The sequence below is a fragment of the Nomascus leucogenys genome, chromosome 9, assembly GCF_006542625.1.
Source record: "Nomascus leucogenys isolate Asia chromosome 9, Asia_NLE_v1, whole genome shotgun sequence".
NCBI classification, from domain to species: Eukaryota; Metazoa; Chordata; class Mammalia; order Primates; family Hylobatidae; genus Nomascus; species Nomascus leucogenys.
Genome location: NC_044389.1, coordinates 70,099,749 through 70,207,939, shown reverse-complemented (window position 1 = coordinate 70,207,939; position 108,191 = coordinate 70,099,749). Strand labels below are relative to the sequence as shown.

Sequence of the window (108,191 nt, the reverse complement as noted above, 5' to 3'; positions counted from 1 at the left end):
TGAAGGAAACTCAATAGTAGGAAAAAGGAACTGGATGAAGCAAATTCACCCTCATTCTTTGGGGTTATGAGTCAAGGACAAATAAACCTGCATACCCTTTTATGTGCTCCTTTATCTCCACAAAAGGGAATATTTTTACATGAAGTAAATCAAGCTAGAATGAATATCCATAGTAGCCTTGAAGAGGAAAGCAAGGATAACAAAACAAAAGTGGATAGTATATGAAGCGTTCAGAACCTCTTTCTCCCAGTAGGTTTAACCTGAGGCACCAAATAACAGAAAACTGCAAATAAATTAGAGGGAAGCAGCACTGAGTTCGGGTGCAGAGTTTAATTTCAATCTCTTTCAAATCCCAGATTAAAAATTGTATAGTTTGGACATTCTACATAGCAAAATTCTTAGAAAAGATATTCAGGTTTAAATTCTAGTCTCACTTATGAGGCAGAAAAAAACGTAACTGTATATACCTACTCCAATGCTAGTTTGACAATTTTATGATCTCATTCATAAATTTACTTTTTTTAGAGTATAAACTTAGATAATTTTCTAATAAGGTGTTTCCTTATTGGTCATTGAATTTATAGATCATAGTTTTCTGAAACTTTCCACTACTTGTTGGGAAAAAGCTGAGTGTTGGGGAAAAAACGGAGGCAGGGCTTGCATGTCTGACATAATATCCTCTGGAATGTATCTAGCCTTGCTGGCTCCTTGCTTCTAGCCCTGCTAGGCTCCTAGATTGATTGTATTCCCTTTATCTCAAGTAGCAGAAGATGTTCCATATAAATGCTAAACCATCACAGCTGTAGATCATGCACCTGCCCTTTCGACCCCCACATTCTCATGATGTGTTTCTTTGTTGGATTACCAATAAATAGCTTGGGATCCCAGAGCTCAGGGCCTTCACAGGCTCCACAATCATGATGGCCTTCTGGTCCCACTTTCCTTCTCAAACTTTTTCTAAATCCTTTGACTCCGCCAGACTTTGTTGCCCCCATGATCTCGTGTTGGGACTGATCAGCCCAACATTCCTGGTGGCCCAATGTGGGGCAACAAAGACCCCAGTGAAGGAACACTAGAGTGTGTGAAAGCAGAGGATGCATCATCAAAGCACACACAAGGACGTCTAAAAGAAACTCGGTAGGAAAGCTGAGCACTGGGAAGAACCAGGGTAACAATGGGACAAAGAAAAAGCAGATATTCTGCTTATTTAAATTTCTTCAGGCATTTATTACAAAGAGGAGGAGTGAAAGTTAGTACTCAGAATTTATCACCCTTTAATGCAGTAAAGCAGTTTTCCCCATAGTTCCCAGAACAAGGGACTATGGAGTTGGATGAATGGGAGAGAATTGGCGGAGGTTTTTAAAAAGTGTATAAAGGTGGAGCAAAAATTCCAGTCTTGGTTTGGTCAATGTGGGCGCTAATAAAAGCAGCTCTTGAGCCATTTCAAATAGATGATGAGGCAGATTCAGATGAGGAAGAGGAGGATGAGTGTAAAAAACTATCCTCAGATTCTGAATGTGAGGAACAGGAAATGGAGGAAATTAAAGAAAAGAAAGGGAAACTGAAAAAAAGTATGTTTTACTAGCCCGTTGGCTCTAGATGCTGAATTAAGTGAAAGGCCACCTCCTCTCGCTCCCCTTAATGGGCGAGAACATGAATTAGCTACAAAATTTACTGCTCCTGTAGTTGCGACATTAAAATCTGGAGCAATTGGTGGTGCTATACAAAATTCTATTAAAAAGGCTAGAGTGGAGGGAGACCTTGAAGCATGGCAATTTCCCATAACTATAATCCAGCAGGAAGGACAGAATATAGCTAATTGGACCACCTTTCCTTTTAAGCTCTTAAAGGAATTCAAGCAAGCCATTAGTCAATATGGGTGAATCTCTCCTTTTGTGCAAACTTTATTAAAAAATGTTTCTCTCGATAATAGATTAATACCATATGATTGGGATACTTTAACAAAATCTGTTCTCACTTCATCTCAGTACTTGCGGTTTAAAACCTGGTGGACTGATGAAGCTCAAATTCAGGCAAGGGAAAATACACAAGCACAACCACCTATGCCTGTTTCCTTTGAACAGTTAATTTGAGTTGGACCTGATTGGGGTCGATTAGAAAATCAAGCAGTAATGGAGGATGTTGTCATTGTTCAGCTGTGCTCTGTGTGCTTACAGGCATGGGAAAGGATAAATGTTACAGGGGAAAAATATCCTTCTTTCAGTTCTGTCCAATAAGGACCTAAAGAATCATATATTGATTTTATTGCTTGGCTCCAAGAGGCTGTGTATAAAGCCATAACTGATAAAACAGCTCAAGATGTTGTAATACAGCTTCTTGCATACGACAATACTAATGCAGGGTGTTAAACTGCTATTAGACCCCTGAGAGGGAAGCCTCATTTAGCTGAATATATTAAGGCTTGCGATGGCATTGGAGGTAACTTACATAAAGCTACTCTTTTAGCTCAGGCTATGGCTGGATTAAGAGTCAGACAGAATATGCCCCATTTCTCAGGCTCTTGCTCTAATTGTGGGCAATTTGGACACATAAAAAAGGAATGTAGAAAAGGAAATCAAAAGGCAAGAGCTACCAACAGAAAAGTCCTTGTGTATGCCCCCGTTGTGAAAAAAGCCATCACTGGGCAAGTCAGTGTCATTCTAAAATTAGCAAAGATTGACAACCTCTTTCAAGAAACAGGAAGAGGGGCCTGCCTCGAGCCTGTCAACAAGCCGAGTCATACCAGGCACAGCCACTGCCCTTACAAATGTACAACAGTTGTCCTCCACCACAGCAGGCAGTGCTGTTGTAGACCTCTGCAGCACAATTCCTATCTCCTTACTTCCTGGGGAGCCACCAAAAAAGGTCCCTACAGGAGTTAGGGGACCCTTACCTGCAGGAACAGTTGGTCTATTACTTGGAAAGTCTAGTCTAAATTTGAAAGGAGTCACTGTGCATACGGGAATAATTGATTCTGATTATACCAGAGAAATTCAATTAGTTATTAGTTCCTCGACCCTATGGTCTGCTTCCCCAGGAGAAAGAATTGCTCAGTTGTTGCTGTTACCTTACATAAAATTAGGAAGCAGCACAATGAAGAGAACAGGAGGCTTTGGTAGAACTAATCCAACAGGAAATGCTGTATATTGGGTTAAAAACACTAGCTTCCTGTGAGGCTGTGGCCGAACCAGGAGTACTGTAAGCAGCTTCTATAGCTGGCACTGGGGAACACGGTGGCACCCAGAAGCTTGGAGATGCCAGGAATCACAGAGCCCCAAAGAAGAAGTCACAGCCCGGCTCAGGGAGCTGCGAGTTCTGGGCTCTCTGAAGGGCCACGGCTCTTCTCTCCATCTCTCTTCCCTCCTTCTCATCGCCCGCAACATGGTGAGCAAGGGATGTGTTTCAGCCCTGCCATTTGGCAGGTCTTGAGTTCTTGTCCCACGTCCAGGGAGAAGGAGGCATGTAGAAAAGTGGAGGGTGAGCAAGGTGAAGAGGTGCTCAGAGGAGACCCACAGTGGGTAGCTCCTCTCAGCAGGCAGGTTGTCCCAACATCTGCCCAAATCTGGCTGAATCCAGGGTTTTTATGGGCTTCAGAGGGGAGGAGGTGTGTGCTGATTGATCCATGGGTGGCCATAGATGGGTCCATATAAAGCACCATAAGTTCTCACTCTGGTCCACAGAACTGGCAACCCAGCCCCCAGACCTCAGGCCATCTGTGGCCTGAAGGTAGAGTTTCACCAGCGACCTGCCCCTTTCCACCCAGGAGCCTGTCTGCCTCTTGCCACCATTAACCTGCTGTCCACAGTGCCCACAGTGCCCAGGCTGTTCATGCTGAGGGGTACCTACAGGCTAGCACCAAGCTGCCCTCAGCACCTATTCCGCCTCTCTCCCATGCTCATCAGCGCCCGAAGTCTGGAGGGGGCCAAGGTGGCAGGGGGCTGGCCTGTCAGCACTGCCCCGAGCATGCATACATCTGGCTGGGTTGTGACAGCACTGGGGCTGGGCCTCAACTTTGCTCCGAAATCAGAGCAGGTGCCAGTAGCAGGGACAGGCCAGGCAGCAGGAGCATGCACTTCCAAGTCTGCTGAAGCATGGGGGTTCCTGGGCCCCTGAGAGTACAGAGATGCCTGGGTCCCCAGCTGCAGCTGGGCAGCTGCAGTTATGGGGGCTCCTGCCTGCTCCTGGCCCCCAAGAGCACAGGGATGCTCAGGTCCAGAGCCATGGCTGGGCAGCCACAGCAGCACTTGGGAGCACAAGGCTCCAGCCCTGCCAACTCAGAAAGGAGATGGTGCTTCTGCCTGTTTCAGCTCCTGCCACCTCCATGAAGCACACAGCCCCAGCCACACCTCCCTTGCTACAACCAGTGTCATGGCAGTCGCCACTCTAGACAGGCCCCCACTGCCGTTAATATCCAAATACATATTTAAACTAATTAGAATTTTGTTTATTCATTTAAAATAATATTAAAGGAAAGCACGAAATTTAAAAAAAAGTTTAATCAAAATGGCCATGTGTTAAATCTGCTAGTCGTTCTCAACCTATATTATTAAAACTCAGTTTTTCTCCCATGGTGTATGCTAACATAATTTAGTAGTATATTATAAGTATTATTTAGGCTAATTTCAATGAAATGATTTAGTATTATAAATCAGATTGCTAGCCGGGCATGGTGGCTCATGTCTGTAATCCCAGCACTTTGGGGGGCCGAGGTGGGCAGATCACTTGAGGTCAGGAATTCGAGACCAGCCTGGCCAACATGGTAAAACCCCATACATACAAAAGTTAGCTGGGCATGGTGGCGCCCACCTGTAATCTCAGCTACTCCAGAGGCTGAGGCCAGAGAATCACTCAAACCTAGGAGGTGGAGGTTGCAGTGAGCTGAGATCGCGCCACTGTACTCCAACCTGGGCAACAGAGTGAGACTACATCTCAAAAAATAATAATAAAATAAGAAATAAAATAAAATTAGATTGCTTACACAAAGGTATGTAACACTTTTTTTTTTTTTTTTTTTTTAAGAGTTTCACTCTTTTCACCCAGGCTGGAGTGCTGTGTCACAGTCTCAGCTCACTGCAACCTCCACCCCTGGATTCAAGTAATTCTCCTACCTCAGCCTCCCAAGTAGCTGGGATTATAGGCACCCACCACCACTCCCAGCTAATTTTGTGTTTTTAGCAGAGATGGGGTTTCACCAGGTTGGCCAGGCTGGTCTTGAACTCCTGACCTCAGGTGATCTGCCTGCCTTGGCCTCCTAAAGTGCTGGGATTACAGGCATGAGTCACTGTGCCCAGCCAACACATTTTTTAAACATGTTGAGATGGATAATACTAAAATTGTGGTTCTTGATTGCAGTGGTATGTGATAATGTAGTTATTTATTTGATAATCTCATCATTAGAGCTCCGAGCATATTACCACTTGTAATAAATAAAAGAAAGTTATTTATTTTTCTCGTTTTAATTTTTTCTTAAAGTGGTATCACAGTTATTAATTTTCTAGGAAGTTATCATTGAAACATATGACATGTAATTTGCAAAAGTTATATCCAAACCCATATTTCAAGAACTTTCTCGTCATATCTTAGATTCAAAATAAAGATCCATTGAAAAGACCTCTTCTATGTGTGGCTCTTCCTGAATACTTGGGCAGCTTCCACAGCTATGGACACTAAAGCAAAAAGTGGGCAACAGCCAGGTCATTTTACATGTTGGATTGATGTGATTTAGAGTGTGGAGAGACTCAGGTGGGAGCAGAGGAGTCCTAAAGAAAACTGCCCATTATCCTAACTATTTATTGGATATTTATCTATTGATCATCTCTGTGGTTTTCTATTTGTTGGTTGGTTGGCTAGTTTTATGTTTGTTTTTTGAGGTTTTTTTTTTTCTGTTTTCTCCAGATTCTAAGGTCTACTGACAAAAGGAGTGTTTGGCTGAAAGAAGCCAACTAATATCCATTTAAGCTGGATTTTCTCTCTAGTCTTTACAAATCCAAGGACATCTTAGCGGCCAAAAAAAGGTGGTGGGGGAGGGACATTTCAAGAGTATAACGTCAAAGTCAGAGAGACCTAGATTCCCACATTATGAACCATAGAACATTCGACAAATTACAGGCATATCTCGTTTTACAGCACTTCATTTTATTGCATTTCACAGATATTGTGCTTTTTACAAATTGAAGCTTTATGGTAACCCTTCATTGAGCAAGTCCATTGACACAATTTTCCCAAAAGCTCACTTCATGTCTCTGTGTCATATTTTGGTAATTCTCACAATATTTCAAACCTTTTCATTGTTATTATATCTGTTAAGATGATCTGTGATCAATGATCTTTGATGTTACTATTGTAATTATTTTGGGACACCAAAAACCACATATCTATATAAAACAGCAAACTGAATCAATAAGCATCATGTGTTCTGACTGCTCCACCAACAGATTGTCTCCCTGCAACCCTCTTACCTGCTCCCCATAATCAGGCCTCCTGTTCCCTGAAACCCAGCAATATTCGAGTTAGGCCAATTAATAAGCCTACAGTGGTCTCTGAGTGTTCAAGTGAAAAGAAGAGTCAAATGTGTTTCACTTTAAATCAAAAGCTAGAAATGATTAAACTTAAGGCATGCTGAAAGGCAAGATAGGCTGAAAGCTAGGCCTCTTGCATCTACAGTTAGCCAAGTTGTGAATGCAAAGGAAGCATTATGGAAATAAATTAAAAGTTCTATGCCAGTGAAGCCACAAACGATAAGAAAGTGAAACAGCCTTATTGTTGACATGAAGAAAGTTTTAGTGGTCTGGATAAATCTAACCAGCCTCAATACTCCCTTCAGCCAAAGCCTAATCCAGTTCAATACCCTAACTCTCTTTAATTCTTTTTTTTTTTTTTTTTTTTTTTTTTTTTTTTTTTTTTTTTTGAGACGGAGTCTCGCTCTGTCGCCCAGGCTGGAGTGCAGTGGCGCAATCTCGGCTCACTGCAAGCTCCGCCTCCCGGGTTCACGCCATTCTCCTGCCTCAGCCTCTCCGAGTAGCTGGGACTACAGGCGCCCGCCACCTCGCCCGGCTAATTTTTTTGTATTATTAGTAGAGACGGGGTTTCACTGTGGTCTCGATCTCCTGACCTTGTGATCCGCCCGCCTCGGCCTCCCAAAGTGCTGGGATTACAAGTGTGAGCCACCGCGCCCGGCCAACTCTCTTTAATTCTGTGAAGGCTGAGAGAGGTGAGGAAGCTCCAGAAGAAAAGTTTGAAGCTAGTGGAAGTTGGTTCCTGAGGTTTAAGGAAAGAAGCCATCTCCATCCGATAAACAAGTGCAAGGCAAATCGGTTTCTTGAGATGGAATCTACCTCTGGTGAAGATGCCAGGAAGATATTGAAATGAAAACAAAGGATTTAGAATATTCCATAAACTTAGTTCATAAAACAGCAGTAGGGTTTGAGAGGATTGACTCCAACTTCGGAAGTACTACTTGGAATTCATAGATTCATTATTGAAAAAAAAACTGTCATTGCATACAAGCTAATGTCTAAATTTCTCCAGCTCTAAAATTCAGACTTCGGAGTCAAACTGTGAAGTCTTCTATCTCAGGATGACAAGAAACTATGGGAAATACCTCTGTTGGCAGGTCTGGCAATCTATTCTGTTTATTTTTCCTCAGTATTCTTTATAGTGAAAGTGAGCATTCTTCACTGGCCTGTGTAATTGCTAAGTGTTACGGTGGTCTTTCATTCCTAATCTGCTGGGATACTACAGAGACAGCCTTGCAAATACAGGCCTCTTACTGATGACTGATTAGCATATAGTAATGGCTGTCATTCACTAAGTATGTTTGTATGCAAGATGTGCTTTTATATATCTCATTTACTCTTGTGCTTTTTACTCTTATGAATGACTCTGTGCTTTGTATATATCTCATTTACTCTTCACAGCAACCAAGCTGCTATTACATCCATTTTACAGATGAGGTAACTGAGACCTCAGGAGAGGTTAAGTAATTAACCAAATATCACACAGCTCATTAAAAGCTTGGTAGGAATTCGAACGCATTATTTTAGCAGCTCCAATCTATTCCCTGCTAATTAGATATTTACCTAATTGTATGGAAGGGAAGTGTTATTAATGTTGTGATTCAAAATCAGGAGTTTTGATCTTTTTGAATTTATCTAACGGTTCAGAACTGGATTAGCTTTTCTTTTTTGCCTTACGGAAGAAGGCGGCTAATTGCTCTGGCTGGGACTCCCAGTTTAAAAAAAAAAAAAAAGCCGGTGATGACAGCCTAGGTTTAAATTCAACTCTACATTTATACCATGATCTCAAGTGGTTTGCTTAATTTCTCTTAATTCTTTATTTCTTCATTCATATAATAGAGATTTCTATTGAACTTACTGCTTAAGGTTATTGAGAAGATAAAATGAAATGTGTTATGTGAAAGCTGAAAGAGGTGAGGAAGCTCCAGAAGAAGGATATATGCCTGGCCATAGTAAGTAAGTGTTCAAGACATTGATGAAAGACCCCTATTCTTCTTGTTCAAGTTAGGGTTTAAAAAAAAATTAAAGAAAAAGACTCCCTTATCCTTATCTTTTTTTTTTTTTTTAAATACTATTTCAACTTCTGGGAAGGCAGCATGTAATTAAGATGCCCCACACAGGCTGGGTGCAGTGGCTCACACCTGTAATCCTAGCACTTTGAGAGGCCAAGGCCGGTGGATTGGTTGAGCCCAGGAGTTCAAGACCAGCCTCTACCAGGGTAGGGAGACCCTGCCTCTATCAAAAATACAAAAATTAGCTAGTCTCATAATCCAGTCTCAAAATAAATAGATAAAAATTTTTTAAAAAAAACAGATGTCCCAAGTACAAAATATTTTAAACCCTACCAATGAAAGATGTTTTTTAAAACCACAAATACATAAAATCACATAATGGTCAGATTAGAAGCTAATCTGTGTTCTGTGAATGATTTTAATTGTAAACATCTAGTGTGCTGTTCACAAAGTCATTCACGTTACAACCATCATTCACAAGACCATTCACATCACTCACATTCTATTAGTGTTAATTATAATTTACATAAAGTTGAATAGTTGATAAAGCAATGTGCTTCCTATTAACTCGTTTGAACTTCACAAGAATCCTGTAGGGTAAGTATTATTTCAATTTTACAAATTTAGAAACATGTTCAGAGAGATGAAGTCACATACACATAAGGGATTCAGGTACGACTGCATCCAAATGCTGTGTTCTTTCCCTTAACCAATGAAACCTTGATCAACTGTAGGTTAAAACTACCCAGTTTTTAATTAATAGAATGGAATAAGAAATAGCATAGCCAGGCCGTGTGCAATGGCTCACGCCTGTAATCCCAGCACTTGGAGGTCAAGAGATTGAGACCATCCTAGCCAACATGGGGAAACCCCGTCTCCACTAAAAATACAAAAATTAGCTGGGTGTGGTGGTGCGTGCCTGTAGTCCCAGCTACTTGGGAGGCTGAGGCAGGAGAATCGCTTGAACCTGGGAGGCTGAGGTTGCAGTGAGCCAAGATTTCGCCACTGCACTCCAGCCTGGAGACAGAGGGAGACTCCTTCTAAAAAAAAAAGAAAGAAAGAAAGAAAAAGAAATAGCATAGCCAGAGCCTCAATATATGAAAGTCAACATAGTTGAAACACGTCTTATAGTAGATCACCATGTCAGATGTAATTTATTCCTGTAGGTGTTGGACCAAAAAATTGACAAATACTGACCATATGTGTAGCCCCAGTTACACTTACTCACTGTGTAGACTTTAAAGTCGATCTAACAGATTTATTTATTTACTGTATAGGGATATAAATATATCCTCACTCTTCTTCTCTATTTCCTAGGAGGCTTTTGAAAATCAAATGCAATAATATATGTGGAAGAACACTTTGTAAACTTTCTATACAAGTGTTTCGTAAATTTGGATTTGGAGGCTATCCAAAAAAATTGTAGATGATATTCTGAATTCAAAGAATTCCATAACGGAGTTCACTTTTGTGACACTGCCACTGTCCCTTCATCCCCCATAACAACGTATGGCTGCTTAAGTAAGAGGGACAATCGAGTATGAACTATTTGTGAACTTTGATTTTTTTGTGTGATCTTTCTGGCTCTTAAATATAAAAGTTGACCACCGTCACACAACAAAGTCTTTTCCCAAGCACCGGAGTGTCTTGTGCAAAACCCAAATTCAATGTCTGTCAAAAATGAGTTGGAAAAAAATGCATACAATATCATTATTAAGCTCTTACTGCACACAAGCCCTAGTTAGGTCTTTTCTTCCAGTAATCAATCTCTAGAATTTTTTCAAGTCACTAGTTAACATATACTGAATACCCATTTATATAGGCTACAAAACCAAATGTTACATAGGTAATCTTTAGGCTAAATGATTTGCTATTTATTCACTTGAATAAAGATAAAATTCTTAAAGTACAATATATATTTTTTCTTTTCAAACTCTAATAGGTCAAGTGAAAAATGATTATTCAAATATACTCTTCTTTCTTGTGGAAACAATCCCTTTAATACGATAACAATTTTTCCTGGCGCTTGATTCTAGCTGTCCTTGAACAGACAAAATTTCCCCTGTCTTCCAGAAATCGTGCTTAGTTCAAACTAAAATGTGATGTAGCGTAATCTCTCAGCTGGAAGCAGAACGATTGGTCTTTTCAGGATCGTTTAAGATAGGAATCTACATTTGCTTCCTCTATCTAGTTTTTGTTTTTTAAGACAAGGTCTGGCCTTTTCGTCCAGCCTGGAGTGCAGTGGCGCGATCTTCCCTCACTGTAGCCTCCACCTTCTGGGCTCAAGCGATTGCCGTGCCTCAGTCTCTCGAGTAGCTGGAACTACAGGCACGCGCCATTACGCCTAGCTAATTAAAAAAAAAAATTAAGAGACCGGGGGTCTCCCTATGTTGTTCAGGCTGATCTCGAACTCCTGGGTTCAAGCGATCCTCCCGCCAGGGCTTCTCAAAGTGCCAGGATTACAGGCGAGAGCCGCCGCGCCCAGCGGCACCCCCATCTAGTGATAAGCAATCTTCAATTTTGAAAGAAGCATCTGGCCTGCGGACACTGTCGGTTATCCTTGGAACTTACCCAGTTTAGGAAAACAAGTGAGTAGCTAACCCTCCAAGGCCGGCTCACGACACCGGGAGAAAGTGGGTAAAAGACAATCGCGGCCACACACCGCGTGGGGGCTACGGGAAGCAGAACTAGGAAGCTTTGCTCCGCTCCGGACTTCGTCCCTCCCGGATCTCTGAACTAGCAAGCACTGCAGCCCGAGCCAATTGCGAAACACCGACAAAGCCCAGCCCAGCGGAAGGAACGGTTCCGGAGTTGTTTTTCTTTGATAGGGGAGCTCCTCCTTGCTCTCGCCCCTACTCTTTCTGGTGTTAGATCGAGCAACCCTCTAGAAGCAGTTTGGAGTGACTGGTAAAAAACACACCAAACGCTCGCATCCACAAAAAGGATGAAATTCCTTCTGGACGTCCTCCTGCTTCTCCCCTTACTGATCCTCTGCTCCCTAGAGTCCTTCGTGAAGCTTTTTATTCCTAAGAGGAGAAAATCAGTCACCGGCGAAATCGTGCTGATTACTGGAGCTGGGCATGGAATTGGGAGACTGACTGCCTATGAATTTGCTAAACTTAAAAGCAAGCTGGTTCTCTGGGATATAAATAAGGTAACAGTGCTTACTATGTTTTACTTTCTGGTACCTTTAATCTGTGGACATGTCTGCATTTTGCTGGCAACCACCCTTTACCTCATCTCTGTAAAGCAGGGAGGAAAAAAAAATTAGTATTGCCATTTTGCAGATGGGAGGGCATGAATTAATATGTTGTATGATCACATGATAAACAGATCTAGAGGTTATAAGAGTCCCAGTTACTGCCCCATTTGTAAATTGATCCCCATTTTTGCCCTAAGGATAACTCATAATTTTCTCCTGAACCTGATTTCATTGATCCCTCTATTTTAAAAATAGGGAAAAAGCAATCGTTTTAGCTATATATTAAAAGAGTAAGAAGCTTGTACCTATTAAGAGAAAGTCCTACTTGCTGTTAATGAGATAAGTGGTTTAAAAGATTATACTCGCCAGTGGTTCACGCCTGTAATCCCAGCACTTTGGGAGGCTGAGGCGGGAGGATCACGAGGTCAGGAGATCGAGACCATCCTCGCTAACACAGTGAAACCTCGTCTCTACTAAAAATACAAAAAAAAAAAAAAAAAATTAGCTGGGTGTGGTGGCGCGCGTCTGTAGTCCCAGCTACTGGGGAGGCTGAGGCAGGAGAATGGCATGAACCCAGGAGGTGGAGGTTGCGGTGAGCAGAGATCGTGCCACTGCACTTCAGCCTGGGCGACAGAGCGAGACTCCATCTCAAAAAAAAAAAAAAAAAAAGATTATACTCAACAGAAAGCAATGCTACATTGCCATAGTTATTGCCAAGAGTAATTTTAAAAAGCATCTTTTCCGGGAGGCTGAGGTGGGAGGTTGCTTGAGCCTGGGAGGTGGAGGCTGCAGTGAGCTGTAAACGCTCCACTGTAAACGCTCCACTGCACTCCAGCCCGGGTGACAGAGTGAGACCGTGTCTCAAATTTTTTTAAAAAGCATTTTTCTATCACGTTTGACCTGTGATACTGAAGGAGTGGTGGGAAAGCATCTTTTAGTAAAAACAATAAAAGGGAAGAAAACTTTCAATGTAATTTTTTACCTAGGACAAATGTAGGTGTGGCTTAGGGAGGAGAAGAGGACCTAGAATCTAACCTTTTATTTGACCTTTGGTATATGAACAAAGGGGTTTCTAGAAGATACCTGATAGCCTGAAACATTATCCATTACACACTAGTTGACATGCAATGCCGTAAACAATAATTCAAAGGATGTGAAGTTAAATGAGGGTTAACCCAGTGAGTGGCTGATTAAGACAGCAATCAACAAATAATGACTGTCTACTGCTTAGACATTAGGGACAGGGTGACAAACAGAAAATAAGGTTCCATGACCTCGTAGTAGGGAAAATGGACATTAAGTAATTACGAGTACAGGCTGGACGCAGTGGCTCACACTTGTAATCCCAGCACTTTTGGAGGCTGAGGCGGGCAGATCACCTGAGGTCAGGAGTTCAAGACCAGCTTGGCTAATATGGTGAAACCTGGTTTCTACTAAAAATACAAAAAATTAGTTGAGCGTGGTGGCTTGCACTTGTAATCAGCTACTGAGGAGGCTGAGGCAGGAGAACTGCTTGAACCTGGGAGGCGGAGGTTGCAGTGAACCGAGATCACGCCATTGCATTCCAGCTCGGGCAACAAGAGTGAAACTCTGTCTTAAAAATAAATAAATAAAATTAAATTAATAAATAAAAAATAAAGTAATTACAAGTGCAATGAAATATACAACCTAGGCCCAGCCTGGACCAGCATGGTCAAGGTCTGGCATAGTGATGTAGTCAGACACATCTGAGCTTTCATTTTCTAATTGGGTAACTTACTCAACTTTTCCACAGCTTTAGTTCCTTTTCTGCAAAATGGATAAAATAACACTACCTACCTCAAAAGGCTGGGAGTATGATATGAGATAATGCACACAAAGCATTTAGCACAGTGGCTGGTAGAAGGTAAACACACTGGAGTGTTAGTTCTTATTATTCCTTGACAAAGTGTGGTTTAAGCTAAAATTTAAATATATGTAAGAGTTAGTTAGGGTAATGACTTCCAATGTCTAGTGCTGGTTTGTATAAAATTTTCTCTGATCTTCAGTGACATGCATTTATCCAGCAAATATTTATTGAGCACCTATTATCTGTTAGGCACTGTTCTAATGCAGAACTGAGGATATAGCACTGAGGGAGACATGAGCCTCATGAGCTAGGGGCAGTATGCCACACTGTATAATAAAATGTATAATTGTTAGATGGTGTTAAGTATAAAGAAAAAAATAAAAGGTGAAAGTAGATAAAAAACTGTATATGGTGGGGAGGGTAGGAGGGGAATGTTGACTTTACAGTGGTGGCCAGGAAGGCCCCACTGGGATGGAGATAATTAAATCAAGATCTAAGGAAGCTGAGAGCACAGTGAGTCCTGCAGGGAGGGATCAGCAAATGCAAAGCCTGGCACAGACTGAGGGAAGGGAGAGAAGCACAAGAAAGGTCTAGATCTACTCTGTGCAACACAATGGTAGGTAGCAGCCCCTAGCCTCTTGTGGCTCTTGAGCCTTTCAAAATGTGGCCAGTCTGATTTGAGATGCACTGTGAGTGGAAATACACACTGGATTTTGCAAACTTAGTATGAAGAAAAGCATGTAGAATTTTGTGTTAATAATTTTTATATAGATTACATGTTGCAATGATAATTACTTAGATATATTGGGTTAAATAAAATATACCACTAGATTGTTTTATTTTTTTGGTGTGACTACTAGAAAGATTAAAATTATGTACATGGCTTGCATTATATTTCTATGAGACAGTACTGGTCTAGAGATTTAAGGGGCTGGAGCTGCAGATGATAAAATTTCCTGTACTTTGGCTTTTTACTCTGTTGAGTCAATGAAGGGTTTTGAGGGTAATTCCTATTGAAGAGGATCCTCCGGCTGCTGGGCTTAGAAGAGATATAAGAGGAGAAAAGATGGAAGGAACAAGTAAAGTAAGAGACTACTGTGATAATCCAGGCATGAGATGACATGATGGGGACTGTTGAACCAGGTTGGTAGCAGCAGAGATTAGGAGTAATGGTCAGAAAAATTGAGGACAATGTAGTGAGTTTTTATTAGGTTAAATTAGTTTAATTTAAATAATCTATATTTTATTTTGAGATTATATCCTTCCTACTTTTTGTGGATAAAAAATATATTTGTTAATGAAATTACAATGATAACATATGAGGGTCATTTTGTTAGTTTTGAGTGTCCTTATTTGACCAAAAGTTTGGCAATCCTAGTTCGGTATACACATCCCACTCTATTTTTCATGCCGTCTTATAGATTTGAAATTATAGAAGTCTGAGAACCACTAAACCTGATTGGGAAAGGACAGGGTGGGGATTTGGAGCAGTCCAGGTAGCAGAAACTGGAGAAGCTCTTGGGCTGGTGAATACCTGGAGAATGAGGAAGAAAGTGGAGTGGTGTTTGATTGTTATGAGATCTAGCTGGAAGGGCAGGGAGGGGCCAAATGGAGGGCCCTTTCACCTAGAGTACAAAGACAATCTCTTAGATTCATCCATGTAATGAGGATAGCAATGTCCACATGTACCATATGTTAATTTAGGGAAGAATTAATGGTGGTGTCAGCTTTGTTGTTCCACTGAGACTGATAATGGGAATTATTCATTCTGCTTTGTGGTAATCTATCACTTCTTGACTATTCTTATTCCCATGCCTGGTTAGAATAGTTTGTAGCCAGGCATGGTGGCATGCTCCGGGAGCCCCAGCCCCTTCAGGAGGCTGAAGCAGCAGGATTGCTTGAGGCCGGGAGTTCTGGACTGTGGTGCGCTCTGCATGTCTGCATAAGTTCAGAATCAATATGGTAACCTCCTGGCAGTGGGTGTGAAGGAGACCAAATTGTCTAAGGAGGGGTGAACCAGCCCAGGTTGGAAACGGAACAGGTCAGAGCTCCAGTGCTGTTCAGTAGTGGGATCACGCCTGTGAATAGCCACTGCACTCAACCTGGGCAACAGGGAGACCCTTTCTCCTAAAATACTCGTTTGGAAAGAAAAATTTACAGTAAGTGGTGAGCATATAGTATATGCTCAAAGACTATTTATTGAATGAAAAACTGAATTAATGAATAACTGAAAAAATAATGGGAGGAATTTAAAAAATTTTTCAATTTTTAGTAATCAAGGTAATGGGTGTAAAGGTCTTAGTTGTAGCAATAGACAAACATATTTGAAAAAAGTTACCAAGGGGAATCTTGAAGAGTTATGAGCAATTGTACTGTGCTGCAAAACATTTTAAAGGAAGAATTCATTTTTTCCTGAAGATCTGCTTATTTTTTATTTCTTGCCAGCTATCTACAGGGCACTATCCAGAATTTTTTCTGGAGGAATTTAGAACTTAAATTTGTTGCACTGGCCAGGCACAGTCGCTCACCCCTGTAATCCCAGCACTTTGGGAGGCCGAGATGGGAGGATCACTTGAGGCCAGGAGTTCAAGACCAGCCTGGGCAACATGGTGAAACCCTGTTTCTCCTAAAAATATAAAAATTAGACGGGTATGGTGGCGCATGCCTGTAATCGCAGCTACTAGGGAGGCTGAGGCAGGAGAATCACTTGAACCGGGAAGGCAGAGGCTGCAGTGAGCTGAGATTGCACCACTGCACTCCAGGCTGGGTGACAGAGCAAGACTCCATCTCAGAAAAAAAAAAAAAAAAAGTTGCACAATTCAGAAGGTGTGGAAAGCAGACCAACCTAAATGAGGAAGACCAAGGAAACAGGGCAAAAGTGAGACAGCAGATGTGAAAGAAGGGTATCTTTGCCTCCACATAGTGGAGTGGTGGTTAGTTGCTTGATGGTTACAGAAAGCCAACCAGTAATAAGCAAATCTCTGAAAACAGAATAAATGGGACATAAATTTTTATTGTAAAATTTGTTCATGTAAGGAAATATATTTGTTCAAAAAAGAGAAGACCCAATCAATACAGTATACTTTTTTGTTTTTTGAGATGGAGTCTCACACTGTTGCCCGGGCTGGTGTGCGGTGGCAAAATCTTGGCTTGCTGCAACCTCTGCCTCCCGGATTCAAGTGATTCTCCTGCCTCAGCCTCCCAAGTAGCTAGGATTACAGGTGCCCACCACCACACCCAGCTAATTTTTTATATTTTTAGTAGAGGCAGGGTTTCACTATATTGGCCAGGCTGTTCCCGGAATCCTGACCTTGTGATCTGCCCACCTCAGCCTCCCAAAGTGCTGGGATTACAGTTGTAAGCCACCGCGCCTGGCCAATACCATATACTTTTAAAAAACTTTTTAAAATGTGGTAAAATATATGACATAACACACCATTTTAACCATTTCTGAGTGTACAGTTTAGTGACATTAAGTACATTTACCTTATTATGCAGTGATCTATTTCTCTCCAGAAATTTTTCATCTTCCCAAGCTGAAAATCTGTACCCATTAAAACAATATATCTCCCCAGCCCTCTCTCTCCCCAGGGCCTGGCAACAACCATTCTATTCTCTGTCTCTATGAATATGATACTCTAGGTACTTCATATAAGTACACTCATATGGTATTTGTTTTTTGTGTCTGGCTTATTTCATTTGGCATAATGAAGGTTGTACATGTAGCATGTGTCAGAAATTCATTCCTTTTTAAGGCTGAATAATATTCTATTGTATGTGTATACAACATTAATAAAATATACTTGTAAAAGGAAATGCCAAAAGCTGCTGGTTAAGTATAGGAGAGCAAAATAAAGTTTACCTGAGATGTTGATGCCCCTGGAGGAATAAGAGTTCCTTGTGAGAGTATACTACAGTTTGTGAGGGAGATTTCCATAAAAGAAAAATATTGGGGGAAACTGCCCCCAATATTTTAATGTAGGTTCTTTCTATTTTCCATAAGTGACGGCCAGCTGAGAAATAAAGAGAGACAGTATAAAGAGAAATTTTACAGCTGGGCCGCCGGGGGTGACATCACATATCATGATGCTCCTGAGCCTCAAAACCAGCAAGTTTTTATTAAGAGTTCCAAAAGGGGAGGGGGTGTAAGAACAGGGAGTAGGTACAAAGATCACATGCTTCAAAGGGCAAAAGCAGAACTACTGATAAGGGTCTATGTTCAGTGGTGCACATATTGTCTTGATAAACATCTTGATAAACAGAAAACAGGGTTTGAGAGCAGAGAACTGGTCTGACCACAGATTAACCAGAGCAGAGTTTTTCCCCACCCTAATAAGCCTGATGATACTGCAGGAGACCAGGGCGTATCTCAGTCCTTATCTCAACTGCATAGGACAGACATACCCAGAGCGGCCGTTTATAGACCTCCCCCAAGGAATGCATTCCTTTCCCAGGGTATTAATATTAATATTCCTTGCTAGGAAAAGAATTTAGCGATATCTCTCCTACTTGCACATCTGTTTATAGGCTCTCTGCAAGAAGAAAAATACGGCTCTTTTTGCCCAACCCCACAGGCAGTCAGACCTTATGGTTGTCTTCCCTTGTTCCCTAAAAATCACTGTTACTCTGTTCTTTTTCAAGCTGCACTGATTTCATATTGTTCAAACACACGTGTTTTACAATCAATTTGTACAGTTAACGTAATTATCACAGTGGTCCTGAGGTGACGTACATCCCCAGCTTATGAAGATAACAGGATTAAGAGATTACAGGCATAAGAAATTATGAAAGTATTATTTGGGCACTGATAAATGTCCATATTAAAATGAAATCTTCACAATTTATGTTCTCTGCCATGGCTCCAGCCAGTCCCTCCATTCGGGGTCCCTGACTTCCCACAGCAGAAAAAGACCTTGTTTCCCTTTATTATCATAACAGGCTCACTACACAAGCTACTAATTCTCCCCACAGCTGTCCAGACTTGGCCTTTCCAACATTAGTTGCCATTTACAAATGTGTCCACTGATTCACCATCCTCTCTGTGGATAAATGTATGAGTCCTCCTAGGGTCTGCCCATTAGTGCATTAGTTGACAATTATTAGGTTGATGCAAAAGTAATTGCTGTTTTTGTCATTAAAATAATGGCAAAAACAGCAATTACTTTTCCACCAACCTAATACTTGGCCTGCAGGGTGCACAGACTAGATCTTAATCCAAAATATCTTTTGAGACGTTGTCTTAAAAGTTAAAAAAAAAAAGGCAAAAATTGGCCAAAAGCAAACAAGCAAACAAAAACAACAACAACAAAAAACCCCAATGGTATGATCCTAAACTTAAGTTGACTCAAAATTGGTGCCCCAAATTGGACTCATCACCCCTTTTCCTCAAATCTGCTGTCATCTCTGTCTGACATGTGGCAGCATGATCTTGCCAGCTACCAAAACTAGAAAGCAAAGATGTCAGTTGTGGCTCCTCCCCATCCTTCCTCATCTACCCACCAAGTCTTACTAATTTTACCTTCTAAACATATATTTTAAAGGATATTCTTTCCTCTACATTTTTTCTACTAGTGCCACAATTCAAGTTTGTGTCATCTATTACCTGAATCATTGTAACTGCCTCTCAGTTTTTTTCTTCCTCCAGCGTTGACCCCTAAAATCCACCCTCCATACATCAGCCAAAATAATCAATACGACACATAAACCTGACACTATAATTTAATCAGTGTCTCCTCATTCATTTTTTGATAAATCTTAATATGACATGTGGAACCTTAATCTGAACTTCCACTGGCCTTGAACTTTATGATCCATCCAACAACACTGATCCTACTAGTGGTTTCCACAAGACCAATCTCCTATCTGTCATTGCCCACACCCTGCCTGATGTGTCCTTTCACCCTGGGGAAAGCAAGTGAAAGGGCATGGCAAACCACTGCTGGAATTGTATTGTGTGCCCCTCTATGTTCCCATAACTCCCTGTATAGAACTCTGCTGTGATACTCATCACAATGTATTAGGTTGAAACTGCCAATTCAATCCTTTATTATCAAAACAATAACAGTATTATGTGGTCTTACTTAACTATGATACTTATGTTTCTTTCTACTACACAGAGAACTTCTTGGGGTCGGGACTCTACCTCATTCATATTTGTGTCAAGGTTTTTCTAAGCTCAGTGAATATGACCTTCACATTAAAATGCTGAAAGAACAAATGGTTTAATGAACTGTAGTTAACTCATTATTTCTTTTGCAGCCAGTAAACTGACATACATGAATAGTTTTTAATGACATGGAAAAAAGCTTAATGTTATATTTTTTAAAGCCTGATATGGAATACACAGAGATACCGACATTCACAAAGTATTCAAAGTTCATAAATACAGAAACTAGTATTTTAAGATTTTTATCTTCTTTTAAGAAGCTTGCTTTAAATTCAGTTCCAAATAAAAGAAGCTAGTCAAAATACTAAAAGCAAAATGTGCCTATATACCTGCCAAAAATGTGTTGTTACAATCTTCCCCAATTCAAATGGAAAGAATCTCACTACTTTTTAAAAATTATTTTTAATTATTTTCAGCTGTCGATATAATATGCTCATATCAATTATTACCTTGCCCCCTTTTTTGCCTTTTCTAGCATGGACTGGAGGAAACAGCTGCCAAATGCAAGGGACTGGGTGCCAAGGTTCATACCTTTGTGGTAGACTGCAGCAACCGAGAAGATATTTACAGCTCTGCAAAGAAGGTGAAATGTTGTGTTTAGATAGAATCGTATCATGTTAGAGCTAGGAGGTGTTTTGGAGATGACCCAGTCTGTACATGATGTAGATGAAGTACCTGAGAAATGTTGTTATTTGACCAAGGTTATAGAACTAGCTCATAGCAAACCCAAAACTAGAACCGAGAACTGAAGCTCTCAAATATTAGTATGTTCTGGAATTTTCCAGGGAGTTGTTAAAAATATATATATATTCTCTTGGGCTCCACTTCCAGAAATTTTCTTTCTTTTTTTTTTTTTTTTTTTTGAGATGGGGGTGTCACTCTGTCACCCAGGTTGGAGTGCAGTGGTATGATCTCGATTCATTGCAACCTCTACCTCCCAGAATCAATCAATCCTCCCACCTCAGCCTCCCAAGTAGCTGGGACCACAGGTGTGTGCCACCACGCCAGCTAATTTTTTGTATTTTTGGTAGAAAACGGGGTCTCACCATGTTGCCCAGGCTGATCTCGAACTCCTGAGCTCAGGGGATCCACCCACCTCGGCCTCCCAAAGTGCTGGGATTATAGGCATGAGCCACGCTCCCAGCAGATCTATTTCTATAAAGCATTATTTGCCTCTCCTAGATACAATTGCAATGTGCTGTATATAATGGGGTTTCACTCTGAATGCATTCTCGTTTGTACCTGTTAACTAAATACCTTAATGGCAGCAAGGTCATCAGAATTACCTGGGCAGATTCCTTAAAGTACACATTCCTGGACCTTACCCCTGGATATTCTAATTCCGTGCAGTATAAAGAGTGTGATTCAGCAAGACTTGAGAACCTCTTTGTTTATGGAATTTTAGGTTTGAGTTCTTTTTTTTTTTTTTTTGAAATGGAGTCTCCCTCTGTCGCCCAGGCTGGAGTGCAGTGGCCTGATCTTGGCTCACTGCAAGCTCTGCCTCCCGGATTCACAAGCGATTCTCCTGCTTCAGCCTCCCAAATAGCTGTGATTACGGGCACGTGCCATCATGCCTGGCTAATTTTTGTGTTTTTGCAGAGATGGGGTTTCACTATGTTGGCCAGGCTGGTCTGGTCTGGAACTCCTGAACTCAAGTGATCCACCCTCCTTGGCTTCCCAAAGTGCTGGGATTACACGCGTGAGCCACCACACCTGGCCTGAGTTCTTTTTTTTTTTTTTTTTTTTGAGTCTAGCTCTAGCTTTGTCGCCCAGGCTGGAGTGCAGTGGCGCAATCTCGGCTCCCTGCAAGCTCCTCCTCCCGGGTTCACCCCATTCTCCTGCCTCAGCCTCTGGAGTAGCTGGGATTACAGGCGCCCGTCACCACGTTCGGCTAATTTTTTTGTATTTTTAGTAGAGACGGGATTTCACCGTGTTAGCCAGGATGGTCTCTATCTCCTGACCTCGTGATCCGCCCCCTCAGCCTCCAAAAGTGCTGGGATTACAGGCGTGAGCCACCCCGCCTAGCCCATTATCAGATATTTTGAAGTAGCTATTTTGAGGTGGCCATTTTAGTATCAGAACTTTTTTTCTTTTTTTCTTTTTTTTTTTTTTTTTTTGAGACAGAGTCTTGCTCTGTTGCCCAGGCTGCAGTGTAGTGGCGTGATCTTGGCTCACTGCAACCTCCGCCTCCTGGGTTCAAGCAATTCTCCTGCCTCAGCCTCTCGAGTAGCTGGGATTACAGGTGCCCGCCACCACGCATGGCTAATTTTTGTATTTTTAGTAGAGACGGGATTTCACCATGTTAGCCAGGATGATCTCGATCTCCTGACCTCGTGATCCGCCCACCTTGGCCTCCCAAAGTGCTGGGATTTGTATATTTCTTAATAATGAAAGCAAGCTGAGAATCCGATATTTTGAAGTAGCTGTTTTGAGGTGGCCATTTTAGTATCAGAACTTTTTTCTTTTTCTTTTTTTTTTTTTTAAGTCTTGCTCTGTTGCCCAGGCTGGAGTGTAGTGGCATGATCTTGGCTCACTACAACCTCCACCTCCTGGGTTCAAGCAATTTTCCTGCCTCAGCCTCTCGAATAGCTGGGATTACAGGCAGATACCTGTAATATATATATACAGGCTGATAAATATATATTTATATAATATATAAATATATAATATATATTATATGTATATATGAGATGTGCTGTATATAATATACATATAATACATATATCTATATTACATATAATATATGTAATATACATATATGTATATATGAGATGTGCTGTATGAGATGTGCTGTATATATTATATATTATATATAATATATATTATATGTACATATATATTTATATACATTATATATTTATATACATTATATATGTACATATAATATATATTATATATTATATGTACATATATATTATATATAATATATACAGCACATCTCATATATATGTATACAGCATTATATACAGCACATCTCATATACGTACATATAATACATATACATATGATAAGTATATACATATGTATATAATATATATTATAATATAAATATTATATATATCCAGGAATCTGCCCAGGTAATTCTGGGCAGAATATATATAATATATATTATATTATATATATAATATAATATATAATATAATATATTATTATATAATATAATTTATATAATATATTATTATATAATATAATTTATATCATATAATATAATATATATTATATAATATAATTTATATTATATAATATATATTATATATAATATGATATAATTTATATTATATAATATATATTATATATAATATGATATAAGTTATATTATATAATATATATTATATATTATAATATATATTATATAATATATAGTATATTATATATTATATTATATAATATATAGTATATTATCTATTATATTATATAATATATAGTATATAATATATTATCTATATAAAAATATATATTAATATAATATATATTATATATAAAATAATATATAAATATAATATATTAATTTATATATTTTTAATTTAATAAAATATATATTATAGTATATATATTATATAATATAAATATTATATATATCCAGGAATCTGCCCAGGTAATTCTGATGACCTTGCTGCCATTAAGGTATTTAGTTAGTTAGGTACAAGTGAGAATGCATTCAGAGTGAAACCCCATTATATACAGCACATCTCAATTGTATCTAGAAGAGGCCAATAATGCTTTATAGAAATATATCTGCTGGGAGTGTGGCTCATGTCTGTAATCCCAGCACTTTGGGAGGCCAAGGTGGGTGGATCCCCTGAGCTCAGGAGTTCAAAACCAGCCTGGCCAACATGGTGAAACCCTGTCTCTATAAAAATACAAAAATTAGCTGGGCGTGATGGCAGGTGCCTGTAATCCCAGCTACTTGGGAGGTTGAGGTGGGAGAATCACTCGAACCTGGGAGGCGGAGGTTGTAGTGAGCTGAGATCATGCCACTGCATCCCAGCCTGGACAACAGAGAAAGACACCATCTCAAAAAAAAAAAAAAAAAAAAAAAAAAAATATATATATATATATATATATATATACATACACACAAAACATGTTCTCTCTTATTTCAGAGAGCTAAAAATTAAAATAATTGAACTCTTGGAGATAGAGAGTAGAAGGATGGCTACCAGAGGCTGGGAAGGGTAGAGGTGGTGTAGGGAAGAAGTAGGGATGGTTAATGGGTACCAAAAAATAGAACAAATAGGCTACTCTGGTTGCACTGCCTGTGAGTTAGCTCTGCTCTGCAAGGAGCAGCAATAAAGAATTTTTTGTTAGTAAAAATAATTAATAATAATAATTGAATTATACATTTTAAAATAACTAAAAGAGTATAACTAGATTGTTTGTAACACAAAGGATAAATGCTTGAGGGGATGGATACCTGATTTACCCTGATGTGATAATTATGCACTGCATGCCTGTATCAAAATGTCTCATGTAACCTTGAATATACACGCTACTATGTACCCACAAAAATTTTAAAACAAAATTAATACAAAAAAATACAAAACAGACATTCATATCCTGGGGAGATAATAGGCAATGATGAAGAAAGGGTCACGAATGTCTGGGAAAATCCTTTGGTAATATAAAATAGTATATAGGTATAAATGGTGTTGATCAGGGTCAAAAAACTTAGCTTGACACTTTACTAATGTAAATATAATCTGACGAAATTCAATTCTGACTGAAGAGCCTTCAGCATGGCACATTGATGCCCTACAGGAGTACTGATAGACCTTTGCCCATGGCCTCCTTTCTGTTTGGGGTGGCTTGTCTTGGGCTCTGAGGTCAGACAGATCTGGGAGAGTCCCAGCTCCATCTTTTAATAGCCATGTAACCTTGGGTATGAAACTCAACCATTCTGTTTCATGTTTTCATCTTTAAAGTGAGCATATAAGAATTGCTGTCTCATTGAGTTACTGTGAGAATTCAATAAGAAAAATAATGAAATCATGGAAATGCTAACAAAGTAAAAGCCCCTCGTAGGCTATTTGCCACTTTTCCCTCAGTCCCCCAACACACTGTAGCACTATCTCTAAATAATGATAACTGTGTTAATAGAGCTAGCTTTTATTTGAAACACAATGTATAACAAAATGCATTAGGACGCTAGGGTCTATCCACCCAAGAATCTTAGTTGCTTATAGAACCATAAAAATCTCATATAAGGTATTTTTGCATTGCTACCCCTTGGAATTATGGTACTCCAATCTTATAAAAAGTAGGGCTTAAGCATCAAGATTCTATGATCTTTCTTAGTTGAAGAGATAGTTATTGATTATATTCGAGTCCAGAAGATATAACAATTACTTTGAAAAAAGTTACATTACCTGTAATTGTTCCCTTTTGAGTATAGTCTTTTTTTTTTGAGACAGAGTCTCGCTCTATCGCCCAGGCTAGAGCACAGTGGCGCAATCTCAGCTCACTGCAACCTCCACCTCCCGGGTTCAGGCGATTCTCCTGCCTCAGCCTTCTGAGCAGCAGGGATTACAGGTGTGCGCCACCATGCCCAGCTAATGTTTGTACTTTTAGTAGAGACTGGGTTTCACCATGTTGGTCAGGCTGGTCTTGAACTCCTGACCTCATGATCTGCCTGCCTCAGCCTCCCAAAGTGCTGGGATTACAGGTATGAGCCACTGTGCCCGGCCTACAAATAGTCTTTTTTTAAAAATATTTTTCTTTCTTTTTGAGACAGAGTCTTGCTCTGTCGCCCAGGCGGGAGTGCAATGGTGCAATCTCAGCTGACTGCAACCACCACCTCCCAGGTGCAAGCAATTCTCCCAGTTCAGCCTTCCGAGTAGCTGGGACTACAGGCACCCACCACCACACCCACCTAATTTTTGTGTTTTCAATAGAGATGCAGTTTCACCATGTCGATCAGGCTCGTCTTGAACTCCTGGCTTCAAGTGCTCCACCCACCTTGGCCTCCCAAAGTGCTGGGAATATAGATGTGAGCCACCGTGCCCAGCCTACAAATAGTCGTTACAGTCCAGTGGATGCCTTCTATTGCTCTTAGCAGCTAGCCTTGTTCTTTTGTTTATATTTCCTCAACTGAAATCATTTCACCAATGATAGCTGCAACAACCTTTGAAATCTGGCCATAAGGGTTTACATAAGCCCTTCCACATAACCATTTTAATTTCTCAAATGTTCTTCCTTCTGGATCAATACAAAAATAGAATTTTCAAGATAAAACACACATACCACACATATATATTAGAAAAACACACATACGTATTTTTATATTATTTACCTATTTATATTTCTATATTTTGGGTTTTTTTAATTTGTTTTGGGGTTTTTTTTTGAGACGAAATCTCGCTCTGTCACCAGGCTGGAGCACAGTGGCACAATCTCAGCTCACTGCAACCTCTGCCTCCTGGGTTCAAGCAATTCTCCTGCCTCAGCCTCTCGAGTAGCTGGGATTACAGGCGTGCACCACCGTGCCCGGCTAATTTTTGTATTTTTAGTAGAGATGGGGTTTTACCATGTGGGTCGGGCTGGTCTCCAATTCCTGACCTCAAGTGATCTGCCTGCCTCGGCCTCCGAAATGCTGGGATTAGAGGCGTGAGCCACCTCACTTGGCCGATATTTCTATATTAAGTGCCCTCATAGACACCTGAGCAGGTCAAGAAGAGAACCTTAAAACATGTTACTTGTAGACAAGTATAAATGGTTTTGAAATAATGATAATGATAGTAATAGCAGTTGACTGTGTGTACTAGGTACAGTGTTAGCTCCCTTACGTGCATTATTTCATTTGTTTCCACAACTACTCAGAAGGAACTTGTATTAGTATCTCTATTTTGCAGAGGAAGAATTGAAGTTTTAAGAGGTTAAGTAACTTGGTCAAGGTCCAGCAGTGACTGGCAGAGCCCAAACTCAAGGTCCAAGGAAACCACTCTTCACCCTTAAGCCTACTGCCACCTAATGGAGAGCGACCGAACAACAGAACAGAAAATAAACAGAAATAAAGAAATAGAAAATGTGGCCAGCTTAATAGTGTAATCAGTTTTCCACAATTCTGCGTAGTAGTCCCTGATTTTGCCACATTAGTTTAACTTTTATTTTTTGAGATGGAGTTTCACTCTTGTTGCCCAGGCCGGAGTGCAATGGCACGATCTCGGCTCACCGCAACTTGCGCCTCTCGGGTTCAAGCTATTCTCCTGCCTCAGCCTCCTGAGTAGCTGGGATTATAGGCGCCCACCACCATGTACAGCTAATTTTGTATTTTTAGTAGAGACGGGGTTTCTCCATGTTGGTCATGCTGGTCTCAAACTCCCGACCACAGGTGATCTGCCCGCCTCGGCCTCGCAAAATACTGGGTTTACAGGCGTGAGCCACCGCACCCAGCCTAATTTAACTTCTTTTGCTTACCTTTTGAAGTAATGTTTTAAAAAAAATGCTACTTAGCCAAATGCCTCTTGAGCTATAGTCAATAGAACTAAGTCAGACTAAATTGCAAAAGAAAATTTCCACCTGATACACTTGAAGATAGATCTGTTTTGAACATAAGTGCATAAAATTAAAGGATTTTTTCCCCTGTTGACATATGGATTGCAAAATCACTTTTATCCAGATCTAGCAGAAAAACAATAGTCATTGCGTACAAGATGGGAACGGTGACTCATGCCTGTAATCCCAGCACTTTGGGAGGCCGAGGTGGGCAGATCACTTGAGATCAGGAGTTCGAGACTAGCCTAGCCAACATGGTGAAATCCAATCTCTACTAAAAATACAAAAATTAGCCAGGTGTGGCGTGGTGGCATGCGCCTTCAGTCCTTGCTACTCGGGAAGCTGAGGCAGGAGAATTGCTTGAACCCGGGAGGTGGAGGTTGCAGTGAGCCAAGATTTCGCCACTGTACTGCAGCCTGGGCAACAGCACAAGAATCTGTCTCAAAAAAAAAAAAAAAAATAGGCATTGTGTATAAACTTACCCTCATACCTCTTAATGAATTTACTTTTCTTATTTTATTTTTTGAAGGTGAAGGCAGAAATTGGAGATGTTAGTATTTTGGTAAATAATGCTGGTGTAGTCTATACATCAGATTTGTTTGCTACACAAGATCCTCAGATTGAAAAGACTTTTGAAGTTAATGTACTTGCACATTTCTGGGTGAGTATGGCTTCTTTTACAAAAATATTCCTTTTGGAAATCCCAAAGATTAAAGTGGGGCTTTCAGCAGACATAAGGAAGTATTAAATCAATGCTAAAGTTTTCTCCAGGCACCAGGGATAACATTATACAAAGAGATCATTTTTCATGCTATGACCAAATTCTATCATTCTTCCTCACTGACAATATTAATAATAACAATAATAAATTAATAATAAATGTCAGGTGTTGTATATGTTTTAATTCTAAGCTAGGTTCTCACATTAATCACATGTGATCCTATTTAGAGATAAAGAAAGGAGTTGGGGGACCATCTGAGTCATCATCTGTGATTTTATAAAGGTGAATCCAGTTTGCTTTCAGATTCTCTTTTTTCTTTTTTAGACAGGGTCTCACTCTGTTGCCAAGGCTGGAGTGCAGTGATGCGATCTCGTCTCACTGCAGCCCCAACTTCCCAGGCTCAAGTGATCCTCCCACCTCAGCCCCCTCAAGTAGCTGGGACTACAGGCATTAACACACCCAGCTAATTTTTGTATTTTTAGTAGAGATGGGGTTTCACCATGTTGCCCAGGCTGGTGTTGAACTCCTGAACTCAAGTGATCCGCCTGCCTCAGCCACCCAAAGTGCTGGGATTACAGGCCTGAGCCACTGCCCTGGCTTTCAATTTTGCATGAGGCTCAGGCCTCATGTTATTTCCTGGCCCTAAAATTGCAAACCTTATTGTGAACCTCACCATTGAAGGTCTTAAGTTATATATATGTACATATGCTGTGTGTGTTTCTGAAGTCTCCAAATATTGCCCAAATAGCCAGTTCTTAAAAAGGCCCCTCAAAGTTTTCTTGGATGTGAGTTTGGGATGACTAATCTCAAAAGAATATTGGGGTTGGTAAAAATGTAGTGTTATTTTATGCTAATATTCCCAAATTATTGACATATATATTTATGTTTTGTGTTTGTTCAAATATAGGTTACTGTCTGTTTTTTTTGTTGTTTGGAGACAGGGTCTCTCTGTGTTGCCCAGGCTGGAGTGCAGTGACGTGATTTTGGCTCACTGCAGCTTCGGCTTCCTGGGCTCAAATGATCTTTCCACCTCGGCCTCCCTAGTAGCTGGGACTACAGGAGTACACCACCGTGCCCAGCAAGTTTTTGTATTTTTTGTGGAGATGAGGTTTTGCCATGTTGCGCAGGCTGATCTCATGTGAGCCACTGCACTTGGCCAGGTATTATCTTACTCGTTTCTTCATCCCAAGCATCAACAACAAGAGGTGGAGGGCTCGGGAACATAAAAATTTAGCAATTTTTTTTTTTTTTTTTAAACTGAGTCTCACTCCGTCACCCAGGCTGGAGCACAGTGGCATGATCTTGGCTCACTGCAACCTCCGCCTCCCGGCTTCAAGTGATTCTCCTGCCTCAGCCTCCCCAGTAGCTGGGATTACAGGTACCTGCCACCATGACCAGCTAATTTTTGCATTTTTAGTAGAGACGGGGTTTCACCATGTTGGCGAGGCTGGTCTTGAACTCCTGACCTCAAGTGATCTGCCCGACTTGGCCTCCCAAAGTGCTGGAATTACAGGCATGAGCCACCACACCTGGCTGAATTTAGCAATTTAAATGAGATGGATTCTCAAAGCTTTCAGTGGCCACTGTTTTGCTCAGGTTTTCTAATGTGGGCATCATATCCAGTCACCTTATTGCTGCTGCGTTTGTCAGTGAGTTTATGTTTTTTTCATTTATGACAGGATTAATGTTAAAAAATATACTTTTGTTTCAAAATATTCCCAATGGGTCTGTGAGTTTGAAATACAGTATTTTTTTCTCTTTTAATAAAAACTATTTGTAGACTACAAAGGCATTTCTTCCTGCAATGATGAAGAATAACCATGGCCATATTGTCACTGTGGCTTCGGCAGCTGGACATGTTTCGGTCCCCTTCTTACTGGCTTACTGGTATGTGAACATGTGTTTCCTTCATTGGTTCTTATGCTTTCCTTGTGTGTGAGATTTCTCACCCTGTCTAATGAGAACTCTCTTTATAATCATAAGAGACTTGAAGTTTTCCAGTCTATTATTGAGGGTTGTCAAAAAAATAAGCAGAAAGAGTTGCACAAAGTCTCTTGTCTAACAAAATAAGCAGAAAGAGTTGCACAAAGTCTCTTGTCTAACAGCATTATCAATCATTAATCCCCTTCTAGAGGACCCTGCTAGAGGTGGCAGCCAGAAATATTCAGTTATGAGCCAACCACTTTTAACACATTTCTCATCTCTTTTAACAGCAAGAAATTACAAAACAAGAACAATAATTAGTATTAATTATTAACATGTGTAACAAAATTTAATGTTAATAATGTTTAATATTAATAAAAATGGATAAATTTTTGCAGAAATGAAATCAGAGGAGAAAGAGAGACTATTAGGCATAAGTGGGTGATTTTTTTTTGTTGTTGTTGTTGAGACAGAGTCTGGCTCTGTCGCCCAGGCTGGAGTGCAGTGGCGCGATCTCGGCTCACTGCAAGCTCCGCCTCCCGGGTTCACGCCATTCTCCTGCCTCACTCTCCCAAGTAGCTGGGACTACAGGTGCCCATCACCATGCCCAGCTACTTTTTTTGTATTTTTAGTAGAGATGGGTTTTCACCATGTTAGCCAGGATGGTCTCGATCTCCTGACCTCGTGATCCGCCTGCCTTGGCCTCCCAAAGTACTGGGATTACAGGCATGAGCCACCGCACCCAGCCCAGTGATTTGTTTTTATACAACTTGCATTTGCAAGGATATATAACAAACTGTTTTATTCTAATCACACCTAAAAAGTGGTTATTCTTAGGTAATGACAAGTAATTAAGTGATCTTTATTTTGTTCTTTTTGCTCATCAGTATTCTCTTTCTTCCTTCCTTTCCTTTTTTCTCTTTCTTTTTTTTTTCTGAACATATATTTTCAAATATTAGTTTTCTAATAGTGGGATTTTAAACATTGAAAGAATCCAAACAAGGGAATTGTTTTTTAAAAAAATTTTAATGGTTATCCACTTAAAAAACCATGCTCTTGGAATAACTGAAAAACTTGAAATAGCAGTTCACAGTGACCCTATACTCCACTGCGGAGATCAGTTAGGCCACTGTATCTAGGATGATTCTACTGGTTACACACACCTTACCAATTCTTGGCTGTGTTTTATGTTTTATGGAATACTTATTGTATGTTTCAGCAAATAATAACTTTTAAAATGTTGAATGACGATTGTGTAAATATATTTGCATATATAATGCTCAAATTTGTTTTCTCCTTTGGAATTAAATATCTAAATTCTAAAAACATGGATATAGTTGTATACGTAGCTATAGATAGTAGACACAGGCATAGGTGGGTAATTTGTTTTTATTCAACTTGCATTTGCAAGGATATAGAACAAATTCTTTAATCACACCTAAAAAGTGGTTATTCTTAGGTAATGGCAAGACAAGTAATTAAGGGATTTTTATTTTGTTCTTTTTGCTCACCTATATTTTTTTCCTTCCTTCCTTCCTTCCTTTCCTTCTTTCTCTTTTTTTTCTGAACATAAATTTTCATATATTGGTTTTCTAATAGTTTCAAAAATAAATACAGACTTGGGGCTGGGCATGGTGGCTCATGCCTGTAATCCCAGCATTTTGGGAGGCCAAGGAGGGTAGATCACCTGGGGTCAGGAGTTCGAGACCAGCCTGGCCAACGTGGTGAAACCCCCATCTCTACCAAAAAATACAAAAATTAGCTGGGCATGTTTGGCATACACTTGTAGTCCCAGCTACTCAGGAGGCTGAGGCAGGAGAACTGCTTGAACCTGGGAGGCAGAGGTTGCAGTGAGCTGAGATCATGCCACTGCACTCCAGCCTAGGCGATAGAGTGAGACCCTGTCTCAAAAATAAATAAATAAATATAGACTTGGACTGAATTTTCAAAAAAAAAAAAAAGATGAAATAACTGGTGAAGCAGTCACAGAACAGACCTATGATGTCAAGATTGTATATTGTCTCTTTTAGAGCCAGTTTAAGTTAGGTGGTTACCCCCAGCCATCAAGGGCTAATAAAATATGACATTTATTTCACTTCCTTGATGAAAGATAGTTACAGGTGCTATCCCCCTCCCGCAATCCCAGCCCCCGCAACTACTACACAGCACCCTCCCAGCTCACCCCCAGCCTCTTATCTTGGTTGCCGGCCACTGAGATAGGCAAAGAGGATCAGAGAACCCAGCAGGACAGTGAGCCCTGTCATGCTGCTTCTTCTGTTTGCACAATGAACGCTATAACTCTTTGGGTTCTGCCTTCATTCAGTTTAACTGTGTGTTTCGCATTGAAAACCAAGAGAAAAATGTGCTTTTTGTGAGAAACAAATTTATCTTCGTGATTAGTGGTGATGTTTTCGGCAGAAATAAAGGTTTTCATAAGGTACTGTCAAAACAGGGATGACACACACAGTTGTGCAGATTGTGCACTACACAATTCTACCATGCTATATTCACATTCGAGTCCTTTTAGACTTGAAGGATTTTTCCAGCAGATGCAAGTAAAGTTGCTTGAGGAGAGAAATGGCTTTTTTTTTTTTTAAGACAGTCTCGCGCTATCGCCAGGCTTGAGTGCAGTGGCGCAATCTTGGCTCACTGCAACCTCTGCCTCAGCCTCCCATGTAGCTGGGACTACAGGCACCCGCCACCATGACCGACTAATTTTGTTTTTGTATTTTTAGTAGAGATGGGGTTTCACCGTGTTAGCCAGGGTGGTCTGGATCTCCTGACCTCGTTATCCACCCACCTCGGCCCACCAAAGTGCTGAGATTATAGGTGTGAGCCATCTCACCCAGCCGAGAAGTGGCTTTTAAAAAACCACACAAGGGTGCCATTTGGGCTAACATGCAGGGTTGCAACCACACAAGGGGTTTGTACACTTCCAGCTTTGTGACAAAGCTGTGCTTTGCTAGCCCTTAGAGAACTCCTCTTCAGAATCCTCAGCTATCACTGGCCTGAACTACTGCAGTCTGTGATCCTTACTGGCCACAGTTATCTTCAACTCAGCCAGCTCTGGTTTTTGCTCAGCATCTAATCAATGATAGGACTTTCGCAGAGATGTGCTAAAGATTACTACCAGCAGAAAGCAGTGTTTATCAGATATTGTTATTAACAATTGGGCAATTAAACTGAGACACTGCTTTTTTAAACATTTAAACCTTTTTTACTGACACGTGAAATACATTTATAAGAATGAAGAAGTCATAAGTGTGCAGCTCAGTGAGTTACTACAAAGTGGATACATCCATTTAACTACCATGCAGGTCAAAAAAATAGAACATTACAGGACCCCAGAACCCCCTCTTGGAACCCTTCCCAATCACCAGTCTCTCCTTCCTTCCCAAAGGTAACCACTATATTGACTTATAACACCTTAGATTAATTTTGCCTATTTTTGATCTTTATGTCCATGGAATCACACTATATTTGTAAGATTTATCCGTGTTGTGGTTAGTAGCTATAGTGTGATCATTTTCATGGCTGCATTGTGTTGTGTCATGTGACCAGACAACAATTTATTTGTCCATTCTATTATTTATGAACATTTGGGTTGTTTCCAGTAAAAATATTATTTACGAATGACATAATATCATTTATAATGGCATTATGAATCTTGACTCAATCACTCACCAGCTGTGTGACCTTAGGCGAGTTACTCTACTCTGTGCTTCATTTCCCTCATCCATAAAATAGGTTAATAATAATATCTAGGCCAGGCGCGGTGGCTCACACCTGTAATCTCAGCACTTTGGGAGGCCGAGGCAAGCGGATCACGAGGTCAAGAGATTGAGACCATCCTGGCCAACATGGTGAAACCCCGTCTCTACTAAAAAATACAAAAAAAATTAGCTGGGCATGTGGTGCGTGCCTGTAGTCCCAGCTAGTCGGGAGGCTGAGGCAGGGGAATCGCTTGAACCTGGGCGGCGGAGGTTGCAGTGAGCTGAGATCGTGCCACTGCACTCCAGCCTGGCAACAGAGCGAGACTTCGTCTCAAAAAATAATAGTAATAATAATAATAATAATATGTAACTTATTAGAATGCTGTAAGGTTTAAATCATACAATATATTGCGCTTAGCATAAAATCTGAAATCCTGCAAGTGTTCAATAACAAGAGATTGCCTGTTGGCATTACATTTCAATTCCACTTCCTGTTATTCACACAAAACAAGGAGTTCCCACCTCTAATTTTAGCTTCCAGAATGCTTTGCCCCAGTGGAATTCATCATATATGCTCTGACGCCTAGATTTTGGGATGAAATGAGAGGGAAAATAAGATTATTGATCCTTTTCCCTGTAATTCAGCCCTCACCTAGCATTGTCCTGAGTTACTACAGCCACAGAAAATAATCTATTCTAGCTCTAGTAGCCCATCTTAGGAAAAAATATTTTAATTTCTTTTCAGAGTTATAGTTCAACAGTTTTAATGATTAATATGAAGAACGCAAGATAAAAGAACTGGATTTATGGTGGAGGAGGGTGAAGCTTTTGATTCTATTCTAAAATGGTTTTTGCTGCTTGCTCAGTAATTTGTTCACAAGTATTTTGATTTTTAAAAGAAAACAATTAGCTAGCTAATATATTCTGTCAACCCAAATAGCCAATTTATAAGCATGAAAAATTGCCAGTGTGGGAATGCTCAGTAAAACTGAGTCCTGAACATTAGCTTGTAATAAAATGTTATTTAAAAGAAAAATCTGGGGCCAGGCATGGTGGCTGACACCTGTAATCCCCCAGGCTTTGGGAGGCCAAGGCAGGAGGATCACTTGAGCTCAGGAGTTCAAGAATAGCTTGGGTAACATAGCAAGATCTCACCTCTACAAAATATATTTTAAATTAGCTAAGTGTGGTGGTGCGTGCTTGTAGTCCCAGCTACGCAGGAGGCTGAGGTGGGAGGATTGCTTGAGCCCAGGAATTGAAGGCAGCAGTGAGCCATGATTTCACCACTGCACTCCAGCCTGGGCAACAAAGTAAGACCTCAACACAAAAAGGAAAAAAAAAAAAAGAATTTGGAATAAGAAGTACTAATTCAGACTATTTTTTTCAGCCCTCCAAGACATCTGAATAATTTAGACTATTTCTAATAAGAAGGAATTTGATGTAATGTTACAAAGTGCAGGGGGCAAAAATCTACTCACTTTTAGTTTTCATATATATATATATATACATACACATATGCCTTTCTATATATAGGTTCACCTTAAAGTTGAAAAATATGTTATTCCTTTTACACACTCAAGATCATTAATTCTGAGTTTCAATATATTCTTGCATTTTTGGTCTTTTAAGTAAAATCAGAAAATACGGTTTAGTAAAAGAAAAAACTAAATTTATGGATAGTTTCACCATGCAGAAATGTTACTGGAAAGGAGTCCCGATCCAGACCCCAAGAGAGGGTTCTTGAATCTTGTGCAAGAAAGAATTCAGGGTGAGTCCACAGTGCAAAGTGAAAGCAAGTTTATTAAAGTAAAGGAATAAAAGAATGGCTACTCCATAGACAGAGCAGCCCTAAGGCCTGCTGGTTGCCCATTTTTATGGTTATTTCTTGATGATCTGCTAAACAAGGGGTTTTTCATGCCTCCCCTTTTTAGACCATGTAGGGTAACTTCCTGACATTGCCATGGCATTTGTAAACTGTCATGCGCTGGTGGGAGTGTAGCAGTGAGGACGACCAGAGGTCACTCTCGTGGTCCTTTTGGTTTTAGTGGGTTTTGGCCAGCTCCTTTACTGTAACCTGTTTTATCAGCGAGGTCTTTATGACCTGTATTTTGTGCTGACCTCCTATCTCATCCTGTGACTTAGAATGCGTTAACAGTTTGGGAATGCAGTCCAGTAGGTTTCAGCCTCATTTTACCCAGCTCCTATTCAAGATGGAGTTTTTCTGGTTCACATGCCTCTGACAATTCCCCCTTCCCGTTTATAAGAGAACCGTTAATCCTAAGCGTTGCAGACGGATGAAAATCCATCTTTTGTAACTTCTTCAGGCTGAATGGGGCCATGACATTCCTGCCTAACTGTTAGGGTCTCTTGTGTTCAGGGTAGAGAGGAGCTTAGTCAGAAAGCATCAGTATGGTGAGGGCCATTCATGACACTTGAGTTTTTTGTTTGTTTTTTGTTTTTTTTGAGATGGAGTCTCACTCTATCACCCAGGCTGGAGTGCAGTGGTGTGATCTCGGCTCACTGCAAACTCTGCCTCCCAGGTTCACGCCATTCTCCCATCTCAGCCTCCTGAGTAGCTGGGACTACAGGCGCCCGCCACCACACTCGGCTAATTTTTTGAATTTTTAGTAGAGACGGGATTTCACCATGTTAGCCAGGATGGTCTTGATCTCCTGACCTCGTGATCCGCCCGCCTCGGCCTCCCAAAGTGCTGGGATTACAGGCATGAGCCACCACGCCCGGCCGACTCTTGAGTTTTGACAAGAGGTGATATCTGGGAGATTAATAAGTGTTTAGTTTAAGAAAACATTTAGTAAGCCTGTCCTGTGTTCCTACACAAAGGGTATAACAGCAATATATTCCATAAGAGTAAAGCAAAATAAGTAAAGTTATTCCAAGTAAACTAAATTAGAAGGCTTTCCATGAACTGGGCAACTGTTGAGACCAAGCTGATACGGGGTTGCTAGCTGATTGCAATGTGCCTAGAATTTTACATTACCCATCCCTCTTGTTTCTTCTGAGCAGCAGTTAGAGATCCCTGGTTGGTTTACAGGAATAAACAGGGTTAGCCTAAATTGCAGAAACACTTAAAAACAACTGAGACTAGAATTTAATAACAAGTGTACTATAGTTCTTGAAATATAATATTCTCTCTCCAGTTTCCCATTTTTATTAAAGACAAATTATGGTAAGACTGATTTGCTTTATTATACTTGGACTGATTATTTGTATAAAGTGCAGCAAGAATAATTATTTTTCACACAGGCTTTTTGATTGGCTTTGATGGAACTCTGTTTTATAAGGAATCTCAAGTAAGACTTTTTTAAAGCTGAGCCCTGCCATGGGTTTGTACCCTTAAATACCTATGAGTTGGGTAAAACACTTTTGAGGTCCCAAGTGAACTTGGGCCTCCTGGACCTGTGAGAAAATGACATTCTTTACTTACCATAGGTCAGAAACCCTGTACAGGGACTGTGTAGGTGAAGTATGAGGCCAGTTTCCCATAGGGCTTTTATTGGCTTTACAAGTCAAGTTTGATTCTTTAAAGGAAAGCACACCATTCCAGTCAAAGCCTTGGTAAAATAACCAATTTCTCCAATAGTGTCCCGTTACAAAAGAAAACAGATTTTTGCTGCACTCATGCATACAACTATATTGCCATAAGTTAAGAATACTTACAATTAGTTTCCATTCTGGAGAAATCAGGTAGAGAGAAACAAATATGTTTCAAATTTTGTTCATAGGAGTATATTTTACTTAATTGCTGCAAGCTGTAAATAGCTTAAAAGAAGTTTCCTTTGAAAAGTAAAAGATCAGCAATATTTTAAGCAAAGTTAAAAAAATTAACTTCAGTTTTCTATTGGTTCAGTTAATTCAGTTAACTCCTGTTCTACTTGTTATTCATGAACATTCCAGCTTTTTTATGAGAGTTTTGAAAGTTGTTTTCTTTATTTTAATGTTACGATTTCTGAAGTTATTAGAAACCTGCATTTAAGAACACCTGCTAGAGTTCTATAGTTGATTAGAAACCATCTTTTAAAGAGGATTAAAACAAGACAACAATTGTCTGTGGATGATAAAAGGCTTTAGGACAGCCACTATTAAAGCCACAATTGATAAGGAAATTTGGTTACCTTTGTGGCACACAAATTTTACATAACAATTATTATTAGTAACATACACTAAGTCATATTAGAAATAAGGGAGTTTCTTATAACTTTGGAACATATACCAATAACATATTTATACAAATATAGTCCAAAGAAAGCAAAACACTGTTTCATATTTGAGAATGCTTCCTGGATGATTTTTATACCAAATAAGCGAAATTTCACCTTTATATTAATGTATTATTAATGCTAAACCTAATTTTTAATAAAACCTTAGAGACATATTTACCCAATTTTAATGTTTAATCATAAGGTAAGATTTTATAAACCTTTATAACCCTTTACATTTTTTTGTGAAAGAGCAGATAAGTCCTCTAAGAAAAACCTGTTGTGCTTTTATTCCAATGTTTAATTTATGGAAAAACTGAATAGTACCCCTTTAACTTTAGCCAATATGTTCATACACAGAATCTCTTACAATTAATTTTTATAAACCTTCCACAAAGGCCAGGTGCAGTGGTTCACACCTGTATATCCCAACACTTTGGGAGGCCAAGATGGGTGGATCACCTGAGGTCAGGAGTTCGAGACCAGCCTGATCAACATGGAGAAACCGTCTCTACTAAAAATACAAAATTAGCCAGGCGTGGTGGCACATGCCCGTAATCCCAGCTACTTGGGAGGCTGAGACAGAAGAATTGCTTGAACCCGGGAAGCAGAGGTTGCGGTGAGTCAAGATCACGCCATTGCACTCCAGCCTGGGCAACAAGAACGAAACTCCATCTAAAAAAAACCTTCCACAACTTCTTTAAATCTTTTTTTTTTTTCACTTAACACAATCCTTTAACACTTTAATCTAGGCAGAAAAAATCCACATTCCCATGCTGCTTCTTATAATTTTTTTTTTTTTTTTTACCAAAAACACATTTCATCTTTTTTATACACCTTGCATGTAAAACTGTTTCTTCAGTAGTCTTAATTACACATTACAATGCTAACTTCTAGCAACTTTTATTTTTGATGAAAACGTTGGTTAAGTAAGGGATTTTAATTATGTACCGGGTGTGGAGCCTAGTATAGGACACACCAGGCAGACGTGCAGATAAGGGCTGACTCTCCAGCATAGCCAGGGGCATGGCTAATTCCACATATCGTGGAGGCCTTATCTAGAATCTGATGGCTTTAATGTAGGTAAATAGAACAGTTTTCAAAAGTTAAAGAAACAATTTGTCCTTAAAGCACTTAGCAAATCTGATATCTGACCTTAATTTAGACCAAATGTCTACATTTTTAAGACATTTTATTTTACCAATAAACTTTAAAACTATCTTTATTTTCAAAAGATTACTAAAGTCACATGAACAAAAAGGCATTAAAGTTTCTATTTTTCTGAAAAAATATTTGATTTACGCACTTATTTTTCTGAGTCAATTAATTAGAGCTTTGTAATATATAAACATATACTATAAATGGACAGAAGATTCAGCACTTATGCAGTTTTTCGTTTGCCAGTTTTTTTTTTCTTTTTTTTTTTGAGACAGAGTTTTGCTCTTGTCACCCAGGCTGGAATGCAGTGGCACGATCTTGGCTCACTGTAACCTCTGCCTCCCAGGTTCAAGTGATTCTCATGCCTCAGCCTCCCGAGTAGCTGGGATTACAGGCACCCACCACCACACCCAGCTAATTTTTGTATTTTTAGTAGAGACGGGTTTTCCCCATGTTGGCAAGGCTGGTCTTCAACTCCTGACCTCAAGTGATCCGCCCACCTCGGCCTCCCAAAGTGCTGGGATTACAGGCGTGAGCCACCTCACCCCACCATTTGCCAGTTTCTTAATTGGATGACTGGTTTCAGGGTGGAGCCCTTGGAGGAACAGGGCCAGGAGAGCATGTGTTTCTAGGGCTAAATAAGTAGCAAATAAGCAGCTGAAGGCAGACAGATCTCCAAAATTAAAGGTGCCATTTTATACTGGATCCTGGATCCCCAAAAGGAGGGAAACACTACGGGAGAAGACAATGCAGTGCTTTTACCGACTGTGCCTTTCATTGCAAGGCAACCTAAAGCCAATCAGCCCATTTTGTAATCAGCCCATCCTCATGAGAGTCTCATCTCCCAGTGAGGGGTGAGGATGTTGCCTTATCTTCCAGGTGGCCAAGAGCATGCTTCTGATCCAAGTGTGCAGAGTCAAGTATCCCTCCATAACTACTATTAGCCACCCCTTAAAGTACATGTCCTACCTAGTTATTACACACCAAAGCTCTCTCATAATGCAAAGTAATTGCTGATGCCCCCCTCCCCCAAACTCAAAACCGTCAGATAACACAATGCAAAACAGAACAGAGCCTTTGATTTTGAGAGGAATCTATCTGCTTTTAATTCTTGGGGTTTCATGAGGAAAACAGAGGGTTTTTTTTTTTTTCTTTTTTTTTTCCCCAAACTGGGTCTGTGGTGCCGCCTTTGTTTTTCCCAAGTAGTCCCAAGCTACCAGAAGTTATCTACGGGCCTTTCATGTGAGCATTAATAGTAACAAGATGAAAAAAACAAAGAAAAATGATTCTTTGTTGACTGAGAAAGAAAAAACCTTTTTCCAGCAAAACAAGCTTCAAGAAGAGAAAAACATAAAGCCCTTTTAAATATATCTATAGCTTGTTCCACTTTTAATTAAGCTGACTTTTAACCATAGTGCTCTTTAAAGAAGAAATCCTTTCAGAGCTCTTATTACCCAACTTTAGCCATGCCAAGCGGCCAATATTTCCAGCTTCTGAACTTTACCAAAGGTAAACTCCTAGGTGCTTAGAGGAAGGAAAATTGAAGACAGTCCATGGAGGAGAAGAGAATAGACAGGGTCACACATATATTAAATCAGTAATGACTTACTTCCTAGGTGGGGAATTGAACCTAGACTGCCACTGTGAAAGTGTAAAACTTTTGCTACTGAGCTACAGGACTGGGCAGTGTCCATTTCTTTTCTCAGAAGGAGTCTAGATTAGTTAATTTTGAGCTTGCAAAGGCTTTTAACTATTTAATATGATTTTCAGAGCTGGCTATGACATGAACTTTAAAATTCTTGTTCCCTGGAAGACGGAGCCCAAGAGAAGGTACTGCCATGCGGTTAAAAGGTCAAGCTCCCAAGCACATAAAACAAGGTGGAGACTTCATCGGGTTTTTTGTTCGTTTCAGGGACCTCAACCAAGTTTGTTACTGATCAGCTTGCTGGGTCATCTTAAAAAGCGGGCTTACAGGTGTTCCAAGCCCATGTTTTATCCTGAAGTACCCCTCTACACGGAAAAACGAATTCATAGCACAAAATACACCAGCTTAAGACTAGCCTTAGAATTCTTTTTCACATTTATTAAGCCTTTACAGAGGGGATAAACACTGATTTTTTGTTTCCATTCATTCAACTGTTTGCACAGAGAGAGAGTAGCTAAAAATCTGACTGGTAACAAATTCTTAGCCTTTTGCTGGCATGCCAGGCTTCTGGGTTCCTTTTCCCTGAGCAGCCCTAGTGATCGGGCTTGTGGCACCATCTCTCCGGGGGCCAAGCTGCATCATAAAGGAAATTTTTTTTTTTTTTTTCATTTTGGCCAGAGCAAAATATGCATGATAAAACATAGACATTAGCTACTCTGTTTAGCACCCAATATCAAACTGGCAAGGCTTAAATTTACCCCCAGTTGGGCCACATCATCTTTAATCCAACCTCTGACTTGGAATTTCAACATGTGGTCTCTGGGCAAGAAGTTTGCCCTGAGTAATAGAAAAGATAAGAAAGGGAAAGGCAAAGTAGAGACAGAAAGTATTGCCTGTGGCAGGGTGGGGAAGGCAAAATTAGCAGGGAGGCCAGAGAAAGACCCACCTATTGCAGCGACACTGAAAATTTCAGGCTGCTGCTGTCGGTTGAGCAGGGATCTTTTCCAGCAATCCTATCAGCTCTCAAGTTTCCCCTTTTAGGGAAGAAAAAGCTCCCTATGTGCCACGATCCTGTGCATGCCTAACCCTGTCACCCATAGCCATCAGCAAAGAGTACAAAGGCAGATTAATCCAAAGAGAACAGCAGTTAACATCCCATAGTGCCGAACCTGTTCTTAGCTGAAAGGGACTTTACTGAGAGGGTCCTCTAACCCCCTAAATCTTATTTATTTTATTTATTATTTTATTTTATTTTATTTTTGAGATGGAGTCTCGCTCTGTTGGCCAGGCTGGAGTGCAGCAGCACAATCTCGGCTCACTGCAACCTCAGCCTCCCAGGTTCAAGCAATTTTCCTGCCTCAGCGTCCTGAGTAGCTGGGATTACAGGCACGCATCACCACGCCTGGCTAATTTTTGTATTTTTAGTAGAGACCGGGTTTCACCATGTTGGCCAAGCTGGTCTCGAACTCCTGACCTCAAGTGATCCACCCGCCTCGGCCTCCCAAAGTGCTGGGATTGCAGGCGTGAGCCACTGCACCTGGCCTAACCTCCTAAATCTTAGAAGGGATTCTAACCCTCCTAAGTCAGGCCTCTAACTTGACGTCGGTCAAGTGTCCTTGCCTTTTATTAAGAAGCACCTGTAACCTACTCTGTTTTAGGAGAGACTCTAACTCCCCTAAGTTGGGCATCTAACCCAATCCCATTCTTTACCCAGGTGTAGGCACCCCACTTACTCAAAGTCAGCCCACTGGTGTGCCCCGATGATTTTCCTTTGGGTCAGGGGTCTCTTCAGTATTGTAACTCTATGGTCCGCCAGAAATATGTTACGGGACCCCAACACTTACCCAAAGGTAGCCGTAGGGTCAGGGTTTCTGCACTTTAGTCCCTTCGTGGTTGCCAGAAAGATGTTACCAGAAAAGGGTCCTGATCCAGACCCCAAGAGAGGGTTCTTGGATCTCGTGGAAGAAAGAATTCAGGGTGAGTCCACAGTGCAAAGTGAAAGAAAGTTTATTTATTTATTTATTTATTTTTATTAATTTTTTTTTTGCACACAAAAACAATAAACATTTTCTAAAAATACATACAAACAAAAAGATGCGTATCAAACATATTAGGAAGGTTACACATGGGAAGTCGGGGAATAGAAATGGGGGGTGGGAGTTAAAATAAGGTAGAGAGGGACTTTATGTGGATCAGTGATAATAACTCAATCTTCTATTTGACAAAGAAGAGGGAGAAGGAAGAGGAAGAAAAAGAAAGTGGGATAACGGATCAGAAAGGGAGGAAAATAGAAAAAATTAGAGTATGACTCCAGGGTAGACCTGTTTTGTTGTCACTGAGTTGGTTGGTTGGTTTGTCTGTTGTATTTTTCATGTTTCGCCAAGTTGGCCAGACTGGTCTCGAACTCCTAGCCCGAAGTGATCAACCAGCCTTGCCCCCCAGAGTGCCAGGACCACAGGTGTGAGCCACCACGTCCAGCCTATTTATTTATTTTTGAGACAGAATCTCGCTCTGTTGCCCACGATGGAGTGCAGTGGCATGATCTCAGCTCACTGCAAGCTCCACCTCCTGGGTTCACGCCATTCTCCTGCCTCAGCCTCCCTAGTAACTGGGACTACAGGTGCCCGCCACCATGCCCGGCTAATTTTTTGTATTTTTAATAGAGACGGGGTTTCACTGTGTTAGCCAGGATGGTCTCGATCTCCTCACCTCGTGATCCACCTGCCTTGGCCTCCCAGAGTGCTGGGATTACAGGCGTGAGCCACCATGCCCGGCCGAAAGCAAGTTTAGTAAGAAAGTAAAGGAATAAAAGAATGGCTACTCCGTAAAACAGAGCAGCCCCAAGGGGTGCTGGTTGCCCATTTTCATGATTATTTTTTGATAATATGCTAAACAAGGGGTGGATTATTAATGCCTCCCTTTTTTAGACCATATAGGGTAACTTCCTGATGTTGCCAGGGCATTTGTGAACAGTTATGGCGCTGGTGGGAGTGTAGCAGTGAAGACGACCAGAGGTCACTTTTGTGGCCATTTTGGTTTTGGTGGGTTTGGTTTTGGTGGCTCCTTTATTGCAAACTGTTTTATTAGCAAGGTCTTTATGACCTGTATTTTGTACTGACCTCCTATCTCATCTTGTGACTAGAATGCCTTAACCATCTGGGAATACAGCCTGGTAGGTTTCAGCCTTATTTTACCCAGCTCCTATTTAAGATGGAGTTGCTCTGGTTTACATGCCTCTGACAAAATAATCATGATATGCATGTTATAATTTTTAAGGATATTTTAAACGCAAGCATACAGTTATGCACTGAAAAAATCTATATATAATTTTGGCTCTTAATTTAAAATAATATTTATATGTTAATAAATATATATCATGTGCAACATCGTTTTCTATTTCTGCATGGGATACCACTGCACATACGGTGCCACTAGTTACTCAATTTACTCATTATCATTGGTATTTTGTCACTCTTTCAGTTGCAAGGAGCAAAAACCTTAAACCGCCCCAGGCCCAAAGAGGAATTTTTGGTTCTGTAATTAAAGTCGCAAGCAGGCTGTCTTCCTCTGATGGCCAGATATCTACCAAAAGTTCCAGGGTTAAACCCTTTAAATTCCAAGTCCAGCAGGAGGGGAAGAAAAACATCATTTCAACAATGGCTTCAAACGTTCTTGTTCTAGAGGTCAGTGACTAGACTAGCCTGGAGCCGATCACTGTATGCATTTGGTGACAGTGGTATTACCAGAACAAGGGGACACGAATGCTGTTGGGAAAAAACAACAGCTGTCCACTACAGACGTTTCACATTATTCCCAACTATCTGCTTTAATGAACTGCACTCCAGGGACTATCCTTGAACATTAATTTTTGGAGACATGATTGATTATTTCCTTGGGATAACACTGGATCTGAGAGCACAGCATACTTTTAATGAATTTGATACCTTTTGCCAAATTGCCTTCCAGAAAAGCCTACCAGTTAACCTGTGCTTTGGAAAATAGAAAGCTGTGGAAAGAAAGTGTTTTTTATCACTTTTTTGAAAGTTTGACATATATTGAATGAAGGCTTGAAAAGATTGCTAGATTCAATTATATGAGGGGAAAAATCTGTACATTAAAAAAACTCAGATAAAAATTTCATATCCTTATAATTACTGCTAGGCAAGAATTCTGTCTTGTCTTACTTTGCTTTTATATGAATTATTCCTAAAGTAAATCATTTTTATATGCCTATATCTACTGGCATTTTTATATTATGATTTTTCCATGAACACCCTTTAGCCATTTATCTATTAGAGTATTGTCTTATTCCTTTATAAAAGTTGCCATATATTAAGCTTATCCTTGTCTTATATGTTGCAAATGCTTTACCAGTTTGTCACTTGCCTCTTAATTTGCTTGGAGTTAATAAAGTTTAGAGTATATCATACATAAACCTGGTTTATTACCCACCCGTAAAACCTGATTCTGCCACTTTGTTTTGTATCTTCAGGCAAGTTTGATAACCCATCTTTACCTCAGTTTCCTCTTTGGTAAATGAGGATCTTAATATATTTTATAGGGGTGTTATGAAGATTAAACGAAAAAATTATTTAGAATAGGCCAGGTACTGTGGCTCACACTTATAATCCCAGCGCCTTGAGAGACTGAGGCAAGAGTATGACTTAACCCCAGGAGTTTGAAACCAGCCTATGCAACGTAGCGAGACCCACATCTCTACAATACAGTAAAGTAATTATTCAAGTGTTGTGGCACATGCCTGTAGTCCCAGCTACGTGGGAGGCTGAGGTGATAGGATTGCTTGAGCACAGAAGTTCCTAGGTTAAAGTGAGCTGTGATTGCATCACTGCACTCCAGCCTAAGTGACAGAGAAAGACTCCCCAAAAAACTCCAAAATGCATCAGAATAACTGAGGGCAATGTCTAGCACAGTCATCTATTTTAGATATGATTTTTATTTATGTTGTTTTTCACTATGCAGAAGATTTTAATCTCGTATAATTTAATCTAATAATCCGTCTTTTAAGCCTTCTGTATTAGTCCACTCTCACCCTGCTATAAATAACTGCCCAAGACTGGGCAATTTATAAAGGAAAGAGGTTCAGTTGACTCACAGTTCTGCGTGGCTGGGGAGGCCTCAGGAAACTTACGATTACAGAGGAAGGGGAAGCAGGCATGTCTTAAATGGCAGCAGGAGAGAGAGAGAGAGAGAGTAAGAGCAAGAGACGAACTGCCAAACACTTAAAAAAACCATCAGATCTTGTGAGAACTCCCTCACTATCACGAAAACAGCATGGGGAAAACTGCCCCCATGATCCAGTCACCTCCCACTAGTGCCCTCCCTCAGCATGTGGGGATTACAATTCGGATTATAATTGTTGATGAGATTTGGGTGGGTCCACAGCCAAACCATATCAGCTTCAATATGTGCCTAAAACTAAACTTTTTAAAAAAAGGTAAGAGAGACATCTCCACAGCTTTCTATCTTCCAAAGCATAGATTAACTGGCCAGAATATATAGCTACTTTGTATAATTGCTAATTCATACAGATTTAACAGAATAAAAGATTATCTGGTAATTATTGCCACTGAATTGCACATGTAAAAATGGTTAAGATGACATATTTTACACGATATATATTATACCACAACTTTTAAGTTAATTATATATCAAAAACCATTTAATTGTATACATTAAGTGAATGCTTTGTATGACATATGAATTTATATCTCAATAAAGCCCTTTTTAAATAAAAAAAAACCTGAGAAAGTAATGTCCATTAGAATAAGTAATTTCACTACCACTTCCAAACGAAAGAGCTGTTACAGTAAGAAACGCTTTGCATTGTGATTCATTCATTTGACAAATATTCATTGAGCACTTAAGAGCCAAGCACAGTGCTAGGCCCTGGAGATTCACTGGTGACCAAAACAGTCATGGAGCTTACAGGAAAGGTGTGGGAGACAGATGTTTTAAAAAATTTAATCTTGGCCGGGCGTGGTGGCTCACGCCTGTAATGCCAGCACTTTGGGAGGCCGAGGTGGGCAGATCACGAGGTCAGGAAATCGAGACCATCCTGGCTAACATGGTGAAACCCCGTCTCTACTAAAAATACAAAAAATTAGCCGAGCGTGGTGGCAGGCGCCTGTAGTCCCAGCTACTAGGGAGGCTGAGGCAGGAGAATGGCGGGAACCCGGGAGGCGGAGCTTGCAGTGAGCAGAGATCGCGCCACTGCACTCCAGCCTGGGGGACAGAGAAAGACTCTGTCTCAAAAAAAAAAAAAAAAATTTATTCTCAAATGAATGTTCAGTTACAAATCTGACATAGATACTATCATAGAAAACTGAAAATTACTATATAATAAGAAAATAATTTAGACTGGGGGTTAGGAAAGACCTCTTTGAGGAAGTGAAGCTGTGACTTAAAGGAAGAATAGGATTTATCCAGGAAAAGTTTTCAGCAAATTCTGTGAACATCTTAAAGTAAATAAGGAACAGCTTATAGTGACATTGAATTTTGTGGAACAACAACAAAAACAAATACTCTGCTAATTTTCTTTAAAAGGCTTTTTAAGGAAATGTTCTTATTCCGTAAGTGATGCTAAAATGCAATAAATCTTCTATGTCAGGGCTTCTTAGACCTTAATGTGCCTACAGATTTACTTGAGAATCTTGTAAGATGTGGTTTCTGATGCAGTAGCTCTGGACTGGGGCCTGAGATTCAGGGAATGCCCACATTGCTCTGCAGAGGACCATGCTGAATTGAGGAAAATAGGCAGACATTTCAGAATTCTTGAATTATTTTGTAAACTCTCTCTTTATTTTCAGTTCAAGCAAGTTTGCTGCTGTTGGATTTCATAAAACTTTGACAGATGAACTGGCTGCCTTACAAATAACTGGAGTCAAAACAACATGTCTGTGTCCTAATTTCGTAAACACTGGCTTCATCAAAAATCCAAGTACAAGGTAAGTTGAGAAATTGAGACAAAAGAATTGGTGGTTGCTAGGAATACCAGCCATTCTGTGGGTTTTCCTAAATGTTTTAATCCCTAAAACACCTGATAATTAATGCTCTTAGTTCATTTTGATTTCAGCTTCTGCAGATTGTGGGAAAACAGGTGGAAAGCCAAAAAGAGAGAAAGCAAGGGAGCGTGACTAAAAAAGTAAATATGAATGACATTGGTAAACTTGCTAACTCTTCCTTTTTTCTTCTCCTGAGTAATGATTCACAGGCTTAAATATACATACATGTCACCAGGTGTGCTTGGGAACCATGTCGGGACTTCACCCTCAGATATGTTGACTTACTGGGTTTGGTTGGGGTACAGTAGTGGCAGGGAAGGGAGCCTGGAACTCTACATTTAAAAAAAGTGATTATCATAGGTGATTCTGATAGAGATAACCCAAGACCACATGTGAAAAACACTTCCCTTGGAGGTAATCTAGAGATTAGCCTCCAAAAGGAGTACCAGGTCATACTCTACTTGGTTAAAAAATAAAATTATAAAGGATTAATTTGAAGATTATTTTTAATGTTTTCTCTTTTTAGAAATAGCTTTAATGTCTTTGTAAACATGACGCATACTTATTTGTTTAAATTCCAATGTTACTGAAAAATACAAATCAAAAAGTTTCTTTTTTAATTTCCTTAAAACCCTCTATCGAGTGGAAACCACTCTCAAAATTTTGATAAACATCCTTCTAGACTTCTCTGAATTTCATATAACTGGCGTGTGTTACACATGGGGTCCTGGAAGCAGCAAGTATACTGCATACTTCCCTCAGCATTATGTTATAGACATCTAATAAAGTACAGAGGGCATTATAATAAATTGTATTGATTATTGGGAGCAATAGCATCTCCTAGTGATGATTTTAGGGTTTTTAGTGTTCTGGATTTTTAACAGCAAATCAGCAATAAGCATCCTCGGGCACACATATTTTCACTTTTGGATAATTATCTCCTTCAGGTAGATTCATAAAGGGGGATTACTGGGCCAAAGGTTATATAACTTGTAAAAATTCCTACATATTGCCAAACTCCCCTCCAGAAATGCTGCACTGATTTGCACTCCTACCCACAGTGCAGGGAGAGCAACTTACTCTCTACTTCTTCATCAGTCTGCCTTCTGTGACTCTTTTAATCACTGCCAATCCAATACAGGAAGAATCATCTTTATTTTTACCCTGATGACTAGCTACATTCATGTTCGCTTATGATTTTTGGACATTGCACTTCTTTTATGAATTGCCTATTTTCATGGCATCAGCTCACTTTTTGCTATTGAGCTCTAGAGTTGTTTTTGTTTGTTAGTTAGTTTGTTTTTTGGTTTTTTTGAGACAGAGTTTCACTCTGTCGCCCAGGCTGGAGTGAAATGGCACAATCTCAGCTCACTGCAACCCCCACCTCCCAGGTTCAAGCGAGTCTCGTGCCTCAGCCTCCCGAGTATCTGGGATTACAAGCACGCACCACCATGCCCGGCTAATTTCTGTATTTTTAATAGAGATGGGGTTTCACCACGTTGGCCAGGCTGTTCTCAAACTCCAGGCCTCAAGTGATCCGCCCACCTTGGCCTCCCAAAGTGCTGGGATTACAGGCATGAGCCACCACGCCCAGCTGAGCTCTAGAGATTTTTAATTGATACATAAGAAAGAATTCTTCATACATTTGAGAAACCCCTTTATATATCACATCTGTTGCATATTTTTTCCCCAGTTTTTTTTTGTTTGCTTTTAAGCCTATTTTCATTTAGTTTTACATTAAAATTTTCTTAGGGATTTTTTTCTCATGGACTTTAGGTTCTGTGAGGTGTTTAGAAAGGTCTTTCTCATTCCAAGTTTTTGAAAATATTTACCCATATTTTTTCTAGCATATATTTTATGGTTGCATTTTTCATATTTAAATCGTTGCCCCACCCAAATTTATTTTGATTTAAGAAGTAAAGTCACAGTATAGTTTGTTTTTTCCAAATAGTTAATGAGTTTTCTGTACTATTTATTAAATAATACATCATTTTCCTCACTGATATTAAATTCATGTTATAAGTTCACATGCTTACTTGGACAGACTTTTGGATTCTCAATTTTATTGTAATGATGAGATTCAGTTTTGCTTGGTTTTGTTTTGTTTTTGAGACAGGGTCTTATTTAGGCTGAAGTGCAGTGGTGTGATCATGGCTCACTGTAACCTTGAACTGGGCTCAAGCAACCCTCCACCTCAGCCTCCTGAGTAGGACTACAGTGTGTGTGCCATCATGCCCAGCTAATTTTCTTTTTTTTTTGAGAGCCAGGGTTTTGCTGTTTGCCCAGGCTTGTCTCAAATTGGCCTTGAGCAATTCTCCCACCTCCACCTCACCTCCCAGAGTGCCAGGATTATAAGCATGAGTCAGTCATTGCATCCAGCCAAGATTCAATTTTTAAGTTTTATTCTGCCCCCTCAAACTTCCCCATATTTCCCCCAATTCAGCTGCCTTTGTTGAAAATGTATTTAAAGTTAATGAAAAATATTCAGTGTGGCCACTTGAAGGGTTAACAGATTCTAAATTTTTCCTTTTTTTTTTTTTTTTTTTTTTTAATTTTTTCTGAGACAAGGATTCGCTCTGTCACGCAGGCTGTATGCAGTGGCACAATCACAGCTCGCTGCAGCCTTGACCTCCTGGGCTCAAGCAGTTCTCCCACCTCAGCCTCCCCAGTCCCTGGGACCATACAAGCATGTGTCCCCACACCTGGCTAATTTCTAAATTTTTTGTAGAGACAGGGTCTCCCTATGTTGCACAGGCTGGGCTCAAGGGCTCCTTAAACTCAATTGAACTCCCGGGCTCAAGTCATTCTCCCAACTTCAGCCTCTCAAAGTGCTGGGATTACAGGCATGAGTCGCCACACCTGGCCTAACAGTTCTATTTTATTATTATTATTATTTTTTTTTAGTAGAGACGGGGTTTCACCGTATTGGTCAGGCTGGTCTCGAACTCCTGACAGCTGATCCACGGCCCCCAGGTTCTATTTTAAATACACTTAATTTAAGTCATCCCACATGGAAGCAGAACAGAAAGCCAATATTAGACAGAAATTTGGGAGCTGTCCAAAGATCTCAAGCCCCCAAGAATCTATCAAATAGTCTTTAAAATCTATTTTTAATACACAATTTTGTTAAAAAACAAAAGTAGAGTATTTATTTTAGAGGTCAATGTTTAAATTTATCTATATTAAACAAGAGAACCCTAACTGGAGTCTGAAGAGAGAAGGGACAAATAAGTTTTTCAGGCTGGGAAATGGATCTGAGGAATGAAAGTAGTGAGGATAAGCTTCACTAAAACTGAAAGCAGATGTTGAAGATACAACTTGCCAGTTTCCTCAATTTCTTTTTCAGTATGTGGATACTAAAATAACATATTTGAGTCAAGTTTTTAAATCATACTGTCTTTCAGTAGTTAAAAACAGACATCCTATTTTCAAAAGTTATAATTGAATTTTTTAACCTTGCCCCCCGACAAGGCGGCACAGACCTGACCTTAATGTGGGCTCCAGTGCCCTCTCTGACAAAACTTAATAGTGCCATTAAAAAAGAACATCACACTCCGGGGACTGTTGGGGGGAGGGGGGAGGGACAGCATTAGGAGATATACCTAATGCTAAATGACTAGTTAATGGGTGCAGCAAAACAACATGGCACATGGATACATATGTAACAAACCTGCACATTGTGCACATGTACCCTAAAACCTAAAGTATAATAACAAAAAAAAAAAGAATTAGGAAGCCCACTCTGGAGGAAAAGTGTGAACGGAGGCTAAGATGATTCTAGGCTGAATATAAACCTGGCTAAGGAAGGGCCTAGAATATTGTTCCTGACATATGAACCTCTTTGAGGCTAAGCTGGTACTAAACTAGACCCCAAAGATGAAGTTGGTTTTAATATAGAAACTTATTACTTCTAATTAGAAGAGAGAACGTGTTCCTCGTTAAATACCTGTTTACATTTCAGACACCAAATAAAATGTCATTTTCTTAAACCTCACAACAATACTTTGGGGGAGATGTTATTAGTCCTTCTTCAGTAGATGAGAGGTTTCGAGAAATTAAGTAACTTGCCCATAAGTGAAACCGAGATTCAGATTAAGCTACATAGGCCTTTCTGAATAAAGAAAATTGAACCAGTCTCTAAATGGCTGAATTATAAATATTTTGTTTCATATTAATGTTGGAACTTAAATTCTGTTTGAGAGCACATCTTAGACGTAGTTTATTGCTTCTTATATTTATACAGCTAACACACTGCAAAGAAACTGTTTACTATAAAGGTATAATACAGCATAATCTGGGTTTATTGGAATTAAATGTAAATCAGGTGTTCCAATTATTTTTTTAAGCTGTTATTTTTGTTAAATAAACTTGAATTTCAATAAATAGTTTTTAAATTTTTTAAAAAATATACATATATATATTTTTTTTCTTTTAGAGACAAGGTCTTGCTTTGTTCCCCAGGCTGATCTTGCCTCAGCGTCCCAAGTAGCTGGGCTATAGGTGTGAGCTGCCACACCCAGCTTAGCATACTTTTAATCTTTGCCTGTATGATAGGAAGAAAACAGTACTTCCATGTTATATTAATATGATATTTTTATCATTAAATGGGCCAACAATAATATTTTCATTCATTTAATTATTTATGTTTGAGACAGGGTCTCGCTCTGTCGCCCAGGCTAGAGTGCAGTGGCATGATCCCAGCTAACTGCGGCCTCCACCTCCCAGATTCAAGCGATTCTCCTCCTCAGCCTCCCAAGTAGCTGGGAGTACAGGTGTGCGCCACCATGCCCAGCTAATTTTTGTATTTTTAGTAGAGATGGGGGTTTTGCCATGTGGGCCAGGCTGATCTCAAACTCCTGACCTCAAGCGATCCGCCTGCCTCGGCCTCCCAAAGTGTTGGGATTACAGTCGTGAGCCACCGCACGCGGCCCATCCTTTTATATTTAATAAGGCCTACCGTCTTTGCTATTCCATTTTGATTATATAAATCAGACTGCATTACACAAATGCTTATAAAACAGGTTGAAGAAATGCCCTTCTGTTCCTAGTTTGTTGAGTGTTTTTATCACGAAGGAACGTTGTATCATGTCAAATGCATTTTTGATGCCTACTGAGATGATAGTGTAGGTTTTTTCCCTTCATTTTATTAAAATGGTGTATTTCATTGTTTTGTGTATGGTGAGCCACTTTGTATTCCTGGGATGATGGCATGTAGTTCTTTTAATATAATGCTAGATTTAATTTGCTAATCTTTTGTTGAGGATTTTTGCATCTATATTCCTAAGAGATACTGGTCAGTAGTTTTCATGTGATCTCTTACTCTGATTTTAGTATCGGGGTAATTCTGGACTCAGAGAATGAATTAAGAATTTCCTCCTCTTCTATTTTTTTGGAAGAATTTGAAGGATTGATGTTAATTCTTTTTTAAACATTGGGTAGAATTCATTATGAAGCCATCTAGTCCTGGGCTTCTCTTTCCTGGAAGTTTTTTGATTGCTGATTCAATCTCTTATTAAAGATCTCAGATTTTCTGTTTCTCCTTGAGTCAGTTTTGGTAGTTTGTGTATTCCTGAGAGTTTGTATATTTCATGTAGGTTTCTAATTTGTTGGCATGCAATTGTCCTAGTATTCTATTATAATCTTATTTATTTCTGTAAGGTCAGCAGGAATGTCCCTGCTTTCATACCTGGTTTTAGTAGTTTGAGTCTTCTTTTTGCCTTGGTCAGTGTAGCTAAAGGTTTGCTAATTTTGTTTATCTTTTTAAAGAACCTATTTTAAGTTTTAGTGATTTTCTCTGTAGTTTTTCTGCTCTCTATCTCATTCATTTGTGCTTCAATCTTTTTTTACTGCTTGCTTTGGGTTTGTTTTTATTTTTCGTTTCTATAGTTTCTTAATGTGGAATTTCACTTTACTGATTTGAGATCTTTTTTTAATGCAGGCATTTGCAGCTATAAATTTGCCTCTGAGCACTGCTTTCACTGCACCTCATGAGTCTTTATTTATTTCTTTATTTATTATTTTTTGAGACAGGATCTCACTCTGTCACCCAGGCTGGAGTGCCAGTGGTACAGTCATAACTCACTGCAGCCTCTATCTCCCTGGGCTCAAGTGATCCTCCTGCCTCAGCCTCCTGAGTAGGACTACAGGTGCGTGCCACCACACTCAGCTAATTTTTAAAAATTGTTTTTAGAGACGGGGTCTCACTCTGTTGTCCAGGTTGGTCTCAAACTCCCAGGCTCAATAGTCTTCCTGCCTCAGGCTCCAAAGTGCCAGCATTATGGGCTTGAGCCACTATGCTCACCTCATCCCATAAATCTTGATATGTTGTGTTCTCATTTATGTTCACCTCAAAGTATTTTCTAATTTCTTGTGGTTTCTCATTTGTCTCATTGTTTATTTAGGGGTACTGTTTGATTTCTATATATTTGTGAGTTTTCCAGTTTTCCTTCTGTTATTTTCTGATTTTACTCCATTGTAGTCAGAGAACATAGTTTGTATAATTTTAATCTTTTAAAACGTATTGAGATTTGCTTTGTGGTCTGACATATGGTCTACCTGGGAGAAAATTTTCCATGTGTTCTTGAGAATAATGTGTATCCTGCTGTTGTTGGGATGGTGTGAGGTATCTGTTAGGTATAGTTGATTTATAGTGTTATTCAGGTCTTCTATTTCTGCTGGTCTTCTGTCTAGTTCTTCAATATGTTGTTAAAAGTGGAAAATAAAGTCCCCATCTATTATTGTTGAAACTGTCTTATGTCTCCCTCCCTTTAATTCTGACAGGTTTTGCTTCGTATATAGTATTTTGGGATCTCTTGTTAGCTACACAAGCAATTGTAGAAAAAATAAATGTTTTTCTCCTGAAATAAGTTATCTCTTTCCAACTAATGAAAGAAACAAAGCCACATAACCTGAATTTATTAGATTAAGTGTAATTGAGTGTTCTGATCATTTTGGGGGCAGCCAAGATTTATTTCTGTTGAACATCGTTTTAAAACATCTAATTTCCCATCTGTAATATACATAACACAATTTATTTTTTCATTAAAAATGTAGGAGTTTGTATGTGTGTGTCACAGAAAGATATTAGTTTTATTGACTAGTACCATAAAAAGATGTTATATAAGAAAATGCCTCAGGTAACATTTGTCTAGTTTGACTGTATAAAGTGCTCGTATATATACATTTCCATTTAACCATCGTATTTCCAGTGGAGTGCTGGTGCAGGCTTATATAGTAGTACTCATTCAGTGATGTCATGTAGATAGTTTAAAATTAGTTGTTGTGGGAATATTTACACTGTGGAAATCAACAAATGCTACTAAACTGAGATTTTTGTCCCCTAGAGAGCCAGTGGTTAAACATTTGCCACTGCACCACTGCACTATCCTTATTTTTCAGATTAGGAAATAACAAAAACAAAAACCTGGGATTTAAAGAGTTGAGGCTGGGCACAGTGGCTCACGCCTGTAATCCCAGCATTTTGGGAGGCCAAGGCAGGCGGATTACCTGAGATCAGGAGTTCGAGACCAGCCTGGCCAACATGGTGAAACCCCATCTCTACTAAAAATACAAAAATTAGCCGGGCGTGGTGGCACATGCCTGTAATCCCAGCTGCTTGGGAGGCTGAAGCAGGAGAATTGCTTGAGCCTGGGAGGCGGAGGTTGCAGTGAGCTGAGATCATGCAACTGCACTCCAGCCTGGGTGACAGAGCGAGACTCTGTCTCAAAAAAAAAAAAAAAGAGTTGAAATGTTTTCCCCAAAATTACTCATTACTTAAGTAGTTAACGTAGGTCATCAAATACAATCCTTCAGACTGAAAATACTCTTTCCCCCTCAGTATTTCTCTACCCCAACATGCACCCTCCTTTCCCACCCCAGCAGATTGGCCTGAAGTGTTTTTGGATAGTTTCTACAAAATCCATTAAGAACATTTGTTTAATAGGATTTGTAACTCTCATTAACTTTAGCGTGTCAGGAAAAAAAATGTTTCCACATACTGACATTTTAATGATTAAGATATTATTTTGCTAAGAAATTGAGTTTTTTCTGAAAGCCTTTTCTTTTGGCTTTTAAAATTATGATATTGAACAGTCATTACATTTCAATGAGAAGTTATCTGACAGGGGCTAAAAACCTTAGGTAAAGAAATTGGGTACACTAGAAAAGTTTGGTGAATGCAGCATCGCTTGATAGGTAGGTTAGCAAGGCCACAGTGTGGATGAGAGAGTGCTCTATTTACACAGGTGTCTATAAGCTGTCATGGAGCTTGAGAATATTGAAGTCTGGTAGCAATGTGCTACAAAATGAATTTCCCTCTAAATGCTTTCCAAGGCATAGCATCCTTCAGTTTCTGGATTCGTCCTCCTTGATACCCCTACCTGTTTACGCTGCAAGCTTCCATTGCCTTTGATTTTTTGCTTCCATTAGGCCAAAAGCCATCGATTTCATTATTACATTTCCTCTCCTGTCAAATCTCCAAGATTTTCATATGTAATACTATTGCTTCAAGGTCCCATGGTGAACACAATATTCTAATAAATGAATGAACTGTGCTGAGAATTAAAGCTTATATATTTTTAAGCTCTACTTTCCTTCGTGGATCCAATAATCATGCTCACTTTTAAATACAATATTATACTTCTCAGTTGTCCCAGTTTTACTTCAAAACATATATTTTTTCTGAATGATTTATTCTTTATTTATTTCTAAATAATTTTTGTTTTTGTTTTTGTTTTTTTGAGACAAGATCTCACCATCTTGCCTAGGCTGGTTTCCAACTCCTGGGCTCAAGTGATCCTCCCGCCTGACCCTCCCAAAGTGCTAGGATTACAGGCATGAGTCACTCTGCCTGGCACATCCAGTACTTTTTGCCTCACTTCTTTTTTTTTTTTTTTTTTTTTTGAGGCAAAGTTTCACTTTGTCCCCCAGGCTGGGGTGCAGTGGCACGATCTTGGGTCACTACAATCTCTGCCTCCCAGGTTCTAGTGATTCTCTTGCCTCAGCCTCCCGAGTAGCTGGAATTACAGGTGCCTGTCACCATGCCTGGCTAATTTTGTATTTTTAGTAGAGATGGGGTTTCATCATGTTGGCCAGGCTGGTCTCAAACTCCTGACCTCAAGTGATCTACTTGCCTCGGCCTCCCAAAGTGCTGGGATTACAGGCATTGAGCACCACGCCTGGTGTCTCACTTCTTTTAACTAGACACACACATTAAAAATATGCCTCCCCAAAATGTTAGCCACCCATATAGTTTAGTGGCATGGCAAATTTCATGAGTACATTTAATTATGTATCATTTTTTTCTAAGTCATTAATAAAATGTTAAAAAATCTCAGTACTAACTCTTGTGTAGCTCCTCTCTAAGTGCACTTCTGTAACTGATTTTTTTTAAGCCACTTATCTATTTATTTATTTAGAGATAGGGTCTAGCTCTGTTGTCCAGGCTGGAATGCAGTGGAACAATCATGGCCCACTGCAGCCTCAGCCTTCCAGGCTCAAGGGATCCTCTAGCCTCAGCCTCCTGAGTAGCTAGCACTACATGAGTGCACCACCACTCTTGGCTAATTTTCTTTTGTATTTCTTTGTAGAGACAGGATTTTGCCATGATGGCTAGGCTGATCTCGAAGTCCTGGGCTAAAGCACTACACCCACCTCAGCCTCCCAAAGTGCTGGGATTACAGGGATACAGGCCTGAACCATCACACCCAGCCTAAAACCCACTTTTTGGGGGCCACCTGCTAGTCTGTGGTACATATACTTGAGTGATTACACAGCAAAGATGTAACGTGGAAGTAAGTAACAAAGCCAAAACATAATTGCAATGGCTCCCGCCTGCAATCCCAGCACTTTGGGAGGCCGAGGCTGGCGGATCACTTGAGTCCAGGAGTTCAAGACCAGCCTGGGCAATATGGTGAAACCCTATCTCTACCAAAAATACAAAAAATAGCCTGGAATGGTGGCGTACATCTGTAGTCCCAGCTACTTGAGGGGCTGAGGCAGGAAAATCGCTTGAACCCAGTAGGTGGAGGTTGCAGTGAGCCGAGATCTCACCACTGCACTCCAGCCTGGGTGACAGAGTGAGACCCCACCTCAAAAAAACAAACAAACAAAAAACAACAACAACAATCAAAAAACCAAAGACCTAATAAATATAAGCATATCATGTGGAGATGAAGGCCCTAAAGGTGAGCACGTACCTGTCATATTCTAATTCCTCTGATGCTTTAGGAATTGTTCACTAAGGAGACTGAGTATATAATATAACTTGTATAATAGTATCTGATTTTTTTTCCCGAGACTGCTTAAAGTTTAAAAGTAAAGTTGTCAGACCTAATCTAGCTCAATTATATTTGAATCTTAGTTACTTCTATAATTCTTATTTGTAGAATAGGAATTATAATATTGCCTTCATAAGGTTATTGTCAAACTTCAACGGAATAACCTATGTAGAAAGTTCAGCACGGTGTGTGGTACACGGTAAGCACTAAGTGAATGATTGTTATGATTATTATCGATGGTAAAGTAGCTACCATTTCTGAGCACCTATACTAGGCTAGACACTACAAATCAGTTATGTTATGGTGACTGTACCTTACTAAAGCTGTTGGTTAGCACCAAACTAAAGCTGAAGCCTCGGTGAAGTATTTTGTTTCTGAAGACTGCCTCTGATTTCAGTTTGGGACCCACTCTGGAACCTGAGGAAGTGGTAAACAGGCTGATGAATGGGATTCTGACTGAGCAGAAAATGATTTTTATTCCATCTTCTATAGCTTTTTTAACAACATTGGAAAGGTAAGTGACAGTTAAGAAACCTTAGAAATGAAAGGGAAAATAAAAATTATCTATTACATTTTTTGCTGACATTTAAATCAGGCAGTTGATAAAGTACAGTTAAATGGAATTGACTTAATAAAAATAACAGGCTCAATAACATTGAGGCAAGATTGATACAGCTCCTGGGTAAATGAACTGAGTAATTTCCACACATTTTTACTTTTTGTAAAGAAAGAAATTTGTATATTTCTGCAAGTCTTGTCTTATAAATGAATGACTCTGAAGAAGGATAGTTTTTAAGCATCTTTACATAATGGAATCATAGAACAATGATATTAAAGGAGACCAGAGTTAGGTTTTACGTATTTATTTAAAGATACAACAGATAATCATTGAGCTTTTGTTTTGTGCAAAATCATACTGAAGTATATGAATTGTTAAATTTTTTTTTATAATTTTAGAAATCCTTGAGCCTTGCTTCTTCCAATGTGGTTCTTGGACTAGCAGCATCAGTATTACCTGGAAGTTTGTTAGAAATATAGACTCTCCTGATCTCTTGAATCAGCATTTGCATTTCAATAAGTTCTCCTAGATGATTTGTATGTATATTAAAATCTGAGAAGCACTTCTTTGGAGGAGTAGCTCTCAACTTTGGTGCACACTGGAATTCACCTGGGAGGTTTAAAAAATGCTGCTGCCTGAGACCAATTCCCCCAAATTCTGATTGACTTGGTTTGGAGTGTGGCCTGGGCTTTGAGAGATAAAACAACTTTCTAGGTGATTCAGTTATCCAGCTAAGATTGGAAACCACTAATTTCACGAATGTCTCATCATAACACACTGCTTCATTCCTCATCTGGGAAAGCTGTGTGGCAATGAGGCTGGCCACATAAGGAGGGGAAAGGGGAGAGGTGCCTTAGGACAGCTGGGAGAAAAAGCCTCTTGCTGCCTGTCCTAGACTGGGCTTCTCCAAGTCAGTGGGAAATCAGGATCACTTGGGAAGTCTATTTAAAAATAGATCCCTTGATCTCACTTCTAAAGATTTTAACATGGATGTTTGAGTTGGACCAGAAATCTGTATTTTAATAGGCAACTGCCACAGACAGTGGTCCAGGGATTATATTTTGAGAATTACTGATGCGAAGAGCAAAAAACTCAAGAAATGAAAAGCGTGACATATGTTAGGCTTTCTTGCCCCTTCTGCTAAAAACTATGATGAAAATGCCTTGGAGGTTTAGGTAGTAAAGCTCAGGGATCTCTTTGGTGAGTAAATGAGTTGAAGCCTGTGATGTTTCTGGCATTGTACTTGTCACGTTACATAAGTATGCACTCAGCGATCGCAGCCCCTTAGAATATAACCCTATAAAAGAAGGAATTTTGCCTATTTTTCATCACTGTATGCTCTGCATTTTGAAGAGTGACTGACACATTAGAGGCACCAAAAGGTTTGTTGATTGAATAAATTAATTCTAGTTTCTAGACCTTTAAACATAAAGACCCAAAGTTTGTGCTCTGGAGTTGAATGAAGCTTTGTTTGTGTGACTTGCTTGCAACGTGAACATGGATTAGTTTTTTAACTTATCTGAAGTTCAGTTTCTTTATCTGTAACATGAAGAAAACAATTGGACTTTATAGGGCTGAGATGAATAAAGAAAGTAATGCTCTTAAAGTACTCAGGGCTGGGTGCGGTGGCTCACGCCTGTAATCCCAGCACTTTGAGAGGCTGAGGCAGGAGGATTGCTTGAGGTCAGGAGTTCAAGACAAGCCTGGGCAACATAATAAGACCTTGACTCTACTAGAAATCAAAAACATTAGCCAGGCGTGTTGGAACACACCTGTAGTACTAGCTACTCGGGAGGCTGAAGTGGGAGAATTACTTGAGCTCAGAAATTTGAGGCTGCAGTGAGCCATGATCATGCCACCGCACTCCATCTTGAGCAACAGAGCAAGACCCTACCTCAAAAATAAATAAATAAAAAGTACTCAGTACACTGTAAGTACTCAATAAACGTTATATGCCACTGTTATTATAACTACTACTATTATTATCATCATTGCCCTAATTCTTGTTATGAGGTCACATTGGTGTCATATTTCCAAACCCTCTTTTCATGCCATCTAGGCAGATTTCTGTATATTATTATGTTGATTTACATATTCCGTTTTGTTTTCTCCCAGACACACTGGAATGTGACAAGTCCCTAAATATTCTAAGTGTAGTGTCTGGAGAAAAAAGATGAGACCTGCTAGTGTCCGTCACTGTTCAAGACATTTTTTGGGGGGGGCTGTGGGGGACAGAGTCTCGCTCTGTCACCCAGGCTGGAGTGCAATGGCATGATCTCGCTCACTGCAACCTCCGCCTCCCAGGTTCAAGCAATTCTCCTGCCTTAGCCTCCTGAGTAGCTGGGACTACAGGCACCCGCCACCACGCCCGGCTAATTTTTTGTATTTTTTAGTAGAGACAGGGTTTCACCGTGTTAGCCAGAATGATCTTGGTCTCCTGACCTCGTGATCCGCCCGCCTCTGCCTCCCAAATTGCTGGGATTACAGGTGTGAGCTACCGCGCCAGGCCAAGACATTTTATTTAATACAGTAACACATTGATTCCACAAAAGAACACTGAGGGATAGATGTTAATTTTTCCATTTACATGTGAGGAATTTAAACTGAAAGGTTAAATAATTGGTTCAGCATTATGCTCAAAACCAAATGCGTTGTCTGCATTTTTATTTAGCAGTTCTACTTCCCCAGTCTCTTAGTGGAACATTTTAATAATATTCTGCATTATAAAGTACAAAATTAATTCCTGTTCTCATTTCTTTTTTAATGTCGGGTTCCTTTTTGTAAAGTCTTTAGTATCTCAACTATTCAGAAGGCTAAGCCTTCTTTTCCATTTGAAAAGGAAATAGATTTAATGGGAAAGAATATATAGTAGTGACTCGGATTTAAGATGCTTAATCTTATTTAACATGAACATGACGATACATGATAACTTAAAAGTATTTCTAAAGAGGGTATTCTACTAATGCACTTAATATTAATTTTCTAATTATTTTCATATATCTTTCTTTTAGGATCCTTCCTGAGCGTTTCCTGGCAGTTTTAAAACGAAAAATCAGTGTTAAGTTTGATGCAGTTATTGGATATAAAATGAAAGATCAATAAGCACCTAGTTTTCTGAAAACTGATTTACCAGGTTTAGGTTGATGTCATCTAATAGTGTCAGAATTTTAATGTTTGAACTTCTGTTTTTTCTAATTATCCCCATTTCTTCAATATCATTTTTGAGGCTTTGGCAGTCTTCATTTACTACCACTTGTTCTTTAGCTAAAAGCTGATTACATATGATATAAACAGAGAAATACCGTTAGAGGTGACTTTAAGGAAAATGAAGAAAAAGAACCAAAATGACTTTATTAAAATAATTTCCAAGATTATCTGTGGCTCACCTGAAGGCTTTGCAAAATTTGTACCATAACTGTTTATTTAACATATATTTTTATTTTTGATTGCAGTTGAATTTTGTATAATTTGTGTTTCTTTTTCTGTTCTACATAAAATCAGAAACTTCAAGCTCTCTAAATACAATGAAGGACTATATCTAGTGGTATTTCACAATGAATATCATGAGCTCTCAATGGGTAGGTTTCATCCTACCCATTGCCACTCTGTTTCCTGAGAGATACCTCACATTCCAATGCCAAACATTTCCGCACAGGGAAGCTAGAGGTGGATACATGTGTTGCAAGTATAAAAGCATCATTAGGATTTAAGGAGAATTGAGAGAATGTACCCACAAATGGCAGCAATAATAAATGGATCACACTTAAACTTTTGGTGTTTCCATCTTTTTGTCTTAAACAGAACATGACTTAACCTTCAAATTAAAGGAAAATAAATTGTGCAATCTTTTTTAAAAAACTGTCTGGAAATTTCTTGGATGTGAGGCTCACTGAGATGAGACTATAAGATCAGATCTATAATATAGTAACACATTGATTCCACAAAAGAACACTGAGGGATAGATGTTAATTTTTCCATTTACATGTGAGGAATTTAAACTGAAAGGTTAAATAAATAAATTTAAAAATTTAGTAGGTTTGTTAGGTTTCTTCTACTAAAGAAAAATATTTTCAAGACTATATCAAACACTGCTGGGCACAGTGGCTCACACCTGCAATCCCAGCACTTTGAGAGGTCGAGGTGGGTGGATCACAAGGTCAGGAGTTCGAGACCAGCCTGGCCAACATGGTGAAACCCCATCTGTACTAAAAATACAAAAATTAGCTGGGCGTAGGCCAGGCGCGGTGGCTCACGCCTATAGTTCCAGCACTTTGAGAGACCAAGGCGGGCGGATGATTCATATGCATATTAAAATTTGAGAAGCACTTCTTTGGAGCAGTAACATCCTGGCCAACATGGTGAAACCCCATTTCTACTAAAAATCCACAAACATTAGCTGGGTGTGGTGGCGGGCGCCTGTAATCCCAGCTACTCGGGAAGCTGAGGCAGGAGAATCGCTTGAACCTAGGAGGTTGAGGTTGCAGCGAGCCAAAATGGTGCCATTGCACTCCAGCCCGGAGACAGAGGGAGACTCCATCTCAAAAAAAAAAAAAAAATTTGCTGGATGTGGTGGCAGGCGCTTGTAATCCCAGCTACTCAAGAGGTTGGGCCAGGAGAATCATTTGAACCCCGGAGGCGGAGGTTGCAGTGAGCCAAGATTGTGCCACTGCACTCCAGTCTGGGCAATAGAGCAAGACTCCATCTCAAAAATAAATAAATAAATAAATAAATAAATAAATAAATAAATAAATAAAATGCTATGTCAAACACATACACATGGAGAACTTTAATCCTTCTATCAGAAAGTTCATATTCAGAAAACATAAGGCAGAATCCTTTAACATCATGTTAAATGTAGCAAATGAGCTACGTTTAGGTTCAGAAAATTTTTGGAGAAAGATTTTGATCCAGATTTTAAGCAGAAACTAATACTTATTCAACGTATGTCAGTTACTGTCCTAAACACTTAACTTACATCAATTAGCCCATTCAACAAGTTAAGTAATATCATCAGTGTCATCACAAATTATAAGGATCATTTGGTAATATGTTTAAGGAAGATTACATTACAGATTCTAAAACGTATAATTTCTCAGAAAGCATCATTTCTATGGTAAATTTCTCCCTCTTTCCCATCAATTACCTTCTTCTAATTCAGAGACTCAAAATAGCATTGCTGTTGGACTACAGTTTGCATTTAGTTAGTGTAAATACATATGGGTCAAAAACTCTTGTCTCCCAACCATGATATTTGAATAATATAACTTAGATTCCTCTCCATACATCAGCTATACTTTACTAGCACTCTAGGGTTGAATATCCACAGAATTTATAGAATAAAACACCTATCCTGGTAACAAATGACACTAGAAAGTGGAGAGCCTATTACACTCAGCTTCTAACTCACTTTGAAATAGATTTAATTGTTTATTCTTTCGTTTAAATTATACTTGTTCCAGACTGCTAGCCACCTGCCAGTGAAGTAGACTAGGAGAAAGCCTTTAGCAAACTTTAGTAAGATAATCGAGGCCCAAATATACTGACAACTTTTCCTAATAAACATATTTTGGCTCCTAAAACACTTGTCATAAATTAACATTTGGATGAACTTTAGCATTAACCGTTATGAGAAATAAGCATTACTTCCTTTGATGTTATGTGGGCAAATGGTAGTGTGCCCCATTTACTGAATGTTAACCATGTGGCAGGTGCAGTTTGCCACTTAGTCCCTCAGCAGTCCTATGCAGAAGGCATTGTTAGAAGGCATTGAACTAGCTGTGAACACAGCAGTAGTAGCAGAAATCCAGAGGAACCTTGGAGTCTATAGCCCTTACTCTGGAGAAAAGATGAATGACTATAGCATCATGGGGATTTTGAATTTAGATTGAAGAAGAAGAAAGAGGAGGAGGAGGAGGAGGAGGAGAAGAGAAGGAGAAGGAGGAAGAAGAAAAGAAGAAGAAGCTTGCTCTAATTTACCAACATTAGGCAATTAGCCCTGTGTCTCAAAGTCTGAAAGCTTGTCACTGTTATTTGAATGAAGTTTATCCTAATTGATTTCACTTCTCAGCAGTTTGGTGGGAAAATTCATCTCAGTCATCAATAGAGCTAATTCTGAGAGACATATTAAAGTCAGAGCTTTAGGTTGTCTTCAGGTAAATGGCGAATGATTTCTCATTGTCAACTAGTATGATATTCTGTGGTCCTGAACCAGGGGATTCATTGATAGCTGGAACTACAAGTGCACAACACCGTGCCTGGCTAATTTTTTTTTATTGTTGAGATGAGGTCTCACCATCTTGCCCAGGCTGGTCTGTCTTTTATTTATTTATTTATTTATTTATTTATTTTTGTTTATTTTTTGAGACAGAGTCTCACTCTGTCACCAGGCTGGAGTGCAGTGGTGCAGTCTTAGCTGACTGCAACCTCCACCTCCCAGGTTGAAGGGATTCTCCTGCCTCAGCCTCCTGAGTAGCTGGGACTACAGGTGTGTGCCACCACGCCCAGCTAATTTTGTATTTTTAGTAGAGACAGGGTTTCACCATGTTGGCCAGGATGGTCCCTATCCCTTGACCTTGTGATCCGCCTGCCTCTGCCTCCCAAAATGCTGGGATTACAGGCATGAGCCACCGTGCCTGGCCCAGGCTGGTCTTGAACTCCTAGGTTCAGGTGATCCTCTTGCCTCATCCTCCCAAAGTGCTGAGATTACAGGTCTGAGCCACCATGCCCAGCCTAATCTTTTTCTTTATTTTTGTCTGACTGAGTAACTATCCCCAAGACACATAATCATCCGATTCTCAAAGGTTGAAATGAAAGAAAAAACTTTCCAGGCAGCTAGAGAGAAGGGGCAGATCACCTACAAAGGGAACCTCATCAGGCTAACAGTGGACCTTTCAGCAGAAAACCTACAAGCCAGAAAATATTGAGGGCCTATATTCTGCATTCTTAAATAACAGAAATTCCAACGAATAATTTTATACCCAGCCAAACTAAGCTTCATAAGTGAAGGAGAATTAAGATCTTTTTCAGACAAGCAAATGCTAAGGGAATTTATTACCACCAGGCCTGCCTTATAAGAGGTCCTAAAGGGAGTGCTAAATATGGAAAAGATAGATCATTACCATCCACTACAAAATCACACTGAAGTACATAGACCATTGACACTACAAAGCAACTGCACAAGCAAGTCTGCAAAATAACCAGTTAACAACAAAATGACAGGATCAAATCCACACATATCAATATTAAACTTGAATGCAAATGGGCTAAATGCCCTAATTGACAGACCTGGAGTGGGAAGTTGGATAAAGAAGCAAAACTCAATGACACAGTGTCTTCAAGAGACCTTTCCCACATGCAGTGACACCCATAGACTCAAAGTAAAGGGATGGAGAAACATCTATCAAGCAAATGGAAAACAACAACAACAACAAAATCAGGGGTTGCTCTTCTAATTTCAGACAAAACACTTTAAACAAACAAAGACCAAAAAAGACAAAGAAGGGCATTACGTAATGGGAATAAGAAGACCTAACTATCCTAAATATGCTCCCAACACAGGAGCACATGCAGATTCATTAAACAAGTTTTTAGAGACCTATGAAAAGACTTAGATAAACCACAAAATAATAGTGGGAGACATCAACACCCAACTGACAATATTAGACACATCATTGAGGCAGAAAACTAACAGATTTTTCAGGACCTGAACTCGACACTGACCATATGGGCCTAAGAGATACCTACAGAACTCTCCACCCACAAACAACAGAATATACATTCTTATTTGCACATGGCACATACTCTAAAAATCAACCACTTAATTGGACATAAAACAATCCTCAGCAAATTTTAAAAAACCCGAAATCATACCAAGTGTATTCTTGAACCACAGCACAATTAGTATAGAAATCAATACTAAGAAAATTGTTCAAAACCATACCATTACATGAAAATTGAACAAACTGCTCCTGAATGACTATTTGGTAACCAATCAAATTAAAGCAGAAATCAAGAAAAACTTTGAAACTAATGAGAACAAAGATACAAAATACCAGAATCTCAGCTAAAGCAATGTGAAGACACAGCTAAGAGGGAAGCTTATGGTGCAAAATGCCCAATCAAAAAGTTAGAAAGATCTCAAATTAACCACCTAACATCACATGTAGAGGAACTAGAGAAATGAGGGCAAACCAACCCCAAAGCTAGCAGAATAAAAGAAATAACCAAAATCAGAGCTGAAAGGAAGGAAATGGAGATGCAAAAAAAAATACAAAAGATCAGTGAATCCAAGAATTGGTTCTTTGAAAGAATAAATGATAGATAGACCACATAGCTAGACTAATGAAAAAAGAGAAGATCCAAATAAACACAATCAGCGGTGACAAAGGGTAACCACTAACCACACAGAAATAACAAAAAACCCTCAGAGACTACTACGAATACTCCTATGTACAGAAGTTGTAAAACCTAGAAGAAATGGATAAATTCCTGGAAATACAACCTCCCAAGATTGAACCAGGAAGAAATTGAATCCCTGACCAGACCAATAAGGAGTTCCAAGATTGAATCAGTATAAAAACCTAACAACAAGAAAAAGCCCAGTACCAGACAGAATCACAGCCAAATTCTGCCAGATGTATTAAGAGCTGGTACCATTCCTACTGAAACTATTCCAAAAAATTGAGGAGGGGGGACTCCTCCCTAACTCATTCAATGAGGCCAGCATCACCCTGCTACCAAAACCTGGCAGAGACACCACAAAAATGAAAACTTCAGGCCAATACCCTTAATGAACATAGATGTAAAAATCCTCAACAAAATACTAGCAAACTGAACTTAGCAGCACATCAAAAACCTAATCCACCACAATCAAGTAGGCTTTATACCTGGGATACAAGGTTGGTTCAACATACACAAATCAATAAATATGATTCATCACAGAAACAACTAAAAAACAAAAACCACATGATCATCTCAATAAATGCAGAAAAGGCTTTTGATAAAATTCAACATCTCTTCACGTTAAAAACTCTCAACACACTAGGCATTGAAGGAACATACTTCAAAATAATAGAGCCATCTATGAAAAACCCACAGCCAATGTAATCCTGAATGGGCAAAAGCTGGAAGCATTCCCCTTGAAAACTGGCACAAAACAAGGATGCCCTCTCTCACAACTATTCAATACAGTACTGGAAATCCTAGCCAGAGCAACCAGGCAAGAGAAAGAAATAAAAGGCATCCATATAGGAAAAGAGGAAGTCAAACTCTGCCTGTTTGTAGGTGAGATCAATTCTATATCTAGGAAAATCCCATAATCTCTGCCCAAAAGCTCCTTGATCTGTGATATGGTTAGGCTTTGTGTCCCCACCCAAATCTCATCTTGAATTGTAATACCCATGTGTCAAGGGAGAGACCAGGTGGAGGTAACTGAATAACGGGGGCAGTTTCTCCCATGCTGTTATGATAGTGAGTTCTCATGAGATCTGATGGTTTTATAAGTGGTACTTCCCCCTTCGCTGGGCACTTCTCCTCCCTGCTGCCATGTGAAGAAGGTGCCTTGCTTCCTCTTTGCCTTCTACCATGATTGTAAGTTTCCCCAGGCCTCCCCAGCCATGATGAACTGTGAGTCAACTAAACCTTTTTTCTTTAGAAATTGCCCAGTCTTGGGTGGTTCTTTATATCAGTATGAAAATGGACTAATACAATCTAATAAACAACTTTAGCAATGCTTCAGGATACAAAATCAATGTACAAAAGTCAGTGGCATTCATATACATAAACAACATCCAAGCTGAGAGCCAAATCAAGAAGCAATCTCATTCACAATTGCCGCGAAAAGAATAAAATACCCAAGAATAAAACTAACTAGGAAAGTGAAAGATCTCTACAATGAGAATTACAAACACTGCTCAAAGAAATCAGAAATGACCCAAACAAATGGAAAAATATTCCATGGTCATGAGTGGGAAGAAATCAATATTGTTAAAATGGCCATACTGCCCAAAGAAATTTATAGACTTAATGCTATTCCTATCGAACTACGAATGACATTCTTCACAAAATTAGAAAAAAAAACTATTTTAAAATTCATATGGAGGACAGGCACGGTGGCTCATACCTGTAATCCCAGCACTTTGGGAGGCCGAGGCAGGCAAATCACAAGGTCAGGAGTTCGAGACCAGCTTGGTCAACATGGTGAAACCCCATCTCTACTAAAAATACAAAAATTAGCCAGGCATGGTGGCGAGCACCTGTAATCCCAGCTACTCGAGAAACTGAGGCAGGAGAATTGCTTGATCCCAGGAGGCAGAGTGCAGTGATCCAAGATCAAGCCACTGCGCTTAGCCTGAGCAACAGAGGGAGACTCCATCTCAAAAAAACAAAAAACAAAACCATGGATGGAGTTGGAGGCCATTAGCCTAAGCAAACTAACACAGGAACAGAAAACCAAATACCACATATTCTCACTTATACGTAGGAGCTAACCAGCAAGTACGTATAGACACAAAGAAGGGAAAAACAGACACAGGGGCCTACTTGAGGGCGGAGGGTGGTAGGAGGGTGAGGATCGAAAAACTACCTATTGGGTATTATGCTTATTACCTGGGTGGCAAAATAATCTGTATACCAAACCCCCATGGCATGCAATTTACCTACATAACAAACCTGCACATGTACTCTGGAACCTAAAAATAAAAGTTAAAAAAAGATATATGAGATTGTGTCGTGCTTCAGGCTCAAAGTCCTCCATTAATTTCTCATCTAAAACTTAAAGCTAAAGTCCTTACCGTGACTTTACAAGGCCATATGTGATCCAGCCTTTTGTCCCTACAATTACCCACTACTTTACTACCTGTATAAATCAGGGTTCTCCAGAGAAACAGTAGGAGATTGGGTATGCATACATTTATATATACACACAGCACACAAACACACACACACGGAGAGAGAGAGATGTACTTCAAGAAATTGAGGAATTGGCTTAAGTGATTGTGGGAGGCTAGCAGGTCTGAGATCTGTAGGGTAGCCTAGAAAGCTGTAAACTCTTAGGTGGGAACTGATGGTGCAATGTTGAAGCAGAACCTCTTTTTACTCAGGGAAACCTCAGTTTTGCTTTCACAGCCTTCCAACTAGTTGGTTAAGGCCCATCCACATTATAAAGAATAATTTCCTTTACTTAAACACTACTGAATATGGATGTTAACCACATCTACAATACCTTCACAACAACACCTAGATTAGTGTTTGATTGGATAACTGGGGACTATAGCCTAGTTATGTTGACCCATAAAACTAACTGTCGCACTAGCCTCACCCTCCCTCATTTAATTCTCTCCAGCTACACAGGTCCCCTTGATGCTCCCTCAACCCACCAGGCATGTTTCTATTTCAAGGCCTTAGTATATTACTGTTCACTCTCTCTAGATGCTCTTCCTCCAGATATCTACATAGCTAGCTCCTTCTTTCTTTTAAGTCTTTTTGCTTAGGTCTTTCTTTTGAGGTCTTCTTACTCTACACGTAAAACTGCAACCCTACCCCACAGAGCCATACCCTACAAGATTCCATTTCTCCCTCTATTCTCTATTTTTTTCTTTGGCACTTATCACTGTGGAGCATTCTATACATTTTGTTTATTTATCTTCTTTATTGTCTACATTGCCCCTAGAGTGTTAGTTTCCCAAGGGAACAGATTTGTTTTCATGTATTTTGTTAACTGGTATTACCCCAATACCTGGAATAGTCTCTGAAACAAACCAAGTGTTTTCTATATATTTAATAAATAAAGGCCTGTATATCATATTATTCTGTTTCCTTAATGTCTCGCTTGCCACCACCCTCATTCAGGCCACTGTGACTTCTGGGCTACGGGATGATGATGATGATGATTTTGAGACAGGGTCTCACTCCTAGGCCCAGGCCTAGAGTGCAGTGGCGTAATCTCAGCTGACTGCCACCTCCACTTTCTAGGCTCAAGCTATCCTCCCACCTCAGCCTCCTAAGTAGCTGGGACTATAGGCACGTGCCACCATGCCCAACTACTTTTTGTATTTTTTGTAAAGATGGGGGTCTCGCTATGTTGCCCAGGCTGGTCTCAAGCTCCTGAGCTCAAGAGATCCACCCACCTTGGCCTTTCAAATTGCTGAGATTACAGGCGTGAGCCACTGCGCCCAGCCTGGTCTAGATTAATGAAAAGCTTCCTAACTGGTCTCCCTCCATCTATTCTTGTCCTCCTTTCAAAGCATTCTCCAAACTGCAGCATTTCTGGGGTGTGCATCTGATGGTATGGGTTCCCTGCTCAACACCTTTCACTAGCCCTTACTGATCCTATGCTCTGAGTGATTGAGCCTCTGCTAAGTTCTCTAACTTCTCTCTACCCCACACCCTGCTTCCGAGATCGAACTTCTTTTTTATTTTTGTTGTTTTTTGTTTTTGTTTTTTTGAGACAGGGTCTCACTCTGTCAGGCTGGAGTGCAGTGACACAATCTCAGCTCACTGCAGCCTCTGACTCCCAGATTCAAGTGATTCTTGTGCCTCAGCCTCCTGAGTAGCTAGGACTACAGGCACATATCACCAGGCCTGGCTAATTTTTGTATTTTAGTAGAGATGGGGTTCCACCACGTTGCCCAGGCTGGTCTCGAGCTCCTGGCCTCAAGTGATCCACCTGCCTCAGCCTCCCAAAGTGCTGAGATTACAGGCCTGAGCTACCGTGCCCAACCAGAACTTCTTATTCCTTGAACTCACCATGATTCCTCACCTCCTAGTGTTGGCATACATGGTTTTCTATATATGGAACACTCTTATCTCCTTCATCACTGGCTTACTCCTGTCATCCTCAGGGCCCCATTTACAGATCAACTCCCACTTCCATTCTCAGGGCTGGGTAATTTGCCCTTCCTGTGAACTCCTGTTGCTCCTTATATGCAGCTGTCATAGCACTTTGCACCAGGTAGAGAGTAAAAGAGGTAAAAGGACAAGAGATTTCTGTTTTCTTAAGGAAAGGGGAAGCCAGAAAACAGAAGTAATCACTGTAGACTAATTTGACAGTAAAATATGGAAGACAGGATGATTTTGTTGAATATTTTTATAATGGGAGAGATCTGAAAATATTTGAAAACAAAAGAGACAACTTTTAGGCAGGAAGAGTTTGGAATAAACAGAGGAAGAAAAATTAGGAGAACAATAAAAGAAAGATTGAGAACCAGACTATAGAGATCGGGACTCTCTCTTTGGTACTACAAGGAGGATTGGTATGGAGCGATGAAGCAAGAGGTTTTGTAATCCAAAACATGCCAAGGCTCTGCCTGAAATATGAGTTTGGGGTTTGTGTATTTGGATAGGGGTTTTGGAACCTCAAGGAAAGGTTTATATGTCTTTTAAGAATACCTAATACTGCGTTATCAGTTTGGCAGTACACATGAATAGAACCCTTGACAATGAACTAATGAACCCCACCAGGAAGGAAAAGAAAAGAGTATGCATTTGAAGAGATTATATTCCCAAACCTCTACTTGTCAGATTACTACAGTTAGCCTAAACAGTAGATTAATAGGCATAATTTCCATAACTTCCTCATTTTATGATCTTCAGAGAAATGATGGCTTAGTGTTGACCCTTTGTACAAAGATAATTATTCTTACCTGAATAAAGATAATTACATTTCTAAAACTAGTAGGCAGATGGCTCTCAAGAGGGACATTAATGAAGGAAAAAAAAAAGCAGACCAAAATTTAGAAAATGTCTTATTTTAATAAGATTCTAAATGCTACGGATGATTTTAGCTTAGTTGAGAAAGTTTTACTGAAAGCATCTCGTCCTAAAATGTGAGTGAAAGACAAATTAATGATAAATTTAAGATGCCTTCATTCATATCAGTAGGAAACTGACCTAAAATGTGATCAAAGCAAATTAAACATTTTTACTTGTTATGAAAATCTGTTGAAATGAAGCCAGTGATGTCATAAAGACATACAAACAAAAAGTCTCTAAAACTTAAGGAAAAAATTCAAGGGGGGCCAGGCGCAGTGGCTCACGCCTGTAATCCCACCACTTTGGGAGGCCGAGGTGGGTGAATCACTTGAGGTCAGGAGTTCGAGACCAGCCTGGCCAACATGGTGAAACCCCCTCTCTATTAAAAATACAAAAATTAGCAGGGCGTGGCAGCAGGCGCCTGTAATCCCAGCTACTCAGGAGTCTGAGGCACAAGAATCACTTGAACCTGGGAGGCGGAGGTTGCAGTGAGCTGAGATTGCACCACTGTACTCCAGACTGGGCGATAGAGCTAGACTCAGTCTCAAAAACAAACAAAACAAAACAACAACAACAAAAAAAATCAAGGGACAAAGTGTATGTTTCTAGCATTGTTGGGGCAAATATGAACCCTGTAATTGAGAAACATGAATATTCTGTCCTATAGAAAACAAGTAAAAAAAAAACAAAGAAAAAGAGAGAGAGCTCACTAGGTTGTCTCATATGAAATAAAATTTCTCAGCAACCAAACTATTTGAGAACAATGTTAAGGAGTGTTGTTCACTGTCTCAAAGATTCTTAATTCTTGCATAATACAAATATCCTAGTGGGTAAAATAATCTAGATTCCACTGTAAATTTTAAAACTGCCTTTCAAAACTGCATCAGCACTGTATTGATTTAGATAGCATTAGTCCCCCTGGTCTGGCCCGCTCTGAGCAAGCTGGATATTCAAATATAGACATTCAATCTGAAAACAGATTCCTGCACTGCAGCCCAGCATGAGGTCTGATCTAAAGCACCTATGTCAATATTTAACAGCTCCATATACATGTCACAGCAAACCTGCATGCAGAAAGATATAACCAAGTACTATTTTTTTTGCCATAAATTTATCCAAGGTTCAAACTTAAAGAACCAATTACACTGTCTCCAATATAATATAAGTATGGGCCAGGTCTCAACCTTAGTTGAGGCTACTCACATCTGGGCTAAATAATTCTTGGTTTCAATGCGCAAGGCTTTCCTATGAATTGTAAAGTGTTCCGCAGCTTCCCTGGCCTCTACCCATTAGATAGATGACAGTGGCATGCCTGAATTGTGGCAACAAAGAATGTCTCCAGACATGCCAAAATGTATCCTGTGGAAAAAAAGTAATCCTAGTTGAGAACCACTGATCTAAGTTAAAAGTTGAGGCTACAGCATCAGGCTTCCTGGGTTTAAATCCTCACTCCACCTCTTACCAGCTGTTACTTTACGCTTACAAATAAGTTGCCTAACTTGCCTGTACATCAGTTTCCACATCTGTACAATGCAGATTTTAATAGCACCTACTTCAAATGTATCTTGTGAAGATTAAACAAGTTGATATGTAAAGCCCTTAAATCAGTCCATGATATATAGTGATTAACACATTCAAATTCTTACTATAATTGGTATTTGATTTATATAACCATTCACTACTTGCAAAACTATTTCATGAACGTATTCTCTTATTTGATCCTTATAGCCACTTTGTGTGTTGGTGTATGAGGGAAGGTTGAGGTTGTTATGTGTTCTGAAGGTCTATGTTGGGTAATGTGTGCTTTTTAAAAAAATATCTATTTTCCAGTTAAGGAAACTGTAGCACACAGAAAATAAATAGGATTGCTAGAAATCACACACACATAACATACAATTTACCATTTTAACTATTTTCTAATGTACAGATCAGTAGCATTAAGCACATTCACATTGTTGTATAACCATCACCACCATTCACCTGCGGAGCTTTCATCATCCTAACTGAAACTCCATACTCATTAAACAATAACTCCCCATTCCTTTTCTCCTCATCTCCTAGTAACCACCTTACTGCTTTCTGTCTCTCTCTGTGTATTTGACTACTCTAGGTACCTCATATAAATGGAGTCATACAATATTTATACTTTTGCATCTGGCTTATTTCACTTAGCATAATGTCGTTAAGGTTCATCTATCTAGTAGTATGTGTCAGAATTTCCTTCCATTCTAAGGCTGAGTAATATTCCATTGTATGTATATATCATATTTTGTTTATCTGTTGATGAACACTGGGGTTGTTCCCACTTCTTGGCTATTGGAAGTTGCTATAGGCTGCATGTGTTCCCTCAAAATTCATATTATGAAATCCTACCCCCCAGTGTGATGGTTTTAGGAAGTGAGACCTTTGGGAGGTGATTAGGTCATGAGAGTTCTGCCATGGGAATAATTGCCCTTATACAAGAGAACACGGAGGGTTTCCTTCCTCCTTCTGCCACTTGAGGTGACAGTGAAATGACAGCCATCTATAAACCAGGAAGTCAGCTCTTACCAGACAAGGAATATGCCAGTGCCTTGATCTTGGACTTCTTGTGAGAAATAAGTTTTGGTAATTTATAAACCACCTGGTCAATGGTAATTTGTTACAGCAGACAAAGACAGAAGCCACCCTACTTTAAGTTGATTCCCGACTCCTAGTCTAATGCTCTTTCCAGTATTATCACAAAAAGAACTGATGGTTCTATATCCTAAAATCTCCCCCAAACTCAAGAGATTTTCAGGGAAATGGTCATCATGTGTAAAATAATTAGCCAGTTGAAATATTGATGCTGAGCTTTTGTGAATAAATGAATCAAATAGCTAAGCTGGGTTCATTCAGACTTTATCTAAGTTTCTTTAAGCTTATCTCTACATTCTCCTTTTCCCTATTTAAAAAAGGAAACAATTTCCAGAAAGATACCAACAGATCATTAGCTGATGCAGTATCTCCAGAATTATTTTTCTTTTTTTTTTTAGACCAGGCCTTGTTCTGTTGCCTAGGCTGGAGTGCAGTGGCACAATCACAGCTCACTGCACCACGAACTCCTGGACTCAAGCAATTCTCCTGCCTCAGCCTCCTGGGTAGCTGGGAGTACAGACACATGCCACCACATCCAGCTAATTTTTTTCTATAGTTTTTTTTTTTTTTGAGACAGGGTCTTACTATGTTGCCCAGAATGGTCTGGAACTCCCAGGCTCAAGCAATCCTCTGCCTCAGCCTCCCAAAGTGCTGGGATTACAGATGTGAGCCACCGCACCTGGCCCCTAGAATTGTTTCTAGAGGTGAAACTTCAAGGTGAAATATAGTACATAACTGCTTTTCAGATAAACAAGTCCAGAGAGCACATTCTCTTGGGTTCTCTTGACATGAGCTAAGCTACTGTTAGCACTTGGCATCACTTCATATTTGAGGTGTTTCCAACCCATTAGAACACGTGAACAAGGCCTGCTTCCACAGCTGGCTTCTATCTGGTAGTCCCATTAACAACTGGACACACCTCTTCCCTGGAGCTCTGTGTAGACAGTACCTCCTCCCTAGGACTATACAAGGACTGAACCAGAAGGAGGAGGACAGAGCAGAGCCATGAACATCATCCTAGAAATCCTTCTGCTTCTGATCACCATCATCTACTCCTACTTGGAGTCGTTGGTGAAGTTTTTCATTCCTCAGAGGAAAAAATCTGTGGCTGGGGAGATTGTTCTCATTACTGGAGCTGGGCATGGAATAGGCAAGCAGACTGCTTATGAATTTGCAAAACGACAGAGCATACTGGTTCTGTGGGATATTAATAAGGTAATGTACACATCTTCCAACTTTTTAAAGTCACAGAGATATGTATTTTAAGAATTATTTGACTTACCATCTACTTATCTTTGTATTTTTGTTTTTCAAAGTTTGATAAATTCCCTGGTCCCTTAGTCTGTATATGTGTCAGGTTAGTTAGGTGAAGGGAATGTAATTGAGAACTAAGCAGCGATTTTTATGACATGGTGTGCAGGTTGATAGCAAAGACTCAGGAGCCAGGCTCCTTCCAAGCTTCTAAATGAGGCAAGTCACACATTATCTCTCAGCCTGTTTTCTTGGCTCTGAAGTGGGGATAATAACTTAGGGGATGGGCAAGAACGGGATCTGAAAATTACAGCTACAAACAAAAGTCAAACGAAGAACATGCAACAGAAACCTTTAGAGCCTCCCCTTATGCACAAGCAATACAATCCTAAAATATTTACTATCTGACCCTTTACAGAAAATGTTTGCCAGTCCCTAGTCAAAAGGATTAAATAAGTAATATTCTCAGCACTTAGCACATGATAAACGATACCTGGCACATGATAAACAATAACTGTGTTAAATAAAATATGTGTGCAGTGAGTCAGGCCTTTCCTTGGACATTAGTATTTTTCCTGTGTTCTTACTTGTAAACACTACATTAACAACACCAAATAAAACCGAAGGAACTGAAATCTTGTATCATTTTCTCTAAACTTGTAAATTCTGGTAAGGCCATGAAAATATACACAGAAAAGTGTTTGCAGGATTTTAGGATTGGAAAAATTGTGAAGTACTTCTTGAGAATCACATTTTCCGCAAATTACAGTGAGGTTTTAATTACCATTATATTATTACTTTCTCATGTTCTTTGCTGTCATGTTTAGTTGAAACCTAAAATGTCTCCTAAACTTAGAGAACTAATTCTTTTCTGTTTTTTTCTGAATAGTGAATAATACTATACAAAAAAGCTACTACATTTTTATTTAACAGATATGAGCATTTATATAATAGATGAGTTGATGTATATAAAAATGATTTGCCATCTGTTTGGTCTTTGAAGAAATTCGAATGAACTTTCTGGAAGATAGCAAGAATTTACAAATAGAGAAAATTGTTGCCTGCTGTTCTCAGGCATTTGTCCAAAAATATAAATAAGTATAAATCTATGAAAAGGGCTTGATGAAATCTAACCTTCAAATCTCTTTCCAGATGTGTATTTTTGGGGAAAGGGCTATATTTATTAAGTTCTTTTTAATTTTAAAATTTCCAGAGACAAGAGAGAAGTAAATTAGAAGGAAGTCGTATTAAAAATGACTTAAGGGCGGGTGCAATGGCTCACACCTGTAATACCAGCACTTTGGGAGGCCGAGGTGGGCAGATTGCTGGAGCCCAGGAGTTCGAGACCAGCCTGGGCAGCACAGCAAAACCCCCATCTCTACAAAAAATACAAAAATTAGCTGGGTGTGGTGGTGCGCACCCGTAGTCCCAGCCACTCGGGAGGCTGAGGTGGGAGGATCGTTTCAGTTCAGGAAGCCAAGGCTGCAATGAGCTATGATGGCATCACTGCACTCCAAGCTGGGCAATAGAGCCAGGCTCTGTCTCAAAAAAAAAAAAAAAGACTTAAGAAAAATGGGTAACCCAATCTCAAAAATTCTCTTTGAATCATTAAATTTCATGGTTAAACATTTAAGCTACTGAATGATTCACTCTAAGGCTGTAATGTAACTCAGATCTCCTTTAGATGAGAAAGATGCTATCTGAGTTTTCATCATTAACTGGCTCCTTTTGCCCTGTGAGATGAGAGACACAGTAGCAGTTTGGCTCTTATGCAATCTAAACTGTTGCTTTGGGAATACGGTTCAAAAAACACACTGGAGTTTAAGCTAAAGCAAGTGTTTTGCTAACAAAAAGACAAGGCTTCACATTTTGTAATTGTCTAGCTCAGTTATAAAACTGAAGAATAATTAATTCTTCAATCAAAACATCTGATGATGAATGCTCTGGTTACTAATGCTCTCTACTGACCTAGAAACAAATGAGAGAGTATGGTGTGGTTTATGCAATCTGGCAGGGAGCAAGCTACCAACTAAGTCAGTGAAAGACTCTCCTATTCTTTTTTTACTCTTCTGCAATCCCTCAAAAGGCTAATTGAGGGGATACTGACTTTGAGATTGGGTCCTAACATCCATGTTTGGGGAGTTCAGGCTGCTGCTCCAGGGTTTAGCCTACAGTAGTGAAATACAAAAGACCCAGAGACCACTCATTCGAGGACTGCCCTAAATAGCAACAACACCACTGTCATCCCAATACACAAAGAATAGGGCTTTTCAGGTATCCTTGCCTCTTTGTCACAGAGAAGAGTTTACAGATTGTGACATGGAAAAGTATAAATTTTAAAACCTTATAATCTTTTCTATAAAAGTCATCTGATGTCAAAACTTGAAAAGAATTATAATTTTCCAGAATGTGAGTCAAGAAACATTAGAGCAATTCTATCTTAGGAAAGAGGTCTTTGAATTTAGGCTGAAAGTAAATTGCTGTCTCCATGTCCTACGGTTATGGGCAAGTTTGGTACATAAATGAGAAATCCATCCAGTGGCCTTGCCCATCTCACTCCCAAACACCTGAAGAATGTAATATTTTATCTCCTAGAGTAGCAGCATGGTCTCCCTATGAAAGTCCTTCTTCTATAAGGAGACTTCTTTCCCCTTCCCTCCTAGGAGGATGAGTCAGAATCATCGAGAAAGGTATGATGGGCAGAGGCATACAGTTTACCATTACCACTAGTTTAGAATTGCTACTTAGCACTTTACTGCCTATTACATAGTTGGTGCTCAACAAATGTATGATAAATTAATGGTTGAGTTTTTCTTTCTTCTCCATATTCATCTTCCATGACACCACGAAGAGTAATGTTTTTCAAGAATGTTCTTCAAGGTTTGAAAGTAGCCTGCTTTAGAGAAACTGTCCACTGTACAGCCTCCAACCAAAAGGAAAAGCTGGAAAAAGCATGAAGGGATATTGTCTTGTTTTGTTTTGTTTGCTTTGGTTTTAATATGAGCATTCCCTGGCAGAAAAGCCAGAGGTAATCTCATTGCAACTAGGCAATCACTCTCAAGAAATTTTCTAACAAATAAGGAGGCCAATATTTATTTTATTTTATTTTATTTTATGAGACGAAGTCCCACTCTGTCACCCAGGTTGGAGTGCAATGGAATGATTTCAGCTCACTGCAACTTCCGCCTCCCGGGTTCAAGTGATTCTCCTTTCTAAACTTTCCGAGTAGCTGGGATTACAGGCTCCCACCACCGCGCCCGGCTAATTTTTTGTATTTTTAGTAGAGACGGGGTTTCACCGTGTTGGCCAGGCTGGTCTCAAACTCCTGACCTCAAGTGATCCACCCTCCTGGGCCAACCAAAGTGCTGGGATTACAGGCGTGAGCCACCGCGCCTAGCCGCATGTTAATCTTCTAAAAATGTTTCTTCTCCAATGTCTTCTCCTCCACTTTTTCCGGAATTTGTTTCTTCCAATTACAGCGTGGTGTGGAGGAAACAGCAGCTGAGTGCCGAAAACTAGGCGTCACTGCGCATGCGTATGTGGTAGACTGCAGCAACAGAGAAGAGATCTATCGCTCTCTAAATCAGGTGAGACTGCAGGTTCACAAATTTCCTCAGATGATTTTGTTTCCTAGGACGCTGACATGGAAAATGAGAAAGTTGTTTATGACTGCCTGATTTAAATTGGATTTTAGCTGCTAACTGAAGTAGTTATGTGACCAAGGAAGGATATATACTTTTTTCTTGTATGTAATCCACTCAGCTCTGCCCATTATTATTATTCATATTATTAATCAATTTCATTCTGATCAGAAGTGAGAGCAGTGGCACAGAGTGACTGACAAAAGATTTATCATCAGGGAATATGGATCACTTCCTAGTTTTGCTTTAGTCCTATTAACTTTGCAGTAATTCCGTCTTCTCTTTAATTATTTCCCTTGTGAGATTTTATTTTGGTGTTAATGTAGTCTTCTATAGAAAATGTAATATTAATAATTATTATCACAATTATTTTAAAAGAGTAAATATCAAATAATCACAATGAACTAAGCACTCCAACAAACTTTACATTTTTTAATTTAATCCCTACAATAACTCTGTAAACTTCATTTTACAGATAAGCAAATTATGACTCAGAGAAGTTAAGCCAGACCCAGGGCATGTAGTCATTAGGTTATGAAACCAGGATTTCTCAACCAGCACTTTAGACCAGGTGCGGTGGTTCACACATGTAATCCCAGCACTTTGTGAGGCCAAGGTGGAAGGATCACATGAGACCAAGAGTTCAAGACCAGCCTGGGCAACATAGTGAGACGCTATCTCTAAAAAAAAAAAAAAAAATGTTTAAAGAAAAACACATTTTTTAAAAAGGAACACTTTAAAAATATTTGGTCAGAACTTACATAGGAATTTATTAACATAAACGTTAATTTCACTTTACTGATAAACTTGCAAAACATGATGTGCTGGGTACTGAAATTTAGATGTTAAAAGAACAGTTTATCCCACCTTTATGACAGTGTTCCCTTGGCCTCCACTATTTGAGCTCAACAGTCTTTCTTGCCTGAACTCTGAGAGGCCTCATACAGTAGAAGAAAGACTCTAATCTCTGGATTATATTGGTCCCAAAACTTTGAGTTTGAATAACATACCCAATGAAAGTGTTCTTTCAATTTCAAAAGGTGAAGAAAGAAGTGGGTGATGTAACAATCGTGGTGAATAATGCTGGGACAGTATATCCAGCTGATCTTCTCAGCACCAAGGATGAAGAGATTACCAAGACATTTGAGGTCAACATCCTAGGACATTTTTGGGTGAGTGTGAGTCAGAAACATTTCTGATTTGTGCACCTTCTCTTAAGGTACATGAAACTTATAACGGAGTTCACATACTTCTGGACAGGAAACTGGCCAGATCTTTGCCTTAATCAAGAATCATTAAATTTGTTTGAGTAGAAGAACCACAGAATCTCTGACACAAGGACACAGAATTCAAGTGGACACAACACACCAGAATGTAAGCTACTTGGTATGTCTTGTCCACCAGTATCTGACACAAAGCTTGGCATGTAGCAGGAGCTCAACAAATGTTTGTGGAGGTTGGTTAAGGGTTGTCAGTGCACATTTTCTCAATGCTGTCACTTGTGACTTCATTTATTTCCCTCCACACCGTGATTTTGTAATGTGTCCTCATTTTGTGGAATTTTAGAATGGAAAGGACATCAGAAGTAATTACTTGGATGTCTGTAGGGTCGAGGACACTTTTGGACGAGACTCTGAGGCAAGTTCTAGATCCATGGGGTGCTGGAACTGAGAAATGCAGCTATACAGACCTCATATAATTGGCTAGTTTTGTGGGAGATGGAAATATCAACTTCAACTGCCTTTGTATAGAAATTTTTATGATTAATCTTCCAGTGCCTCAATATTAGTGTAGAATCTAGGGCAAATCTGGATTCCAGAAGAAAGAAGAAAAAAAAAGAGATGTGTCCCCCATACCTTTACCAGCTCCTCACATATGTGAATTGGCTCCCATGCCCACCAAACTACATGGAGACCTCATACATTAGTTACCTATAGCTGCATAACAAATTATACAAAACTTAGTGGTTTAAAGCAACAATATATGTTCACTATTCTCTCACAGTTTCTATGGGTTGGGAATTTGGGGGTAGCTTCGGTTGGGAGTTCTAGTTCTATGAATTTGCATAGGATTTATTAAATTCTTATAAAATTTTATTGATGTTTCTCACAAAAGAGGTTTTGGAAAAAAAGAAAGACTTGTTTTCTGTAACATCAACATATAATATACAATATTACAAATAGGGAGATAGTGAATTCAGTCATGATGCATTAGTGTGGTGTAGAACTCTCAGCTTACACTAACTACTCAACTGTCTTAATACAGTTACACAAGATTTCACTCTTTTAATTAGAATGATAAAGCCCTAAACCAAAACATTACATGACACCAAATTATCATAAGGAATAATTTTAGTTCTGAAAATTCCGAATTTTTCCCTTAATATTGTTTAGATGACATATCCAGAAAAGGATCTATTTGATTCCTTCTGAAGGGAAGGAGAGGGAGTACTGAGATTAGTGTTGGCATGGGGCTTACCATACCAATAAATTTGTATCTTGATTTCTATCATTTGTATAGAATTAATCATGGAATGCTTGGAAGTATTTTATTTCATTGTATAAGTTCTCTCAAATGCCTTTCTGTCTTAACAAAAATAAAACTACCTGATTTGGAAACCTAACGGCTGTGTCATTGTCTTTCTTCTTTCTGCAATGATCGTTAAGATCACAAAAGCACTTCTTCCATCGATGATGGAGAGAAATCATGGCCACATCGTCACAGTGGCTTCAGTGTGCGGCCACGAAGTGATCCCTTACCTCATCCCATATTGGTAAGTATCACATGCCAGCCATGTTATATATTTTTATACTTTGAAGGGAGCATTACACTTCAAATTGTTACCACTGGAGAGTGTCCTGGTTCTTGGCATCTTGAATAAAGAATTGGACAAAGCGCACCAACAAAGCCAGAAAAGAATGAAGCAACAAAAGCACCAGAGATTTATTCAAAATGAAAGTACGCTCTGCAGGGTGGGAGTGGGCCCAAGCACAGGGGCTCAAGAGCCAATTACAGAATTTTCTGGGGTTTAAATACCCCCTAGAGGTTTCCACTGGTTACTTGGTGTACGCCCTATGTCAATGAAGAGGATGAATTAAAGTTGCAAAGTCATTTACTCAGTGTACACCCTATGTAAATGGAGAGGATGTTTCCTGTCATAGCTGAAGTGTTTCCATTTGATTTAGTTCTAGGAAGTCAGCATGAATCGGCCTTATGTTCCCTGCTTCCAGACCCTCTTCTCCTGCCTCAAGATCACAATGCTGAGAGCAGAGTGATTTGGATTTACAGAATTTAAATTTATAGTAGTTTAGAATGAATTTTTTAAATGACTTTTTCTAAAACAATGAAACCAGGTTGTAATTATATTTAAGATATGTTTAGATTTCTGCAAACTCCTCTGTAGAAAAATGAGAGAAAACAGTAATGCCAAGCATGTTTCCATTGTTTCCTGGAATAAGAAACAGAAACCCCACAGACTAAGAAGCAAAACCTACAGAAGCTAAAATGAACACGTGTCTATGTCACGGCCTTGGTGCCCAAGATAAGACAATCAGAGTGGTCCCTGGATCAAAACATTTTACAGTGTGCTTGTGCCATGAAAGTGTGTGTGTGTGTGTGTGTGTGAGAGAGAGAGAGAGAGAGAGAGAGAGAGAAAACGACTCTACCTGACTAAAAGTTGCAGATACCACACTCCATGCACCACCAAAGACATAAAGGGAAGGAGGTGAGAGGCCTTAAGGATGTACTGCTGTATTTGCCAAATATCCTTTCCTGTAAACTCTTCTCCAGATCCTCATAATAAAATTAAGAGGCCAAAGTGGCAACCATTGTCAAGAGAAAAACTGTCAACCATTGTCAAGAGAATAACTCAGTTATTGAGAGAGAGGAGAAATGAGCAGAGTCCTACAGAAGTCTGTCAACACAGATATCAGTTTTGTAGAATTTCTAAATATATTTTTCCTGATTCATATTTTTCCAAATAAAAGCAGCAATAAAAACTGATTAGAAAACAGTTTGAAGATTCAATGGAAAAACCTTACATGTAGGATGGAAAACTGAACATTAAGCCAATCAATAGAGTTATTTTTGTTATTTTGTTATTGTTGTTTAAGAAATGAGATACGTTCACGATTCTGCTTAATCATGTAAGAAAATGAAAATGAATTGCCATTTATACTCTCAGAAAAATCACAAGTGGCTGATTTTTGGCTTCTACTTGTTCTTAAGCCAAATGATACCACCTTCGCACAGAAAGCTGAGGATTGGTTTCACTCTCCCTTAGCTAACAATGCTTAATGATTCTCTTACAGTTCCAGCAAATTTGCCGCTGTTGGCTTTCACAGAGGTCTGACATCAGAACTTCAGGCCTTGGGAAAAACTGGTATCAAAACCTCATGTCTCTGCCCAGTTTTTGTGAATACTGGGTTCACCAAAAATCCAAGCACAAGGTAAGGTCAAAATCAAATTAGAATGGGACCGTGGTATGATAAATTGATATGAAAACTAATGAGAAATGTTTAGGCAGGCCAACTAATAGAAGAAAATGAAAAAGGAAAAATATTTTTTCTTATTTATATTATTATGTTGAAATTAAAGGAATAAAGGGGAAAAACACATTAGGGACTAGCAGGAATGATCAGCCACCAATGAACTGGGGTATTTATTTGTGTCCGGGAAAAAGCACATATATTTGATCACTGTTACCACCCTGTCTTTAAAATGCACATGTTCCAAGGACCAGCAAATAAATTGAGTATCTAGCTCCTTAGTCAAGGTGAACTTCTGCAAGAACTCTTGTCTCTGGTGAGACAGGATTTGAGATCACAAAAGAAGAAAAATTAGTCCTGAAAGGAGAAGAAAAAAGCAGGGAGGTGTGGATAAGGACCCGAAAATTAAGCCATCTGCTTAACAAATTTTTCTAATCCTAGTATATATTCTGCTGCAGGTTAACAAAATATACTAAGCTTAATGATTCAAAACCAATTTTTTACTGGAAGGGAATTAATCCTAAATACATTCATTCAAAAGAACTAAACAATTCTCTGTTGAGTGCTGCCTCATTTGAGGATACTGACTCTTACAGCCTGAGTTAGCTGTGTGGTCTCTGCAGCTGGAGTCACTCCCTGCCACTGGAGTCCTTCATGGTGTTAGACCATAGGTACTGTTGACTAAAGAAAAAAAAGGTTTTTGTTTTTGTTTTTGTTTTTTTTGAGACAGAGTCTCACTCTGTCACCCAGGCTGGAGTACAGTGGCGCGATCTCAGCTCACCACAACCTCTGCCTTCTGGGATCAAGCAATTCTCCTTCCTCAGCCTCCTATTTGGGATTACAGGCGCCCACCACCACACCTGGCTAATTTTTGTATTTTTAGTAGAGACGGAGTTTCGCCATGTTGGCCAGGCTGGTCTCGAACTCCTGATCTCAGGTGTCCTACCTGCCTCGGCCTCCTAAAATGCTGGGATTATAGGCGTGAGCCACTGCGCCCGGCCAAAAAAATAAGTTTTTAAAGAATTAAAGGTGTTAGTTTTATTTAGAAGCCTTACTGAAGACTACAGATGGAGGCCTATAGCCTGAGAGCAGCCCTTTAGAGAGGTTCAGTTGGACTGTTCTGGTAGTGGGGGCCATGTGCTCTATCCTGTATTGTCTTCAAAGCATCCTTCCAGAGAGCTGCACATTGTCACAGAGTCAGGGACTTTGTGAAATTATGCTGACAAGCAGAAGTGAGTAAACGTGGCTTCTTACATTTGCTACATTGTCTCACAGTACTTAATAAGTATGCCATATGTAAGTAAATACTATAGTACTATTGCAACTCCTGACTGTTTTCTTAGACAAGGAATTGGGCCCAATAAAAACCCTCTTGGTAGGCATTCAGGCTTAGTGTACCATGACCTTTCCTAAGGGTATCCTGCCACGCTTGGGGAAGGCATGATAGATGAGGGGAGTAAGGATAATGGAACTCTGGGTGCAGGGTTCCTGGGGGCTAACTTGGGGGCAGACACAGGCAGTGCTAAATATTTGGGATTGGTTTTCTAGAGGTTGCTAGATTGTGAATTTCCTTAGTAAGGGCTAAGGCATTGATATGTAATGTCACACTTGGCTCCGAGGCTGGGTTGTTGGATCCATGTAGATGAAATCAGGGAGAGAAAGGGCAGAACAGAGTAATTTAGAAATGTATTGATTCATATTACTCTCTGTTGGCTTGCTATTCAATGCAGTAGAGAACTCAATCACATAATAATCTTCAGCAAACCACAGATCATCCCAGGGAATGAAGTTTTAACATTCGCTGGTTCCCTAACTCCTCACCCAGCCTTTACATTCACTGGCTGTTCAGTCCATGCCTGGACATCTTAATTTGAATACAACATTTTAAATCCATTTTTCTGTCATCATCTCGCACTAACAGACAATTCTACACTAAGCCTATGTTTATGAATATTTCTCAAGAATACATGTACACAGCCTTCAGTACAAGGAAGGTCATACCTCCAGTTGTCATACTCCTTGGGCCCCTCTTAAATTCTGATTAAACTGCAGGATAGGCAAGTCAGAGGTGAATCTCAAATACGAAATTCTTACCGGAAAGGAGTCCCAATCCAGACCCCAAGAGAGGGTTCTTAGATTTCTCGCAAGAAAGAATTCGGGGCAAGGCCACAGTGCAAAGCAAAAGCAAGTTTATTAGGAAAGTAAAGGAGTAGAGAACAGCTACTCCATGGAGAGGAATGGCTTGAGCTGCTCCACCAAGGATATTTAGAGTTACTTCTTGATTATATGCTAAACAAGGGGTGGATTATTCATGAGTTTTCCAGGAAAGGGGTGAGCACTTCCCAGAACTGAGATTTCCTCCCCTTTTTAGACCATATAGGGTAACTTCCTGCCATTGCCATGGTATTTGTAAACTGTCATAGTGCTGGTGGCAGTGTCTCTTAGCTTGCTAATGTATTATAGTTAGCTTATAATGAGCAGTGAGGACAACCAGTGGTCACTTTCATCACCATCTTGATTTTGGTGGGTTTTGGCCGGCTTCTTTACTGCACCCTATTTTATCAACAAGGTCTTTATGACCTGAATCTTGTACCAACCTCCTATCTCATCCTGTGACAAAGAATGCCTTAACTTCCTGGGAATGCAGCCCAGTAGGTGCCAGCCTTATTTTACCCAGACCCTATTCAAGATGGAATTGCTCTGATTTAAACGCCTCTGACAAAATGACGACCTCAAAACAATCCAGCTTTGTGGAATACCTCCACAGGAAAGAAAGTATACTTAGCTATAGAATTTTCTCCTTGCATCTAACAGGCTTTGAGATGTCAGATGTTTCCTTCCTGTCCCATGATTAATCCTAGCCATTCCTCTTTCTTGTCTGGCTCCTCTACTCCTTACCATCTAATGCCTTGCCACCATTTTGGTATTTTGACTAAGTGAGCTATGAAACACACCTACTGGATATGAAAGTATAAGTTTCTGACAACAAAACATCAACATGGGATGTGGGGGAAGTGGGTAGGGTGGCATTAATGCAGCCAATCCTGGCATATTTTAAATCTTCATTCTAAATTTAGCAAAAATATAGGATAATTTTCCTGCCATCATTTACTTATAAAATTAAAATTTTAAAAAATAAAAATAATATTTTCCTCTTTTTAATCACAGATTATGGCCTGTATTGGAGACAGATGAAGTTGTAAGAAGTCTGATAGACGGAATACTCACCAATAAGAAAATGATTTTTGTTCCATCATATATCAATATCTTTCTGAGACTACACAAGTAAGTACAGCACAGAACACCCAAATACTAAAACACCTATAGAGCTTTTTTTTTTTTTTTTTTAGACAGAGTCTCACTCTGTCACCCTGGCTGGATTGCAGTGGTTGCAGTGGCATGATCTTGGCTCACTGCAACCTCCGCCTCCTGGGTTCAAGCAATTCTCGTGCCTTAGACCCCCAAGTAACTGGGACTATAGCTGTGTGCTACCACACCACACCCAGCTAATTTTTGTATTTTTTGATAGAGACAGGGTTTCCCCATGTTCACCAGGCTGGACTCGAACTCCTGACCTCAAGTTATCCTCCTGTCTCGGCCTCCTAAAGTGCTGGGATTACAGGCATGAGCCACCATGCCTGGTCCAATAGAGCTATTATTATGGAGCATCTTTCAGTTGTGAAAATTGGCATGGAAACTCTCCATCCCTGGGGAGAACAGTTGTTTCCTCTGTTATTTTCCTACCCAGTCTATAAAAAGAGAATGATTCATTTTCTCTACCAAATCTACCGTCTCTGCCCAAACTTTGCTGAAGACTATTCTAACTAAAGGAAACACAGTTTAAAAAGAATGCAATATAGTGAAGTAGTTAATAATAAAGACTCCATTTTTTAAAGTCTGCTGGAAGTTTGGTTGGGATTGCACTGAATCTACAGATCAATTGGGGAGAACTGACATATCAACAATATTGAGTTTTCTAATCCAAGAACATAATATCTATTTTTTCAATCTTCTTCAAAATCTTTAAATCTTTAAATTGTATTTTGTAGATTTTGGTGTTTAAGTCTTGCACATATTTTGTCAGATTTATTCCAAAGTATTTCGCGGGTTCTTTCTTTTTTTTTTTTTTTTTTTTTTGAGACAGAGTTTCACCCTTGTTGCCCAGGCTGGAGTGCAGTGGCGTGATCTTGGCTCACTGCAACTTCTGCCTCCTAGCTTCAAGTGATTCTCCTGCCTCAGCCTCCCAAGTAGCTGGGATTACAGGCACCTGCCCCCTCGCCCAACTAATTTTTTGTATTTGTAGTAGAGACAGGGTTTCATCATGTTGGCAAGGCTGGTCTCGAACTCCTGCCCTCATGTGATCCACCTGCCTCAGGCTCCCAAAGTGCTGGGATTACAGGCATGAGCCATCATGCCCAGCCCTATTTCACGGTTTTTGACGCTAATGCAAATGGCATTTTAAAAAATTTTATATTTCCCATTGTTTGTTGTCAGTATATATTGGATTTTTGTAATTTGATCTCATATTTTGCAGTCTTGCTAAATTGCTAAACTTTTTGTTTGCTAAACTCGATAAGCTTTTTTTTTTTTTTTGGTAGATTCCTGGGCCTCTAATTTTCTTTATGGGGAAGTTTTTAATTACAAATTTAATTTCTTTAATAGCTACATGGCTATTCAATTTACTTATTAATTCTTGGTAATGTGTGTCTTTCAAGGAATTTGTCCATTTCATCTAAGTTGTAGAATTTCTTTGGCATAAATTTGTGCATAACATTCCCTTATTATCCTTTTAATGTCTTTAGAATGTCTTATTTATTCATTTATTTATTTATTTTTTTGAGACAGAGTCTCGCTCTGTTGCCCAGGCTGGAGTGCAGTGGCACAATCTTGGCTCACTGCAAGCTCCACCTCCTGGGTTCACGCCATTCTCCTGCCTCAGCTTCCCTAGCTGCTGGGACTACAGGTGCCTGCCACCATGCCCGGCTTTTTTTTTTTTTTTTTTTTTTTAGTAGAGACGGGGTTTCACCATGTTAGCCAGGATGGTCTCGATCTCCTGACCTGGAGATCCGCCCGCCTCGGCCTCCCAAAGTGCTGGGATTACAGGCTTGAGCCACCAAGCCCAGCCTATTTATTTATTTAGTAGAGACAGTCTCACTTTGTTGCCCAGGCAACAAAGGTTTTGAATGCCTGGCCTCAAGCAGTCCTCCTGCCTTGGCCTCCCAAAGTGCTGGGATTACAGGCATGAGCCACTGCACCTGGCCAAATGAATATGCTGATAATAACTTCTTTATAAGGATGCTATAAGAATAAAATAATGTAATACAAACAAAGCCCCTGTCACTGAAAAGGTATAGACTTCAAATGTTAAAGTCTTAGAGAACAGAATTTATATGAAATAGCAACAGCGACAATTTCCCAGAGGAAATACTCTCTCAGCTTTCTTCTGAGGAGCAGTTTCTAAATTGAAATTGTATCAGTGAGAAGATAACTATACGAACTTCATAAGCCTTGGACCTTTTTGAAACAAATCCATATAAACTATGAATAAACTTGAAATAGAACAATTTGAAAACAGGGTACAAACTGCATTGGTGTATCAATTTCAGTATTTTGTTTTAGCTTAAATAGACTGACTTGAGATAACAAAAGGAGAACCCTGACCCCCAAGCAACATTATCTCGAGAGTTGACTAGGCTGGGTGTGGTGTCTCACGCCTGTAATCCCAGCACTTTGGGAGGCCACAGCAGGCCTCACTTGAGGTCAGGCATTCGAGACCAGCCTGGCCAACATGGTGAAACCTCAGCTCTACTAAAAATATGAAAATTAGCAGGCATAGTGGCCTGCACCTGTAATACCAGGCACTTGCAGGAGAATCGCTTGAACCCGGAAGGCAGAGATTGCGCTAAACCGAGATTGTGCCACTGCACTCCAGCCTGGGCAACAGGAGACTCTGTCTCGGAAAAATAAATTTAAAAAAAATGAAAAAAAATAAAAGTTGACTAAATTAATGTCTTGGTACTAAGCACTGTAGGAAGTGAGTTTCATGGAACCCCTACTCTCTTGGGGCCCAAAGCAAGTCATACTAAAATTGAAAATTACATGCATATGTACATGCATATACATGCATATGACCAAGGTGATAGAAATAATTACTCTGCCTGAGTTGGAGAATAGTCCCAGTAAAATAAACAAGAGTCTCAAAGTCTTTTATATCCTTTGAAGCTGTCATGGTGGTTTGTAACTAGGCAACAGGTATATATTGTTCATCTTCTTTGCATTTAATTCCTTTTACAGAGAGACACAATTTTATGAGCAGATGCAATTACTAGCACGAAGGTTTCTTTGTGAGGATAGTTAAAAGGCCCACATAAGCTCTCTTCTTATCCTTGTCCTTCTTTCAGCCAGATCTTCCCTGCCCCTTTGCTCATTCCCCCATCTTTCACCCACCTACCCCCAAAACAAGGAAGTAAATCTTGCATTAGTCAACAATACCAAAGTGATTTTCAATATGACTTTCTTTGCAGAATGTTATTTCTGTCTTTTTACATTCACATACTGTCTTCCTTTTTTTTTAGATTGGGTCTCACTCTGTTGCCCAGGCTGGAGTGCAGTGGCTTGATCTCGGCTCACTGTAACCTCCGCCTCCCGAGTTCAAGCGATTCTCCCGCCTCAGCCTCCTGAGTAGCTGGGATTACAGGCATGTGCCACCACGCCTGGCTAATTTTTTTGTATTTTTAGTAGAGACAGGGTTTCACCATGTTGGTCAAGCTGGTCTCGAATTCCTGACCTCATGATCTGCCCACCTCTGTCTCTCAAAGTGCTGGGATTACAGGCGTGAGCCACTGGGCCAGCCACTCTCTTCCTTTCATCTGCCTACTCATCTCTTATGCATTCCTGGACATCAGTTGTCCTTTTGAAGCTTTCTTCCACTATCCTAGCCCATGTGAATCCTCCTTCCAGTTATAGCCCTTAAATCTAGATGGCTGATATTTTTCAATAATTGTTTTAAGATGACCATTTTAGCCTATCAGCTAAACAATATCAAAGACGATAGCTATTTTTTAAGTACTTTAGTTTACCTTATTATAGAGTGCATAATAGATATTCAGTAAATAGTAAAGGAGAGGTGAAGGCTTGCATGGAATGGATTCTTGTATTGGTGTCTCTTGGTGAGCTTTTAGCATCAAGATTAATCAGCAGTTTCGGCAGTGAGCTCAGACCTTCAGTTTTAGATCTTTACTCATATCAGATAAGAGAGTGAGAAGAGTGGTATGTATCAGTGCTTTATTTATATTTGCATACAATTTGAACTATGAATATTACAAAGGTGCACACCTGGGTTCAGACAGATTGACTGATTTAAAATGACCAAAGATGACCCGTGTTAAGCAACCTGGGTATCTTAGGATGCACTCCCTGGAGAGGGAATGTTCCCAAAAACATTTTCAGAGGGACGAACCATATGAAATTCAGTAAAACATAAATCATGAGGAAAACTGATTACTCTATTTTTGACATGAAATGAGAGTTTTAATGCATGGTTACAATTATTAATGTACTCTGCTGCAAGATGTTAATAAAGTTACTTTTTTGCAGGCTAGAATGTCTTGATGCTGTAATCAGAACACACTTTTTTTCCCTTCCAGCTTCACATGCAGATTCATAATTGGGCTGACTTCTAATAACTGCAATGTTTTCTGCCTTGGGCTTGCTGCAGAAGCCTGACAAAATAGTGTTTGTTTAGGCATTTATTTATTTATTTATTTATTTATTTATTTATTTTGAGATGGAGTTTCATTCTTGTCGCCCAGGCTGGAGTGCAATGGCGTGATCTCGGCTCACCGCAACCTCTGTGTTTAGGCAATAATTTAGACTTTACCTTACTTGTGATTACTATAGCAATTACTATAGCCACAAGGCATAATTTTACTGTCTCATTTAAATTTTATGAATTTGAATGTTTTTACACTTTTCCTAATGAAGTCCACTGTGAAGTTACATCAAAAAAAAAAAAAAAAAGAAAAGAAAGAAAGATGCACACGTAAAAGAGAGGTGGTTGCAAGGGAAGAAAAGAACGGAGGAAAATTAAATGCAAACCGGATAACTCTCAGCGTATTCTAAATGACCAAAAAAAGAACTCTGTTGTCAAAGATTTTAAATGGAAAATTTTTCAATTTTTTTTTCTTTTTTGTACAGGTTTCTTCCTGAACGCGCCTCAGCGATTTTAAATCGTATGCAGAATATTCAATTCGAAGCAGTGGTTGGCCACAAAATCAAAATGAAATGAATAAAGAAGCTCCAGCCAGAGATGTATGCATGATAATGATATGAATAGTTTAGAATCAACGCTACAAAGCTTTATTTCACATTTTTTCAGTCCTGTTAATATTAAAAACATTGGTTTGGCACTAGCAGCAGTCAAATGAACAACATTAATTACCTGTCTTCCTGTTTCTCAAGAATATTAACGTAGTTTTTAATAGGTCTGTTTTTCCTTTCATGCCTCTTGAAAACTTCTATGCTTACATAAACATACTTAAAAGGTTTTCTTTAAGATATTTTATTTTTCCATTTAAAGGTGGACAAAAGCTACCTCCCTAAAAGTAAATACAAAGAGAACTTATTTACACAGGGAAGGTTTAAGACTGTTCAAGTAGCATTCCAATCTGTAGCCATGCCACAGAATATCAACAAGAACACAAAATGAGTGCACAGCTAAGAGATCAAATTTCAGCAGGCAGCTTTATCTCAACCTGGACATATTTTAAGATTCAGCATTTGAAAGGTTTCCCTAGCCTCTTCCTTTTTCATCAGCCCAAAACGGTGTAACTCTATTCTGGACTTCATTGCTTGATTCTGTCTTCTGTATAACTCTTAAGTCCACCAAAAGTGAACCCTCTATATTTCCTCCCTTTTTATCATCTTATAAGATACATTACTAAAGGTGACCGACTCTTTTTTAAATCTGAGAATTTTAAGTTCTAGCCCCATGATAACCTCTTTCTTTGTAATTTATGTTTTCATATATCTTTGGTCCCAGAGATGTTTAGACAATTTTAGGCTCAAAAATTAAAGCTAACACAGGAAAAGGAACTGTACTGGCTATTACATAACAAACAATGGATCCAAGAGAAGAAAAAGAAGAAAGAAAGGTTTTTTTGTTTTTTTGTTTTGTTTTGGTTTGGTTTTTGTTTTTGTTTTTGTTTTTGTTTTTTTTGAGACGGAGTCTCGCTCTGTCGCCCAGGCTGGAGTGTAGGGTGCGATCTCAGCTCACTGCAAGCTCCGCCTCCTGGGTTCACGCCATTCTCCTGCCTCAGCCTCCCGAGTAGCTGGGACTACAGGCGCCCACCACCATGCCCAGCTAATGTTTTGTATTTTTCGTAGAGACGGGGTTTCACCATGTTAGCCAAGATGGTCTTGATCTCCTGCCCTTGTGATCCACCCACCTCGGCCTCCCAAAGTGCTGGGATTACAGGCATGAGCCACCGCACCCGGCCTTTTTTTTTTTTAATAGAAAAAATAATCTGACTCCCACTACATCAAGACTAATCCTGCTCCGTGTGTTTTTCACATATATTATAGAATGCTTTTGCATGGACTATCCTCTTGTTTTTATTAAAAACAAATGATTTTTTAAAAGTCACTAACAAAAACAATTCACTAAAAATAAATATGTCATTATGCTTTAAAAAAATAACCTCTTGTAGTTATAAAATAAAACGTTTGACTTCTAATCTCTGTCTCTGTGAGTGTCCTTCAAGAACCAAAGATGTGGATGGTAACAGCTAGATCTGGCAGATATTAAATGAATCCAGGGGTTTTCTCAACTCTGGTTTCTTTGACAGCAGGAGTGCTCGTTTATCAACTGAAACTTACTGAACCCTTTCTATGTGTGACATTAAGCGTAGTGCTATTGTTTCGAATTTTTTTCTTAGTCACCAGCAATAATTTTTGTTCATAATATTCTTTTAATTTCTTGCCTTATAATCAAGAAATTTATGAGTAAAATGTATTATTTTTAAAGTATGGTTACAAAAATTCAAAAGAGAAACATGGAAAGTAAAAAATAGAAGCTTACCCCCAGCAATCCCATTTCCCAGAGGTCACGCTGTCAATGCACAATCTTCCAGTCGTTTACTGATGCATATGCATGACAAATACATTATATTCCCATTGCATGGGTCACATCAGTAATTTCATACTATACATTATGTTCTGTAACTTGCTTTTTTAACTTACCAACTTATCACAAACAGCTGTTTGTTTCAGTATAGAGAATTCAATTTTTTTCATGAGTACACAGTACTAAAATGGTACTCTAACCATTCCCTTTTGATAGGCACTTAGGATGTTTCCAATTATTTCTTAGTTCATCTATTTAAATATTAATTTAACAAATACTGGGTGCCCTCAAAGTTCTAGGCCCAGGGAAACATCTATGAATAAGGCAAACTCCTTGTCTTAACAGAGCTCACATTCTATTAGGTGGGACAAACAATAAAGGGACTGCAAATATGACAGAGAGCATTCAAAGTAGTAGAGTCAGGGAAGAGCACTCTGAGAAAGAACATTTTGCGGAAGAACTATCACCACACACAGGCAACTAAAAAATATTTTATTACATACATATTGACAAAAATAAAAACCTCTTAAATTCCAGTGTTAAGTTCAAAGCAGAAAACTTCTTATTTTAATTCTATTTTGATTTTAATCTTTTATGAATGAAGCTCAGAGAAATGCGTGAGCAAAATATTCATCTCTTTGTCCATTTTTCTTGCATATTTTGAGTGTAGACCTCCTCCTTAAAAGTTCCACCTGCAGCCAGGCGTGGTGACTCATGCTTGTAATCCTAGCACTTTGGGAGGCCGAGGCGGGCAGATCACCTGAGGTCAGGGGTTCGAGACCAGCCTGGCCAACATGGCGAAACCCTGTCTCTACTAAATATACAAAAATTAGCTGGGCATGGTGGTGCACACCTGTAGTCCCAGCTACTCAGGAGGCTGAGGCAGGAGAATCGCTTGAACTTGGGAGGCGGAGGTTGCAGTGAGCCAAGATCACACCACTGCACTCCAGCCTGGGCAACAGAGTGAGACTCCGTTTCAAAAAAAAAAAGCTCCACCTGAGCTTCCAAATGTTTTCCTATGACAATCTTCATCTATAATTCTCTCTAAGAGCCCTCTCTTCCACCAAAATCCCAGTTCCAAGGGCTACTGCTAGGGTGTGCAGATCACCAGGCAAATTTTTTTTGCAGGGCTTCTGTCTATATAAACACTTTTATTAAAAATACTTTATAAAATTTATAGGTCCATGTGCATGCAGTATAGTGATTTTTTGATAAAGATTTAGAATAATAGGAAGATTTGTTTATTTATTTTCCGATCAGTACATGTAAAGATTCTTCTTGGCATCCTGGTACTATCTCTTTGGTCCAGGAATCATTTCTTTTTTATCAAATGAGCCATTTCTAGCTAATTTCATATCTTTTACCACAAGAAAGGGTAGCAATGCTGTTATTAATCATAATGTCATGGCTCTTTGTAATATGTTTGTATTAAAATAATATGAATCTTCACCCCTTTCCAATATCCTGCTACCATTTATTTAATCTTGGCTACATTATGCCTTTTGACATTGCATCATCCATTGTGCTACCCATGAATACTGGGTATCACTCAGAGACAATCACTCAAAGATTGTTACTGGTACAACACAGTTCAATACAGTACAATTGTTACTGGTACAATGTTTGATGATAATCACAAATTCAAGTCTTACCCAGGGTATACATACGAGAAAACATGAATGATTCGTTGTTTATTGCTCATGTTAAATTTATCATTTAGAATGTTATAGCATCACATAGAACAACACATCTTTCAACTGTGTCTTGTGTTGAACTTTTTAGGCCATCATCATTACATTTCTAGAATTGATCTCTGCCACTCTTGACTGCACCCTACCTCCCATACACCACCAGCAGCAGAGAGGGGATTGTGGACAGAATAAAACGAACAGCTCCATTTGCACAAGGAATGTCTGTCCCTCCTCTAGGAGAGCTTAACATTGACCAGGGAGAAGAGAACACAGCATCATCACATCAGTCAGAAGGGCCCACTGGTGTGAAGAAGCAATAGTCTTAAAAGCCCTCAGAAGAGATAAGTGCAGCCACCCCCGCCACCCCCCACCAAAAGGACTGCCTGACCCATGGCATAGAATCTGCAGAGGGGACAGGGTGATTTTCCTGAATGCCATTGGCAAGCGGGGTAAGGACATCTGATGTCACCCTGCAGCCCTTGGATGTTATATAGCAGAAGTGGCATCATACTCAGAACAAAGTGCAAGTGGATGCATGGGTCAACACATGTGGGTTGGGCAGTGGACCTTAGATAGCTGACAACCCTAAATTAGATCTATGCCCAATGTGAGTGAGAATTACCCAAAATCAGCATGTCAGCATCATTCTGGCAGCCAAATTTCATGTAATCCTGCAAAAGAAATACTTTGCCAACCAGAAGTAGCAGTCTGCTCTCCAGGCCACCCTCCTGAAACTAAAGCCTGGAAACAAGACCTAGGATGATCCTATAGTTACAAGTTGCAGAGCTCCCCAGGACATCTGGTCAACCTTATATACAGGGAGAGAAAGGGGGAGTACCCCAGAGAGAAAAAACAGAGCAGGCATCAGAAGAGGACTTGGAAAATTTCAAAGAGGGCACTCCAAAGAATAAGGCTCTATGAGGCACAGGACTGGGGTAAGGCCCTCACTTGCTCAGATCTAAGGGTGGTATAGGTACAGCCAATCTTCAAATGTATGCAAAGCTTAAAGGAGTAGCAGAGTAAATGTATGGTTGAAGAGAAAATGTTTGGTTAGTTCCTAATCTAAATCTTATATGATCTATATAATAATGTTTCCAAAGATGGAATGAACATCTAACATTAAAGTTCCCCATTTACACAGGCCATGAGCCCTGAAACACCCATCCCAGGATTGCTGATGGGTGTTTCGGGGCTCATGGCCTGTGTAAATGGGGAACTTTAATTATGCCCTTGCACCTTGGCTGCCGCGTGAGAGGCATGTTGGAAATACAAACTGTTGCAACCCATCTCAGACTTACAAAACCAGAATCTGCATGTTTAAAAAACTCCTAGGTAATTCATATGTTTTACAGGCATCTTTTTTTATGACATTAACTTTGAATTTAGTGCAGCATTATGTGAACTGGGCTGTTCTGTACATGTGATAATTACAACAAATTTAACAGTTACCCTTGTGTTTATTTCTTCACAAATTACGTGAGAAACCGTAAGGGGAAATGCCAATCCCTGTCCTAAGAGTGCTCTCACGCTTTCTACTATCTGCTTCCTCTTGTGCCTAAAAGTTTTCAGACAGCTCATGACCTTTTCTATTCAGCTCTTCAAATCTGCCAAGTGTTTTGCTAAAACCCCTTCATTATCTGATTGGATGTATTACATCTGATCAAATTTGCCTGTCAGCTGCTTGCAGCAAGGGTGGAATTACAGGAAAGTTAAGTGGGAACTTACTTGTATTTAATGGGAATCTTTTGTAGTAAAAGTAATCACAGGGAAATCAAAGCAAGTACATTCTGACTTGCCTAGGGTGAAATCATGTCTCATTCAAACTAACTTCACAAACCCAGTGAGCAGATAGAGAATATTCATAAATTCACATCAAAACACTTATGAAAAGTGAGGTCATTTACCAACTGCATTCCAGTAACGATCCATTATCTCAATAGAGATCTTCTTACTTTTAAATGTGAGGCTAACTTGTATAAATTAAGACTTAAATATTCCCAAACAACACTGACAACCAAATTGCCTGTTCCCATACCTAATTCCAATAACTAGGATTTTTCACTTTTTTCTTTCTTTTTGAGACAGAGTCTCACTTTGTCACCCAGGCTGGAGTGCAGTGGTGTGATCTTGGCTCACTGCAGCCTCCACTTCCCGGGTTCAAGGGATTCTCCAGCCTCAGCCTCCTGAGTAGCTGGGGGTTTACAGGCATGCACCACTACGTCCAGCTAACTTTTGTACTTTTAGTAGAGACAGGGTTTCACTATGTTGGCCAGACTGGTCTCGAACTCCTGGCCTCCAGTGATCAGCCCACCTCGGCCTCCCAAAGTGCTGAGATTACGGGCGTGAGTCACCTCACCCAGCCCTGGATTTTTTCACTTTCTGTCTCTCAACAACTCTTTCCTTCTGATGGCTCTTTACTAATTAGTTCAGACTTCGATCAATTAATTTGATGCATTTAGTTCTCTACTTCTCTTCCATTGTACTCTTTCTCTTTTCAGCCTTCTCTTTCTAAGCTTCTCCCCACATTCTAATCTAGTCTGGAAACATAGCCTATTTTTCAGTCATCAAAACTATCCTCTATTACCTATGTAGCAGGAAAAAAAAAAAGACCACTTGATGTTGAATTCAATTTGGAATGATGTGATTTAAATATTTCAAACAATATTGCAGTTCCAGTGTACCTTGTTATCTAACAATACTGCACATTTGAGAGTGTTCTTTTCTATGCTGGTGAATCTAATACAGAAATATTCAAGATAAACTACAACAACTCATAGACTTTTTCAAGCCAAAACAAGGCTTTTTCTATAATTCATTCAAGAAAAGATATTCACTCAGCAAATTTGATAGGAAATACATGATGCTAGAATGTAGAAAAATCAGAAAGGAAGATGTGATCCTTTCTTTAAAGATGTTTACTACAGATCAGTGAACCCAGCCTGTTTGTAAATAACAACTCACTCAAAGAAAAACAGGGTTAGTCCCTTTGAAAAGTTACTAACCAAGTGCTTTGTGAATAGACAGCGTGATTAATTTTGGGTGACAGGGCAAATCTTTGCTGAGGAGATGCAATTAAAGATATTAAAGAGGAGGAGGTACAAGAACATGCCACAGGGAACAAACGTGGGTGTTGGTACAAAATGTTTTACAAGTTGTGCGTTTGTAGCATGGTAAGTCATCCAGGGTCAACGTGGATCATGCACCTGGGAATCTGGGGGAATAACAGCGTGGAAAAGATGTTTGGGGCCCAATAGTACAGAGTTTTGAAAAACATGTTGACAGATTTGGATTTTATTGAAGCAAGCCATGAAAGAGTAGAGTACATAAAACCAAAGAGATCGGATCTGTGGCCGAGAAAGACAAAACTAGCACTGAAGTGGAGGATGGAGCACAGAAGAAAATAGTAAGTTATAAAATAACCAATTTATAAATGAAGATAAATATATGTATGCTATTAAATTTCACAATACAGGCATATATACAGTCACAATATAAAACCATGCAAAATTTCAAATTGCTGTAAGCACATTTATCTGAGCCATGTATTTAATAGTTATGTATAGATTATCTATTATTGACCATGAAAAAAGTGAAGCTAAAATATTATAGCTGGTATTTATTGATTATTTTCTACCCACCTTTATTTCAGAAAGGATTTCCAGTGCTTACAAGAGTATCTAAAATTATAAAGCGCACAAGTCTTGAGGCAATAAGAGAGTACAGCATAGTGATGAGTTCTCAGATTTTGAACTAAATATAAAGGGGGCAAGATACAATACTAAAATAACCATTGCATGTAAACAGAATTACCATATGATTCAGCAATTTCTGGATCTTCTGGTATATACCCAAAGGAATTGAAAAGAAAACTCAAATAGATATTGGTACACCCATATCATAGCAGCATTATTCACAGTAGCTAAAAAGCGGAAGTAACCCAAATATCCATCAATGGATGAATGGACAAACAAAATGTGGCATATACATACAGTGGAATACTATCCACCTTTAAACAAGAGGAAAATTCTGACACCATGCTACAACATGGATGAAGCTTGAGGACTTTATGCTAAGTGAAATGAGCTAGTCACAAAAGTACAAAGTATAAATAGTGTATGATCCCACTCATACGAGGTATCTAGAGTAATCAAATACACAGAGACAGAAAGTAGAATGGTAGTTTCAGTGGCTGAGGGGAGTGGAGAATGGGGAGTTATTATTAATGGGTACAGAGTGTCAGTTTAGGAAAATGAAAAAGTTGTAGAGATGGATGGTGGTGATGGCTGCAAAATATGAATGTACTTGATACTACTGAACTTTACACTTAAAATAGTTAAAACGGTAAACTTTATATCATGTATATTTCGCCATAATTTTTTTTTTTAAAGATGCAATCCTTTTCTGTCACCCAGGCTGGATTTCAGTGGCACGATCTTGGCTCACTGCAACTTCTGTGTCGGGGATTCAATGATTCTCTTGCCTCAGCCTCCTGAGTACCTGGGATTACAGGTGCCTGCCACCATGCCTGGCTAATTTTTTTGTATTTTTAGTAGAGACAGGGTTTCACCATGTTGGCCAGGCTGGTCTCAAGGTCTCAAACTCCTGACATCAGGTGATCTGCCCGTCTTGGCCTCCCAAAGTGCTGGGATCGCAGGTATGAGCCACCATGCCTGGCCCATAATTTTTAAATGTTTAAATTTAAATTTAAATTTTTTTTTTTTTTTTTTTAGATAGGGCTTTGCTTTTTTGCCAGGCTGGAGTGCAGTGGCTCCATCACAGCTCACAGCAACCTCAACCTCCTGGGGCTCAAGCAGTCCTCCTACCTCAGCCTCTTGAGTAGCTGGGACCACAGGTGCACACCACCAAGACCAGCTAATTTTTTGTATTTTTTTTGTAGAGATGAGATCTTGTCATGTTGCCCAGGCTGGTCTCTAACTCCTGGGCTCAAGCAGTCCTCCCATTGACCATCCAAAGTGCTGGGATTACAGGCCTGAGCCACCAGGCCCCGCCAATGTTTAAATTTTTAAAAAGATGTAAGGAAGGGATCTAGTTTCAGCTTTCTACATATGGCTAGCCAGTTTTCCCAGCACCATTTATTAAATAGGGAATCCTTTCCCCATTTCTTGTTTTTGTCACACCAGTTAGAATGGCCATCATTAAAAAATCAGGAAATGACAGGTGCTGGAGATGATGTGGAGAAATAGGAACACTTTTACACTGTTGGTGGGACTGTAAACTAGTTCAACCATTGTGGAAGTCAGTGTGGCGATTCCTCAGGGATCTAGAACTAGAAATACCATTTGACCCAGCCATCCCATTACTGGGTATATACCCAAAGGACTATAAATCATGCTGCTATAAAGTCACATGCATACGTATGTTTATTGCGGCACTATTCACAATAGCAAAGAGTTGGAACCAACCCAAATGTCCAACAACAATAGACTGGATTAAGAAAATGTGGCACATATACACCATGGAATACTATGCAGCCATAAAAAATGATGAGTTCGTGTCCTTTGTAGGGACATGGATGAAACTGGAAAACATCATTCTCAGTAAACTATCGCAAGGACAAAAAACCAAACACTGCATGTTCTCACTCATAGGTGGGAATTGAACAATGAGAACTCATGGACACAGGAAGGGGAACATCACACTCCGGGGACTGTTGTGGGGTGCGGGGAGGGGGGTGGGACAGCATTAGGAGATACACCTAATGCTAAATGACGAGTTAATGGGTGCAGGAAATCAACATGGCACATGGATACATATGTAACAAACCTGCACATTGTGCACATGTACCCTAAAACCTAAAGTATAATAAAAAAAAAAATTTTTTTTAAAAGAACCATACCACCTAAATTATTCTTAATCTTAATGGCTACATATAATTGTATTATATTCATCTATTGCATTGTTTATGATTACATAATTGGTTTGTTTCTATAAACCTTTACTAAGCCCCTTGTACATCTCCAGGGCTATGCTAGGTGGAAACTGGTGATATAAAAAGAATCTTTAAATGTCCAATAAGAATAGAAATTATATGCTCCATTAATCAATATAATATAAAAGGGATTTAATCCTTTCAAACATTGGCAAACACATATAGCGGGCTTATTAATCTCTGATACGCTTTCCTACAAACCTTACATCCATTTACTCATTTAATCATCACAAAAAATCCTGTGAGGTAGAGATTTCAACTGGCTACAATTTAAAGATAAGCAACTGTAAAGTGTCAATACCTTGTCATCCAAGGCCACACAGCCAAGGAATAAATGGTGGAGTTGTCAGTCCAGCTACAGTGTCCATGGTCTTAATCATCCAGCTAGAAGGCCTCTCATGTGAGGAGGTTGTATTTTTCAGTTCCTCCCAGTTTTTCTCTGACTTCTTTGGCTGATTTTCTCGGTCTCTTTGTTAGAGCTCTCTTCATTCTCCTGCTCCTTGGATATTGCTGTCTCTCCGATAATGGTTGTAGTGAAACGATGTGTGGCCAGCAGAATTCTAAGATGGCACCCAAGACTACTCTTTCCTGGTGTACGTGCCCTGCATAATCCCAATGACTGTGAATAGCATGGGTTTTACCCTGGGATGAGGGTATGTTATATGACACAGTTGACTTTTAAAAAGGGAGATTATCCTGGTGAGCCAAACCAAATCACATGAGTTTTTGAAGGCAGAAAATTTTTCTCAGGTTAGTCCCAGGAGAAGTCAGAGAAATGCACTCTGGTGGCCCAGAAAAAAAGCAAACATTTATTCATTTCATGAACTGCTCATTGAGAAAGATGACCTTCAGGAGCTGAAAACAGTTCTCAGCCCACAGGTAACATGAAAATGGGGATCTCAGTCCTTCAACTGCAAAAAAATTAATTCTGCCAATTTCCAGGGAACCTGGAAGAGGACAAGCCTTGATAAGATGACAGCCTTGGCTGACACCTTGATTTGTGCTCCAAGACCTTGAGAAGAGAATGCAGCCATTCCTTCCTTGCACTTTTGACACAGAACTATAAGCTAATAAATGCTGTTGTTTTAAGCCCCTAAATTTGTGGTATTTTGTTACCCAGCAATAGAAAACTGATATAGGATCCCACAGTGGTAGAGTCTATTTCCCTTACTAAATAAACACTATGTAACGTTCACTCCTTTTCCAAGTGTGTGTAATAAAGACATCGTTGCTTAACGACAGGGATACGTTCTGAGAAATGCTTCATTAGGTGATTTTGCCGTTGTGTGAACATCACAGAGTGTATTGACACAAACGTAGATAGCATAGCCTACTATACACCTAAGGTATATAGTATAGCCTATTGTTCATAGGCTGCAAACCTGTACAGCATGTCATTGCACTGAGTGCTGTAGGCAATTGTGACACAATGGTAAGTAGGTATGTACCTAAACAAGTCTAAACATAGAAAAGGTACAGTAAACATATAGTATAAAAGATTTAAAAAAATAGTACACCTGTATTGGGCACTTACCACGAATGGAACTTGCAGGACTGGAAGTTGCTCTGTCTGAGTCAGTAAGTGAGTGGTGAGTGAATGGGAAGGCCTAGGTGTTGCAGGAAGTCAGGGACCCCGAACAGAGGAAACAAACTCCCCCATTCAAGCACTAAAACTGGATAATCTTAGAGACTGCCTTGATGTGACAACTTCAGATTTTCAGCAGCATCAAAATGTCTTGGTGTTTGCCCTAAGACTTCAAACAACTCAGATGCTCTGCACACTTTAGGAAAAAAATTTTATATCAAAAACTATATGTTATTAACTACATCTTACTACAAAACTAGTTTGCATATTTTAAAATCAGTGGCACAATTGGCAAATTTGAATAAGGTCTGTAGATTAGTGATAAAATAATAACAATGTTAGTTTACGAGTTTTAATAATTGTACCATAGTTTATGTAAGGTCTCACCATTTGGAGAAACTGGTGAAGGCTATACTTGTACTATTTTTGCCACAGCTTTATACATTTGAATTTATTTCAAAATGAAACAGTTTTGAATTAATTTTTTTTCTGTGAGTGCTAATTTCTCTATATGTAATTGGCATCTTTTGAGTAAAACTTACAACTTTGCCCTTTTAAAATCCTAAATTTGATGGAAATCACATATTATGGGAAGGTAAAAATAAAGAATGATAATCTCGGTTGTTCTATATCTGAGCAAGAATCAGGGAATGCTGGGAACTTCCCGCCCAGAGACCCAGCTAACTTTCTTCTTCCTTATTTTTTTCTTTTTTAGAGATGGGGTCTCACTGTGTCACCCAGACGAATGCAGTGGTGTGATCATAGCTCATTGTCACTTCAAACTCCTGAGCTCAAGCAATCGTCCTAGCTCTCTGCCTCCCTAGTAGCTGGGACTACAGGTGCACAACACCACTCCTGGCTAAAGTGCTGAGATTACAAGTGTGAACCATCATGCTTCGCCTTGACAGTCTTAATAATTTTGAACAAAGGGTCCACATTTTCATTTTGCACAGGGCCCAGATTAGGCAGCTGATCCTGGGTGAAGGCACCTTCAGCACCAATAAGGTCTCATCCAGGATAAGATTTTATAGACACTACAGCTTTAAATGCCTAAACCCCTGCTACAGTCCCAGTCCCTTTAGGCTGGAAAGTGAGACTCCAGCCTCAAGGTTGTTTACCATTTACCTAAAAAGTCCTTAGTGAATGTTAATTCCCATCCATTTCCCTCATTCTTCCTCTCTCTCCTTCCCATTTTCCATCCTTCCTTTCCCTTTTCTTCCCCATCTTATTCTCCTTTCTTCTTCCATTTTTTCCCCTTCTAGTTCTCCCACCACCTTACTTATTTGTCCCACCTCATTCTGCCTCTCCTCCCCTATTTCTGATGTTTCAAATTCCCAGTCCTTTCTTCCATCCCTCCTTCCCTTTCTATCCTACCCATACCCACCCATATTCCCTGTTCAGGGTGAGGCCTTTGAGAGCTGGTACCCCAGGAGCTAGTGTGGCCAGAGACAATAAGTCTTGGTGCTTCAACTAATGCCAACTCTAAGATCCCAGAATGACCAAACTCGGGCTACTTTGGTCATGCAGAGATGGAATCAATTACTGTCTCTTGACCTTTCCAATCTACATTTCAAATTTTTATTCCCTACTTTCTGTTCATTTCGGATTGAATCCAAGAAAAATCCACTTTTGGGTGTCTTGAAGAGCATATTACCTCTTTCAAATGAGCTGAAGGCTGGGTTCAGTGGCTCACACCTGTAATCCCAACATTTTGGGAGGACAAGGGAAGAAGATTGCTTGGGCCTAGAAGATCAAAACTGCCTGGACAACATAGCAAGACCTTGTCTCTACAAAAAATTCAAAAAATTAGCCAGGTATGGTGGTGTGCAACTGTAGTCCAAGCTACTCAGGAAGCTGAGGTGGGAGGATCACTTGAACCTGAGAGGTCAAGCCTGCAGTGACCTATGATGGTGCCATTGCATTCAAATGTGCAGAGTGAGACCCTGCCAAAAAAAAAGAAAAGAAAAAAAAGAAAAAAAATGAAAGAAAGAAAAGAAAAAAATAAGAAATGATTTGAAAATAGATCTGAGGGAAAGGAAATAGACTAGAGATCTCTCAAGCTCCTGAAGTCTTGCAAATTTGGAGAAGGCAAGGTTACTCTGTAGTCTATCCTGTCAGCATAAGACCTTAAGCGTGCTTATTCATGCTTACATAACGTATCATCAGAGGTGGCTGCATCTCGTTAGAGTCTCCGTGCTCTTCATAGAAGGTGCTGTCCTCCTTTTTCAGAACCTTGCTGAACAGCAGAAAGGTAAGGATTATAAATCTTCGCTGGCAAAGCTCAAACAAAAACAAACAAAACCCGTCTGGGGGTGGTGCCAAATCCAATGGCAGTAGTAGATCTTTATTTGCCCAAGTCCCTGCCCATGTGGGAGTCTGGTGATTTTGGTGTGAAGAACTTTGTTCCCTTTCAGTAAAATCAAAACACATTGGACAGAGGTGTCATCTGGGTTCACACAAAGGAATATCTTTTCTTAGTTCAGACAGAGTGGGAAATGAGCTAATCAGAGTAGGTTCTGGAAAAGAAATCATATTATTTTCATGGCAGGATGCGTGGGAAAAGGAAAAAGACCTTCAATATTGTTTGTTTTATTTATTTTTATGGAACAGTGGTTTTCTAGAAGTAGAGAAATTGTTGTGGGATAAAGAGATCCAAATTGTGTGATCCAAATTTTGTTGGATCAGGGAACCAAAAATGTTTGGCCAAGTAAAGGGTGAGTAGCCTATGGGGTACAGTGGCTCATGCTTATAAATCCAGCACTTTAAGAGGCTGAGGAAGGGAGATCGCTTGAGCTCAGGAGTTTGAGACCAGCCTGGGCAACATGGACCCTGTCTCTACAAATTTTTTTTTTAATTAGCTGAATGTGGTGGTACACACCTGTAGCCCTAGCTACTCAGGAGGTTGAGGTGGGAGGATGGCTTGAGCCCAGGAGTTTGAGACCCGAGTGAGCTATGATTGCACCACCACACTCCAGCCTGGCAATGAAACGAGATCCCGTCTCAAAAAAAAATTAAAAAGTATGAGTAGCCTGATAATTTGTTAGGGTAACATAAACTGCTGTAAGAAATAAATCCAAAATTTCTAATGTTAATTAGCAAAATGAAAGTTTTTTTCTTACTCATATAAAGGACCAATGCAGGGATGCCTTGTCAGTCAGTAGCTTCCATAATGATTCTGCAGGGCAGGGTCTTTCCTTCTTCTAAATCAACTGCTTTCTAGGGCCGCGGAGTCCTCTGAAGTAAATGGTGTAAGAGAGAATGAAGAAGCCTCACCTACTTCTTAAAAACCATCAGCCCAGCCGGGTGCAGTGGCTCATGCCTGTAATCCCAGCACTTTGGGGGGCCAAGGCAGGCAGGTCACTTGAGGCCAGGAGTTTGAGACCAGCCTGGCTAACGTGGTAAAACCCTATCTCTTCTAAAATACAAAAATTAGCCAGGCGTGGTGATGCACGCCTGTAATCCCAGCTGCTCAGGAGACTGAAACACGAGAATTGCTTGACCCTGACAGGTAGAGTTGCAGTGAGCAGAGATTACGCCACTGCACTCCAGCCTGGGCAACAGGGCGAGACTCTGTCTCAAAACAAACAAACGGCTGGGCGTGGTGGCTCACGCCTGTAATCCCAGCACTTTGGGAGGCCGAGGCTGGGAGATCACGAGGTCAGGAGATCGAGACCATCCTGGCTAACATGGTGAAACCCCGTCTCTACTAAAAACACAAAAGATTAGCCGGGTGTGGTAGCACGCAACTGTAGTCCCAGCTAGTTGAGAGGCTGAGGCAGGAGACTTGCTTGAACCAGGGAGGTAGAAGTTGCAGCGAGCCGAGATAGTGCCACTGTACTCCAGCCTGGGTGACAGAGTGAGACTCTGTCTCAAAAACAAAAACAAAACAAAACAAAAAACAACAAAAAAACAAAAAAACCATCAGCCCAGCCCAAATATCCATGATGGATGAGTGATAAATGAAACGTGGTCTGTCCATACAATGGAACAAGATGTAGCCTGAAAAAGGAAGGAAATTCTGACACTTGCTGACATGGGTGAACCTTGAAGACATGCTAAGTGAAAGAAACCAGACACAAAAGGACAAATACGGTATGATTCCATTTACATCAATTACCTGAGATAGTCACATTTATGGAGACAGAAAATAGAAGAATATTTACCAGGCCTTGTGGGGAGCAGGGAATGGGAAGCTTTTTTTTTTTTTTTAATTATACTTTAAGTTCTGGGATACATGTGCAGAACGTGCAGGTCTGTTACATAGGTGTACACATGCCATGGTGGTTTGCTGCACCCATCAACCTATCATCTACATTAGGTATTTCTCCTAATGCTATCCCTCTCCTAGGACCCCCATCCCCTGACAGGCCCTGGTGTGTGATGTTCACCTCCCACTTATGAGTGAGAACATGCAGTGTTTGGTTTTCTGTTCCTGTGTTAGTTTGCTGAGAATGATGGTTTCCAGCTTCATCCATGTCCCTGCAAAGGGCATGAAACTTTTAAAATGAGTACTGAGTTCCAGTTGGGATGATGACAGAGTTCTGGAGACAGTGGTGATGCTTGCACAGCAATGTGCCTGCCTCAGCCTCCCAAAGTGCTGAGATTACAGGCGTGAGCCACTGCACCTGGCCAAAAGATGTACCTTCTGA

General features: G+C 39.7%; 2 protein-coding genes across 3 annotated transcripts; both read left to right on the top strand.

Annotated features, from left to right (window-relative positions):
* Positions 1-11,300: 11,300 nt before the first annotated feature.
* On the top strand, positions 11,301-62,217 carry HSD17B11 (hydroxysteroid 17-beta dehydrogenase 11). Its single transcript, XM_030819105.1, has 7 exons — positions 11,301-11,681; positions 20,199-20,306; positions 27,744-27,875; positions 29,716-29,822; positions 47,419-47,556; positions 58,288-58,404; positions 61,461-62,217. Exons 1-7 carry the CDS (start codon positions 11,472-11,474, stop codon positions 61,549-61,551), a joined length of 903 nt encoding a protein of 300 aa, XP_030674965.1. The 5' UTR covers positions 11,301-11,471; the 3' UTR covers positions 61,552-62,217.
* A 13,537-nt stretch (positions 62,218-75,754) lies between these two features.
* Positions 75,755-93,933, top strand: HSD17B13 (hydroxysteroid 17-beta dehydrogenase 13). 2 transcript variants are annotated; one of them, XM_003265869.3, is made up of 7 exons: positions 75,755-76,029; positions 79,545-79,652; positions 80,747-80,878; positions 82,373-82,479; positions 84,017-84,154; positions 87,362-87,478; positions 92,390-93,933. In XM_003265869.3, exons 1-7 carry the CDS (start codon positions 75,820-75,822, stop codon positions 92,478-92,480), a joined length of 903 nt encoding a protein of 300 aa, XP_003265917.1. In that variant the 5' UTR covers positions 75,755-75,819; the 3' UTR covers positions 92,481-93,933. The 2 variants fall into 2 exon arrangements, with proteins under 2 accessions (XP_003265917.1, XP_003265918.1); XM_003265870.3 differs by lacking the exon at positions 79,545-79,652 and having other exon boundaries at positions 75,781-76,029.
* Positions 93,934-108,191: the final 14,258 nt, after the last annotated feature.

Bases quoted from the DNA above. Each gene is read 5' to 3' on its own strand.
- HSD17B11 (XM_030819105.1), top strand. From the start codon at position 11,472: ATGAAATTCCTTCTGGACGTCCTCCTGCTTCTCCCCTTACTGATCCTC. The intron at 27,876-29,715 runs GTGAGTATGGCT...AACTATTTGTAG, and splicing joins ATGTACTTGCACATTTCTGG to ACTACAAAGGCATTTCTTCC. The intron at 29,823-47,418 runs GTATGTGAACAT...CTTTATTTTCAG, and splicing joins CCCTTCTTACTGGCTTACTG to TTCAAGCAAGTTTGCTGCTG.
- HSD17B13 (XM_003265869.3), top strand. From the start codon at position 75,820: ATGAACATCATCCTAGAAATCCTTCTGCTTCTGATCACCATCATCTAC. The intron at 76,030-79,544 runs GTAATGTACACA...TTCCAATTACAG, and splicing joins TTCTGTGGGATATTAATAAG to CGTGGTGTGGAGGAAACAGC. The intron at 87,479-92,389 runs GTAAGTACAGCA...TTTTTTGTACAG, and splicing joins ATCTTTCTGAGACTACACAA to GTTTCTTCCTGAACGCGCCT.